We start from the raw sequence: 144179 nt of genomic DNA, 5'->3' as shown, positions 1-144179 counted from the left end.
ATGTTCATAGACGAATTAATATCAAACATCCAGCTGACTGAAATAGAATTAATGTCCTGAATCAGATACTACAAATGTCGACTGATATAGGAGAGGTTTGTGTGCAAGAAAAATGTGCTCTGTAGGATTCCTGCATTTCCACTTTTTGCCACCAAACCGAATATAGTGATATTTTGTAACATTGGCCCATACTTTCGTGGACCTAAGTTTCGACATTAGCTATGAATTTACTACAGAGTCTTATAAATGGCAAAAGTCCAAAAGCTGACATTTGCTAAACGAAAAGAGATTACAAATAATCATGAGGTGTATCTAAGCACCAGTGTATCATTTCATGGAATTATTCACTTCAGAATTTTGACGTCGCTGAGTTATCTCTGTACAACGGGTAAAAGGTTTATATACAATTATTAATAGGCCGTGCTTTTCAGTCATGACAGAATCATATGTATCTCTTTTTAATACTTAACTATAACTATCCAGCAGAGACATATCAGTAAAAATAGTATGACCTGTGATCTTTCAGAATATCAAGCCTTGTCTTATAGTTTGAGTTTTGATATATATTAAATTACAGGAATACAATTAGGACTACATTCAAATAATTATGTCATTCCGCGAAGAAAACATATTTGAATTCTACTATTAACAAGAACTGACTTGTGTAGTACTAACTTCAATCGCCATGGAAATTAGATAAAATGCTATTACACACAAAGTTTATCTTAACGTCAATTTCCAGTTACATATGTTATAAAGTTTTGTTTTTGGTGAGGTTTGAACTATTCAATTAACTGTATATTTTCCTAGTCTATGAATAATTTCAAAGCAGCAGTTTAAAACGGTCCTGTGAAAAATATCCACCTGTATTTTACGGTTTCTGCAATACTCTCTAAATGAGTTCAAAGGAAAAAAATACTCAATGTCATGTCCCTGGCAGATCAAACAACACGTTTTAATGACTATCTTACATGTTTATGTTTGTTTCTAATGTCGTGTTTTTATTTTTATTTAAAAGCGATATCCGACATAAGATCGTTATTTGATGATTCTTGAATTTTTAATCTCTGATATCGATAGAATAGCACGGTCACAAATAATGACACGATATACGCTGGCAGAGGATATTTATAGAAACAATGTTTTCTTTCAAAAACTATGAACAAAAAAAAACAACACAGAAACAAAAAGCAAACCAAATGTAAACCATTCATAGAAAAATAAAACTCACTAAACTGTACAGTGTCTCAGTATGCATGTAATACATAAACGTGAGAACAAAATCAAATAGTAGATGAAAGACACATGATCATTTAAGATTTTAACATATTTTCTGTCCTAAAGTCAAATTAAAGGTTTAGACGTGTGCCCTTATTTTGAGATGATTGCTCGTGATGAAAATAAACCCAAATAGAAAATAGAAAACAATATTTCTTCGGCAAACATTTTGTAATTATTTTCAAGTTTTAGAAAGGTGTTAACTTCATTTATAGTAGTTATAGTCGTTTGTTCTTTGTAAGTTACGCGGCCAATTGCGTTTTTATTGAGTTTAGAGTTCTGTGTTGCCATTAAACCTGCTTCCTGTTTGACACTTCTTTTTTTGTCATTCAGACAGGCTATAAAATTGTTACGTTTTTTTTTAAATTTTAATCCTGCACTTCATCGGTCAAAGCACGTTCACTAACAATAACAAGATATATTTTACATGACGTTATCCGCCGTTGAAATAAAAAGCGCCGGACATTCTACCGTTGTTGCGCGACGCGGAGGTACTACTTCGTAGACGCAGATAGAGGTTTAAGTGACATCAGGAACGGCAACTCTGTTTGAGAGAATGTTACAAAACAAAAAATGACTTATTCACAGGAAACATGTCATAGAGTGTAATGTATTTAACACCTTTGTTTATACACGTTTCGTACCAAAGCTACAACTATTTTTATTAGAATTTGGTTTGTTTAGTTAGAGCTAAATAGAAAGATTTTAGTCTTTATACTTAGTCGAAAACACCATATACAGTTCCGTTAGTTAATATAGTAGTTGTAGTCAGTAGTCCAAAATAATCGTATTTACGTAGAATTTATTACCTTTAGACCTTTAATCTCATATTTATGTTCGATTAATCTTCTACTTAACATTCATTTGCATAAATCAATAACCAATCACAACCACATATTCAAAAGCGTAAACAAAAGTCATAGCCATTTTGTGCACAGATATTTCCTCATCTATTGTCTAAATAAATAAATATATTTATATACAGGTAATTATGTGTTTCAGTTTATAAACATGTATTTATTGTAATAATCGATTTTGTCATCAATTGTTCCAATACTCGTAATTATTGTTTTCCGTCGGTACGATCGAATGTTTATGTTATAGTTGCAGGATCGTATCTGTCGTCAAATACATGTCATAAGAACCACAGACTTGAGTTGTCATTACTCAGTCTACCGGCTGGCGAGGTCGGCGACAAACACAATCAAGACTCTTGTGACCGTCTCTTTAATAATGTGCATTACGTCTGTATTCATATGTTTAAAACAAAGAGAGTCCTAGAGTCAGCAGAAACGTGAGCGCGCGTAAAATAATACTAGATTATATCAAATGTAAGTTAATAAATAATTAATATACAACTGAGATTCTGTTTAAAAGCTTAACTTGTACTTGTGCAACCTATGTCCTACAACTGTGGTAATACAATTCTGCTCTGAAATTTCATATTGTTTTTCATTACTGGTACAAAACACTTTTGAAAGATTTCCGTGCCTCTTAATCATTTGCTGTGTAATTACACTCCTGTAGCAATAAATACTGAATAATTAATGTATTCGAGAAAGGTTTCAACAGCACTCAAATACATTGCCGTCAAACTGACCTTTCTACGAATACAAATCCCCTGCTGAGGAGGAGCTTAATATAATTATTTTAGTTACAATTGATTTTAAGGGCTTTATGATGGTAAATATAGTAACATCAGTTTTAAATTCAGTGTTTTACTATAGGACTGCTGACATGAATGGTGAACGTGCTGTTTATGAAATATTTCAAAAGTCGTAAACATTTAATGATAGTCCAACGTCATTCATTACAATTCCCACTATTACAAAAGATTTCTTAATTTCATATTTGTCGTTCGTTCCTACGGGTATTAAGCTAATTCATCGTAAAAATGCGCGAGAAAGTCATACAGTATTAATATGTTTATAGTGTCATCGCCCGATCGTTTGGTACAAAGATATTAATAAATGAGCAGGAAATATGATTCATTCATTAAATTAGTTAATTCTAATTGTGTATTGGAGAAGAGGGCAGTTTCCCTTTTTTAATGCTGAGCGCCAAGCAAGGGAGCTACTATTACCATTTTCCACGTCTTTGGTGTGACGCGGCCAGGGATTGAACCCACGACCTCCCGCACTCGATGCGAAAACTCTACCACTAGGCTATTGAGGTGAGTTTCATTAAAACGCATGAAAGTTTAGTAAAAAAGTATATAATACATAACATATATAAATATTAAACCTGAATATAAACATTTTAAAATTCTCTCGTGTGAGGTTACGCCGACATATGGTACTGGAGGATCTCACGCGGGGAAACTCAGCTGCGGGGTTTCTCTCCCACTTCGAAAATGGGACAATCCCCCCACTTTTAAAGTGGGATTTAGTCCGATGTTTAGATATATAAACCTTCAAAACAGCAAGAATATCGCCTAATTCCTCGTAAAAATAATCCTGCAAGTTTAGTGAACCTGCAAGTTTAGTGAACTCACTGGCTAAATCAAAACATTTAGAGACATGATGAAAAAAGCTCTTGATATTATCAGTAACATTTGTAGAATGTGATAAATGTGAAGGCAAAGAACAGACTCTTTTTGACAAAATTTCAATTTTGTTTCACAAATTGATCAAAGACAAAAACAACAGCAACCAGGTCGAACTTGTGTCTTCAGATGTCGAAGTAGTCCTGCAATAAGCAAAACACACACATATATTCATTGTTTCTTTTGTGTAAAGGACTGTATGAAAAGTATGGGCTGGAGAAGAAGGATCACATAAATACGTATTTTAAGAAAAGTATTCGATTGAGGCGGAATACATATACATGTGTGTGTGTGTTCGGGTTTAACGTCTTTTTCAACAATTTTTCAGTCATATAAACGACAGGATATATATATATATATATATATATATATATATATATATATATATATATATATATATATTTCAAGAACTTGGAAACGTTTTAGCATAATTTAGCATGACATAATTATACTACTTAATTAAATATAAACGAATTCCAGAATGTATACATAGATTAACGGCAGAATTAGGGCTTCATAAATAGTTCGTAACTGGGTCAGTTCATTAGCATTTGAGATAACATAGTATTAAAGTAATTGACTACATTCTATCATTTTGTAAACAAAGCAACATGAGCCTCATGAATCGTGGCAACATTTATTATTAATTGATATACAAAACATCTGTGGCAGTGAAATTATTACAATACAAACCAAATAATCGGATTACATTCATCGAGAAATGGATCGTAACGCCTCGGATTAGCACGACATTCAACAAAGATAGTATTCGTACTGTATTTATCTAAAATTGCTCTTTTGAATATTTTGTACAAAATCGTATACTTTATTTGTGTAGATTAAATGGTGTAAGTGTGTGAAAAGTTTCTTCAGAGAAGATATCTTTATGATAAAAATTCTGAATAACTACGTCATTTTCATAGCTAGAAGTTATTCAGTTTAAGGTTGTTCCTTTATGTAGCCTTCATGGGCCAGAGAAGATATTTTTTTATGATAAAAATTCTGAATAACTACGTCATTTTCATAGCTAGAAGTTATTCAGTTTAAGGTTGTTCCTTTATGTAGCCTTCATGGGCCAGAGAAGATATTTTTTATGATAAAAATTCTGAATAACTACGTCATTTTCATAGCTAGAAGTTATTCAGTTTAAGGTTGTTCCTGTATGTAGCCTTCATGGACCTTCAATTTTCTTGCCAATGTAATAGCACATAGATACAAAAAGTGTTTTTCAGTAGATATGATTTTATTTTCATGTATATACTAGTATTGAAATCCCATTTGACACATATCATTAAATCTCATTTTTCGATAAAGAATTAATTTTCTAAAAATAAAAAAGACATGTACTGCTGTACGATGAAGACCGAAAATTTCTAGTGACAATTGCTGAAAAGTTTAAAGACTATTTCACAATGATCAATATTTCCATGAAGCGCAATGTCATACGCACAGCTTAGTTTAAGAGCTGAACTAAATTCGCCTTCAATTTTTTCCACTAAAAAACTAGAATAAAAACTACTCATTTACTAGATACCATTCATTATCACTATTTGATAAATTGGTAAACACATGAACATATTACATACCTTTCGATTGGATATGCCTTGCTTAGGCATTATTCTTTCAGTTGCGACGTTATTATATTGTTACATAAGAATGTAATGCATTTTTCTCTCGATCAAATGCGACTGTACTCGGAGACATCCTTGCAATTAAATTAGCCTAACAAGTTGACAAAGTGCATGTCCAACAGTAATTAAATCTGATACTTGCAGTTTCCTTCAGTTAATCTAAAACGTTATTGTTTTTCACTCATACACCACCGAGTGTCTAGACGTTTGTGTTTCTTTTATTCCCATTATACGAGGTTCCACTGTCATAAAATAAGTCCTGCTTTACTCAATATCTCAGTAATATCCTAGTGATGGGATGTGGGATGGCATTAAAATTATACTGTCAACAGAATATCAAAAGCAACGGATATTTACATACACCATTAATTTTGTATAGAAAGGAAAAAGTCGTTTATTTTCGTATAAAAAAAGAACCTTGGTGACTGGTATTAAGAGTAGCATTTTCCACGAGATTACTCACGTGATTATACGTTATAACAAAATCAAACAAAATGGCGTTTTTCAAAATCTCACTGCAAAATTTCAAAAAGAGCATTGAATTATGATAGCTAACACTAATTTTCTGTTTGAAGATAAAGATCGATATAAATCGACAGGACTATATGGTGTTTACTGCATTCACGGATATTTCAATCAGGAACTGTGTTTATATATTGAAGGTTACTAGTATTACAACTTTTATCAATTTTTATCATAAAAGGTAAAGGGTCATTTCCCGGAAGTCCTGAATACAGTAAGCACGGTAAGAGATACAAGACTAGCAAAGCTTTTGGTTGTTCTTTTTACTTATAAATTTCGAAAAGATTGATATATATAACCACATTTTTCATTTTGATTTTCTGAGCCACATGGAAATAAAACAGCGTGTATGTTTTGCACGTTATTGGACGGGTGTGAACACAACCGACTTTGATGATTTGTAAGAAGTTTATACTCGTCCAGAGGCACATAAAATAATATTTAATCCTTAATTGATAGCTCGTGCCGGCCATGTTTACATGCGTGCGATCTTAGGTGGCAGGGGAGTGCAGATTTGCGAATTCCACATTGACGTGTGGGTACCAGTGTTGAAATATCCATAGAAATCTCGTTTTTGCTTATTTTTCTTTGAAACTACTATGGACTATTGCAGATACTATAGACTACATAAAGACGACTCTCCGGTCCTATGCACCTGTCGCTTTCCATGCCAGATGTAGTGAAAATTGGCCAAATCACCCAGATTTTATAGACCAAAATTAGCCTAACCGGGCCTCACTTTGAACTCTGCCATTCATCCATTTTGTATTTTTAAATCCAATTTTGTAGCATATATGTATAGTGCGAACATAGATGCATACCCAGGTGGTGTGGAATGTGTCTCCCAACCACCACTTTATTTCCCTAATTTTCACTTGAAAAAACGTGGATGGATAACAGCCGAGCGTTTGGTCGACTTTTTGTTATGATGTTTATGTTTTAGCCTCAACCGGAAGTACGGAGCTAGGAATTTTAAAACACCCGCCGTGTAGAATCATTAACCGTTCCTCATTCCCCAGATATATTAAAGAATTAATAATGATAAATAACCAGTAAGATAGATATGCCTTTATATCTACCCTGTCCTGTTTATACAGAAAATTGACCGGGGCCAAATTACGAAACCGCTCCCCTGCCACCTTAAGTTTTTAAGATGTTTAGATAAAATAAAATGTAACCTGTCCTGAATCCTAAGACACTTATAGTGATATCAACTGAACAAAAAGTGTTGCCGTACCTTGCAAGATAGCCGATGAATAAGCCAACAAAAGTGTCCACCCCTCCACGCAAAAAATAAGCCAAAATTTGCATTCTGAATCAAAGTAACCCCGAAAAACTATTTACTGCCTTTAAAGTTAATTTCACATGATATTTACATTTTAAAGCCTTTCAAATGTTAAAACCATGTACTTTTAACATAATTTTGGTATACAAATGCAGATTACCGTACTTATCCTATCGGGACACCCTTTAAAGGCCACCCATCCATCCTTTGGGGCCACCCCGGCCACTATATAGCTTAATGGCATTGCTAGATATAGACACATGTGTTGCTTTTAAACAAAATGGCATGAATAGTCATTATCTAGGCACTAATTTCTTCTTTTGGCCGTTTTATGATACGAGTCCTACTGGCTGGGGGTCCTTAGCTTCATTATTATATGGCCACCTACTGCCATTTTGGGACTCGCTGGGCCGAATTTAGTACTCTGAAATGAATAAAAACCACTATAGGTTACAGCTCATTCCGTAATGGGTTTAAATACATGCAAAAAGTCAATATTTGAGTGGTTTGAAAATTTGTCTATTTTCCTTAAGGTGGCAGGGGAGTGCAGATTTGCGAATTCCACATTGACGTGTGGGTACCAGTGTTGAAATATCCATAGAAATCTCGTTTTTGCTTATTTTTCTTTGAAACTACTATGGACTATTGCAGATACTATAGACTACATAAAGACGACTCTCCGGTCCTATGCACCTGTCGCTTTCCATGCCAGATGTAGTGAAAATTGGCCAAATCACCCAGATTTTATAGACCAAAATTAGCCTAACCGGGCCTCACTTTGAACTCTGCCATTCATCCATTTTGTATTTTTAAATCCAATTTTGTAGCATATATGTATAGTGCGAACATAGATGCATACCCAGGTGGTGTGGAATGTGTCTCCCAACCACCACTTTATTTCCCTAATTTTCACTTGAAAAAAAGTGGATGGATAACAGCCGAGCGTCTGGTCGACTTTTTGTTATGATGTTTATGTTTTAGCCTCAACCGGAAGTACGGAGCTAGGAATTTTAAAACACCCGCCGTGTAGAATCATTAACCGTTCCTCATTCCCCAGATATATTAAAGAATTAATAATGATAAATAACCAGTAAGATAGATATGCCTTTATATCTACCCTGTCCTGTTTATACAGAAAATTGACCGGGGCCAAATTACGAAACCGCTCCCCTGCCACCTTAATTATCTTGGCCAATGTGCTTGTGGTTATGGCGGCGAGGTTTAAGTATTGTAAAACGTTTGATTTATGAACGTTCACATTTTAAAATGATACGATAAGGTTATTGTAATAGTAGCTCGATCTCGGATGCTGTATTCGACTCGAGATCTTGCAAAATCCACGATAGCCGGATACAAAATTCAAGATCTAGCTACTCTTAGAAAAGACAATTTTATTATATGCCTCCATCTTTTTTGTTTGTTGTTTTGTTATCGAGCGAGTTTCCATGTTTATCGATGAGTGTAGTTTTTATGTGCGCGAATTATATAACTGTATCAGGTCAAGCATTATAGATGAAAGTGGTCCGGCAACATACAATGCAAAAGGTACGTACAATACGAAATTTTTGATGTCTGTTCATATTTACTTGTTAAATACAAGCCGTATTTTTGACAGACTCTATATAGGTTTATAATTAAAATTGATATTTGAATGATACTTTATCCGACGAAAACCAGAATGGAAACCATGCAGAAGCTGTCTTTGAGAAAAAAGTGCTAAGGATGCAAAAGGTACACAGGGGTGCAACTATACTGATTAATTAATGGGGTTGTCTAAGTGCCATAAATTCATAGCTTGTATCAATTAATTCGCATCGGTATCAAGGATGTATTTCCATTTAACCTGATATTATACATATACTAAAGCTATCAAACAAATAATCTAGATTGATCACAATACGATAGGCAGAGCAACAAAGTTGGACTCGTTAAGCCCGGCTGATTATTTAGATATAAGCTGCGTTTCGTGGTAATTATTATTAAAAAAAACATAGCATTTCTACATACTCTTACGATCTTCTGGTTCCTTTGCTATTAAATTACTTTTTTAAGATATTGTATACATATTGTGGTATGTTTGGGATAACAAACAATTTTCATGAAATAGGAGTTTACAAAAGCATCTGCTAGACTCAGTAATAGTACAAACAAATATTCCAGAAAACAATGTAGGTTTTAATTATAGAAGCTCCTGTTGAACTGATAATGGCTAGAAAACCGTTACAAACAAACATATACCGAAACAAATTAGACAGTCTATTTAGAGGTATGCCAACTACTTTTTTATCTGATGGTTGAATTATGCTTTACTCTCCCAGGTTATACTCAAATCCATAGTATCATATCTGTAATAAATACGTGATATTTTGTAATTAAGAAAACTACAGCGGAGAGTGCTTTATCTCACAATCATATTCTGCAGAACGCTTGTCTCTTTGCATGATCTTTGATTAAACTGTCTTGACGTACATTTTTGAAAGATAATCGGACAAAGACACGTAGTGTTCTTTATGAATCGGATATTTATATATAGAATACAGATTTCTGGAATTACATCATGTCACTCACTGTACTGACTTTTTTTCTTTTTAACACTATCAAAATCTTAAATATTTATGATTTTCTTTCATTTAATTTCCATGCGATTACACAGTTTTATAAATTAATTCATTATCAGTCTTAGCCGCTCGCTTAGCTGAATATGGAAAGCGCAGACCAACGGATCACGGGGTCGTGAGTTCGATCCTCGGATGAGGCGTATATTCTCCGTGATAATTTGTTAACAGGCATCGTGTCTGAAATCAGTCGCCCTCCACCTCTGATTCATGCGGAGAAGTTGTCAGTAATTGCGGAGAATAAGATTTTACTGGTACAGAATCCAGGAAAACTAGTTAGGTTAACTGCCCGGCTTTGCATAAATGAAATATTGTAATTATATTATAAAACGCAAATCAGTGTCGCTCATAAGCTTATTACTTGTTTATAAATGCTTATAATCAAAGTTCCTAAAGCATGTATCTATTCGTTGGCTTGACTGTAAAAATGCACTGATGTTAGAGTTAACATAGAGTATATGAACCTAATATGCCATCCAACTACTATTGGTTAATTACATCTGTAATGTTCTTAAAAAAAGAAGATTTATATAATAATGTAGATTAGACCTTTATTTTTGTAAAAAAAAATAATGTTGCACATTTCATGTAAGGTACATTTGTACATGTATATTAAGCATTTGAATACTGCTGCATCTTATTTTGATATATTAATGCCCCCGAAGGGAGACATATTAGTTTTCAACTGTCCGTCCGTTCGTTAGTTGGTTAGTTAGTTAGTTCGTTCGTCACAACGTTAACTTTTTGCACGAAGGCACTTTACTCACGAACCACTGCACCCAGGACCTTCAAACTTCACATTCTGATAGTACTTGTTGAGTACACTACCTTACTGATTTTGGGGTCACCAGGTCAAAGGTCAAGGTCACAGGGACCAACGTTAACTTTTTGCATGAAGGCACTTTACTCGCGAACCACTGCATCCAGGACCTTCAAACTACACATGCTGATAGTACTTATTGAGTACACCACCCCTACTGACTTTGGGATCACCAGGTCAAAGGTCAAGGTAACAGGGGCCAACGTTAACTTTTTGCATGAAGGCACTTTACTCGCGAACCACTTCATCCAGGACCTTCAAACTTCACATGCTGATAGTACTTATTGAGTACACCACCCCTACTGACTTTTGGGTCACCAGGTCAAAGGTCAAGGTCACAGGGGCCAACGTTAACTTTTTGCCTGAAGGCACTTTACTCGCGAACTACTGCACCCAGGACCTTCAAACTTCACATGCTGATAGTACGTTATAAGTACACCACTCCTACTGACTTTGGGGTCACCAGGTCAAAGGTCAATGTCACTGGGGCGTTAACTTTTGCATGAAGGCACTTTACTCGCGAACCACTGCACCCAGGACCTTTAAACTTTACTTGCTGATTGTACTTTATAAAGACACCAACCCTACTGACTTTGGGGTCACCAGGTCAAAGGTCAAGGTCACAGGGGCCAACGTTTACTTTTTGCATGAAGGCACTTTACTCGCGAACCACTTCACCCAGGACCTTCAAACTTTACCTGCTGATAGTACTTTATGAGTACACCACCCCTACTGACTTTTTGCATGAAGGCACTTTACATGCGAACCACTTCACCCAGGACCTTCAGACTTCACATGCTGATAGTACTTATTGAGTACACCACCCCTACTGACTTTGGGGTCACCAAGTCAAAGGTCAAGGTGCTGCGAGGGCATTTGTCACCATTAGTGACAGCTCTTGTTTTCTTTGTATTTACAGTATATTATTTCCCATACTGAAAATATGATAAGATATATATATATATATATATTTTTGTTTCAATGTTGTAAAGATAAATGGGGATATAACTATATGTTATTGGATATAAGGTACTAAATAATTTTAATTATTTGATTTGCTGGAGTGCGTAGACATTTAAAAGGAGTCTTGTGTAAAAATGTGGCAGAGATAAAAAAAAAAAAGCAAGTGTGTTGTTAGAAAAGCCGACAAATCAACCCTGTTGTTATTTGTTGCTACGTTTCCAAAGGATGTCCTTAAAGATATTACGTTATGAAGGTTCGAAAACCACCAGAGGCCCTTGGCTTCTACCGGCATAAATCAGAAGTTTAATGCACAGAGGTTCATCAGGCTTTTCCCTTCGGTATTTAAACAAGATATAAGAAATTATTGCAATTCTTGAAACACTTTCCAAATGTTTCAACAAGTAAGACCGGTTGCTGAGCTGTGGATCGGAAACTTGTATCAAAGCGATTATGCTGATAACTTTAATGTTTAGTTCGTAAAAGCGTGTTCATCAAAAAACAAGTCTTCATTGCTAATAACTTACGAGATGTATCTGTCTATTTTGACTTTGAGTAAAATTATTGATAACTAATCACGATGTCTGCCTGTAACTTGACTGATACCTCATTATGATTTCAATCAAGTGTCACTGTCTGTGAAATTACAGTCTATTCTGGCATACCCAGTATAAGTCCCAATGGGGCTTTCAGAAAATGAGATACATGTAGGTTTTATGCAAGTTCATATAATTACTATTTATGTTTTATCTTTTGTTTTATGGGAATGAAGTTAAATGGCTTGACTATGTTGGAAATTATGACTGACCTAATGAAAAAGATTTATGAAGTATTTGACACCGTATATAATGTAACTTTGTTGTTTGATAAACATCGATCCCAGATTTGAGTAAAAATATATATTTCAAATATATTTTGTTTAATCAAAAGGACATCTCACAAAATAACTCTACGTAATATTATCAATCATATACATCAAATAAACCGTTTAAGCTAAACAATATATTTGTGTTGAGGACGATATTTAATTTTCTTGCAATAGCATTTCCGCCGAGACTGTCCTTCTACGTGAAAAAATAGATCAGTCTGCACTGTTTATAAATTACTCCTGTCATGTTATTCTTTAAAAAGTATTTATATCTTCTTAAAATAATTCAGTTATACTGTTTCTCTGCATATATCAAAAGCTCTTCCTTGGAATGATATAGACTGTATTTAAAGAAAAACACAGATGTCCAGTACAATCGTATCATATTCCTCCAATACAATATTATCGTTTGTATCACTAAATACGTGTTCTTTACTGCGTACTGTGTTCAAAAAAAGTATGTCTGTAATACTTTTCAAATATTTAACTTTAATCACATTCGCGAGCTGATTTAACTTGAATAGCATCCTTCAGAATAAAACATGTTTAGAGGACGGCTACTCTCACATAAATTCGAACACAATGCACGTACAAAATATTTTGTTCAACAAAAATAGTCTTCTATCTGAAATGTACATTAAATAACAACTTTATGTATATCAGAAGTTTTCGATTAAAGTGCTTCAAGCTACCAATGGTTCTCGCTAAAGCACACTAAACATATTACGATTTGTTTCCTTTTAGGTTAGCACAGACTGCTATGTTTCTCAAAAGACACATATCGGTATGTTCCTGCCAGTGAAGTGATTGCACAGTATATATCCAAAAGCTTTCCACTACTCATTGCTTTGACGTGCGTCATATACTACACATGCCTTTCTTCATGTGATAACACATAAGCTGAAAGAGATTCTCCCAAGCTCGTCCATGTTCTTCTGTCCACATGTTTTCTAGATGAGGTTTGATGGACGATATAAACTGTGGACCCATCAACTGAAACGCAAGAATGTATAAAATCTTTATTACATTATTTATGATTTGGTCCACTCAAAGTACCTTGTCTCTTATCGAACAAATGAAATGTTTGGCCAATATTACTGCCCTACCATTTCGAGCCTGTCCTAGGATGAAAAGGGCGAAACAGGGGTTGACAGATGGTTCCCAGCTTGGGACATTGGTGGTAGCAGCACAGACGCTGTATAAAACACTTTATCCTAAGCGTATTGTGTTATATCCGCCATCACAAGATATTAAGAATGTGTGCAAAACAATAATTAATAATAACAAAAAAGTAATTAATCACACGTTTGTAGTCGTTAGTGTGAAATAAACCAGATACATTAGTTCGATATTACTTAAATGCTACTTCTTCTAATCGCTTAACCATATTTTGACTTCTTGCAAATCCATAATTCGCGCCAGCAATTCTATGATGATTTGGAAAACAGCATTCAATCCTTATATTCAATTGTAATTCGCCATCAATACAAGTACAGTTCCTGTTTTTTTAAATATCGTCAATCCAAAGAAAAATCATCGATCGATCAATACAAACATTTATTTCTCACGGTATTTAATTTCCAAGCAAACGATAGGGTCTTTTGATAATACAACATAAAACATATTAAGGTGACCGTGAATTAAAATTGTCAATTAACAATAGAGCCCCTATCTGTTGTATAACCACGAGACCGAAGGCTAATACAATTTATGCTTTATAGGCCAAAATAAAAACGTATGTTTTAAACTGAATATTTTATTACATGATAATTTTAACATAACTAGTTTTTGGACTTAGAGTACAAAGATAACATGTACATATTATTTTGATATTTGACAATACGAAAATGATTATTCTGACAAAATCTTGTTAAACCGTCACGTTGGTACGTCCTCTGAATGAAATTGTACTTACGTCGATGTACTCTATTTTAATTGAGTAGGTCTGGTGCCGTATCCCAAGATCCATCATCAGATCTCGCAATTTCTCGCGATTGTCCAGTCTATAAATACACTTGTCAACTGTTCCCATAACTCTTAGAGCATGCTTACGAAGGATGTGGTTGTACTCAAGATCAGAGGTGTTCTTCGTCCGGAAAGACATAAATACATCATGAACTTCGGGATGAGTCTCAAACAAACTGAAACAAATAAAGAAATAATAAGTAGGTGTTGATACGAACCAGAGTAGCATATAATGGAAAACGTTGGTCAAATGTTCAGCATTTTAACGTTGTAAGAGGCTTATGCAAATGTATCAGTTATCTTTGAACCGTGACTGAATCATCTGTACTCCTTGTTTATAACATAACTTAACTGCATTTTATTTAACCAATATAATTTTGAAATCACATGCATTATTTTCTTTTTAGCAAGATCATTTGGAAAGACTGAACGCAATCAGACAAACTTAAAGCAGGTTTGATTTATTGTTCTCTGTTTATAAGAAGTAAAAGAAATGTGTAAGACTCCTGACGTCACCTACCACTGGCTGAAGGACGACTATATTATGCAGTAACACTGAAAGGATTCCATGATTCAGCAAGACAAGAAAATTTATAACAACACCACTATACAGAATAAAAGAAAATAAACTTTAAAAAGTTGTAGAAGTATATTCTGATACAAGTTTTCACGAAATTTACGTGTACAAAATATTAAGGGACAAAATGAAGTCTACTGATATTAGCAATATAAACAAAACAAACAAACAACCAAATTGTTTATTGGAACTAAAGTGATACACACAACAATGTTTTCCAGGGCATATACTGAACAAACAACATTAGCATACCATTAGTATAACATGGTTAACGAGCACATACAAAAAATAAACATGAACAAGCGAGATTTAAGGAATCAAATAACTGTTCGCTGTGGTAACTGTCCTGCAATCAAGTAAAAAAAATGCATTTCGTCTATAGCTTTGTTACAGACAGAGCAAAGCTTTTCTGACCTTGGTGTCTTGGCCCTCGTATATCTACCTATTTCTAGTTTTAATTTATGGATATCCTTATCGCGGTTAAATGCTTAGTTGCTGATTTAGTTAATCCTGCTGTGAGATATGGTTGTAACTGAATCGTGCCATATTTCTTAGCAAAGACGTTTAGTTTATAATCCTTGGAGTTTCGGAAGGTGTTGGATGCGGTTTAACATGTTTTGCTCACTGTTTTCATTTACAGCTTTTTTATTGACTTGTTGTCCGTATTTCAAACTTCAATTAAACCGTTCCTCCAGATGTTTTATGGAATGGAGCAATGACTTGGATCCGCTAGCCTGTAATATTTTATCGCATTTGGAAACATCCATAAGCAGTTTATTTGACGTGTTTACACGAATTCTCTCATAGAATCTGAGCGTTGGTTGGGCAATATACATGTATGTTTAGGATGACACAGTTCACATATCGATACAAAAGATTTTTAAGTACTTCGAGTGTATATTTACAAAATCTATTATCACAGTGTATTTTTATAAGGATATTGATCATTATTCTGTTTACTAATGTCAAAACCGCTTATTCATATTTATGAGTATTTTAAGGCTTACATTGAATCCTTGTCAGAACAGAACAGAACAGAACATACCTTTATTACCTCGGAACTTGTACATAACAGTTATTTGAGTATACAAAGCAAAAATAATATTCAATTCAATTCAACATGACATGGTGATATAAGCATGTACGAAGTCAAATAGCATATATAATTTTATCATGGTTGTTGTTTTGTAAATCATTCAGAAAGATGATTAAATTACAAAATATATATGTATATATATAAAGCAAAAGTGAGTGGACCAACAAAAAAAGAAAGGGATGGGGAAATGTTACTACAATTATCCCGCAATCACGGTAATATTTGAAATTACCTATACTGTGACCGAATTATAATTTCTGAAAAAGACTATATAGTACTTAAAATTCTATTGAAATAGACTATAAGTTTTGACCCTGACGTGTAACTGTGTCAACATGTGCGCTTCGGTTGGCATAATTGTCATGAGTAGTGTGTGATTCATGGATATATTTTTTTTCTCCCATTCTTATTCTCTTGATATTATATGAAGGAATATTCACAGTAGGTGAGTTTGTTATTCCCTATCATTAAACAATAAAGCATTTCCAATATGGGACTAGGAATTTGAATCTAGGAGAAAGAGAGAATAAAAAGGAAGAAAAAAACCACTCCAAATAACAAGCAGGTGTAAACTTGATTACTCATGGTAGAGACTAGAACAGCTACTTACTCAAAAAGTAAAATTAAATAAATCTAATATAAAGTTTAACATAAAACCAATATTTGCTTATTGACATCAATAATTAAAATAAATAGGAAAGAATAGATGAATTATGAGTGATATACAGTGCATATTATCATGTACTGGTTGGGAACCTTTTTCCGGACAGGATCAGTTTCCGGACACATGTAATATCAATATGTCAATATTGGTAGTGGTGACTTCACAGGTCAAAAAAGGACAAAAACGAAAAAATGCTGCAGACTCGGTTTGATTGAGCCTGTTCATGGACCGTAGTAGGTATGGATTCTACCGTCCACGCCCTCTAGCCCCGGGTTGAGCAGACCTCAACATTTATACATGCTACAAGTACAAAATACATTTTAGAAACATCTGCAGATGTGTTCATACGGCGGTGCACATGGAACCTTCAATGATACACTAGCGTGTAATTGTGTAACTCAATGAAAAGCGCTATATGTTACTCAGTTAAAATAATGGGTTTGCCCTAAACGAGAAAACGACGGCAGAACTAAACAAACTGGAATTTATAAAGAGGATCTGAGGTTATGGAGCCTGCATATCACAGGGACAACCAAAAGACAAAATTAAAAAGCAGGCACCATATCAAGGGGGTAATTATACAATATCCAAGGCTATGAAAGCGGGAATATTGGAAACACCCAGGCCGAAATGACCAAGCTGAGAATCTAAACAGTACCACGACAAGTCGTGCTGAACGATCTGAGAAGATCGAAATATAACAGATACTTTTCTTTTCTTTTAAGTAAGCATTATGGGTCTATTGATCATAACCCAAGTAAATTCAGTCCCATAGCAGTAAATACTGAATAATTAATGTAGGGCAAAACTGAAATAGGATCGCGTCAAACAGGTTGTTGTTGACAAAAGACTTCCTTAGATAGACAAAACAAATTAGTCTTCCGTATAATCGATTGTGCCACTGTAAATGAAAAACAAAATCAAGGTAACTAAATGCTAATCGGCGGTCCGTTTATAGTAGAGATCTGCTTTTGCGCAACATTTCCAAAGAAAAAAAAGGGAACGAGACTGAAAGATTTGTGAAGTTCATCATCGATCAGCAACGCAAATAGAACTTTCCTTTATGAAGAGTATATATGGGTTTATATATTTTATTGTTAAAATTGGTTCTCAGGCAAATGCTCATAAAGAAAGAAAAGTATAACAAAATTCTATGGAATTCGAACGCTTTGGTCGTTTTCGTTGTTTTAAAAAAATATGTACCGTAATACGGGACGGAGAAATGACAAACATCTAATTAAATGTTTAACTTTAATTGGGATTATGACGTCATTTATGATCAATACTTGTAATGTTTTGTCAAATGGTAACCTTAATTGGACACCTCGTTTTCATTAATGATATGTTTTTTTTCATTTTTAATCATTTATTACAGCAACGATTTTCGTGTGACAAACAGGTTATGTTATTAATTATTAATTGAAACAGATGACGAGAATACGAGGTCATTCAAACTTCAAAAGTAATCCTTTTGTACAAGAAGTGTATTTTCGAGTGTTAACAAACGCTGTTACAGTTGATTTTCCAACAACATAACAAATGAACGCCTGGCATCTACTCATGAACAACCACAAGTTAACGATTTCATTTAAGTACTACTTGACTTCATCTTGAAATTGTGTGCACTTTGACGCCTACGTCAACTTGAATGCAGTATGCGTATAATGTACAACTGGCATTCGAACCATCTTGATTGACAATTTCAGTCTTAATAAATTGTATTTATAATATCTTTTCTACAGCTCTAATGCGGCGTAAAGTTTGACGTAATTATGCAACAAAATCAAAGTCTGAGCGTGACAATTATAACGTTCCAGCGTAAAACAAAGCCATAGCGGCAAGCTGGAAATCAATAACAGGCAAATATTTCAAATTTATTTGGTGGATTTTTATCAAGTATGAAGACAGTTATTCTTGACTTTGCGCTAGAATTGAAGTATTAATCTCAAACAGGAATATTCTCAGGAATAAAATCATTGCTTGTCGTTTCGTATTTTCAATTCACACGGGCAACGCCCTCGTGACGTACTTCCTTCAAATCTGAATTCTAAATTCAACGACAAAATCACAGTTTGATACATAATATTTCTAGATTAGGTACTAATTAAATATACTGACTGTACTCCATACAATTTACAATCCATAGTTATCATACTGTCTCTGCAGAATATCAAGTTTTATTACAGGGCTACTTTCCCTACTAAATAACAGATTAACGAATATAAAGATAGATGTCAAAAATACAAAATAATTACTGACTAATGGTATATCAACAAAATATAAAACTTTGGCATTTAACCATGTATGTGAAATGATCTGAAAACTACTTGCATCAAAAGTAACACAATTGTGTCTTATTTCAAATTATTTAGTTATCGAAACAGAAAGGGAAAACAATTTTTAAACGTTTTTTAGTACTTTGGCAGTGTGATACATGTGAGCATATGCATTTGATACTTTTCTCGTCAATGAAGAACGATTTTAGCTCAACATTTGTAATTGATGGCCAGTCTATTGAACATATTTCAATGCATGTATGTCTAATAGTTTTCAGGCATTGCTAATTTGCTGTTCATTTTTATAGTAACCCAGCACTTGTAGATCAATACGATCAATAAGATCAGATAATATGTAACTATCAGATATGTGACTATTTTGGTGGTAATGGGAGTTTAGATGCGTGAAATTTTAATTACTGAAGAATGGCATGTGTGGTAATGACTATTCTTCAAGCTAAGTTTACTGTCTCCTAAATAACATTGTCAATCATATTGAAAATTTCCATATTCTTTGTTTTATGATGATAAATGATATATTCTAACAACGGGAATTTCTTCATATGCGGTACCACAAGTAGTATAGTATAGTCACAAAAATTATACAAAATTATCAATGAGGAATGCGACGAACCTGTACGTAAGACGCATCTAAATCGAGTGTCTACATGCACATGTACTTTTACGTACGGATTAATTTAATAACGAATTCATTTTCACACACTATCGCTTTGCTTTTTAAATTACATATAGATAATTCTACGAATCTCAAACAAGACAGACACTTACAAAGACGATATTTTTGCTCCACATTTTACTGTTATTGAAACATTAGATCAGTTCATTAGTCGTAGCGGCATTACAAGTAATCCGAAATATCTTATTTATATAACAAAACGAAATTGGGGGATTATTCTTTTGCAGTTTCATTTGATATTTGTTTCTTCCAGCTGTTTTTTTTTTTTTTTTTTTTTTTTTTTTTTTTTTCACTTGGAATGAAACAAACAACTTCCTTCTCTTGATAATGATCATCACGTTAACTTAGGTCGTATACTATCCTCCTGTTGTAAAGTCTTTAACCTTCACTCTGCTGAACTTCTAAAATGGACTGGTCTGTCGTTCAATTTGGGCAGTACAACTTACTATTCAAAGAGTTATTCGGCTGAATAGCGAACAGTGCAGACCAAGATCAGCCTTCATGGATGTACAGGTTGATCTTGTTCTGCACTGACCGTAAAGGCAGAATCACTTGCCGGCAGCAGGCTAAAGGTTGATATCAGATCAGTTCAAATGCAGTTTTTGCACATTGTATCATAGCTCGGTGTTTTTTCTTCACAAATTTGGTGCAGGTAAATCGTATACACTGAGCGCAGGGTGCGGTAACTAAAAGTGTGCAGGTATTAAATACCCGCACGCCAGTCACCGCACTGTTGGATAGGAAAATATGCCAGCGTGTATGGGCGTGTCTCTAACAGCAGACAGCGACGTGCATTTTATTGATTTTCTGCGCTCGCATTGGTTTATTTTACCTGAGCTTTACACATTTATAAAGCAAGGATTTTAAGTACTCACTGAACTGCTGTATATGGCAATGTGGAACGCCTACTGAACTACCATATATGGATGACTATGATACAAAACAGAAAGAACATTAAAACTCTCGAGTAAACGATTTATACTCGGGGGCTACGCCCCCTCGTACAAATCGTTTACCCTCGAGTTTCAATGCTCTTTCTATTACTTGTCTCGATATATGTATTGGATTGCATACTGATATTGTAACTGTTAATGCATTTGGCTCTTAGCGATCATGGAGTCCTTTTCTAACGTTTATAGAGAGCGAGAGTGGCGTTGCCAAATTCATTATCATTTATATTAAACTCAATTAAACTTAGTTTGATGTTACATTGCTGGCTATAATTATATGCTTTCAAGGGGTCCTCATAGAGATTTAATTTTCATTTGAAACAAAGGTTAAACCAAAATGTTAAATACTGAATTCTATTAGACCTACATTCTTATTTATTTTATTTCTAGTTAAATAGAGAAGATTGAAAGTGTGACTTTATTATGCAATAAAATTACTGTTTGTATTTTGACGTCACAATTATGACGTTATATTGTCAAACTTGATAACTGGGCGCTGGAAAAGCTATTTATTCTGCCACTGAACTGTCACTGAGGGGTGATCCAAAAATAATGTCATTTGTGTTTTATTTCGCCGAAATCGTGCCATGTACGTGTATACTAAACAACCTCGTGTCGATCATCAATGATCAATGAATCGTAACATAATAGCGTATTCATTACACTTTACACAAAATGACTGGGAAAAGAGTTGAAAATGTGCTTGAAATTAGGGCCTACATGAAAGGTATGTCACTATACGGTATGAGGCCTGTAGATATTCACCGTGAGGTGTGCGACATTTATGGGGAGGGTCAAATGTCTCACAGGACTATTAGAAGCTGGGTAGCTAAATTTAGGACCGGACAGCAGCAATTCAAAGATGCTGCTCGCACAGGATGTCCTGTAACAATTATGCGTCGGAAGGTAGCATCGAAATAAAACGCAATTTGCTAAAACAAAGATGTAAGCAAATGGCCCGAATGACACATGTCGTTAGCACGAGTTCGTGGAATTTTGAAGAAACACCTAAAACTTAGAAAAATAAATGCAAATGGATACCCCATTTGTTAACAGATGAACAAAAGAGGACACGGGTAACAATGGCAAAAAACTTCTGAACATGTAACAAAAATACAGCAAAAAGCTTTTTGACAATATAGTTGTTAGTGATGAGAAGTGGGTTTATTATTTTGAACCAAAGCGGAAGTGTTCCAACCGAATTTGGGCCACCAAAATGCGAGATGCCCAAGTACTGCCGAACGAATACGGACGGTGAAGAAGGTTTTGTATGTAATTTTTTCACTTAAATAAGAGTCCAATCATTCAAATTCCGGTGCCAAAAGACAGTGCGGTCACAGGAAAATTCTATAAAAATGTTATTCTAAGAAAATTAAAGAACTTCTACAAACAGAAGTCGCCGCCCAAAAACAGGACTTAAGTACCTCAAACTTTTGCACGATAATGCACGCGCTCACAAGGCACGCATTGTGACTGCGTTTGTGGAGTCAGAGAAGGTTACCGTCCTTTCACACCTTCCGTTTTCGCCGGACCTGGCCCCCTGCGACTATTTTATGTTTCCCTAACTTAAATATCATATGTCTGGAAAGAAATACAAATCGAGACATGCCCTTGGATTTGTAGTTTATCAGTATCTGATAGGTGTTCCCATAGAAGAGTATGAACAATGCTTTTCATATCCTTATGGCGATGGATTCCATCAGGAATGAGGTGTCGGCAGTGGTTAATATAAGTTGTAGAACTTCCTTCACAATCGACCTAAAATAAATCACACTGTATGTATAAACTAATGCTTCAAAAAGTGGATTGATCGGCCCAAAAGGTGTATTCAGGCTGACGGAGAGTATTTTGACGGGCAGAGGAAGTTAAATGGTCAGGACATTTGCAGTATAGGAGAACCGATGCAAGTGACATTACTTTTGGAACACCCCTCGTATCTCTATCATGTACGTGGTATAATAATATGCAGTTTACTGTTACATAAGATCGTAAGACTGCAGCGAAGAATGTACTTTCTCACAATCAAAAGCAAAACGACACACTGTCTCCAAGATGTTCCCATGTGTGACAATGGTTCAATTTTCAGGTATCTTTAAAGTGTCATCTGTCAAATTAAGCTCGTCAAAATACATTTACGACTCCATATCACTTACACATTCTCAATTACATTACTGCACGCTCTGTGATAAGCGTGCATTTATGTAATTGAGAATGTGTAAGTGATATGGAGTCATAACGTGTATCAATGGCTATAAGTGTTAAGTGTCTGTAGAAAGGCAAATATAGAGTCATATTTAGAACCTATTTATATTTTAATTAAGCGCAAAGATCAGGGTTTTTTTATTTGTTGTTGTTGTCGCTTTTTTTTTCGACGTCTATGGTGATTTCGATTCTAACACGATATCAAGGATCATTATTATCTGTCTCCTTGCCGACACCAGTCATATTTGCCTGCTGTATGTGGTTTTCTATTCCGGTACACCGCTATGACATATTAATTGTGAGCTACAATCAGTGATTTTTCACAGTTTTAACCTTCTTTGTCGCAAAATAGGGTAAGAATCATATTTGTAGTTTAAAAAAAAAAACCCTCGACAGATTTATTTTTAATTAAGAGGCCATAGAAGGCTTTGCTCGCCAGAACGATGTCATGAAACAGCTGTTTACTTTTTTATACAAATGTGGATGACGGTCATGGTTTGGAAGGTACAAACAGTGCAAATACGAACAAAAATATATAATAAATGAGATATCAAAATAAATCTCATGTTTTGGACAGAATTCCGCTATTTTTATCAGGAAGAATTTTTTTCGTTAATTGCTCGTAAAGCGTTTACATGTATTGTGACGCAAAACTCCAAACCACCGTATGAACATCAAGAAGTAAATTCAATCATAAAGTTGGAATACTCATAAACAATTTGACTTAAGGGTAAAACAAATAGTTAGTTAAAACTAGATAATAAGTGGCAAATCGTGCAGTTCATAAAACTGCGTTCAGAATGAAATAACTTTTCGTTGCTAAGAGATTTTCAAACAAATTCTTTTTCAGATAGGTTAATCTGGACTGATTAACACGAGTATTTTCAATATTATCTGGTGTTATACAGGTATCCAAATGGGTTATTCACAAATAAGTAGGAACTAATCATGTTAGTATAAAATGCGATATTCTTTATTTTGGAAATGTAATTACTAAAATTATGAGTTTATTATGAATTATCTGATATTGTAGATGTCGTTAATATAGTGTTTACTAATTATTCACGCAAACATGAATAATAAAGTTTTGAGAAAAAATGCGTATTAAAGCTTGTGGTTGAAACATTATCCCATTTACATATTTCTAAATAACTACATTTATGTTTGCCGTACCATCTATATTAGCTAAGCTAACTTGTTTCAAGACTTGCCTTTATACATGCAAAAATAGGATAAATATTTTAGAAGTGTTCAACTTATAAAACATAGATGAGGCGCAACATGAGAAAACCAACATAGTGCATTTGCGACCAGCATGGATCCAGACGCAGGCTGGTCAAGATACATGCTGTTCGCTTTCAAAGTCTATTGCAATTAGAGAAACCATTAGCAAACAACATGGATCCTGACCAGACTGCGAGGATGCGCAGCTGGTCTGGATCCATGCTGGTCGCAAATGCACTATGTTGGTGTTTACATGGTGCGGCTCAAATGAGCCTTTCTTCGTAAGAACGTTCTTTTACCTTTCCAATCTGAAAATTTGAAGAAGTTATCTTCACTAATTCAATACTTTCAAGATTTTATTGACTATCGCAACAACAATATTTGATATTTTGGGATCATGGATACCATTCAATATCTATGTAATAGAGTTCCGCTTAAGCCGATGCTAGGGTGGGTGGGGGCGTGAAGGGTGTAGCACTTCCCATTACCTCTTATAAACAGACTCGACCAAAGCGAGTCTGACATTATTTGTTATGTAACACTCTATGCTTCAAACGGATATTCATGCAATGCTTTTAAGTAAGTCACCGAAGACATTTAGAGACATGATGTTGAGAATATCATGAAAGCAAGATGACGTCGTCGTGTACGGCGTGTATTTGTCATGTAATTTATGCGACGAACTATGCGTATCATTAATCAAACATTATACCTTTCAATCTTTAGAAACAGTTTTAAATTATTTACTGAAAAATAACTTTACCTTGCACTACTACATTTTGTAGTTACATCATGGACCTTTTTCTCTATACACCTCCATATTTTCATGGGGCATTGGTGCTTTGGAATTTCGGTTGCCATTGCAACATACATAACATTGAAATATGGAAGAATTTGATTTTCCTTAGGCAAGTGAATTGCAATATACTAGCTTCTAGTTTCTTTGTGAACTTGAGCCAAAACAAAATTAAAAAATCGAGTATTTTATACACTGTTTGCAGGTTTTGTCATGAAACGACCCAGATCTATGTTTTTATTCAAGAAATGTTAAATTTTGGATTATGAGTGTACACGATTTAGAATGTTAAGATAAATGAACGCCAAAGCTGCGTAAACGGTACATTGATCGAGTATTTTTCATTTCACTTAAGGTTATTTTAAGCACTCTTATAGCCTCTAGTGCCGCTCTAATCGTCTCGTAAAGGCTCCCAATATACCGTTATTATTTAGGCTTTCTTGAGACAGTTGAATCCATTCCTCGGTAGTTTTTGAAAAAGGACTTTTTTAGTTTCAGATGTGTAACTAGACGTGTTGTCTTGAAAGAACACTATATTTTCAGGCACATTCTGCAAACTGTCTTGGAAAATTATCATCAAATACAGGGTCTATCTGTCATTTCATTTCATATCTAAATAATTATATTTTATAATAAAGTCATGCAAAATTATTAGTTATATATCAAAATACAAAATAATCACCTACAATGTCGCATCGAGAGAGAGTTCGAAACGTTCCTTAGAATTGTGCTTACGGAGTGGAATGATTAATTGTTTTCCTAGACTCGGTCCTAGATTTGCCATATTTTTCTCTGACTCCTGTGGGATTTCTGTTTGACACAATGCTTCCAGGCATATTTACTTGTTCATGCTGACAAGGAATTTCTGTCTCTAATGTAGGTTTTACAATGTATTTGTTTGTTTGCGATATGTTTTTGTTTCTGTGATCTGTTTTTGTTTCTGCTACAGATGATAAAATGTATACAAGAGGGTCATGATGACCCTGGATCGCTCACCAGAGTAATATGTTTCAAATGTCAAACTGATGATTTTTAGAAATTTTTTGGAAAATTTTCCAATGTACAATCAAGTAACCCCTGGGGCGGGGCCAATTTTACCCCGGGGGTCATGATTTGAATAAAGTTTGTAGAAGTCGACTAGGCAATATTACATATCGAATATCTAAGATCTAGGCCTTCTGGTTTATTTTAAGCAAATTTATGAAGATTTCCCAATGTACAATAAAGTAAACCCTGGGGCTGGGTCAATTTGACCCTGGGGGATCAAGATTTGAACAAATTTTGTAGAGGTCCACTAGGCAATGCTACATGTCGAATATCTAAGCTCAAGGCCTTCTGGTTTATTTTTAGAAACTATTGAAGATTTTTCTATGTACAATCAAGTAACCCCATGGGGCGGAGCCAATTTGAACCCGGGGGTCATGATTTGAAGAAATTTTGTAGAGGTCTACTAGGCAATGCTACATGTCAAATATCTAAGACCTAGGCCTTCTGGTTTATTTTTAGAAATTTTTTGAAGATTTTCCTATGTAAAATCAAGTGACCCCTGGGGCTGGGTCAATTTTGACCCTGGGGTCATGATTTGAATAAATGTTGTAGAGATCCACTAGGCAATGCTACATGTGAAATATCTAAGCTCTAGGCCTTCTGGTTTATTTTAAGAAAATTTTTGAAGATTTTCATATGTAAAATCAAGCGACCCCTAGGGCCGGTCAATTTTGACCCCGGGGGTCATGACTTGAACAACTTTAGTAGAGGTCCACTAGGCAATGCTACATGTCAAATATCTAAGCTCTAGGGCTTCTGCTTTTTGAGAAGAAGATTTTTTAAGGTTTTCCTATGTAAAATCAAGTGACCCCTGGGGCGGGGTCAATTTTGACCCCGGGGGTCTGATTTGAACAAATTTTGTAGAGGTCCACTAGGCAATGCTACACGTGAAATACCTAAGACCTAGGCCTTCTGCTTTATTTTTAGAAAATTTTTGAAGATTTTCCTATGTAAAATCAAGTGACCCCTGGGGCGGGGTCAATTTTGACCCCGGGGTCATGATTTGAACAACTTTAGTAGAGGTCCATTAGGCAATGCTACATGTCAAATATCTAAGGTCTAGGGCTTCTGGTTTTCGAGAAGAAGATTTTTTAAGATTTTTCTATGTAAAATCAAGTGACCCCTGGGGCGGGGTCAATTTTGACCCCGGGGTCATGATTTGAACAAATTTGGTAGAGGTCCACTAGGCAATGCTTCACACCAAATATCTAAGCTCTAGGGCTTCTGGTTTTTGAGAAGAAGATTTTTAAAGTTTTTCCTTTTGGTTGCCATGGCAACCAGAGTTCTGCATGGAATCCAATTCTTTGAACAATTTTTAGAGAAGACCATCCAAGGAACATCCCTGTGAAGTTTCATCAAAATTGGCCTGTTGGTTTAGGAGGAGATGTTGTTTAAAGGAAAGTGTGGACGGACGGACGGACGACGGACGGACGGACGGACGGACGGACGCCGGACGGACGGACGCCGGACGGTGAGCGATCACAATAGCTCACCCTGAGCACTTTGTGCTCTGGTGAGCTAAAAATAAACCGCAAAAGTAAAATACAAAAATTGATCGCCTGTTATATGCTATGTTGAAAGGATATTTATGTCTATTAACAGGGACTCGTACCATTGTCAACATTAGAAACAATATTGTGGCAATTCATTTTCCTTGACATCCGGCCATGTTAGTTGAAAAACACGGTATGCAGAACAGTGTATTGAGTTAGTGTGATCTTAAACAAAACTTTAGTAAACTATATATTGTGCATTTAAGCTTAGAAAATGAGCAGTAGATGTTTTTAACTGAAATTTGTTGAAAACATGAACTTTAAACATTGAAACGTTTGAGCGCATATTCGCGAATGAATAGTTAGTAACATGACTTCTCGACAAGTGAATAAAATATCCGCACTAAAATTATCGCCGGTATTGTCCTATTTATTTGACCTGTCAAAAATGGACCCGGCTTTCATTATATTCTGTTCGAGCCTATAAAAGATTAACAGGAAAGCCGGGAACATGTTTTGACAGGTCAATTAAATAGCACAATACCTAGCGTGCCTGAGGATTGATATCGTATAAAGTTGGGCATTGTGCTCACTGCTAAAAATAGACGCCGTCGTTTATATGACTGAAAAAAAATATGGAAAACGACGTTAATCCACCACACAATAATGACAACTAAATCGCATTACAATTTGTATAATACTTAGAATAGGTAGAGCCAAGCTGGAAAAAAAAGTTGAGCATTTCATTTCGTTACGCATGTAGACAAACACAGAGCGAGCACTTTCTTTTCTTCTTTTTTTTTCTTTTTTTTGTGGGGGTGGGGGGGGGGGGGCGCAGTTTTGTATAAAATGATCAAATAAAGTCAGATTAGCTGATATTCTGTTTTACGAATACTTAAGTGCACATATATACATATATAAACATTTAGAACCATGGAAACAGCATTCTACGGATTTTTTAAAGGGAAATGTTATCATGACAGCTTGTAAACATATTTTCAGCTTGAAAATTGAGCACTATTCACACTAATGTATACATGTATAACAAATACTCATGGGTCAATTTCAAATGGACTTGAAATATCAGCAACAAAAAATAACCTTCTCGCTATAAGGCGTCATGATTTCCTTAAAACTCTTTTAAATATGTCCGAAGAACTTTTCAGCGTGATACAGATTTTACAGGATAGTCTATTAACAACGGTCTAAAAATAAAGTTGTCTTATTTTAAAAAATTCAATTCATCATACCCATTTAATTCTGGACAGAGCTAGTGATGTATGAGCCATTGTATATGCAAGATATGGTTATCTTATATCAGTAGAATTCCTTCTACTTATGAAATATTCAAAATCTTTGAGCAGATAAAGCTGAGAGGATATCAAGCTCAGTCATGCGCTTCAATGTCTGTAGCTGAATTTTGTATGCAATGTCTTTCATGACAACAAATTAATATAATAAAATCACTTTAATTATAATATACTAAACTGATGAACTTTTATTTACTGAATATTCTCTGCCTTTTAAGAGAACTTGATACAAATAGTGTATATATCTGTTTTCCTTACATAACAGTTCAAACTTTAGAATAAATATCTCTGAATGGACAAGTTGTGATTAAACACATATGATTTAGCAATTTGACCTAAATGCATTTTGTTAGAACTGCAACAGATTTTGATGTCACTTTCTATATATTAGGTTATAAATCTTTCTGTCTATCGTTTAGTAATACAAAGTATAATATTAGAACATTACAGTAACGTTTCGTGTGTTGTTTTTTTGTTTTGTTTTTTGTTGTTTTTTTTTTCTTTTCTTTTTTTTTTTTTTTTTGCTTTTTGTTCTTGTTTAGTTTTTTATTATATCTTTGTGTAGAATATAGGACGATTGGTATTATGGTATTATAGATGTATTTCAGGGAATAATATACAGAGTGACAAGAAACAAAGAACAATACAAAATCAGTTAAAATGTATAGTCTTACCTCACAAACGTTATAACTCCAACTTTTGAAATATTGTCTTTCAGAATTTCCCACATTTCTTTCAGTATTTTGACTTCATACGGCGTTAGTTCTGGTGCCGGTTGGTTTGGATTAAAAGCCAGTGGATTCTGTTTAATTTTGTGTTCTGTTCCATCGATTACTTTTCCGTGCGACAAACCCATTTTCTTTAAAGTACGTCTATGAACTTTTCAATGCTTTTAGAAATAAATACTACATGGAATGTAGACTTATCTCAAAATTAGTTAACATTAGACGCTCAGAATATTTATCTACATAAATAACCTGCAAAAAAAATATATCAATAGCTCTAGCATTAATTTTATTTGAGCTAAATATATATTAGCATAACAATCTTCTTCACTACCGCTCTGGGTTTGTTTTTCGGAATTTAATTTAATCCGTGAGCCGACTGATTGAAATGTATTATTCCTCTAAACCACAATCAGGGTAATCATTGTATTTCTGCAAGTAAGATATCCAATTACATCCCGATATTGATCAGAACACGTAGTGTCTTACTTTTCAGTTTCATTTTTTCCTATAAAGCACTCACAGTGTATGAAATGCCTTAAACTTTTTGCATTATTAATACACGCAACAGTCCTTTTCTAGTTCACAAGTGTTGTATTATATTATCCGATGTCAGAACAAACTGGTCTTTGAAACGGCCTTACTGCTATCCAATATTTGCGCACAACACCTAATTTAGTCTATTGTTTAAACAATTTGTTTCTCATTAGCAAGTAGTTATAAGCTGTAACGGATATCGGATTGTATAACAACAGTTGCACTGATGCGCATTGGTTTCATAGCAATATACATACTATTAGGTTTGCGTTTAGAATGCAGAAAATAAATATGCAAGTTTGTTCTCAAAGTCTAAAATGCAATTCTTTATCTCAGGAAATTAAAGCAAACACATATTTGCTAATAAACATATATTTCTAAATTGTTTTATCCAAAACTGTCGCGTTCGTACAGAATACTCTCTACGCCTATACATTAGAATACTCTCTAATTCTATACATTAGAAACAAGAATCGGTTGAATTAGCAAATCCGTTTCAATCCACCAGGTATATACGCCAGGCGAATAAGTGTTCACAAACGTTTAAACAAACGAACGCTTCGGTACAGTGAAGTCAGTTGAGTTGCAAGAAAAAAAAAACCCATTCTTTTTAGATCTTCTGATTTGCCATGTCACACTTTTATTGTGTGTTTCTAACTTTTGTAATATCACCAAATACTTATTTCTACAACATTTAACTCCGACTTTTGTGGAAGCTGGATGTGGAAATTGAAGCAGTGTAAATAAACAATTTTGGAGTCGGATGTGCACGAATTTCACGTTAGGCAGAAATAAATAATTATGCACTATACATGTGTAAACACGAAATAAATTTAGTAATTCTGGTTTTGTGTTTGGTTACAAATATAACTAGCCTCAGTGTGATTCTGTTTTACCGATAAAACAGATTTTAATTTAATTGTGAACGCTGTTCTTGAAGTCATATACATGTATTCCTTATATCTAACATTAGATATAAATAGCATTACAGAAATCTTCGGTATTTCTATGGTGCATATTATTCAAAAAGGAGCCAAGTCCTTCGTCCTTAGTTTAACAATTTACGATTATCTATCCTTCCCCGTCACCGTTGGAACATTGTGACCTCAGGTACATTTTCGATTCTTAATTGTGGTACATCATTCATCAAAATTCATAGGTAAAGGAAAAGTTTATTTGTAATTTAAGGAGATTTTCTACATTCAAAGCTTGCATAGATAATGATAGTAAGACAAGTAATGTTGATTACTGACCAGAAAGACATTTAAACAGTGTTTTAAAACATGAAATTTGTAATAAAGTTTCACAATTTTAGATTTAAATTTTTGACTTATAAACCCAGTGAAAATATGCTTAATAAAGACCGGTCTATCATAAAGCACAAGCCCTGGACTGGCGATTTATATGGGTTATGTAGTAAAATTAGTTAGATAAACATCCAGCCTTACATACAGACAATATATCTTGAACTTTGACACGCCTATTATGGTAGTCATCTTAGTTAACATTATAGCACAACTTACTAGAGGTCTATGAAATATTTGATGAATTGTAAACGGATTATCGGGGATCGTAAAAGACAGCTGTTGCTAGTGAAATAAACGTAAAGAAAAAAAATTGATAGTCCAGTTGGAAATATTTCACTAGAAAGAAATAGAACTTTCGTAAATTACATTGCATCTGTTACTTAGTGATGGATTTTAATTGAATACATATAATCGTATGTGTATCATAAACATTGATATGCAGTTAAAGACCCACCATGACCTAGTGACCTACTTTTCACCTACAAAAACTTCATGAATATCATTCTTATAATACGGCTATACTACTCGTTTTCAGGTGGACCATTTAGGTTCTTCCTGAATAAATGTGTTTTCACAACTTCATCTTCAGTTAATCTTTTTTCAGCATAGTTTTAAGAATATAGATGAACATATTACACTGTAGAAACAAAATGTGATTAAAATTTAACTTAATACATACTGCTACATTAATTCAATAAAATGTTAAGACATCAAACACATTGTCTTGGCCTAATATATGTCACTGTCAGTTTGAAACTAAATTCTTATATATCTCATCTCTCATGCAAATCATGTATAATAATTACCATCATTGAAGTACAAAAGAATACAGTTATTTTGTGGCGCGTTTTTAAATATAATGAGCCGCGCCATGAGAAAATCAACATACAGGGTTTGCGACCAGCATGGATCCAGACCAGCCTGCGCTTCCGCGCAGTCTGGTCAGGATCCATGCTGTTCGCTTTCAAAGCCTATAGCAATTAGAGAAACTGTTATTCTTCCCTAAGGAAGGCTTAACGCCGAAACGTTGGAAGTTAATAATTATCTATGAACAAACGCTACACGTGTTGTTGTTGATTTTTCTTATTTGTTAGAAACTGTTAGCGAATAGAATGGACCATGACCAGACTGCGCGGATGCACAGGCTGGTCTAGATCCATGCTGGTCGCAAACCCACAATGTTGGTTTTCCCACGGCACGGCTCATATAGACTATAACGATGAATGTTATATCTCACAACAAATTCTGCATAATGTCAGAATTTCTGCACGATCTAACATTAAATAAACTGTCTCGACGTAAACCTGTGAAATATCATCAGACAAAACCACGTAATCAAAGCTATCAAATTTCTAGATACTTTTTTTTTCATTTCCTTTTCATGCAATGCTGTAATTTTGTTGTACCGAAATTTTGTCAAATATGTCGTGTTTCATTGTTTGATACCATTTTGTATATAATTTATCATGATTTTTCGTTTTTATTTTAATGTTCAACGCCAGTGAATATACTTTGTGTAAAATTAGGCGTTTAATCAAATAAAGCAGTTTCAGTTTCAGTTGTTCCGTGATTCTACAAATTACTTGTCTTTCAGTGGGTATATCTCATTACCTATACAATCTCGGCTCCAAACGTATGTTTATATTTGTTAGACAGACTTAATATTATATCGAATTAGGGTGTATTAACGACTGCAGTACTCACAGCGATGCAGTCCAGCAACGACTGCCTATTTATGTCTGTTGACCTCGGTTTATACGGATGACCTTTAAAATATTTACGTCAATTCGTTGCTTTTGTTTAATGTATCTTAACACTTTACATCATCGATTTTGAACATTTCGTTAAGGCTTATGAACAATTTGCAGCAAAGTTTTATCCTAAGTTCAGTTGCAAGTCGGATACCCATACTTAAATTTGCACACGCCGTAACGCTGCTTGACAAATAAAAGGCAACCGTTTCCTCGGTGATTTCATACAATAACATTCCATTTCAGATGCAATATTCCTTGATTTAAGTGCAGAAAGCTAAAATCCTGAACAAGCACTATAATTTTAAATGCGTCATTTCCATTTTTATAGTGATTGCAAATACGGTATGCATAGTTACGCTATACATTAATACAAGATCGTTTATAAATATAAGTGCATAAATATGTCTTTTAGAAGTTATTCTAAAAACAAGATGGCGTCGTTTGCTTATGAAACAGAAATATTGAAATAATTACAATTGTATGTTTTGCTTGACTTTCACTTTTTTATAGGTGTGACGTCCAAAGATTCATGAATAGCGAATATGCATTTGTTAAAGCGGGATCAGTTGGCCTATTTTAGAAATAAATAAAAATAATAAATAAAAAAATCCTTTAATTGATTTTTTCTCATGTATTCTAATTCAATCTTTATTAGGCCCGCAGCAAGCTTTGTTCAGCTGGGACATTTAACCCCTTTTAGGGGCTGCTAGAGCTAAAACTAGAAACGCCTTTATACAGCGTCTCATGAACAGCTTGGTGGATCTTTGTCATACTTGGTCTGGAGCATCATTATAAGGTCCTCTTCCAAATTTATTTATAAAGGAACTTGGGCCCTATTAGGGACCACTATAGCTAAAAGTAGATATGCCTTTCTTCGCATTAACCACTAAAATGTAATGGATTTTTATCAAACTTGATGTGTAACAATATCGTAAGGTCTCCTGCTATTTTGTTACAAATGGGGATAGGGACCAATTTAGCTAAAACTATAAACACGTTTAATGACCTCTTCTCATGAACCGCTTCATGAATCTTCATCAAACTACTGCTGTAATTATTCGTCTAATGATAAACGAAACAAAATTGCAAACCTACGAAACCTTTGCGAAAAATTAAAAGAGAACCATTTAAATTGTTAAAGTGCGGTGTTTAGTTTTGCAATTTGAAAAATGTTAGATGAAAGATGAATGTTAGATGAAAAATTCATAAACTTCTTCCTTATTACAATTCGCCGACCATCATTTTTAAAGATACTTCTTGTTTATTTGATATTGTAAACTTCCTTCTTTTAGATGTGGATAAACCCCATTCAGTATCTTTATTGATATATATATTTCTCAATAATGAGATTAGCTGGATCGCGTAGACATATAAATGACTTCGATTGACGCAAGAAATACATTACCAATAGAAGAACTGTCCTTATCATATGAAACGTAAATATATATTTACTGATTTTTATTACCCTAAGGAAGTATATTTTCATTTTTATTATTATATTAAGAGTTTATAGGTTTTCCGAAAAGACATTTTATAACTGACTTTGAAAGTAATGCTATGTACAGACGTTGTAAGAATCTTGATCAATGAATTTTCCCAATTGTATTTAGTAAACAGTGAAAGGTTTTAGTTTATAAAAAGTGAAAGGTTATAGTTATATTACAAGAGTTCCGATCCGACCTTTTTGAGTCACACAGTGTGGTTGATATCTAGCCCATGTACAGTTGGGTGCTAGAAATATTTCCTCCTTTTTACCCAGTGCTTTAACAACTGGCCTTAGCTCTAAATCAACTACTAAGTTTCTACGAGTTTTCTTTTTATTTCTAGGTGACCTCATCATGCAAATATTCAGGACGTGTAAAAAATAGTCCCATGTTTATTTTTCATAATCTGTGTGAGCAACTGAGGGCTACTGTTTTAAACAACAAAAAACAAACAGCAACCGATTCTAGAATAATTATGGACTTTATATTCACATTCGAAATATTCGGAATCACTCCGCTCTAGGGTAAGGGTTAGGGTTTAGGGTTATGGTTAAAACTGGCCCAACCCTAGGGCAAACTTAGTTTTATATAGAATTGTATAGGGAAAACCTTTAGAAATCTTCATGTCTTGAACCACAATCCACAGAGCTTAGATATTTGTCATGTAGCATTGTCCAGTGGACCTCTGCCGACATTGTTCAAATTAACAATGAAATATTACCTGAATATCACCTACTACTTCCGAAATACGTTTTATTTTGGCTATTCATTTACTCATTTGGAGACATTTAGTTTTGACTTTCTATTTGAAGAGATACTAGCTCAATTTATTTTCGTTCGTTCTTTCTATAATTAATTTCCCTTTCATTTTTATTGTAAATATATTTTTTGTAATAACTGTAATATGTAATGGTTTAATTTGTTCTGGTAGTTATTGTTCCCGGTACGTCCATCCTGTCACAAATGGTGTCAGATGTGGGATGGTCAACCAGACACAGTAGCTATTCGAACATTATTAACACTCATTGAACTGCAGCAAAAGTTTGTAAAGATTCCTCTTGATTTGTTCTATTATTGTTACACATATAATAGTTTTATCCATTTTTCAGAGTGACGATTTACCTTAGACAAGACAAGAGAGGTCCATAGCTTCAGCTAACCAGCTTCAGTGGTCATCGACTGATAGACAGTTGCATACGACACCTGGAATCTGGGGTGAGTTCGTTCCTTTTATTTATCTTTTGGATTTATTTGTGTCACTCTATGTTGAAGCAGAGAAAAATAGGTTAGAGGCAGAGAAGGTAAGATTAGAGTTAGAAGCTAGGTTACAGAAGGAAAGGATAGAACATGAACGACAAAGCAGTTTAGAAGCTGAGAAGGAAAAGTTAGAGTTAGAATCTAGGTTGCAGAAGGAAAAGATGGAATTTGAGCTTAAGTTAGGAGTACAGTTAGAAAAGAATAAGTTGAAGATGGAAAACAGAAGTTAACGTTAGCTAGAGAGTTGGAAAAACAGAAGGAGAAAGCAGGATGTAAGAAGTTAGAAACAGAGCATAAGTTTAAGAGAGACTTAGAAACAATGAGTAAGAAAAAGGTTAAAGTTAAGATGTCTCCCTTTGATGAGAAAGTTGATTCCATGGATACGTACTTGAATGTGTACGAAACATACGCTGTTGCACAGGATTGGGACAAAGAGATATGGTCACTAAATTTATCGTTCCTTCTGAAAGGTACGGCAAGAGAGGTTTTTGATAGACTCCGTTAGAAGACCGGAAGGACTATGATAAACTAAAAGCCGTTGTTACTCAGTCTTGAACTTCTGACGATGCTAAATAAAAAGTTTAGAATCAGAAAGGCCCGAGAATAATGAACCTTTGGAAAATGTTTTAGCTGAATAAATAGTATTTATGGCTGGCTATGTTGTGTAGTAAAAAACTTACAAAGATTTAGTATTTATGCTTAGGATCATTCTTAGATGTATGTAACAGAGAAATATCAGAATATTGAGTATACAGTGTTAGTTAAAGCCAGGATGTAGCAGAAAGCAGATTTGTCTGCAAGACTCGTGGAAGTCCCGTAGTCTGAATCGAAACCATAAGACGGCATAACCATAGAATTTACTCGAGACAGTTCTAGTAATCGTAATGCAGGCGCGGGTAACAGAGGTATAGAATGGGACGAATAAGGTAGATGTTCAACCCTTGGTACGAGTGTACTAATTGTGGTCGTATAGGGCATAGCTCATATAACTATAGCAGTGGAAAGTCCGGTAATACTAGTAGTGTTAATGCAGCAGAATTCGAAAAACTAGAGGACTTACAGAAACTGACCCACAGACCATACCCGACGGACAGTGTGGAATGAAAAACTGAGCGTTGGGAAAACTGTCTTACACAGACAGACATGTAAAATCATTTTTCTTGCCTATCACGTTCAAAATAGATCGTGGTGACAAATTGATTTGGGTATTTCCTGGCATCATTTTTATAGTTTATGACGTCATAATAGTGCCAGTGCTATGTGACGTCACATTTTGCACGCTATAAAAGACAATGTTTTTCCCTAGGGAAAGACAGGAATATCTATCACTAGCGCTTGCTTGGACAAATCTATACTTCCCCCGCTAGTTAGGAAAGAAAACGTAACGGAAACGCACAGTATTTGCGAAAAATGACTAAAGAAACATTATAGTGGGTGCTGTTATACTGATTAATGAGAAGGACTGAATTAAGTCGTAACTTGTGTCAGATCCTTATTCAGATAACTCCTACGATTAAACGAATATTTATTGAATGTAGAAGTACAAGTATTAATACTTATCAATAATTTATCGCATTGTATCAGCGTGTAAATTCATTATAACGGCACCAGAGAATTGAAACGTATTTTGCTGCTGTGATATGCTATTAAAATCGTGTGAATCTTTGCTAATGTTGAACTATTGCAACGATCACAGATATTTGTCTCCGTTCTTGTTCATTAACACTGAGACAGCTATAATTATCATACTGCTACATTATGACACTGCAATAATAAATGTCAACTACGCAAATAAAGATGATGACTTTGCTTAAATTCAGTCATGATCAGACTGAAACAAACCGATTCAGCCCGCCCGCTTAGCTCAGTAGGTAGAGCGTTGGTCTACGGATCGCGGGGTCGTGACTTCGATTCTCGGCCGTCGTAATATTTCTCGTGATAAATTATAAACGACATTGTGTCCTGAAATCATTAGTCACTCCACATCTGATTATGGGAGAAGTTTGGCAGTTACTTGCGGAAACAGTTTGTAACTGTAAAATCCAGGATACCGGTTGGTTACTGCCCGCCGTTATATGACTGAAATACTGTTGAAAAACGGCGTTAAACCCAAAACAAACAAAACAAACAAACCGATTCTGCTGTTATCATGCTTGCTTGTACTTTGATCGTTGGGGTCATTGAATCAATGTAAATCAGACTTTTAACAGCACAGACTCCGAACGAGAAATAATTGGTACTGGAGCAAAGATATGAGTTAAAACTTATATAAGATATGTATGTTTTAGAAACATCTCAAAATAAGATGATGTTGTAGTACCTTGAGAATGTGGTACTAGTAAATAGCTAATTGATAATGTGGATATCTTATTTTTTCTTCTTTTTCTTTGCTTTGAAAACCGCGTTCTAAACGAAATAACGCTTTGAAGTAATTTTTAGATAATTTTCGAGGGAATCCGTATGGAATTCCGCTATTATAGCGAAAAAAAGTCTCACAGCCTATTGAATTACAATATAATCTGGTATACGTAATATGGATCTAAATGGTATCCGCAGTGTGGATCCAAATTGTATACGCAGTAATTATTTTCCGCTGGATCTGTCGGAAAATGTTGTAGTTTTAAGCAAACTCATATCGCTTATCATAATTTTTACTCCGAAATACGGAAATCTATTGTCGTATTGTAATATTAAGTTTCTTGAAGGATATGTTCACTTGGCGATTTTTGGCATGTATGGTACTGTAGATGACGTAAATTTTTTTTTCACTAAACATTATTGCTAGATGTGTTCAGAATTGTAATTTTGAATTGTATTATAGCTTAACCTTTTTAATCTCCAAATACTGTAATATCATCACATTAACTGAACATTTTAAAGATCGGTTGTTGAAGTTAATTTTCGTACAAAAATGTTTTTCTACTTACCAAACATTATCAACAGATGTCTTACTACCTTCAAAAACTTTCTCATGAGATTGTGTTTCTACTAGCACAACGGTCTCATGAAATTGTCCTTCTACCTACAACACATTCTCACGAAATTGTCTTTCTACCTGCAAAATATTCTAACAAGGTTGTCTTTCTAACTACAAAATGTTCTAACAAGATTGCCTTCCTACCTGCAAAATATTCTAACAAGATTGTCTTTCTACCTACAAAATATTCTAACAAGATTGCCTTTCTACCTACAAAATATTCTAACAAGGTTGTCTTTCTACCTACAAAATATTCTAACAAGATTGCCTTTCTACCTACAAAATATTTTAACAAGGTTACCTTTCTACCTACAAAATATTCTAAAACAAAATATTCTAACAAGGTTGCCTTTCTACTACAAAAATTCTAACAAATAATTTCTAACAAGTTGACCTTTCTACCTACAAAAATTCATACTTAACAAAATATTCTAACAAGGTTGCCTTTCACAATTTCTATCCTACAAAATATTCTCAAACCAAAAATATTCTAACAAGTTGCCTTTCTACCTACAAAATAATTTCTACACAAAATATTCTAACAAGGTTCCTTTCTACCTACAAATATTCCTACAAAATATTCTAACAAGGTTGCCTTTCTACCTACAAAATATTCTAACAAAATATTCTAACAAGGTTGCCTTTCTACCTACAAAATATTCTAACAAGATTGCCTTTCTACCTACAAAATATTCTAACAAGGTTGCCTTTCTACCTACAAAATATTCTAACAAGGTTGCCTTTCTACCTACTAAATATTCTAACAAGGTTGTCTTTCTACCTACAAAATATTCTAACAAGGCTGTCTTTCTACCTACAACACATTCTTACGAGATTTTGTTTCTACCTACAAAATATTCTAACGTGATTGCCTTTCTACCTTCGAAACATTCTTCCGAAATTGTCTTTCTATGTGCAAAGCATTTTTATGAAATTGTCTTCCTTCCTTTAAAATTTTTGACATTTGATGTAATACTTATAATGATAGCACACAGTTTCAGACGTTCTTGTTGGATAGGAAAAGGAATCAGATCGTATTAAAATTATTAATGATTTGATGGAAAGGATTTTTAGATTGGTCTTTAAAATGATCGTCCGTTTTCAAGCTATTTTCAAAAGACTATGGCATTACCCAGAACTATAGAATAATTTGTTTGTCAGTAAATCTCATAAACTGTTGCATCATTTGAATGCTGGAATAATACACTCCCACTCGGTATTAATGTAGGGAATTCGCATGTTTTTTTCGTGTTTTAACATTTGCAGAATCCCGAGGGACTCTGCAGATGTTATAACACGAAATAAACATGCGCTAACGCTATTCTAGCATAAAACGCGTAAAAACTGATAAATGAATACTAGTACAATGTCACTCAACGTCATTAAATTTCCACAAATGCGCGGGAATGTCTGAGTTGTTTTTTACATTGACGTCATTTCGTTTTGAATTATCCGTGTTTGGGCCGAATGACGCTTACGCTTTGCCACGGAACGCGCATATATAAAAAGGTGTTATAACAGCACGCGAGCGCGAGAATCTCTCTTTTAACACACGTTTTCTCTCCTGTTAAAACACCCCCGAAAAGTGACAAGAACAGCAGTTTTATGCTAGAATGCAGGTTTTTGAATGCTCCAAACGTTACGTGGTTTAAGATATTATTGCAGAGTAAACAAATGCTGAAACATACAATCCCATTCGGTATGTTGTTTAAGGTATAATTGCTGGTTTTTGAATGCTGAAACACAATGATTCCAAATCGTTAGGTTGTTAACTGTATGAAATACTTCCATTCCAAGCTTTACGTGGTTTAAGATATTAATACAGATTTACATAAAGCTTAAACGTACAATTTCACTCCGTTACGTTGTTTACGGTATAATTGGAGGCTTTGGAATATCCCAGTCGTTGTTTAAAGTATAATTGCAGGCTTTGGAATATCCCAGTCGTTGTTTAAAATATTATTGCAGGCTTTGGAATATCCCAGTCGTTGTTAATGTATAATTGCAGGCTTTTGAATATCCCAGTCGTTGTTTGAAGTATAATTGCAGGCTTTGGAATATCCCAGTCGTTGTTTAAAGTACAACTGCAGGCTTTGGAATATCCAGGTCGTTGTTAAAGTACTATTGCAGGCTTTAGAATATCCCAGTCGTTGTTAAAGTATTATTGCAGGTTTTGGAATGATTCCAAATCGTTACGTTGTTAACGGTAACATTGCAAGTTTTAGAATGCCGAAACACAATCATTCCAAATCGTTGTTAAAGTATTATTGCAGGTTTTGGAATGATTCCAAATCCTTACGTTGTTAACGGTTTCATTGTAAGTTTTGGAATGCCGAAACGTAATGATTCCAAATCGTTACGTTGTTAACGGTTTTATTGCAAGTTTTGGAATGCTGAAACACAATGATTCCAAATCGTTACGTTCTTAACGGTTTTATTGCAAGTTTTGGAATGCTGAAACACAATGATTCCATTATTGCAAGTTTTGGAATGCTGAAACACAATGATTCCAAATCGTTGTTAAAGTATTATTGCAGGTTTTGGAATGATTCCAAATCGTTACGTTGTTAACGGGTTCATTGTAAGTTTTGGAATGCCGAAACGTAATGATTCCAAATCGTTACGTTGTTAACGGTTTTATTGCAAGTTTTGGAATGCTGATACACAGTGATTCCAAATCGTTACGTTCTTAACGGTTTTATTGCAAGTTTTGGAATGCTGAAACACAGTGATTCCATTATTGCAAGTTTTGGAATGCTGAAACACAATGATTCCAAATTCTTACGTAGTTAACGGTTTCATTGCAAGTTTTGGAATGCTGAAACACAATGATTCCAAATCGTTACGTTGTTAACGGTTTTATTTGAAGTTTTGGAATGCTGAAACACAATGATTCCAAATCGTTACGTTGTTAACGGTTTCATTTGAAGTTTTGGAATGCGGAAACACAATGATTCCAAATCGTTACGTTGTTAATGGTTTTATTTGAAGTTTTGGAATGCTGAAGCACAATGATTCCAAATCGTTACGTTGTTACGGTTTTATTTGAAGTTTTGGAATGCTGAAACACAATGATTTCAAATCGTTACGTTGTTAACGGATTTATTGCAAGTTTTGGAATGCTGAAACACAATGATTCCAAATCGTTACGTTGTTAACGGTTTTATTGCAAGTTTTGGAATGCTGAAACACAATGATTCCATTATTGCAAGTTTTGAAATGCTGAAACACAATGAATCCAAATCGTTAACGTTATTATTGCAAGTTTTGGAATGCTGAAACACAATGATTCCAAATCGTTACGTTGTTAACGGTTTTATTGCAAGTTTTGAATGCTGAAACACAATGATTCCAAAAACGTTACGTTGTTAACGGTTTTATTGCAAGTTTTGGAATGCTGAAACACAATGATTCCAAATCGTTACGTTGTTAACGGTATTATAGCAAGTTTTGGAATGCGGAAACACAATGATTCCAAATCGTTACGTTGTTAACGGTTTTATTGCAAGTTTTGGAATGCTGAAACACAATGATTTCAAATTCTGACGTTGTTAACGGTATCATTTCAAGTTTTGGAATGCTGAAACACAATGATTCCAAATCGTTACTTTGTTAACGGTGTTATAGCAAGTTTCGATGCTGAAACACAATAATTCCAAATTCTAACGTTGTTAACGGTATTATTGCAGGTTTTGGAATGCTGAAACACAATGATTCTAAATCCTTACGTTGTTAATGGTTTTATTGCAAGTTTTGGAATGCTGAAACACAATGATTCCAAATCCTTACGTTGTTAACGGTTTTATTGCAAGTTTTGGAATGCTGAAACACAATGATTCCAAATTCTTACGTTGTTAACGGCATCGTTGCAAGTTTTGGAATGCTGAAACACAATGATTCCAAATCGTAACGTTGTTAACGGTATCATTGCAAGTTTTGGATGATGCTGAAACACAATGATTCCTAATGGCTACGTTGTTAACGGTATTATTGCAAGTTTTGGAATGCTGAAACACAATGATTCCAAATTGTTACGTTGTTAACGGTATCATCGCAAGTGTTGGATGCTGAAACACAATGATTTCAAATCGCTACACTGTTAACGGTATCATTGCAAGTTTTGGATGCTGAAACACAATGATTTAAAATCGCTACGTTGTTAACGGTATCATTGCAAGTTTTGGAATGCTTAAACACAATGATTACAAATCCTTACATTTTTAACGGTTTCATTGCAGGTTTTGGAATGCTGAAATACTACAGTTGCAAGAGATACGTAGTTTAAAATATTATTGCAGATTTACCAAATGCTGAAACATACAACCCCACTCCTTTACCTTGTTTACGGTATACTGGCAGGCTTTGGAATGATAAAACACTGCAATTCCAGTCGGTATGTTATTTAAGGTATAATTATTTTAAGGTATTAATCATATTTTAAAGCATTGCAATTTTCTGTGCTTTGGTGTTGTATCATCTAATACACTGTTAATGTACATTATAGTTTTAATCATAATACTCTCCATCGTATCATGGGAAACGTTATTGATATCCCTCGATGGACGGTTAAGTTACTTAGAAAATCCCTTGTGTCCTATGACCTCCAATTATAGGTTTGACCGATGCATGAGAGATCTGAGTATTGCACACGCCATGTTGGCTTATTATGCTGTTCAAATAATACTACAGTTATTTGTCAGATTGAACGCAATGGAGGGAGAAAAAGCGCAACAGCAACGTTTGATATCTCTATGTGTAAATTAAATAATATGTTTCATGGCATTATTTTTATTTCATGCATTACTAAACTTCTTTAAAGATACCTTCTCTGACTAAAACACTTTAGTTGTTGTTGTTTTCTTTTTCAAAATAAATACTGTAACATAATCTAGTTAAACTGGCAAAAACCTTACGCACTGACATGCCATTTAAAAAGACATTTTTATACAAAGTTTCATCTGAATGCGAACCAGGCTTATTTACCAAACAACAAAACTAATACTTGACCATTTTATTTCACACATTTTGATTTAGTAGCAATTAACGAGAAATTGCTCAAACATGCAATGACAACTATTTACAATGTATAAAGAACAATAAATAACCAATTTTTTGACATATACTTTCTATATACCATGCTCCCCTTTCATACATGTATATGTATTTTTAATTTGTAATTATAACAAGTGTCGCGTTTCTTTAGAAATGTTTGAAGTCAATGACAATACTTCTAACTGAACCTGTAAAAAGATCTTTATAAATGATATCGTTTGATTCTGATACAGGAAAAGATAGAACTATTTTGTTTTGCACATATAAAAGATAATAGGTAAGCCTTAGTGTAGATTCTCGGAAGCACAGAAAACTAGTTCGACAAATGATCAAGCCGCTCGTTTTAAAATGGCGAAAAAGATCTAAATTCGGTATATTTTGCGGTAGTTATTTCTTGATTTTTATTTCTTGTTTCGTTTATGTCTGCCCAAATAATTGTAATTCATTGGATATTTTTATTATATTTGTAATAATTTGTAATTTGCGTGTTTGATAAAAGTGATGATACTGCTATCACTTTGGAGTGTATGAGACCAACCATAACTTTAAATAAAAATCATCAAAGACAATAATACTGGTTCAAAGTCAAACTACAGGTGAGAGGTGTTCAACGTTATAGTTTAACAAAATGAACACAAAAACATGTGTTCGTTTATCTATATGTACATGCAACAAATGTTCTTTTTGAGATTCGAGACAGTAATAGACCAATCCGCAGCGTTAAGACCAGTCGCATATGCTGTATGTACAGTCCTTCGGTTTTTACGGTCTTTATTTCGCTCTTCTGCATTTTTCTCTTTCAGATTCACCATATACCAACCTGTTTGGCTTGCGTCCGGACCCTTTTGAATCACAATCTCTGTAGTTATAAAATAGACTTCCCTGGTTTTAAGATATATCAATGTCTAACTAGATTCGCTGTTATAATGTAACATCATTTCTGGTCAATTCCTCTTTAATAAATTTAGGCACTGATTTAAGATATTTCTACAAGCAACAGTATTTTCAAAACATTGTTAACCAGTTTTAAGACGAATTAATCACCTATGTTTGTACTAATATTCTGAAAGCATGGATTCACAGTATGCATATCGATAAGACATTGTAAAGGTGGACCCATTGCAATGAAAAAACGCACAAATTTTGAAATTATTTGCTCTCCTCTTAGAAATTTGAATTTAATACTGTTTAATTATAATTAGAACACCTCTTGTATTTGACAAATCTAAAAAGCCGAAAACTAGCCTACTTTGAAGACAACAATAAAAATTACCTAGTGGTGAGTATGTTTGCTAGTACATGTATATATAATTTGAGTTATGGTATTCACATGTATAGACCCTATTTTACAGCTACGGTAAATGCAATTATCTTGTCTGAACTGGAATTCTATAATACTTTTTAATGCTTCAGTTTGACTGATTTCAGTCAACCGGGTTTCAAGAAGTGATCATAATTCGTTTGTATTATAGACAATTAAGTCAATATTTACAATAAGTGCTGAACCCAAGCTGCTTTAAAACAAATGTTTCTAGAAGGACGGCCAATCATACATTTCATTATCACAATTACTTTATGGAATATATTGCACGGCTTGAGCGTCATATTTTACAACAAAAATCATCTTCTAACTAAACTATAATACATAAAATACTTTTCGTTTATAACAATTTCTATCAAACCACACATTCTATTTTCGATATAAGTTTTTCAACTTAGAAAAAGTTCACGCTAAAGAACACAGAACAGTCTGTTGTTTTAGCGCTAACACTTATATTTTGGTCAATGAAGACACATACGGTATGTTCCTGCCAGTGAAGTGATTGCACAGTATATATGCTAAAGCTTTCCTCAACTCAATGTTTGACGTGCGTCATATACTACACATGCCTTTCTTCATGTAATAACACATAAGCTGAAAGAGATTCTCCCAAGCTCGTTCATGTTCTTCAGTCCACATGTTTTCTAGATGTGGTTTGATGGACGATATAAACTGTGGACCCATCAACTGAAAGGAACAAAATATGAAAGTTAATGTCAGTCATTTCATTTGGAGACTTAAAACTTTGATGCATTCAATTCATCATGTCCTTTAAAAACTTTATATGTCAACAGATGTTTAACATTCCATAAGATTTTTTTTGCTGTTTTCTTTAAAACAGATAAAGCAGCTGCCAATTTAGATGTAAAGCATGATAACATGTCAGAAAAGTACTTCTTTCAATACTGAACATGAACTTATACAGTTATTGCCATAAAAGCAGGTTACCAGAAACGAAAGATTCAATAATATTTTCTTGTATGTAAATCATTAATCAAATCTTTGGCACATGTATGAGAAAACAAATATAGAAAAAAGGATTAATCAAGAAATATGTTATGTCCATAACAAAACTAGAGTTGTCACAGGAGTGACGAATTATACCACACAATATGGCCTTGTCACAGAACTAAGCCAATGTAAAAACTTGCTTGATCTTTGACCTACTGACCTCAGAATAAATAGAAGTCATCTGCTAGTCATGATCAACTTCCCTATGAAGTTTCATGATCCTCGACCCAAGCGTTCTCAAGTTATTGTCCGTAAAAGTTTTAAATGACCTTTGACCTTTGGAACTCAAAATCAATACGGGTCATCTGCTAGACATGACCACCATCCCGATTAAGTTTCCTGATCCTAGTCGCAAACGTTATTGTCCGAAAACTGTTTAAATGTTCCGGGTCACTGTGACCTTGACCTATGACCTACTGACCTCAAAATCATGAGGGGTCATCTGCTGGTCATAACCAACCTCTTTATCAATTTTCATGATCCTAGGCCCAAGCATTCTCAAGTTACCATCCGGAAACCGTTTAACTGTTCCGAGTCACTGTGACCTTGACCTTTGACCTACTGACCTCAAAGTAGAACTTGACCTGTATTTTATAATGTTACACCTGTCTACTAAAATTTATGATCCTAGGCCCAAGCATTCTCAAGTTATCATGTGGAAACCATTTAACTGTTCCGAGTCACTGTGACCTTGACCACCTACAGACTTCAAATTTAAGTCAAACTTGACCTGTATTTCATGATGTTACACCTGTGCACCAAAATTTATGATCCTAGGCCCAAGCGTTCTCAAGTTATCATCCGGAAATCGTTTAACTGTTCAGAGTCACTGTGACTTTGACCTACTGACCCCAAATTCAAACTTAACCTGTATTTTCTGATGTTGCACCTGTGTACCAAAAATTATTCAAATCGGTCAAGCCTTTCATGAATTATCATCCGGGAACCATGAAAACCAACGGACCAACCGACCAACCGACCGATCGACCAACCGCCAAGCTCACTCCTATATACTCGTTGTTTTTTTTTTTTTTTTTTTGGGGGTGGGGGTGGGGGATGCAACAACGCATGCATCCCCCTTCTCCTACACCCTCATTCCGCTTTATTTGAATGTAAGTGTTAACTGATATGTAAATACAGGCTATAGTTTTGACAAATTCTGTAACGTATTACTTTTCATAAAACTTAATAAACACAGGTTTAATTTCATTTGTATTTCTTGTGAAAAATGTCTTATAAATCCATAATAAAAACTACACACATCAGTGCAGAGCTACAATAGTTCAATTGCATATAATGTTCTATATATACAATTAGTTTAAGTGCTCAATGCACTTATGCATTGCAAACAGATCCAGTCAGACAGATAAGTGAACAAATACGCATAGTAGATATAGATATATATGTCTACCCTAAGTCTTGTGACCCCCTGAAAATTTGGAAAATGATTAATTTTCTCGTCCCTAAAATTTGGGACATATCTTTCTGTTCCTGTAATTTCGGACAGACAAAAAGGAAAATCAATGGATGGCTGGTACAGAATACATGTACTTCATACATATTCTTTTAATTCATGTAACTAATCATATTATTATAAACATTAATTTTAGTGGGAAATAAAATTTATGAACGGTTATTTTGGTATATCTTTATATCAAGTAATGATTTGTTTGCACATTCACAGTTAATGTGCTTTTCTGTAGTGCCTATTTGCAATAGTAAGCCCACTGCAAACAAGAAAGTATCATCAATAAAGACAGATAATGAAAATGAAGAACAAAAGACTTATAATTCTTGTATGTGACACATCTGATCATCGGTGTCAAGTCTTTTTGAAATCCATCCATGAATGACAAAGTTACAGACAGGATAGGAAATTCGGGTGGACCTTCAATAATGGGAGATAAAACAAAAAGTAAAGGAGATTGTCTGAAGGTTCTTGGGCGTAGCAAAATGTCATGTCATGCTGATCATTTGTGCAGTTTTATCCTAATCAATATATGAGCGGAAAATGTACAGACCGGACACGAATATGAAACGCATATTCAATAAACGGAGATAATTCAAAAGTAAGACGGGTAAATTGGGGTCCGTGTACACTGCTATTTCTATAAATGTCATCTTTCATTGTGTACACTCACTACAGCTGTTTAGAGTTATGCACTGGATAATAACATTCAATAAAGGGAGCTATCTCAAAAACGAAAGAAGGCAGAGTTACGGCTGTTGCACTCGACACATTATCATGTAAAGCTGATCATTGGTGCCAAGATTTTAATTTATCCATATATGACAAAGTTACAGACCGGACAGAAAATCAGGAAGGACATTCAGTAGAAAAAAAGGAATTGATTTAAGACTTTTGCACGCGTCATATTTCATTTCATGCTGATCATTAATTGTTTCGACATTTTTCTAAGAACGTAAAAGTTACAGACGGGACACGAAATCGGTATGGACATTCAAAAAATGGAGACAATTCAAAAAAGAAAGATTGGTAGGTTTATTGTTTTTGCACGCAACACATCGTCATGTCATTCTGAGCACTTGAGCTATCTCACAAAGGAAACAAGACAGAGTTATAGTTGTTGCACTCGATACATCATCATGTCATGCTGATCATTGGTGCCAAGATTATTGAAATTCATCCATAAATGACAAAGTTACAGACCTGACATATAATCGGGACGTAAGAAAGAACGATTGAAAAAAAAAGAACGGACGCAATACGTTGTAATAACTATGTGACGCCCACAAGGTATGAGTGTTTACTAAAATGTAGCAACCACATTATAAACAGAAATATTATGAGCCTTTAATATGAAGCGTTAAGTGCTTCGCGGTGCTGTTCTCCTTAAGAAAATGTCTAGAATGTGTATGAGGTAATCATAAGTATGTGCAAAAATGTAGTATTAGAACATCATTCAATAAGCACCATTTATAGCCGGTAAAAAGTATATTCAAAATGTGTTTGTATTAATTCAGAATGTCATTATATTGTGCTAAAAGTCATGTTCGTGAATATTAGTTCAAGAAATTTATATTCATTTTGTTAGACTGAATTGTAGATATTTGACGCAGTAGCTTATGAATGTGTAATTAAAAAGACGTAAGAAAAATACCTCAATATTTAAGGTAGCTCTGTGCGTCTGAAACAAATATTGAAGAAATAATTTATATAAAAAGAGTGTTTTAACACTATTTATGCACGATGGGCGGTTATTCGTAGGGCGTAATAATTCTACGAGGGCACAGCCCTCGTGAAATTATTTGTACGACGTATTACCGCCCGAGTGTATAAATAATAATAAAACACGGGTTTTGTATCAATTATTTCGATTCTAATATGCCTTTAAGGGGAAATGGGACAGTTACGTTGGTTTTTTATATAGGCAAAGAAGGAAAAAAAATGACTAGCGGGGAGAATTTTCTTAAACTTTGCATGATCATAGAGCATCATATTAGAAACAAATTTATGGGGAAAAAATGGGGTCCCCATGCTTCTTTTTGAGTTATCTGCCCCTGAATGCGAGTTTTTTGCTCTTTTAGGTCATTTTCAAGGGCAGATAACTCAAGGTAATGGTTAGTTACACTTCATTTGATTTCAGATTAGTGGTTGTTACTTTATTTCATGCAACTGTACAAGATTTGCAGGAATTCTAGGTGACGGATTTTATTCTTTAGTCGCTTACGCAAACAGATAGAAAATTTCTTCCAATTATGCCCCTTTTTTCAAGAAAAATGCAGTATGTTTACTCGTTGAAATACAGCAAAAATTCTGTTTGATAGAATGGTTTAAAACTTTGCATAATGACTGGAAATGTAATAACAAAAAATAATGTGAAATGAAATAAGGTATCCGTATGCTAGATTTTGAGTTATCTGCCCTTGAAAATGACCTAAAAGAGCAAAAATCTCGCATTCAGGTGCAGATAACTCAAAAAGTAGTATGGGGACCCCCAATTTTTTTTCATAAATTTGTTTCTAATATGATGCTCTATGATCATGCAAAGTTTAAGAAAATTCTCCCCGCTAGTTAAATTTTTTCCTTCTTTGCCTATGTAAAAAACCCACACAACTGTGGCATTTCCCCTTAATCAAAAACTGTAGATAAAATATAGTAGCGCTCTTTCTTGGCCGCAACAAAAACATTGACGTCACAGCACGTTAACGTACGTCATTCTAGCGTAAGTTCAATATGGCCGTGTGCTTGATGTTTTTAAACATTTGAGAATATTTGCCCGATTGTCATAATCACAATCACGGCCTTCTGTGGGATAAATTTACAAATTTTCAAGCATGTATCCAAGTAAAATGTACATGTCCTTTGCTTAAGGAGGTAGGTTACCTTGTTAACGGGGTAAATTCAAAATTGTTAAACCGTAGCAATTTATTGTATTTCGTGTAACTGCTATAATCTCACGTTCGCTTATCTCTGTCTTGTCTCTATCTCTGTCTCTGTCTCTATCCAGTTTTGAAGTATATAACCCTCAGAGGGTATCTTATATTGAAAGAAGAAGGAAAATACGGATATTTAACACTTTTCGGTATATTTCGATTTCACTGTAATCCGTAGGTCTGCGCAGTTGATAATGTTAATAGCACGCATGTAAGCTTTCTAAAATAAGCTTATTATATGTCGCGGGGCTCGTGTTTCCATGGTAACGCATTTTCTCTCATTTTTAAACAACTATGTATGATCACCGGTTTTTGGACGGCTTCAGAGCCATTCTGTTAATAACCAACATAGAACATTAATGTAATATTATTAGAAGGATACTCATCTCTTTACACGGTACCCTATTTATCTTAACATTTAAAGTAACCATGGCAACAGATACGTTTAAAATATTTATATCTTGCTTTTTTAGCTTAATTTCTTAAATAAAATCACTTTTCTCGTTTAATGTAGTTTCAAAATATTTTATTTCTAAAGTAAGTAATATGTTCGTGTTATTTGCATTTAGTTAAACACATTTCAAAGCTTAATATACTTACAGAAGTACTCCTCATCTGACATTGTTATGGTAAAAATATTGTGCTTGCAATTATTATTCTCAGGGCTGGTGTTGAAATAAAAATAAAAGGCGAAAGTTGCGTTCCTTAAATAGACCATTGTCAACGCCTTTGAATTTTGCATTAAGATATAAAGGTTACGAGATTCGTTTCAATGATAACATTAATCTAATACAAGAAATCACTATTTTCTACTGAATTTTGAAAATTTTTAGAGCATAGTTTAAATTTATTTATTTACGTACTTTCAAGATAACATCTATTAATTTTGCGCGGGAACTAACACGCAACGTCATGACGTTGATGACTTCATTTAAATGCAACAATGTTTTGCCGCGTTTTTCTGGTAATTTATTCATTATTTCCGCATTATTAAACCGTTGAGCATCAGAACAGACACAGGTTAATGATTTATTTTCAGAAAAATAAATGTACAAACACATTTATTTGTTGTAAACGTTGTCCTCACATTAGCTTCCGATTGGGCATGTGCACATTCAAATATTTAGGTAACCTACCTCCTTAAACTTTCACATGCCGCAAAATATCAATTTGAGTCCTCATATTGCTGCTTATTTTATGTTGTTATCTAAAACAATTTTCATGAAACCCTAGCAGTTTTCAAAGTTACCTTATTTTATAAGAAATACAGTAGTGATGTCGCGAGAACTTAATACACTTATGTAACACACGGGATATAACAAATTCCCGGAATCAATTCCATGTATGCTACATGTATAACGGCTATCACGCGTTGTTCGCGGTTTCCGGATTAATGACCTATCGCTGTTCTTCGTTAATCAAACGTGCAGAACAACCTTAAGCTGAAACAAATTAATGAGTTAATATTTGTAAGATTTCACTCAAGCAGATGGACACTTTGGCGAGCTAGTACTACGGTAGGATATCATTATGAAATCTAGCTAAAACGACGAACATCCCCAATTCCTGGTTCCTAGCTTTTTCTTTCAATTACAAGCCAGTAAGCCAGCAACCTAAAGCAAAATGGCGGTTCGGTTATAAAAAGTGACCAGTCGAAAACTGGCTTATAAAAGCCAATTGCCCTACAAGGCCGCGGCCGCAATTTGAATATTGCATCAATCGCGTCTCCCTAATTGCAGAAATGAGCTGAACAGTTAAGGAAATTTTGGGTAACTGAGCCAGTTTAACACTTAGAATATTGCGTATTTGAAACAAATGCCATTAGGCTCTAAACATTGGAAATATTTATATTCATAATAAGCAGATTGATTCAGATTGCTTAGATAAATCACTCTCGACACCCCATTCCTGATAACACCCATCGCCGTGACTGTATGAGGGTGGGATAGACTGTTTCCTTTCCAAAGCTTATTTCTCGTACCATTCTTACGTCTTTGGTATGACGCAACTAGGAATTGAGCCCACGACCTTGCCCACTCGACGCTGTACTACTGAGCTATCGAGGCGGAACTATAAACGTTTATAGACCTTTTTCAATGGCATGTCACTTTGAGCTACATCCCTCCCCTGTCAGAACAAGAGCTAAGCGAGCCACTTTCTAGCTTATTAAAAACTATCCTTGTCTGATTTGAAATAGTACTTACGTCGATATACTCTATTTTCACTGAGTAGTTCTGGTGCCGTATCCCTAGATCCATCATCAAATCCCGCAATTTGTCGCGGTTGTCCAGTCTATAAATACATTTATCCACTGTGCCCATCACTCTGAGCGCATGCGCACGAAGAATGTGATTGTACTCTAGATCAGAGGTGTTCTTTGTTCGGAAGGACATAAATACATTTTGCACTTCAGGATGTGTCTCGAACAGACTGAAAAGAGACATGAAATAATCATTAGGACCATTGATAAGAACCAAGTGTATCGTTTCATGGAATTTTCACCGACTTATTTGTCGTATAATTGATTTGGGCAGCATCACGTGTATTTATCGAATATAACTCAAAAATAACTATATCATATATCCATTTCTGAAAACTGGCCAATATTCTTGCCTGTGATTCTTCAGATGATGTATGTTGATAGCGTTAGAGCTTACTAATGAGTTTATTAAGTTGTTGGACAGAATTAACATTTTTATGTAACTACATTAATTCTCCATGATATACCATCTACAGATCATCAAAATTTTGATTTTCAGGGTGTTAGGATAAGTAATAGGAATACGTATTTTCGTAAAAAAAAATCAAGTTTTCAAAGCAGATGTTTCAGAAGATTGTTGAGATATCTCCAGTGAAAAATGCCTAGCGGTGTTTAAAGGTTTCTTCAATATTTCGTTCGAAGTATAAATGTAGAATGGCATACTCTTAACAAGTCATTAAGCCCATATTTTATTGATTGCATTACAAGTTTATGACTCTTTCCATTGTTCTGGTACCTTTTGTATAAAAACAGTAGCTTACATGAAAAGCATTCATTGATGTTTCTTTAACTTTATATACATCAGATGATATGTGAAACTGCATGGCTTTAGTATTGTTTATGCTCAACCTTAATTCAATAACGTATATCTAGATGATGGTACTAGTATATATTAATTGAATGTATAATATAATGATCTTTAGCAAACAGAAGAACAACCGACAACAGTGATTGTATAAATATGGAACCAAATGATGTTTATGGATACCTAATGAATGTGATATGACTGAAAATATTCAGTTCAACAATAATATATTTTATTATTAAATCAATATTTATAGTCATTTCCATTGTTCTAAATAAAGTCATATAATAGATGATAGATATGTGTATTAGTAGGCGGAGCTTAGGCACACTTGACCATCAGCAGTGACGTCATTACATTCTGACATCATAACAAGCTTACAACACCCCAAACTATGGAATGCCTATAATGTCTTATGTTGAGAATGACTGATATTCCTGGTTAAATATCGTTCTGTTGAGTACCAGATACAATAGTGAGGGTGGAAATCACAATGTGTCCAGTTATAACTAAAATACCACTAAACTGTTTATTTTCATGGTTGAACATGATGCGTAGAGCACCAAACAATATATTATTATAACTGAACATAATAACTGTAGCACCCCACAACAGATCATTTCAACTGAACATAATTTTGTTGCCAAATGTCTGTTAATTTTAAGACCTTTACACCGAACAACACATTGATTTGACTAAAGAAAAAATAATCAGCACGCAACATAATGATAACACCATTTAACAGTTCTTTTTCATAACTGAACATAATTAATATAACACCCAAGAGCATATCATTGCAGCTGAAAGTAATGCAAGTACTACTCAATAATACACTGCCTCAGCTATACATAATGATATTACCGCTCAACTGTTTATTCTCAAAGTTGAACATAATGAGTTTAGCACCAAACAGCATGTTATTATAGCTGTACATAATAATGTGACTACCCACAGTGCATCTTTTTAACTGAAAACTATTATGTTACCACATGCCTGTTTCTTCCAAGAACTGAACATAACGGCTATAGCACCCAACAACACATTGACTTGACTGAAGAAAATATAATCACCACACAACATAACACTTCAACAACTGGACACATTGTGATTTCCACCCTCAATATTGTATCTCGTACTAAACAGAACGACATTTAACCAGGCATATCAGTCATTCTCAACACAAGACAGTCTAGGCGTTCCATACAAAACAGTAGAAAAAAAGCTAACGGCTGCAATTGTTCGGATTTTCTCAAGTAACCGTTGCTTGATTTAATGATAAAAACAAATTTGCCTTTTAGGTTTGATCAATAGGAGCAATTATCGACCTGTAAAAGATGGTATCAACCTTAGGTTAAGCCCTCCGTCGATATCACTTTTTCCAGGTCGATAGATCATCATATCGCCCTATCTTGAAGGCAATGATTGCATTCTCTATTTATCATTATCCTTTATTAAGTATTTTGTCTAATATATAAAACAGAGTGCTACAATGCTCATGTGCTTGCCTATTCTTTGTATGTTAATAGAGCTCAAATCCAACAACGGTGCTTGTGAGAAAGCACAGACGTATCTAATATTTCAATCCTGTTAATCATAACATTGATTTATGATACATTTCTCTCCTGCTTGGATTTTAATGCAGGATTTAATGCTTAACGAATCATTTAAAGGCATTATCTCATCATGATAAAACATGAAATGATTTTAATGTTCTCTGTTTGTTACAAAGAAGACAGTAAACTAATTACGGTCTGACATTATTAACTGCATGCCATCCTTCATTCATTCCTATTGCGTCAATATCGTGTTACATAATGCCCTATGTTTGTACATGCCTGCTCTTTATGTCGCCTTGATAAGTTTTCGTGCAAGTTCTTGCAAGCTTTTTAAGACAGAATGGATTGCAAAAACCATACACGCAACTTCACCGTCTCAGATAAGAACCCTCGATTATGCTGACAAAGATAAGGTCGGTCTCACTAACATCAAGAACGTTATATTCGAAATTCAGAATAACAGTCTGTATAAGGAGGCATATCATCAGTACATGTACTAGTATGTATGGCAACGTCGTTCAACAACGCTGAATGTGTCAAGTGTGCAAGCCTGTCAACCTTGTAAACAACCAAAATAACATCTTATTTTAGGTTTACATCATCCCTGTATGGGCTGACATTGACAAACGCAATGAATTTAATGACTTATCAGAACACTAAGAGACGAGAATAGAGCTATTATGTACATATATCATGAAGAAAACATGTTCGCTGAAAATAAATGTCATAAAATACATCCCAAAATACACTTTACAACAGATAGTATACAGATATATCAGATGATTACCAAAACGGGAAACTGTTATTTTATGATAACCCATGAATAACTGGCATCAACAAAACCAGTATCTATATTTATTGTTACTGTGTTAGAAATTGAATGACAAATAATTGCTGGAAGCAGAACGTGCATTGTATATTATCCCCTTTTTCAAATAATGCAGGGCATGTAAGCACTGATAATGTTTTTAACAAAACAAAACATCTTATATAAAATATTTTTCTAGGATGTTTACATATAGCACTCGCAAGTTTAGGTCAATCTGGAAAGTACTCCTTCTGTTTCAGTGCTTCTTACATTGTACTTCATCTTTGTTATCAATTATTAATTAGCGTGTGTGTTCGGGTTTAGTGTCTGTTTCAATTTTTTTTCAGTCATATAAATGATGCTGTCTACTTGTAGTAGTGAGCACAATGCCCAACTTTATAGTGTTGTCTCACTTTAATGTCACGCTTAAGATACGTGACATGATACCCCATCTAGTCACATTATACTGACACCAGGCTGACCAGTCCTAGCACTATGAGCGCCAATCATAGTGTTTTTACATCTCTGGTATGACGCGGCCAGGGACTGAACCCACGACCTCTTGCACTTGAAACGGGCACTCTACCACAAGACTACTACCGCGGCGGTACTAATCAATTAGCAGCTGGGCAAGAAAAGGTGGTATAGACGGTAATACAACATTATCTTTGAAAGTGATGCAGAAGATTCACAAAAAAAAATCAAAATTATTGAGCTGTAACAGGCAAATAATCATAATGATTACCAAATTATCGGATTTGCATTCTTCCAATACGACCCGATATCGTCAAAAATAAAAACTTCCTCGTTTTACATTAGCATAGATGGATACAAATGCATAGATGGTACGATTTCTTTGAGCTTAGTCAGTAATGCGTAAAAACAGCAGTAAGTAAAAACGAAGGAGTTTGTTTTTAGCGTTACACACTGATTGTTTTATTGAGAAATACATTAAAGTTCTAAATAATTCCTGAACCAGATATCAAGACGTCTACAAGCAAAGACTGGCCAATCACAACGGATAGTAAAGATACGAAAGATTTAAAGTTACGAACTGTACCTCATTTCGCATTTCATACCCATTGCGTTAACAATAAATCGCATAAGGGTTCGTAAGGTAAGACGAAATCTCGTTTTATTTTATTAACGAGCTTTCCCCGCACCATTGTTTTCATTGAAATTCTGCTATATTTTTTGTTTTGTTTTCACACCTCGTGTTAGTTTGCAACGGCAGACATGAATTTTATACTAAAGTTCGTGGAATCCGGATTTTTTTTCCTCACAAAGTGTGAACGAGTAGCTTAAAGGTCTTGTATTTAGATTATATTTCCAACGAGATGAAACAAGTGTAATAGATGGTATCTTAAAAAGATTTTTTTTTGCTAATATACGTGCTATTTACATATTATCATTAAGACATACGTAACTTCTGGCTGATTAAATGATACAAGTTTACCGTTTTCAACTGAGAGCAAATTTTTATTACGATTTCGATCAACAAGATTATACTTCTATAGCTAGATTTAATTAAATGTCAGGCATTATCTGCCGCTTAAAAGACGCCTTCAGATAATAAGTTAAGATCTTGGAAGTATAGGATACACAATTTGAATACCCCGTCCGTTTTCCTGCAATTCATATTATGCTTTATACAACTCAAAAGTTGGGTGTTTCCAGTGATAAATTGTACATATTACAATACTGGGTAAGAATTTACCACTTTATTTAACATAACTGAAGTACGTTATGATCTGGGAACATTATCGAACTCCTGTATAATTAAAATTCTTTTCAAAATACTTTCTATCTCCTATTTTATTGTGTATCTCATAATTTAATTTTAAATAAATATTTATAACAGCATTTCCAAAAGAAATAGATACGTTTGTTGATTTGGCAAATATTATGCTGATTTAACAATTAATTTGGTAATTAATTGGATTTTGACAACGATGCAATCCGTCAACGACTTGCTGGTTATACATGTAATGTCTATTCAATGTATGATTTAAAGAAAACAACCATTTATATCATAACACATATTTAATCAGGCATTTTTCATATCAATGTACAATTTGAAACCTAATTAAGAATCACACATGTAACAAACTCGAAAATAAAGGTTTGTCAAGAGAGTGATTTACAAGTGTTTCGACTACCGTCTCAATCTCAACTGAACTGTTTTGTTGCTGTTATTAAACACAGTCATACATTTGTGTACATTAAAATAAAATATTGCTGAAACTTAATGAGAAGTTGCAACACAGATAAGTGTAAGGCGAACTCCAGACGATAACTGCCATTTTCGCTATTAGAAAGTTTCAACATAGCGAGAATGGCAGCTATTGTATTTAAGTTTCATACTGACAACGTGTTTAAAGAGTGTGCAATACTGTTTCAAAACTGAGGGTTCAGTTTCAAAGTTCAGAGATTGACGATCAGACATGAAGGTGTTGTGACAATTTTGATTCTCACAATGGTGTTGATGTATTGCTATGACACATCATTGGTTTACAAGTTGTTATTAATATACCAAGATATATTTACCAACTTAAATGCGCATCGGTCAAATACTTCGATTACATTAAACTTGCTTTTTGTCAAATTTTTCTCTTATATTGATTTGTGACAAATGAAATTAAATTGTATTCTAGGAAAATTACAAAAACAAAACGGTACGAAAGAAACTTAAGTTTTATATTCGTGTATGTATGTTTTATTATAAATTGTGTCCATAGTTTATCTTTCCTCATTTATCATAACAAAATAGTTTTGAAACTTAATAGGATTCAACGTTTGTTAGGGCTTCATCAATTTACAAACATCAGTAGAAACACATACACAAAAGCATCAATATATGCACATGTCCATTCTTTTAAAGAATTGCAAGAAACTTGAAATAATATTATATTATTGACATGAATATTTGAATACTTTATGACCTAACTTTTTTTCAAAGCATCTTATCTTATTTCTATCATATTTCTCGGCGCTCATGCTCAAGTATTTGTATTTTATGGTTATAAGCACCGTCTCCATTAAGCGTCACATTAAGTGTAACAAGGTCAGTTTGGCTGATCTTAAACTTAAAAAACGTAACATCGGCGGAAATGGAAGATAAAAGTACCGCATGATGCGGTTTATAAATAGAACGTGCACACCGGTTCAAAACTATTAAAACCGCAAGATGCGCTTTATAAACCGCAATATGCGGTTTTAAACCGCAAGATGCGGTTTCATGATGCGGTGTCTGAGAGTTTTGAACCAGTTCGTACACCATAGTTTTACTCAATATTTTTTTCTTCACCGTTTCGATATGTCGCATGGTTGCAACTAAAACGGTCTACAATTACTGAATATTTATATTTACATGTGGATCAAGGGCTATCAAAATAATTTTATCCATCAGTTAGCATCTCATTACCTATCTCAAGTAAATATTCACTATCACTGATCCTAAGATACCGATATGCTTTATGCATTCGTTTTGGATTAAGGGAAAACGAATTAACATTATGGCGCATTCAGTACTGCAGCTTTTATCACCAAAGCAGTTCGTAATCAGTAAAAACTGGTTAAGGACATTCTATAGTGCATTCTATATACTGCATAGTTTATATACACAACACTCGTAACGTAACTTTCTGAAAATTAATTCTCTTAATAATCGCCAAGACTATCAGTTCTTATCTACAAACTGCCTTCGATTTGTGCTTAAAAAGTTTTAACACGACGGTAAAAGCCTTTATAATTGATTTTTGAATTCGATGGAAAGTGTCCAGTATTCTGTACGATATTTAAACAATGACGTCGGATGTGTTTAGTTTCGATACAGTCTGATATAAATCTGTTATTCACATTTAACATTACTTGCAATGACCGTCTCCATTTATTAACAACAAAAAGTATATATTTTGCCATTTTCACTTTCAATAAATTACAGGAAAACAGGAATCTTGAAAAAAAAAACGGCTGCAGGTCCATCACAGAAAGTGCAATTATTTTCATAAAGGAAAGGAATAATGTGGGCGTTACATATATCAGATGCTGTTTCAGATACCGCAATGACAATAAAATGGTTTATGTAAGTGCCAAATGCATCAATTATTCATCTCAGTCCGCCATCACGTCATGTTTAAGACCCAATACATATTATATCAGCCGACAATTGAGCCGAAATAAATAAAATTTCAATATATCTTGCAGTTTTATTACGATGCCTCGCACTGCAATTTGGTGTTTTTACCGCTTGGTAGTGAAATCACTTGCACCTGAAGAGAAATATGGGCTGGAGATATTATAGACGGAAATTTGAAAGCAGGACTATATCTAAATGTCCCATAGTTGAAGAACATGATTTAGGTTTTCTTCCAGTTACCCGTTTTACCATTCAGTCAGCTTTGCTTGAGATTATTATTTGAAGTTGTTTCAATACAGTTAATTTTTATGTAGATACTGCAATACGCATGTCTTTAGCAAACTTTTAGTAAGACTTACCAAATGTTTGGCAATATTATCGACGGAAATTAGAGAGAATAAAAGACAAACTACCGATCCATGATGGCCGCATACGTTTATGTTCTTACATATTATGAAAACCAGAAATGAAAAAAAGACTTGCTGACTTCTTTGTTTGAGATAATCCGACAACCATGATATTACAAATACATTGATACCACACTTTTTAATATCAAATAACAGACCCTATGTTAGGCTGTATGAAAGGCTTTTGGTATGCCTCAAATGGAATTTTCTAATTCTTTTAACATTCTCTACTGATCTCATACGCACTGTTTGCTTTTTTTTTATTTCAAGTGAAGTCATATTTCTGTTTCAGTTACATTGCAATTTTCTAAATGCGTTTCTGTTTTCTGTGTAAATGGAGGCGTATTTGTCTGAGAATCATCGACAGTTGAAAATGATACAAATTTCATTTTGGACAGCTGGCACTTTCTAAGTCTTAGACAGCGTTATCTTTGACATTATTGATAAATGTTTTAAGGCTGGGATACTTCCACATTTATCAAAGTTATTTTTGTTTCTAGATTTTACCGGTTTCCAGTAATGTCGAGAAGAATAAGATTTGCATGACAAATATTTATTTCTAAATTGTCAAAAGAAATATATGTTCTTGAACACGTTCTTTTAACTCTAAACCTTATTGCACAGCTTTTTATAAGTATCCGAATCAGATCTAGGTTAGAATGGCTTTTTTCCATATCATTGTCGTAAAACTAGCGTATTTAGACATCGCACCATGTTTTCGTTCAGGCGAATAGTTACAAAATAAATTGAAATACTTCATTATACTAATTGGAAACATTGCTAAGTTATTTTTTAAAGATTGTATCTAAAAAGTCTCTGTATGTAATATGGCCAAACCTGTATCCTTGACTGACATTTTTAATTCTTACTTTTATCCATAAGTATTCATGAATATAATGTTTAAGCATGTTCAGCATTTTTGAAGAAGCGTAAGTATTACATTCATAATAATATATCGTATGTTTTCACCTAAATGCGTCTTCATGAAACAATGGATGTCAACATCTTGAATGAATTCTGAACAAACTGCAGTTTATTTCTTACACTTAGGTATTCTGATGAAAGAATGATGACCGACACGGTCATTGTATGGCTCTTAGCGTTTAACGCTGTATCTGAAGTAGAATCAAAGATGATAACAGATAGTGTATGTTAGAAATGTTTGTTTCAAAGTTCAACACAGCAGTAACATGGGCGGTAGAAATGTATGAACTATGAGCATTGTTGTAAACTAGGCAAAACCAAACCATGATACATGTAAACAATTACTTACATTCTTCATGACACTGACTTTAAGGTAAAGGTCCATGTTTCGGAGAAAAAAGTTCGAACGTCATCAAATCATAGAAAGAAAGCATTGTTTTACATGAAAATTTAACAACGTATAAAACATTTATATTATTCTACAAAACCATTGTCAATTTACTCATATATGTATTGAATTTCGGAAAGGGACTGCATGAAGGGGCCACACTTCTGTACAGTTCACCGCCTTTAAAAACTCACCATTTTTTTAAAAGCGGTTAAATGTCTTCGTTTTGATGCATTTGCAACATCGTGCGAGTGTTTAAACTTTACATAATTAGGTAAAACATCGTTTTTGACAATTGTTTACATTTATTTCTTTACAAATGGCATTCTTATTTAAAGGGGGACAACTCATTTAGAATATTTTAAGTATCCAACTCTGTGGGACAGAACAGTAAAACATGTATTGGACAGATAAATTGTGTGTCAAAATGCTGTTCATTCACTAAAAAAATCTGTTGTTTTGTGATATACTGCTAAACCTTAACATTTATACGAAAATGGGCATATTCTAAAAATCAAATACACGTTTCCTAATACTCTGTGTACGATTATTAAATAGATTGTATTTAAAGTGCATGAGCTTGATTTATCAAAACTAATTAAACAAGTTCACGAATTCAGTAAGAAAAAACATGGAACTTGTCTGTTTTAGCATTTTTAATATTTGACTTTTCGCTGCATAGAATTTACATGAACTTGCAATATATGAATTAACAAAGAATTTAGTGGTTTTCGTGTTTGGTTGTGTTACCAATTGTCAGTGACATTTCTACAGCTGTCGACATACAGATTTTGGAGGCCTTTTTATTTTTGCGCCTTTTTTATTTTTGTTTATTTATTTATTTGTTTGGTTTTTTGTTTTTTTTTTGTTTTGTTAATAGTTTTTCTGTTTTAGTGTTTCACATTTCAGTTTGTTCGCATTTGGGCTTTTTAAAGAGACAACGTTCACTAACTCTAATTTTGCTGTTACCATTTTAATAAAACACCCTAATAATACACGCTTTGACGTAAGAAAGGGCTGGAAAAAAATCATTGTAGCTGTAAGCCCCTTTATAAGCTTACTTCTCAATCCTTCCACATTAATATATGTTTGTATGATACATATTTGGAAAATAAATACTGTTTAAACCGAGCGCCTTTGTAGCAATAGGCCTAGCTATAATAGCAGATTTAGCTAAATCAACAATATCAACAGTATTAATCTGTTTTACTGTGTGTCGTTTTTGTTGTAATCTAATGAGAAAGAAAGTAATACAAGGATGATATCGAGTATAAACCATTTGATTATTCGCCATAGTGCAAACATTTTAAGTTACATTGTATTTTAATAATGATTATTAATGAAGACAGAAAGAACAATACAAAGCAAACTGTAAAATGTGACCTTTTTCAAGTCTTTGTTTGTGGCTACCTCCATTCAAAATATTGTAGCTTTGTGTCTTTCTCATAATGTTAATACAAGTTCATGCTTTCGCATGTTTAAATAGTGTTATATCATCGGTCTTTGTCCACAATGTATTTACAATATACCATTGTCATTTCATAGAAGTATCATTAGATTTTCCAGCCGTTGCTTGAAATCAATACAGTACCGCAATGTTAACTGGAAGTATTTTAAATAGCGGTAACTTTACGACCGACGAGAAGTTCTAATTTCTGAATGCTAAAAGTCAACAAAAGTTATACAAAATGGGTAATCTCACATTATCATTGTGTAAGAACATATTTAATCTGAAAATAACGTCTGTTCAAACGATTGTTTTGATTACCTTTAACAAAGCGAAAAGTAAAGTTTCCGTCAATGGTTAAAACAAAAAAATGTATTATATAAGTAACATTATCATATTCAAATATGTACGTAGTGTATCTAAATTAACAATGATTGCGTTTATGATCTACGTGTATGTTCTTTCACATCAAAAACCGGTATCTTGTACCGTCGGTGCATTTTCAATTTTACTAACTGATTCTCCTTGCATATTATGGGCTCCAAAGTCACAGTTTTACATTATGAGACGCTGAGACCTCATATTCATTCCATCTATAAACGTGGGAATCCGCAATATGTGCTATGCCATACACTCTTTAAGTTGTATGACCAACCAAAGGCGTAACGCTCGCTTTATCTGATTTAACCAAAACAAACATTTTTGACTAAGCCTGAATGCTATATTAAAATTCAATTCAATATTGCAAAATACGATGTACTGTATAACTTCTTGTTATAAACCTACGCAGCTGTATAAACTTGTGCTTTAATAATACGTGATTTCTTTATTACAACACGTACGCTCATCTCTTGAAAACAACTTTAACAGCGGTTCAATGTTTGAAAATAGTTAAACATAAAATGTACAGGTAAATACATAGAAGAGCAGTGCCTCTTGAATACGTATATCATTCATTTTAAATATGATTTTTGATTGGTGTTAAATGGTAAAGATAATAGTAAAATGCATATGGTTTTCCCATTTAAAGTGCATGCCACAACCCAGGATATTTAGATAATTGTTACTTTGCTTTCAATGTCTGGAAAAGATTCAGATATATTATTTACAACAAAAGCAAACATGTCTTTGTTATCAGATGTATACTTTTATTACACAGAAACTAAAATCTGAACAACAAGTTTACATTTTGTGTAAAAAAGTTTAAATAAAACTAGAGACGTTTAAACGCCAAGAAAACTGAATGTTTTGTTAATGAAATACATTTCCATACGATCTTCAATTAGAGATTGCTTTGAATTTCTTGGAATTAATTTGTTTTAAATCCTGTTGATTCCTATGAAAACAACTTTATAGCATTTATATTGCGTTTTAAGTTTCATAATGTTATAAACACGAACTTTCAAAAATAAAAAGCCCGTGTACTGAAAATGTACTTCTATATTTCTACCTGTTGTATGGAAACATTAACCCTTTGTCTTCTTTAAGAAGTTAATGAAAATACTGAAAATGAATTTTAGTTGCATATATGAACTTAAACACTACGAATATATTACGTAAAATATGACTGTTTAAAATTCAGCACTTAATATTAAAGATAGTTTTACATTAACCAGTTATACAAAGTAATTATAAAACATACTTCAAAATTAAAGATATCATGCGTTTTTTAAAAATTCTTTTAAATTAGAGAAAAATTAATCTCATAGTGATAGAATAATTCCATAACTTTGAGATAATTATTTTGATTTCCTTGTAGAAAGTTTGAGCCCAGATAAACTCAATTTCTCATACAAAAGTGTTCCTGTATCATGTAGAATTTCTGTTGACATATTCACATGTGATGTTTCTCATTACAGAGCTGGTGCAGTCGTTCTGCGCATGCCCGTAATAATTATCAATAGGAGCGCATAGCAAAATTAAGCACTTTTTTGCATGTCCGCACGCAATTAGTGTATAATATGCAAAATATACTGAATAAAGGTTAGGGTTAGTATCACTATGGTTACAAAATATATACATTTAATATATTTTTCGTTCAAATCTAGTTAATCCGGTATATACCGGAGTCTGTAATATATCACGGGCGCACCAGCTCTGTTTTTAGTCACAGCCGTTCACATGTTGAACATTTCTGAATCACATATCTATGTTCCAACATATTTCGTTTGAATAACAGTTGCAATATATTGTTTTCAGTACCAAGTGGCAATTTATCGTTTGCTAACACTTGTTTTTGTTTCTGCTATGGTAGTGTTTAGCAAGCAAACCTGAACTGATCAAATTTAATAATAGCTCTCAAAAGAATATGTATACGACTTTGGGCGTTAAACTCATGCCCCTGCTACAGCTATAGTACCGAACCATTTTTTAAAGGGACCTACCCACACATTTTAGGCGAAATAATTTTACTCAAAAATTCATAAAAGATGAGTACGCTGAAATTGCATTCCGTTACAAAATTATTGAAGATTTTAGCAAGATATTTTACAAATAACCAAAAATATTGTACAGAATACAGAAATCCGTTGCAACGCTTTTGAAAAAAAAAATGCAGAAAAATTACATTCTTCTTGTATTTTACCATTATCTTAGTTTTATTTTCACCCACTTTATCATTTAGCAGTGTCATATACATGTAATACATTCATGCCAAACTTGGTGAAAATGAACTTGTTGGAAACAATTCACAAATTGTGGGCGAGTAGCTTTAAGGAGGTAGGTTACCTTGTTACAAGGGTAAATTCAAATTAGTTGAACCGCAGCATTTTTTTTGTATTTCGTGTAATTTAATGTTTTAACTGCTACAATCTCAATTTCGTTTTTCTCTGTCCCTTCAACTTCAGTTTTTATCAAGGTTTGAAGAACATGACCCTCCAAAGGTATTTCATATTGAAAGAAGAAGGAAAATACGGATATTTAAGACTTTTCAGTATATTTTAGTTTCATTGATATCCGTAGAAGTCTGCATAATTGATAATTTTACTAGTATGCATGTTAGCTTTCTAATATCAGCTTAAAATGTATATGTCGCGGGGCTCGTGTTTCCATGGTAACGCAATTTCTCTCATTTTTACACAACTATGAATAAAAATACGGGTTTTCGACGGCTTCAGTGCCATTCTGTTAATGACCAACATGGAATATTTGGGTAATATTATCAGCAAAATACCAAGCACTTTACATGGTATCCTATTTTTCTTAAAGTTTAAAGTAACCATGGCAACAGAGACGTTTAAAATAGCTTATATCTTGCTTTTTGTCGTAATTTCTAATAAAAAAAATATTGAATAAGATTATCTTTCTAGTTAATATATCTTTAAAACATATTATTTCTAACGTAAGTTATATTTTCGTGTTATTTGCATTTATTCAAACAAATTTCACAGCTTAGAATACTTACAGCAGTACCCCTCGTCTGGCATTTTTCATGGAAAAATCGTTCAGCATGCTGCTATTATTCTCATGGATATTGTTGAAATGAAAATAAAAAGCCGAAGCTGTGTTTCTTAAACAGACCAGTGTCAACGCTTTTGAATTTCACATTTAGATACATAGGTCACGGTCTTCGTTTCCATGGTAACATCAATTTAATTCAAGAAACCACAATTTTCTACTGAAATTTGAACAATTTTAGATCTTAATTTTAGTATATAAGTAACAAATTATCAACGAAACCTGAAAAATAGGTATTACAAATCAAACTGCTAGATATTTTATTTGAAAATGGCCGTAACAAGTAACCTTTCACCCAACCATATTCCAAATAACATTGGTTACCTTCGCCCATTTTCTTACATTCCGCATAACATTTCAATATAACTACATAAAAGAAGCAAAATATTGATTATAATTCAGAGCAATAGACTCATAAGAAATATTTCAGCAAATAATGGTTATTTGAAAGTAGTTAAAATAAAAAAAATGCGCAGAATTACGTACTTTCAAGATAAAAGCTATTAATTTTGCGCGGTAACTGACACGTAACGTCATGACGTCAATGACGTCATTTTAAGGCAACATTGTTTTGAAGCGTTTCTTCGGAAATTTATTCATTATTTCTGCATTATTAAGGCATAAAGCATCAGATCGGAGACAGGTCCATGACTTTTTTTCTGAAGAATGAATATACAAACACATTTAGTTTGTCGTAAACGTCGTCGTAAATCGTCATGTAAGCTTCCGGTTGGACATGCGCATATACAAATAGGAAGGTAACCTACCTCCTTAAACACGGCTAGGTTTGAACCTTGAATCACAAGTATTGTTTTTATTTTGTTTAATGGAAGGTCAAATTTAGCTATATAAGTGATATATATTTTACAAGATCAAACCTCTTATCATCTGTGCACAGAAAATAGAAGAAAAATTGTTTATTATTCAATTGAACATATTTATTGTATCAGTAGCAGGTTCAAGATTTTTCAGACTCAGAAACAGCTTGACGTGAAAATAACAACAGCTGTTATATATAAAATGTGAAATAACAAATGAACTTGAAATACCCCAGCCATTGCTATTGTGTTTCACTTTGTTTTAAATCGATAGCTGGTGCACTAACTAAATAAAAAGTTGTTAGAAATATTGCTTCTTTGTAAGCAGTGTTTCTAATCCTTAAGTTCTATATGCAAAGGTCAATATTTCGAATTTCGATCAGCAGAAGTTTCTGACTGCTATTATCTTTACTACTCATTTAAATGAAATGCCTAAGCTGAAGCTTTAAGATTCATTGCAACATATTCCTGATTTAGTTCATGTTTTACATCTTTGAAACTTTTGCTATTTTTTTTTAGGGCTGGGACGATTTCAAAATTTTGAAACCGGTTAATCATTTGTATGAAATCGAATCGAACCGGTTAATCGGCAGCCATATTTGAAATGCTGATTTCTTTCCTAACGATCGTATAAAAAGTACTTTCAGCAGCTGACTTCATAATGAACTTACGGACTTACTCGTTTGGAAGCAGTGTGATAATTAACAAGTTATATTTTGGTGTATTTTATTTTAGATATATCACTAAATTTCTCGTGATACTTTATTGCGTTAATTCTGCCCCCAAATCACACGATTGGGAGTTTTTAATTTTCAGGTTTTTTTTCCAATCCCTCTTTCGCCAGTAAATGTTTGTTTATTTTCCAAAGGATGTCTTCTGAACTGTATAAAAAAAGATTTAGGGGCGAAATAATTTCAGTGTAGAACGGAACACATACGACCTTGCGAAAACTTTGTTTGATGTATAATACTGATGATGTAAATCAGGAAAACGCTTTGAAGATAGCTGTCTATATATATATATATTAATTCGATTTGTTTTGTGTTTCAATGCAAAACTTTTACGTTGTAAGACACTGCCTAAAATCAATAATTAATGTATATACAGTAGGAATACATACAAAAATACCTAAAACGAGCACTATTATTTTGTAAATTGTGATAAATAAATACAATTAAGCATGCTCTGAAAGAAAACTGAAAATAATCTTGAAATTGAATACTCCAGTCTTCATATCATAGCACAATTAATAGAGATATTCCCTTACAGTTAATTGTTATAGTAGCAGCTGGGGAATTAATCAATTTTAAAATGTGTCTGAATAAAAAAAAATGCCACTTGATAGAGAGCTTTAGTCATTCTAAAAGTTGTTAAATTTTAACGATGCCCACAAGGACCAATTAATGCAAAGATACTTCACCTAAATAGGCAGCAAATTTTATAACTGGAACTTTTAAAGTTTTATGAAGAACTTTTACTCCGCCAAGAAAAAATACTATCATGTTGTTAATTTGTGATTAAATTTTCATATTGACTTTGTTATAATTATTGAGTATTTTTAACTAATATTTTAGTATTTATAAAATAAGCAAAAGAAGTTTTGATGATTTTCATTATTGTGACGTGAACTTCAAAAGAGTTCATTTTTTTACGAATTATAGTCATAAGAATAAAATCATTCGACTTATATTACAATTCTTCTAAGTACTGAGAGACAAAACATCACTGCCAACCCGCTCAAACTTCAAAAATTAAAGTCAATCTGCAGTGTAAGTACTCATCCTCGACCAAATATATACAAAGCCTGGTTAATTGATTCAGAAATGAACATCCGTTTACTAAATTTATGCAAGCCATTACGCTGCTTGATTCATTCTTCGACAATCTGAACTCAGTAACTATCCTTTCAAGAGAATCCTTGATTCAAGTGCAGAAATCTAAAATCCTACAAAAAGCTACGAATGAGTCAGCTTCCGTTTTTGTGAGCGATTCCGTCATAAAATGGCAAAGTACATACTTAATTGTCTCAGGTACCTGATCAAATCTAGTTTATAAAAATTATTAAATAAATATAAATTTTTATTTTGTCACTGACCTAATTATTCAAAATTTATTATACCTCTGAATTTTGTCCTTTATATCGCATAAAGATATAATAAAATCTATAATCTTGCTTGATGCGTTGGAACAGTCATAAAATTTACTTCTCTATCTCATTATTTACTGCAACTATATAATTACCAAGTTTCTAATGCATGAAAATGTTTTGACGTAGCTGCAAGATATCACTGACAAAAAAAAACACAGTATATTACCAGTAGGCATTAAATAGCTGCCGGAATCCAGAACAATAGCGTGTTTTATTTCGGCTTTATTTCAAGGCTTAGTTTCGTACGGGATGAGTGAATGTAACTGAATCATTTTGTAGTGACCGTGGTGAGAGTTCAAAACTTGCATCAGTCGCAAAAAAAAATGTTTTTCATTACACATATTATTTTTTCTGTTTACTTAGTCATTACTTCTATTTATTTTCGTATAAAATCGGCAGTATCTTTAAAGTCATTATGACTGGGCAATGATATTTTACATGTATTTTACTACTGAAGTTTGAATAAAAACCAACCCTTTAGCTGATAAATTCTGTTATAAATCATATAACATCAAAGTGTATTTAAATGTAGTTATATGCGTTTATTTTCTACTAAAATGACTTACTTGTGAAAACATTGGAACTAGTCTAACCCCCAAAAGTTCTCTTCGTAACAGATAAAAACAAGAGATAAGATACAATTTAAAAAAAAAAACGCATAATGAGCATGGGAGTTGAACTTCCTCAGGTGCGGAACGGAGTGTATCGTTAAAACAGACTTTATCTTATGTAATTATTTTGCTTGTTTACATTTCAAAACGCCTATCAAAACTTGGCTCTGTAGTAATATATCATCATTAAATGCCTACTGAGTGTATTGCTGCTTCGAAATAATAATTATCACATGCGACAATAATCCAATACCTAAATTAATAGCTGAATAATTCGTTTTGGATTTGGCCTGTTTCTCAGCATGATAACAAATTAGTTTCTTATCTCTGTATGTCATGCTTTGACAACGAACCATTTACTGTGTTCAAGATAGTTTTGTCGAATAATTTTCTGTTTTACGGTGTTTCAAATTATATCTGGTACCTCAACTGCGTACGACAATTACCGTACAAACTACAAAGGCAAATATTTAGTGAATAACCACATTATTTGGTCCAAAGTTTAGATTTTACAAAATTAATATGTAACAGTTTTATCAAAATGTTTTGGAAGCAAGCATAAAGACAGAAGTATGAAACTTATTACAATGTACAGGGTTTTATCAACGTGATTTAAATCATGTCTTACCCACTGACTAGGTAGTTAATATTGAGAAGACGCAGATGGTAGGCCTGTATCGATATGAAATTAGAATTTCTTGTTTCTGAATCAATTTACCTAAGGATCTTACGTTCGTACAACGGTTAATTGCTAGTACTTGCTAGAAATCAACCAGGTAGGTAGAACTTCGATATATATATATATATATATATATATATATATATATATATATATATATATATATATATATCCGTATGTCAGTAAAGTGTTGATTTCATACTAATACTTAATTAACCCATTCGGTATGCAATGATTTTGTCGAATAGTCGAAAGTGACAAAATTTCCAAGTCGCTACTCAATGAATCAATGAATATGTGACGAAAAAAATTTAAATGAACACCTTTAGTTTTCTATATCGACAGGCCTTGTCTGGCCAGATATTGTGTATGTAAATTTATTTAGCGACTTTGCACTATCATTTTTAACAAATAAGAAATTTAACGTTTGGTTCTTTTTAACAGATTACAAAATTTTAAAGAGTTCGTATAAAATATGTAAGTCACAGTATACACAGTAGGAAATTTAGTTTTCGATCAAGTATCAGTTTGGATGTTTTAAAGTTTGTGTTCTCTGCTATGAAAATAATGATGCAAAAAAGATCCAGTATATTATAAGTTGATCGTCATAAAATCATCATTATTATCATCATTATTAGTAGTAGTAGTATCATCATCTTCATCATCAAAGTAAAGTAGATATGTTCATTGTTGCAACAAAAGGTGAAGACAAATTCGGTGTTTACTGAATTATAAACATTAACATTACTATGTGAAGAAATAAAATGCTTGCCAATGAATACCTCTGATTAATAGCATGTTTGCTTTTTTTCTCATTGTCATTATTATCAATATTTTAGAATCTATTGTTTAAATTATGAAATTTCTTATTTTGACATAAATATGTGTTTGCTCTATTATTGCATTATATACATTGATGAGAGAATACCTATAGAATAGAATTAGCTTTACATATAGCAACAAAATGTAGTCTTACCTTACAAATGTTATAATTCAAACTTTCGAAATATCATCCTTAAGGGTTGCCCACATTTCCTTTAAAATTTTCACCTCGTATTGTGTAACTATAGGAGCAGGGTCGTTTGGATTAAACGCATATATGTTTTTCACATAGGCTAATTTTCCATGTGACAACCCCATGATTTATAGTAACTTGCCAAATAAACTTTACTATAGTTAAACTGCTATATATATCGATTAGTTTAGCAACAAACATGCAGTCGGTCCAACTGAAATGCACGACTCCTTGGGTTTCTACAATTAAGCACAAAAATAAAGCTCTTGTATCAAGTAACAAATACCAGACAGTTTTGAAAAACATTCAATAATTTGTTCCTTAATTATTATCTAATCGTGTTTTCCAAGAATAAAGCTCTTTTTTTTTATTGGTTCCTTTTAAGTTCTTAGCTATAGTGCATTCGCGGTGATACGAATCGCAGTTTAACGAAGTACCGGTATACTACACTTGTTACGCCCTTACAGCCTGTTTTCAACATGTCCGAGTTGCAATTTTACAAATACCTGTACCAGCTACGTTTGCACACATTCCCTTCTTAACGTGTCAAGTCCGGCGCTATGTAACGGTCGTCAGGGTGAAGTGAGAAAAACGCTTTAGTGTGGAAAATGTCACTGTCCATTGCAAATTGGCTCGGCGTAAATGTGAAAACTTACAAATTGAATGCGAAACACATACGCTGACAGAAGTTACTTGACATTATAGTTATTAAACCTTTCTCCTATATGGCACACCAGTCACATGCTTCGATATCTATGCATCTCATACAATCACTGCATAAAGAAGATAAGAATAAATATTACAGTCCTAATCGTCTGTAAATTGTCATTTTATTATTCCGAGCAATTCAGTGAAGGATACAGGACATCTAGAAGGATAGCTGAATCGGAATAGGCAAATTACGCGTTCCTGTATATGTTTTATGTATGCGTTTATGTTTTATGCATAGTGAATAAAAGATGAGAAAACACACCCCATCCTCATTATATTTTACAATTGCATATAGCCTCTGAGTTCGAATTCGAATTAGATTTGTAGTCTGTGTTTTTATATGTACATATAAATCTAGTATACTTGTGCTCCGATACGAAATTCATATGTGTAAATATCACGATGTGTTAATTTGGGTAGTTGTTACGACGTGTAGATATTATGGTGTCGCATAACGAAATTTTCTGTGCTGCGCTCGAGGCTGAACACCACTAAATCCAGCTGTTCTTTATTTCATATAAAATCCACTCACTTCATAACGGTTTTTCGACATTTTCTAGCATATCAGATTTTCAGAGACTTATATTCCCATAAAGAACTAGATCGCTACTTTAGAAAAACAAAAAGAAAAGGGGGTGTTAACTTTTATATAAGAAAACTACAGTTCGTTAAATACAACCCGCTGAATTTACTACTTTTCGCTTCTTTCAATTTCTCTTTTCGTGACATTAAATTCTTACGCCGCCATTTTTATCTAGCATGCGATAGGAACATGCCGATTTCATTAGAATGCAAAGTGATACATACTGAAACGCGGTAGAGTAAAAGTAAGCACGTTGCTGTCGAGAAAATGCACTAGGAAAGGAAAAAAGATTAGTACTATTTACATTTGGACTACTTGTGACTAGACCTGCGGAGGCTTACATTCTATTTGGTAGTGATCAGCCTCGAACGAAAATGCGTCATTACGAAAAAAAATGGCCGGTCGCTTGCCTTTTCGCAGGACCGCGATTGTATATGTAATTGTTTTTTTTTTTCAAGAATAAAGTTCTTTTATAAGGTTACAGTTCCAGACAGTATTGATAAACATTCCATTGTTAGATATTTGATTTATCAATCGCATATAATCACATGATATAGAGGATATTTGTTTGTTTTAGTGTAAGATCGAAATATATTTCACCGAGTGAACACTATAATGCAATATTTTCACGAGTGGCGGAGCCACGAGTGAAAATGTAAATTATGGTGTTCACGGGTGAAATATATTTCGACCTTACACTGAAACAAACAAATTTTCTATTTATTTTGTGCATTTTTAATGTTTTTAACCAAATTATATTCAGTTTGTCCGCGCAACGTCACGTGCATCGCATCATAACGTCATAATGTCGTGACGTCAGGATGTCTTTGTAGAAAAAACTATAAATAGTTCTATTATGTTTCCTGATTATCTTTACATTTCATTATGATAAACTGTAAATATTTATGATCTTTTTATCATTTTTATACATCGTTACCTTCACGGAAGAATATTTTGCAAGAAAATTCCTATCATTTATAATTCATATCATTTCGCATTCAAATGTAGTTCCGTACCAGGGAAAAATAAAAATGATAGGCCTATTCTCTCTGTTTGAAACAGTGAAAATCATTTATAATCATATCATTTCGCATTCAAATGTAGTTCCGTACCAGTGAAAAATAAAAATGATATTCTCACTGTTTGAAACAGTGAAAATCATTTATAATTCATATCAATTCGCATTCAAATGTAGTTCCGTACCAGTGAAAAATAAAAATGATATTCTCACTGTTTGAAACAGTGAAAATATCAATTTTATTTCACTGATAAATATCAGTATTTCACAGAAGAGCATAAAAAAACGGCATATTCCTTTCGCTTTTGTGAAAATTAGAATTCTGCAATAAACTAAGTAAAGTTCAATCTAAATTATCACAGTATCCTAAAGTTGACGGAGAAGTCCAAGAAATACTATACTAAATAGTCATGTATCATTTCAATATGACCGAGAAAACAAACTACAACAAATAAATATACACTGGACAAAGCGTTTGTCCTAAACGACGCTGTTCACAGTTTTAAAGCTAACTTTGGCTCAGTATATTTAGCAAGATATTAGCATGCATCATTTCGTATGCAAAATATCATAATATTATTGCCATACATAAGGACTAACTTCATCAGAAGACATTCCTCGTAGATCAATAATGATAAATATTTAATGTTACATCCGTTACAAGACGTAATCAATACACATTTTTATTACCGTGATCAATCGAGAAATTGACCTGTGGTCATTTGACGATATTGTAACCATTGTGTGATAAAAGAATAGTAGTTGATTCATATACACAATCTTTATCAAACATCATTCCATATATTTATCTATCGTATCATCCATGTCAAATAATTCATTAAAACATAAATGATATCAAATGTGCAATGCAATAGTACAAGAGTGATAATCAGTATGTGATTCAAGTACCGTGATCGATCATGAAAATGAATGTTTATTAGCCGTTATTGTGTATACTGGGTACATAACGTCGGTAACAAATATAAATACTTATATTTGCCCTGCACTGATTATTTATTAATATCATATCGGCTCTTAATCGCCAAACATTTATATGGTCTGTCCGTTGGTTTTCATGGTTTGTGGACAATAAGTCATGAAAGACTTAACAGATTTAAATATTTTTGTTTTACAAGTGTAACATCATAAAACACAGGTCAAGTTCGACTTTGGCTACAAACCGCCTTTCTTATTGTTGCCATACATCTGTGACAATGCCTTAGTTTCTGGGTATTATTCGTCACTCCTGTGACAGTTCTAGTTTGATCTGCAGGGTTTCGTTACTGTGACTGTTCCTAGCAATTGAAAATAAGGATGCGTTTCGAAGAACAGAACTGTGCATGGATAGTAGCCAAACAAGGATGCTTTTCTGTTATAAAAAGCCAGTTACCTTATGTTTGATGAAGGTTTGCGTTTTTTTAAATGCACAGCCTTTTCATTACATATTGTGTCTGCTATGATTTGGATTGAGTTTGTTAAAATACTTAATATTTCTGCAATATCATTTTAATACCTTGCAGAGACGAAAGAATGGAAAATGACAGGAAATCATTTGGATAAACATCTTCAGAATCACCAAAGAACGTGCAATTATATTGATTGTTCAGAAGTATAAGATGAATGTGGGCGAAACATGTATCCGATGCTGGTTCATAAAAAGCATCTTATCGACTACAAAGTGCATTCAGTGGTTTTAGAAGTGCAAGTCTTTACTGCCACAATATTTTCTCGCAATCCTTTATCAATAAGTGGTTTAAACCCCGTAAAACATTATAGAAATCTAGCACGGAATACAAGAAGAATATTTCAATACTTATAGATTGGTATAATTGTGACTGACGACGTTGAGCTTTTGCTTTACATTTTGTATAATTGGCGGTCAAGTTACTACGGAAGCGGATGTGAATCTAAACAGATTACCAGAAAGCAAGCAAGATTACTAGTAAATAAAAGCAAATCTAATATTTTAGACCGTGTATGTATACTTCATGATTATATTTTGTACAATTACTTACAAATCAAGGTGCAATTACAAATAAATAATAATAATCAAACTTCGTATATTTATGTTTTTTACACCAGTTTTAATGCTACTGAGATATTTCTGGCTACTTGATTTAAAAACATTGAAATGTTCTCAGGATGTTTGCTCCTATTCATAAATGAGCCGCGCCATGAGAAAATCAACATAGTGGGTTTGAGACCAGCATGGATCCAGACCAACCTGCGCATCCGCGCAGTCTGATCAGGATCCATACTGTTCGCTAACGGTTTCTCTAATTGGAATAGGCTTTAAAAGCGAACAGCATGGATCCTGACCAGACTGCGCGGATGCGCAGGCTGGTCTGGATCCATGCTGGTCGCAAACCCATTATGTTTGGTTTCTCATGGCGCGGCTCAAATATCAAATTCAGTTAACATTATCATTATGACGAAGACTCAAATTTTTAGTTCTCAGTATTATTATTGTTGAGGAAATTACTCTGTACTGAAAATACATATTCGTGATGCGTGTCACTTTCTGTTGGTTTGAGGATCTAATTATTCTAATATCTAGTTATCTAATAAGCGAGGTATTTTATCAGGGATTTGACAGAAATCTCATTATGGTTGCAAATAAATTTCTCTAAGTGTTAATGGAGAAGGTTCACTTTTGCCTCAAAATGGCCTTAAATCTGAAAGTTTCTAAATGGAGTAAAGAGCCCGTTTTCTTTCATCAAGAAGTATTTTTTTATCAAATTGCACAATATGATTTACAATATATTCATCATAGAAGAAAATATTTGACATAACTGAAAATGCGTTTACCATTATGGGTATGGGAAACCTTCAGTTTTTAGCAGAAGTTTTAAACAAATCTGAAATTTTCACTACAAACACAGCTGTCGACCATAATCAAAAAATGACCATAAATTCTGTGAAAGGAGCTGGACCTATGGTCAAAATATTTTTGTGGTCCTTGAGTGTGCTCACTACTAAAAATATTCTTATGTGACCTAAATATGGCAAAAAATACCCATTTTCTTAAAAATCTGCGGTTTCAGCAATATTCAGTGATATGTGTTGAAGAAAATAATAAATCTGTTTATAAAAAAACTTAATTCATTACAGTAGATAAACATTCTGGTAGCAAACAATATGTAGTTTTTCAAATTTTAGCCAATTTGAAAATTTTCAAAATTGTATACTTTAGGCTATATAAGGCTTTAGTGAACTTTGTCCTTATAATGCCAACTAGTACAAAAAGTGTGAATCCCATCGAGCATACCAAGAATAGTGGTGGGAATTAATCATGCTATCACAATTTCTATTTCTTCTTCTATGTCTATATTTACCATTTACTAAATTCCACGTTCTTCTTCTACTTCTAGCGTAGTAGTTTTCAAGTCATATATCTCCTGCTGTTTTTATAGTAATTTACAAAATTCTCTCTTTTTTCCTTAATTTTATATAAGTATATCATATTTTTTAACATTATTGCAGTAAACTAGACAGGGCCTTGATTTGAGTGTTTTCTAACTATCCAATGCACGGGTGGGGGAGGGGTATGATATTTACAGTTCAACTGACATTGTGACAGACAATTGGCTGTGTGTAATTTTCTTGTTTATAGTACAGAGATTTCACGTGAAAAGTATGTATAAGATATTTTACTTGCGATACTGATATTTCAGATGTCTGAACTAATTGCCCTACTGTTTAGTCTAGTCCGCGGTGCTTAAATTGCATCATTTCTTGTTCATTTTAAGCACAAAGCATTCCAATGTCAGGAATTTCTGGATCAGTTTGAGCGCACTTATCAAATCAACAGCTGATGTGTCATTTATGCTCTAACATGTTAATATACAATCAGTTGAAACCTGAACGAAAATATTGCATTTATACTGCATTTAAACTCAATATCTCCTCATATGATTGTGTGCCGATAATTTCAGACTTGTGTTTCCTTTCTACAGACTGACCATCATATAAAAATCAGCCAACTTCCACAAGCACCAATTACTGCTGTCTTTAATTGATACAATGTTTTGTACAGGCACAATACAGAATATTGACGACTTCCCAGGCCGTAACGTTTTTTTTTAAATGTCATTGAATTATAAAAGCTCAGAAGTGTTCTTTGATCTATTTACACGAAAATGATATTTTTGCATCGCCATTTACCTGCTGTCGATATATTGACTTCCTTTTACGACCACGTTACTGAATTCATAAATATCTACAAAAGTAGTTTTGTTTATTTTACATGCGGCGCTAACGCTATTGAATCTACTTTTCTGTTTCATATATGCAAATACATATTGATTCCGAATGCATTTGGTATTTTTCATGCAATAGCTGTAAGATATCACTGATAAAAGAATGACTATCATTGGGCATTAAAAGCTTTTTTCCTGACGCTGACTAAATCCTGCACAAAGTATCTATACTTGAGCTTTTAACAATGTGCTGCACATGTGACTCATTATCATGTAGAAAGAAGGGACGATTCTGTTGAGAATTACAATTTAAAAATATTCTGTGTAAAGTCTGAGAAAAACATTATTGAAATTGACCATTGCTACATGGAAATTCAAATACACATGTATATAATTTATCTGTGAACGCATACGAACGACATTGACAGTTTTGCATGTCAATGCAAATCGAGCATGAATGAAACTTTAAGTTAAACAAACAACTATTCAATATACCTAACAGAAGTTTATCATTCGCCGAGAAAACACGGGAAATCTTTTATATAAACGGCATTTTTTGTAAAGATCCTTTCCTCAGCTGATATTCGATTCTAAACGACTTCGAAGATAATGTAGTCGCACGCACACAATCCATCAATCCATCATCTTATCACCTTATAAACACTATCTTAGTCGTCAGGTGAACAGCACTGGACGATATTGTTTTTTTTTTTTTTCAATTACCGTTGTTTTATGATGTAGTACATTGTCATTTGTTTTGCGCCTCTTGGGAGTTGTACGATTAGCGGAAGTATAGCTGAGCGTAAATAGTCAGAAACCTGCTCGTTATAGCGTACATGTAGTATGGTAAAATTATTTTGCAACAATTTCTAAGAAAGTGAAGTTGCTTAAATCAAACTTTGTCTGCAAATCAAAGCACCGATGTATCAATTACGTAAACGCGACTGTTTCAAACACTAAGATATAGGCAAAGACTAAAGTCATCAATCATTATTCCTTTGGGATTTGTTTTCATTACCTCTCGTGAATAGACTCAATCATACAGAGTCTGCTATTATTTTGTTATGTTGCGCTCTATACTTACAATGGATCTTTTCAAAGATTTGTATCAACTATCATAATAGCACACTTTAAATGCCGCGTGGCAACGTAAAACGTCTTCCATACTAGGACTCAGTTTTGTTCTTTAGGGTCATGGGGAACATTCAATTTTACTTAAATAGAATTCTGTTTTAGCCGTTGAAAGGGGTCATGAGGGATGATTCGCTATGAAATACCTCTGGTGAACAGACTCAATCAAACCAATCCTACTATAACGTTGTTTAATTGCGTTTTCAGAGAATTTTATTGTCAACTCTATTTGTCTGCTGAATTAATACTATCAATGTGAACGAAGAAGTTCATTTGCATCTTAACGATGTGCAGGCTGATCTTGGTCTGCACTTAGCCACTGGTCGAAAAGGCAGGCTAAGGTTAATTATTTAGGTGTTTTGATAGCAAATAGATATTTTTAACCCTTATCATGCTGGACATGATTAATTCTGCCTTTGCGATTAGTGTAGATCATGATTAGCCTTCACATCCATGCAGTCTGATCAAGATCTGCAATGTTCGCCATTCAGTCAGTATCTTTTTGCTAAGCACCCGTTTAACAGCTAATTGTACTGTCTAAATTGAAAGATGGACATGTTCATTATAGAAATTTAGCAGGGTAAGGATTAAGATGATTTTAATAACCTGTAAGTTCAATATTCGGCACCGATTTCAGTCTAGGAAAATGCGTTTAGGGAATAAATTTGCGTTGCTAACAATTCATACGTTACATCCCTCCTGATTTTTAAATAGTTTCATTTCAAGATAAATAACGGAAATGGTTGGTATGGGATTTCGCGGATTTCTCAATTCTCATTATTTGAAATGACGTTTTCATCCGGTATATACAGCACGAATGTCTGTAACAGTGACTTTATAGTACTTACATTACTTCTATCATTGTCAGTTCTCTAAGTTTAATCATTGGCATCTAGTGTCTTATATGTGTTTGAAATTTATAAATAACTAATCTGGAGAGAAAAAATGATAACGGATTTACGAGAAACCTAAGGTTACAGATGTCCGTGACTAGTCTCACTCCAGTACATATGGATAATATGAGATTACAACAGTATTTAAAAGATTTATTAAGATTGTACCTTCATATTTTTACGCAACAAAACAATATTATAAATATTTGAATCTACTTTCTCCAGCTGCATATGGCATTAAATACCAGCAATTAAAGTGAGTACTTAAATTAGAACATTTGGTAACAATTGTAACCTTTAACAATCATTATAACAGTCTGTTCAAAATGCGATAGGAACAAGCACTGCATAATACGTTTGTAAAACTTGTAATAAGAGTTCTATCCGTGTCTTACCTTAAATATTTTATAAGACCAGATGGTAGACCAATATTGATACGTAATTAGTACATCTTGTTTCTGTATACTTTATGTAAGGTTCATTCATCGGTTAATTGCCAGTGTTTGCTAAAATACCATGCTTTAGATTCACCAGGAAAGTATAGTTTTGTTTATATATAGTTTAGATTAATAAACTTATTTTCTTTTTTTTTTGCAGACAGCTCGGCGTCCGATCTCGTACAGATGCCGTATTTCGTAAAAGTTAAGTTACTTTTACTAAATCACCCTTACTTTCTTTTGAATTTTTCCCCCACCTGTATAGAAAATTTTTCAGACTGAGAGCAAATTCTGAAAATACATGTATTAAAATCCACCTGCTAATAACTCTGATTAACGGTACTTCTAACGCAAAAGTTCAAAAGTGTTTCAGTTTTTCTTGATATAATGAATGTCACTAGTTTCGATATCTTTGCATAAATGCCACTTCATCTACAAAAGAAAACTAAAATACCACAAATAGTTTTACTATTTCTTTTTTGGCGAAATGGAAAAAAAATCATTAATATATTAAAGTCTAATTACACAAACACTGTCTTACCTTATAAATGTTATAATCCCAACTTTTGCAATATCGTCCTTGACAATTACCCACATTTCTTTCAGTATTTTCTCTTCATACGATGTTACAACGGGTGCAGGGTCGTTTGGATTGAATGCTTGTGAATTTTTCTTTATTTCGTTTCCCATTCCATGGTCTGATTTGCCATGTGACAAACCCATTGTTTTTATTATTTTTTTTCTGAATACCTATCTTTTTATATGATCCCAACAAAGTTACAGAAAGTTTTCAAAATTAGAACTGATATCCTCGAAATTTATTTTTATGATAGTAACAACTGAAAAACCAGTTTATAAAACACAAGGGTTTCTTTTCCAGTCAATGAATGAAAAATTTATAAACAAACCTACTTTCTCCTCATTAGCAACACATGCAATTAATCCTGTTGAAATATTATATGAGCCGTGCCATGGGAAAACCAACATAGTGGGTGTGCGACCAGCATGGATCCAGACCAGCCTGCGCATCCGCGCAGTCTGGTCAGGCTCCATGCTGTTCGCTAACAGTTTCTCCAATTCCAATAGGCTTTAAAAGCGAACAGCATGGAGCCTGACCAGACTGCGCGGATGCGCAGGCTGGTCTGGATCCATGCTGGTCGCACACCCACTATGTTGGTTTTCCCATGGCACGGCTCATATATTTCCTCTGGGCACTAGTAATGATAGTTCTACAAGTAGGTATGAAGATAATTGAATCTAGGGTATCGATCATAAACCATATTTCAACACTGTCCGATAAATCGATATATTATACTTTTATTTCCTTTTATTTTCCTCCATGAGTGCATAGCATTATTAATGAAGAACGTATCAATGACATAAAATAACACATTAGCCGCACATGAAAGTACATTATGTACCTCTATGAGTTTTACTATGACTTATATAGCAAACCTTGCATTGATATACCGTATATATTATAATTATTATCCAACTTGTTGTCGAATCTTATTCAAAGTTCTACATCACATTTTCATCTTTCAGTGATTTGCTCGGTATTATGCAATTGGTATCTCTAAATATTAAGCTCTTGAACTACGAGAATGATATAAGGTAATGGATTGAAAAACATTCTCACGTGCTGTATTTGCATTATTAATAGAAAATTCTAACATGATAGCGGCATATCTAGGTTCGTCTTCGTGAACAATTAGGATTTCGCAATTCAACAAAGTAACCTTCTTTTACGTATTTAACTCTAAATAATCTAAATTATTATAATGACGTAACGTTCGTACAAGACACTAAAAATAACTATACTGAAAAGCAAAGTTTTGTACAGTTACTGGGCAACGACAGAATCAAGCATTGATCAGCATCATACTTTCATATTTGTATAAACTCTAAGGATAGCGGGCACATTTTATAGTCTTTTGCAAGAAATGTACGTATTGACAACACCGAAAATGACGTCAGACGGCCTTCAGCTTTTTCAATAAGAAATGAAAACTAAAAATTAAATTCGTATTTGTATTTGGTCTAAATTTAGGGTTCACACGCAGGGGTCTGTCTAAAAGTATGCAGGTTTGTCCTTTTACAGAACTAGTATATGAATTTAACATTCTATTTATAGTATTTGCAAACACAAATCTAACTTGCTATAACCGTCTTCATTTATTGTCTTAAAAAGTATATACTTCTACATTGTTACTTCCAATATCTAACAGAAAAACCGGAACGGAAAAGTCACAGGAAATCTTGAGATTAACAACACCAGGGACATCACAGCAGGCGCATTTGTATTAATGAGATGAAATAAGTCGGATGTAGGCGTACAATAAATCTGACGCATCCCTTTCACTACAAATGTACATTTGGTGTTTTCAAAAATGCAAATATTTACTGCATCAGCTACTTAACACAATCCGTCATCTTACCTTGTTAAACATCCAGCAAAAAATGGAACAAAATCTGCAAAAAGATCCTTTGGAAGCAAAGAATGCAACCGAGAAGGAAAATAGCAGGCTCGGTTTGATTGAGTCTGTTCATGAGGGGGTAATGAAATGTGCAACACCTCTCACGCCCCCAGCACCGGCTAAAGCAGAACTCTATTTCACGAATGTTGAATGGACGCCATTACCCCAAAGAACCAGAAAATATAAAAATACTGAATCCAAGTACGTAGAGAAAGGCCCGTATGGAAGGCAATTTGGAATACATTTTAACAAGTCATTGTTTCAAAAAATAAAATGTACACATAAACTGTACACTTACTCCTTAATGAAGTAGAGCTACTTAATTTACATTAGCATGAAATATTTGTCATCTTACATTTGGCATTTATATGTTATATACATGTATATATCAGTTGGTATGAAGCATTTATCATTTTGGTATTTTTCATTTTGAAATTAACGAAACATTCATCGAAAACAATAACAAAATAATTAAATTCAATGAAATCAATTTCTTTTGAGAACTTCGCAACAATAGTAAACAAAGTCATTTGTACGTTAATCTAATAGATAAAACATTCCATCCTAACGAAATTTTCTAGGGTTGAAAATATCAACAATAATCTAAACATGTAATTAGAAAGATTAGTAATAAACGTTTTAATTTTTCTCCCCAGAACAAAGCAGATAAATTGAACACAGTGAACAATATCAACTGAAAACTGACTCGCGAGGTATCATTATGTTACAACAAACATGCACTTTCAAATACAAAAAAAAGAACATATTTTGTTTTCAGAGTTGAATTTCTACAGGTTAGGAAGAATTGAATTGTTTTGGTGTAGATAAATTAAACATTACAAATCTAATTATAGAACTGAATTGTTTTTGGTGTAGATAAACATGAATCTAATTTTTATATGTGAAATTTGCTTCTTCAAGATAATTACACTTCCATCACATCTGAAAAAGTTTACAAAAAAGTAAAAGCATTCCTTTGAAATAAAAGATTATCAACAGTTGTTGAATTTCTTTCAAATTGTTAAATTGCAAACAACTACCTCCAGATTCACATTTACTTTAACTATTACGCTATTTTGACTTTCGAGTTGAGGGTTTGTTTCCAGAAACACTGGTTTTCGTATTTATATGTGTTGTTTTTATTTTTGATGTAAGGTTCCGGAGTCATGTAGGATTTCCATTGATACTTTAGAACACTGAACATGTTTCTAAGTCCTTCTCCGCAAGATATAACATGTTTGATGTTAACAAGAATTGCCCCAATTTTTTATTGTCAGATGGATGAAATTTTATTTACTTTAAATAAATCTTTTTAGCTTTTACTGCAGGTAAAATTTTAAAAAAAAATGCATTTACAAAACTCGTAGTAATCAACTCGAATGGGTATGTATATGTTGAACTTGAAGGACGGGGCGCTTAAAAAGTCCTCATTGAAGACATGATCAATTCTCGCGGTGATACAAGAGAGGGTGTTTGTTACTGAATCAATTACGGTTAAACGCTACAATATTAGATGAAGAATATCAATGGAGTATTTATTTAATATAATCGACATCTGTTAACATATATAAATTTGATCTGCTGCACTTATTTTTACAACAATCAAGTCAAATCGAATTGGGAGAAAATTGAAAAATCTGAATTATTGTTTTATTAAGTATTAAGTGTTTTATTTTAAGACGACTACAGTTTAAAAAGAGCAGTAAGGTTGCTTATCTGAGTTAAATTATTTTTATGAAAGAATGTTTATAGTTAGTTCATAATTTTATGTAAATTACAGTAGAGGCAAAGACACCAACTTCCCACTAAACTAGTCCTATCATAATTCTATAAACCAGATGATAATGTAATTTCACAGGTCGTAAAACAATATTTGTTATCATACTGAAATAGTTGTTAACATCTCAGACGCGTTAGTTTATTAACTACCTGAACATAAAACTATTTCAAAATCCACAGGGATAGTACGTATGGCTTTTCAACAACGCAGACTTATTTGCTTATTTCCTACATGCAGTTTATCAGATTGTATTCAAAGTCCTATGGGATTGGTTTCATGCACGTAAAACATTTTCAACATCAAAATCAAGTGCAAAGCGATTTGCATGTTATAATAAATCCACGCACAAAATCCATTGATAGACTGAAATTAATTCAAACTGAACAACTTTTGTTTCGTTTAAACATCAATGCAAGTATAGTCCATATGGCAACTTTCCGGTTTTTGGTGGTGGAAGATCAATGTTAAACCCAACAAAATAAATAAATACAATGTTCCATTCCAACTATCACTTCTGGCACAAGTGGGCATTTAGGAGGAACCATTGACAATCAATATGTCATACGCAACACTGGTTGTTCTATCCAGGTGTTCTTTCGTCAAAAATAACGTCATGTGACCTGATAAGGTCTATGATGAACAACTTCTTTCAGTATCAATGAGATCTGAACAAGGGTGTGCTCTGTAGAGGCCTATAATAAGCTATTGGTTTTCTTTCTGTCTGAGAATATCATCCCTCCCTCCATCGAATACAGTATAACTCAAGAATGTGCCCCCTCTAAGAAAATCTCATTACAAGTTTCCAAGTTTTCGAAGTTCTCTGTATGCATATAACATAAACATGAGATTACATTCCAATAATAATAAAGACACATGATCAGTAGAGGACAACTCTTTTTCAAAAACGTTAAAGATGGAATCGGCGTTTAAGTTTTATCTAAGGACTTTGTATTCATATATTACTTTTATTCAAAATCTAAATACAGCAGTTCATTACTTCTTCGACACATCAAATTTAGTATCTATAAGCTCCAGTATTTGAGTCTGATTTTAGTGCATCGTAACCTAGTCTATAATTAGAAATTTTAATTACCTGGCTTCTTATCCAAAGGAGCTAATTAATACTGTATTGCAATGCTCACGAACACCTTAAAAAGACCACTCTACTTTTCTCAATTTAGGCCAAAGGCTATATTTATACAGTACACTGATGCAGAGTCAGACCAATTAAAGTAATTTGTGATTTAAAAAAAAACAAACAGTATGATAAGGGACTAGAGCAGTAGAGAGTGGTGTTAAATCAGTGCACATTATATTATATTAACATTTGATATAGTTTTAATGGCTTCTCCAGTAGTTTAACATCACCTGGGATTTGTCTTGAACTATAATTAGCTGTTCAACTAATGATATTCAAGGGCATACAGGTGTTTTTTCATGTTTAATATATCAGAAGACACCTGTTTTATTGATGAAAATTGATGAAAAGCTTATTTACGTATCATTTTACGACACTAAGACTCCTGTTTATAACCGAAGCAATATTTTAGTTTGTTGGTTATGCAACATGACTACTTCATCTATATGAACATAACTTGTACAACAGTTACTGTATTAGCAATTGTCCATTTTGTTCGTCAATTTGGTTAGAAATGAATGATTCTCGTGCCTTAATAGGGTGTACAATGCAATGATGATTCTTAACTTATAGACAAAACGTCAGCGTTTTGCGTCGCTAATAACCTGTCTTGTGTATTCCTGCTGATATTAAGACAATTTCATTTCCAGATAAATAACAAAATAATCCGTTTGGAATTTGGCCGATATCTTGATATGATAATAAACAAGTTTCTTGATCTGTGAAATTACAATATCATCTGGTATACACAGATTTAGGAGTTTCCTTTAAAACTGATGTTTCTAGGGAGTACGGCATGCTTATACTTTATCATAGACATTCCATTCCATGCCTTATCTTTATTTGAAATTGACAAGGTACTTTTTAACTAAGTAAACTTTTAATGAACGATTTTTGAACTACTTAACATAATTTATGCCGATAACTAATTGATTACTAAACGTTGATAGGTTGAAACAAGTACAAGATGAAACACGTGTATGACTGTATGACTGTCCCATTATACATTGGAACCACAATTCCTGTATCTTGCTGCTTTCCTCGTAGATACATTTCACACTTTTCATACAACAAAGGCAAAAATTAATACTTTGTATATATCATAAAGGTTGAACTATGAATGACTATTGACGATTAAGTAACACTCTGTTCAAAATGAATACAATGAATACGAATACGATGGAAGCAAGCAAGATATCATATTAAATATGTTACAAGATTTATATCAGTTCTTACCTATTCAAAAGGTGATTAATATTTTTGATAAGACGCAGATGGTCGGCTCGTACTGGTATGAAACTACAATTTCATGTATTTGCAGTGCTTTACCTGAGGTTAATATTTCGGTTAATTGCTAGTTTTCGCTACAATTACATCAGCAAATCTAAAAGTGTTATTAGAATATAACAGGATATTGCGAAAAGTCTGTTTACAGCATCTGCTACCAACTATATAATCCTTATCATTACCATTTCTATATATTCTGACCGATCTTTTCACAGCTCTAATTATCCAATCTTTTTAGAAAAGAAAAGGGACATAATTATACAAAATTTGAATAGCCTCAGTAGTTATCTAGACTACTGAACGGGATACTATTTTTAAAGTAACTACCCACCGGCTGGTGACGGAAACAATTTTCAGGATCATCTACAGTCTGCTACAGTTACACTTTAAAAGAAAATGTACTTGCTTTTAATTAGTACTTATTGATTGAATTATTGTCCATGCATTCAATTATTTCAGATAGTTTTACACTGCTATTAGTTTCATCAGTCTGTCTTGGTGTTAAATATTTCAAACGGCCGACAAAGAGATTATACTATAACAATTAACAAATACTCACTGAAATAAAATTAAGAAATAATAAGTCCCCAAACGTGGTTTATCGTAGAATAACCCGAGTTTTGAGTTCTTATGCGTAAGAATATATTACGAAGGCCATAGGCCTGAATGGTATTTTGTTTCGCTTAAGAACGAAAAACTCGGGTTATTCTACGATAAATCACACTTGGGAACTTATTTCGATTCTAACACGACATACTAGTATCAACAGTGTTAGAAAAAACTACTTTTTACGACCTTGCTACGCACCTGGATCGGATGCCGTCATTGCACGTGAGTGGTTTATTGCAGAATAACCCGAGATAGATTTTGCTCAACATGTATGTAGGTTATTTGCTGGTCGTGTTAGAATCTTAAATAAATATTTATTGTCTTTGTTTTATCTCCCTTTAGACGTAAGTGTGTCTCAAACGTATTCTAGTCAATATAATGATATATTGTCATAATATGAGGATCAGCAGTATTAAGTCTGCAATTTGCTATGTCAAATTCAGAATTGCATTAGAAACTGAGCCAGCAGTCATAAGGTAAACAAGTGAACAAATATGCAAGCGAATATCACTATTTTTTTATACTTTCTATTCCTTATATTGGTGCAGTTAATTACTTTTGATTTGAAATTGATAAAGAGAGAAAAGTTATAGAAACTAAATCTGAGTAAAAACAATCTTAACATTTACACACAAAAAAAAAGTCTTACCTTACAAATGTTATAACTCCAACTTTAGAAATATCATCCTTAATGACAGCCCACATTTCCTTTAAAATTTTCACTTCATATGGTGTAACTAAAGGAGCAGGTTCATTTGGATTAAATGCCTTTGCCTTTCTCTTTAGTTTGTTTTCCGCTCCATGAACTGATTTTCCATGTGACAACCCCATTTTTTTAAACGTTACTTGGAATTGATTTCAAATACATTAAATAAGTATTATATGAAGTTTCGAGAATCTGACGTTTAGAATTAACTCAGAATTTTTATCCACGAAATACACATTAAAAAATAGATGTAGCCGATCATTGTATTTTACTTTATTTAATTATCTATTTCAAAATGATTTTATTATTTTTTCACAGTGTATAATGCTCTCATCAATATAACATTTCCCCGTTGACTTTACATATAACTTGAGTTCTTCAGTCATTTATATGCAAATGATCTGGTTGCAGGTTGAAATGCATTATTCCTCTTGATAGCAATCCTGATATTTTTACAAGCAAGCACAAAGATTTCCAATTGAATCAATAACACCACCTGCTAAATTGATTATTTCAATAAAGTATGAGTTTATTTTCCGATAGATCACAAGCAAAATATCTTATTCGTTTGAAACACACATTTATGCATAATAATATTGTGCTTTCTAGTTTACCTGTTGCTAATGACATAAAATATGACATTATCCGCTCATTCCTTACAGTGATATACTGTATATATTATTATCCAATACGTTGTCGCGTCTCATTAAACGTTATACGCCACATTTTGTTTTAAGTACTTTATTTCTGTAAGTTATTATTATAATGTTTTCTGTAAGAATTAAACGCTCGAACCACGAGGATGAAATAACGTTACTGGAGAGCGTATTGAAAAACTTTCTCTTGCTGTGTATTTGTTTGATAAATTGCAAATTACATGACAGCGGTTCACACAGGTCCTCCTTCGTGATAATAAGGTTTGCGCAATGTAACTGAATATATTTCTTTTATACATTGAATTTAAATAGATTTGCTGCAGCAAACTCTGTGAGCTTGTACTGGAAAGCATGGTTTCAACACATTTTCTGAGCAGAGCCATTAGTAAACGTCATTTTTTACGTAAATGTTATTTCATACATGTCATACTAGTATATTTTCATTAACAAATATCATTCCTTCTGTAAATAATATTAGATACTCAATTCTGCATTCGTTTTAAACAGTTGTGAAAACAGTTAGAAGGACAGTAGTGCTTTGATTAACGTAAGAACTGTTTATTTGCCGACATTTTATACATTGTACACACTACATGCGATGAAAAGCACATATCATACTTCTGAAACAAAGTGTTGCTACAGTTTCTTCGTTATAGTAAGGACTAAGAACGAAACTGTTTTATTGTATGGCTAACAATAATCCATAAATATTATTTTAACAATAGATAAAGTGTTCAATTTTATTTTTATACAATACTTTTTCAGTCAAAAGCATTTTACTGGATGACATGATTGCTTACCCCTTTCATTAACAACAAATGTGTCGGTGCGACTTAAATTCAAAATAAATAAAAAAAAAAAGATTAATAAAATGGAACTTTTGTATCAATGTTCGTTTCATTGATGTAAAATGTCTAATTTGGTATACGTTATGTAAGCCCGAATAAAATACTTCTAAACTGTCATAGTACGAATGAAGTACCATTCCACAGATCCTTGTGCGAGTTTATGTGCACCGTACTGAAATCGTACTTAAGCGATAACTTAAAAAAAAATAAAATAACATATATGGAACAAAAAATGCCAGCAATTTTCAGAAAGAAAATAGAATAAATGCGAGCAAGTGATGTTTAAGGTGTAGAGATTCATGGTTGACTTAAATACAGAAATAAGTGTAATAGAATGCTGACCTGTTGTCAGATATTTATCTTCGTACAGGACAGTATGTAGATTGTTTCTAAATACTCAAAAGATCAGAGTTTTGTGTTATAACGACCAACCATTTTACAGTATTAACAAGAATCAGTTTCATCTGCATTAAGGAAAAATGTGTACTGTTTTTATAAAGAGCTCAATGTACTAAATGTGGGAACTGATGCAGGAGAAATGTATTCAACAACAACAAATAACCATCGTCAATCAACCAATATTAGATGGAAATAAACCAGTTCCGACTATAGATTCTGCGAAATAAATTTATACTGATAAGAAGGCAATTCAATCTAATTCAGTCTAATTCAGTGGTCATTACAGTTGTTATTTTCCTCAGTTCTTGAATTTACATAAATGAATTTTAATTAGTGAAACATGAGAAAATAAAATGGACAAACAAGGGACAATTTAAAGATTCTTAAAATCATGGTGATACTGCATATTAACATGACAAACATCAGTATAAATATTGTAAAAATAAAAACAACAGGAAACGACCAAGAAGACGTGAAGAAAAAGAAGACAGCTTTATGAAAATTGAATGCAAAAATATTATCAGATATGTATTCACATTCCTAAATAAAAACATTAATTGAGATAGAAGTATAATTGCTATTGTATCTATGATCTGTACAAATACTCGTTAAATGGAATGTATTCACCCAGTCAGTCATGCAGGCTTAGCTTTCCAAAAGCGTCTTTGTTTGTTCTTCTTGAGAATTAGATTTGCTATTTCAAGTCTCCTAATATAATTACAATGTTCTGTAATGATCTCAAGGGCATTTTCCGTCTCACACAATTTTCAAAGTTACAGGAAATCTTTCATTTATTATAACAAGATTTATGGAACTTCATTCCTTAAAAACCCATGATCAATGACAGTCGTAAAGCAAAATTACAGCCGTATTTCAAATAATACAAGTTAGTAAATACAGGTATAACGTACAATAATAGTAAAGCAAGATCAAGCGAAATCACGCAAATGTGTACTTGACGAGTTACTAAAAAGGGGTGCCAAAACTACTAAAAGTACTTCGGGAAAACAAAGTACAAAGTCATCGACAGACGTTGGTGAAACAGTTGACGAAGGTATTGAGAATTTTGAGAATTCTGAAAATACGAAACATACTGACTAATAAAGTCTAACCTTTAATTATTTATACTTTTTCAGCTGTCCTAGACATGGCAGTATATGGCTGATACTTTGCAATTGGTAAATCTTTTCCGCAATTACATATATTCACTTTCGGAATGAAACCAATCTGGTAAGAGTGATTTTTATCACGGTAAGTACAAGTAATCTTATAATCAAATATATTCACCCATTTATTTACGGGAGTGCCGGTCTCAGCCTTCCCTGAAAGTCTTTAATGAGATGGTGTTTTTTTGTTATTTTTGTTTCGATAATTAGATTTTGCAATTTCAGTAGTCTAGTCTGTAAATATATTTCAAAGGTTCAGTAATGATGCCAAGGGCATTTTCCTTGTAACATAATTTTCAAAATTATAGGAAATGTTTCCATCATTGTGGCAAGGTTTAAGGAGTTTCACTCCTAAGACTAATGATCAATGCCAACCGTATACTAAAAGTACAACAATTCAATGAACATACCATGCAAATGTGCAAAAGTAGTTCTAAACTGATTTTATGATTTGCCGAAAAGCGAGGTTCTACAGTTTTCACACTTATCTACATTATATTATCTCCTTGGTGCTCTAAGCCGAAAAGCCTCCATGGGATACGAAATTTTCGGTCGTTTTCTTTGTTTTTATACAAAAATCCTATCGTAATATGGGCCGGAAATAATCATTCTTTAATTTTCAAGACGTATATTAAATAAGATAAAAAATGGCAAATGCCAACAGGTTACATTCGGAATCAAGATCTTTTTGTTTAAGAGCTGAAAATCAAGTAATTCCAAATCTTTCCATAAAACTAAAAGTTTATAAATGGGGTTCACTTTTACATGATCAGACATTAATCTATTTGAATTAAGAAAACTGCAATCTAGAATAAAGATCTTGTGACTGTAATACGGTCTTGTCTCTGTTGATATTAACAAATACTTCGTAAAATCATATATGTACATTTTTTACCAGTTCAGTTGCTAGCTGTTTATCTACTTTGTCTTTTTTGTGAGAGGGCAGTACTTGACAGTTTGTTGGGTTAAACGTCTCACAAAAACGATTTTAGAGTTTTGGTGGTGAAGGAAGATTCCAGGTGCTCCTCCATGCATCATTTCATCACGGGCGATAAACTTGGTAGAACCACTGACCTTCCGTAAGACATTTAATGGCTTCTTCAGCTTAAGATATTAACGCCACAAGTGAGGCTCGAACCCGCATCGGTGAGTGTCAAGAATACTTGGCAAAGCTTGCTTTTAAACAAGAAGAATTATACCTCCTTTGATATCTTTATGAGTGTGCATAAGATAAAGTGTTCCACAAGTTTTGGAAAACATAGAAGTGCGCACAGTAATTTGATATTTATATTCCACAGTCTGACAGGCATAACCACAGAAGTGCATACTCGAGTCATATCTGTGACACACTTCTCTGAAAAAAAAGGTAAATAGGCCGTATTACTGTTTTGCAATTTTTGTTATGTGCGTTTTAAATTGGAATAAAATCATTTACTTCCTCTATTTCTAGAACACAGCGTATTTATCTGAATATAAAGGGTCTTTAAAATGTGGAGATGACAGAGAATTCTATTATTTTGGTCTCACATATACGTAACGGATATTTGTGTCAATATCAATTTAAATGGTGATTTCGGCAAACAGACTAGGAGAGGTTGGGAAAAGTGAGCATCAAAATTCTTTTCTAACACAAAAGTTGATATGCTATTTCGAAATGATTTATTTGATTGAAATTGATTGATAATAATCAAGTATAGTATGATAATGAGTAGCTAGGGTTATATTCACCGAGGACGGTAAGTCAATCTGAACATCGCCCGTGTCAGGTCCGCAGACTTGGATATTTACCGAAACCTTATCTTAGTTTGATTATTCATAAGAAAACATGTTTATAGTCAGTGCAATATTTTAAGGCTTAACAGTACAGGTAAGACACTAACTACCCAAGAAACAGTTCCAACCACTGTTTTTGAAATAATTCTATACACCAGATGAAAATGTAATTTCACAGGTTGTAAAACAAAATTTGTTATTATACTGAATTATTTGCTAACATCTCAAACGCGTAAGTTTATTAACTACCGGAACATAAAATTATTTCAAACTCCACAGGGATAGTACGTATGGCTTTTTAACAACGCATGCTTATTTCCTACATGCAGTTTATCAGATTGAAATCAAAGTCCTTTGGGATTGGTTTCATGCGCGTAAAACATTTTCAAAATCAAGTGCAAAGCGATTTGCGTGTTTTTTTTTAAATCCATGCATTAAATCCATTACAATAACAAATAGACTGAAATTAATTCAAGCTGAAAATAGATGTTTCGTTTAAACATCGACACAAGTATAGGTCATATGACGACTTTCCAGCTTTTGGTCGTTTCGTTTCAGGCATAAGTGGGCACTTGGGAAGAACCATTGACAATCAATATGTCTTACACAATATCGGTTGTTCTACCCAGGTGTTATTTCGTCAAAAATAACGTCATTTGGCCTGATAAGATCTATGGTAAACAGCGTCACAAATTAAATTATATGTATATCAAAATGATTTACCGTTTTACATAACAAAAACCCAATCTACACTTATTAAATTTATACCCTTATTACTAAAACTCCACTATAACCCAATGTTTTAGTCACTGATGCATGTTTCCGTATCAGTGCGATTTGAACAAGGGTTTGCTCCGTAGAGGCTTATAAAAATTACTGCCTTTCTTTCTGTCTCGAAACATTATCCCTCCCTACCTTGAAATCATATTACAGTAGTCCTCCAAAATGTCACCACCCCTAAGTAAATCTTATTTCAAAGGCTACTCTTCTTGAGGAGCTAATTAAGTACTGTATTGCAATGCTCACTAACACCAATTAAGGCCAATAATTATACTCATACAGTAGACTGTTTCAGAATTAGACACATTAAATCTACTTTGTGAGTTTGGAAAACAGTATGATAAGGGACTAGCAGTAGAGAGTGGTGTTAAATCAGTGCACATTACATTAACATTTGATATAGTTTTAATGGCTTCTCCAGGAGTTTAACATCACCTGGGATTTGTCTTGAACTATAATTAGCTGTTCAACCAATGATATTCAAGGGCATACTGATGTTGTTCTTGTTGAATATATCAGCAGACACCTGTTTTATAGATGAAACTTTTTGAAAAGCTTGTTGATTTATCATTTCACGACACTAAGACTACTATTCTTAATTAAAGAAATAATGTAGTTTGTTTGTATGCAACATGACTACTATATCCATATGAACATAAATTGTACAACAGTTACTGTATTAGAAATGTGTCCATTTCGTTCGTCAATTTTGTTAGAATTTAATGACGCTCATGGCTTAAACGGTTGTACAATGCACTGATGATTCTTATCTTAATTATTATATATATATTAAGACAATTTCATTATTTCCAGATAAATAACAAAATAATCCGTTTGGGATTTGGCCGATATCTCCATATGATAATAAACAAGTTTCATGATCTATGAAATTACAATATCATCTGGTATACACAGTGCAAATTTCAGAAATAGTTTTATGATTTTCGTCTATTATTGTTATTTCTACAGATTACGGCATGTTCATACTTTATCAGTGTCTTATCTTTGTTTGAAATTTACAAGGTACTTTTTAACTGCGTAAATTTTCAAACTACTTAGTACCAGATGCCGATAACTAATTGATTACTAAATGTCGACATTCTGACACAAGTACAGATGAAACACGTGTATGACAGTCCCATTATACATTTGAACCATTTGTTCTTGTATCTCGCTGGTCTCTGCCTAGATACATTTGACACTTATCATACAAACAAAGGCAAACACTTTGCACATATCATTATGGTCGAACTATGAATATTAAATGAATACGATAGAAACAAGCACTACAACATATTAAACATGTTACAAGATTTATATCAGTTTGATTTGAATCATATCTTACCCACTCAAAAGGTGATTAATATTTTATAAGACGCAGATGGTCGGTTCGTACTGCTATAACATTACAATTTCATGTATTTGCAGTGCTTTGCCTGAGGTTCATACGTCAGTTAATTGCTAGTATTTGCTACAATCACATCAGCAAATCTAAAAGTATATAAGAATATAAAAGTTTGTTTGTAGAATCTGGACGAGTAGTCCGGCTACCAACTATATAATCCTTATCATTTCTCTTATATATTCTGACAGATCTTTTCATAGCTCTGTTTATCCGATCTTATGAGAAGAAAATGGATATACTTATACAAAATTTGAATAGCCTCAGGAGTTATTTCAAACAAAACATAGGGTCTGTCAAAGACAACTACCAATCGACTGTTTTCAGGATCATCTTTAGTCTGCTACAGGTGCATAAAGAAAATGTGCATGTTTTAAAATAGATCTAATTATTGAAATATTGTACACGGATTAGGTTTTTGACATTCGAGTATTTCAATTTGCTTTAAACTTAGTGATTTTTATTCAGCCTGTCTTGGTGTTAAGTACATGAAGATTATACAGTTCAATATTCACTGTAACAATTAATAAATACTCATTGAAATAAAATCTTAAATATATATTTATTATGTTTGTTTTACTTCCCTTTAGAGGCAAGTATGTCTCGAGCGTATTATAGTCAATATAATTATTTATTGTTATCAGGATCAGCAGTATTAAGACAGCAAAACAAGTTTCTAAATTTGCTTATTCAGAACTGCATTAGAAACTGTACCTGCAGTTAAAATATGCAAGCGAATATCAATACATTGTATTTCCAACACTTACTTTTTATATTGGTGCAATTAATTATCGTTTATTTGACATTGATAAGAGAAAAAAGTGTAAAAAAAGAATTTAATTGAAAACAATTTTTACATCTACACATAACAATAAAGTCTTACCTTACAAATGTTATAACTCCGACTTTAGAAATATCATCCTTAATTATTGCCCACATTTCTTTTAAAACTTTCACTTCGTATGGTGTAACTAATGGGGCAGGTTCATTTGGATTAAATGCCTTTGCATTTCTCTTAAGTTTGTTTTCTGCTCCATGAACTGATTTTCCATGTGACAACCCCATTTTTTTTTAAATTTAAATTAATTTCAAAATTATTAAATAAGTAATATTGAAGTTTTCAAGAATCTGACCTTCAGATTTAACTCAGATTTTTCAATGTAGCTAAACATTATAGTTTACATAATTTAATTATTTATTCAAAATAATTTTATTATTTTTTCACAGTTTATAATGCTCTCATCAATATAACTTCTTTTTTCCCCGTTGACTTCTTCAGTCATTTATATGCAAATGATAAAATGCATTATTCCTCTAGATAGCAATCCTGATATTTTTACAAGTAAACACAAAGATATCCAATTGAATCAATAACACCACCTACTAAATTGATTATTTCAATCAAGTTTCAGTCATTTTGCGATAAATCACAATCACAATATCTTATTCGTTTGAATCACATTTATGCATAATAAAATTGTGCTTCATGTAATGTCTGTTGATAATGACATAAAATATGACATTATCCGCACATTCCTTACAGTGATATACCGTATATATTATTATCCAATACGTTGCAGCGTCTACTTGAACGTTTTACACTATATTTAGTTTTCAGTACTTTATTTCTTATTATACAACTGGTTTCACTAAGTATTAAACGCTTGAACCACGAGGATGAAATATGAAAAAACGTAACTGGAAAGCGTATTGAAAAACTTTCTCTTGCTTTGTATTTGTTTGATAAATCGCAAATTACATGACAGTGGTTCACACAGGTTCCCCTTCTTGATATTAAGGTTTGCATAATTTAGCTGGGTATACGTCTCTTGTTTAATTGAATTATTACACTGTTCTATAGGTCATGAAGCAGATCATGTAAGCTTACACTATAAAAGCAAGGTTTTAAACAAGCAAAAACACTAAATACATATTTACTGGACAGGGACATTATAAAACATCATTTTGTATGTAAAGGTTTCTTGATATCATATATTTTATTTACATATATTTTTTTATGATAAATAATGTAAACGTCCAATTAAAAAGTTGTAGAAAGCAGTAAGCATGACATTATTTCCTTTGATTACCGTGATCAACCTCAAAAATAAACTGTTAATCTGCCGGCACATTATACATGGTGCACATAGTAGGAGATAAACACATATCGTATTTCTGAATCAAAGCGTTTAGTATAATAACGACTATGAACGAAACCGCTTAATTGTATGGCTAACAAAAATCCTACAAAAACATTTAACAATAGATACATTGTTCAATTTAATTTTTATACGAAGCTTTTCAGTCGAAAGCATTTTAATGGTTGACATAGTTGCTTACCCATTTTGTAAACAATCAATGTCGTATTTATCTGTATAAGTCAGGCTAAGAAAATGGAACTAACTTTTAAATTGATATATGCTCATTGATGTGGTATGTATCATTGTTTGACGGTACAAAAGTTCTGAATAAACACTCTTGTAAGCTGTCACAGTACGAATTAAGTATCATAACATTACATTACCCCAGCGCCTTGTGCGAATTTTAGATAATAAAATCTGTAAAAAAGATCCTTTGGAAGCAAAGAATGCAATCAAGAAGAATAACAGCAGACTCGGTTTGATTGAGTCTGTTCATACAGTAATGGACACAGTACTGAAATCGTACTTTAGCGATAGCTTAGAAATAAGACACGGAAACATGGACTGAACAAAAATGCCAGAACACGAAAATACAATAAAGCTGAAGAAATAGAGATCACAACACATAATAGAAACATTGAAAAACTATGTATAATTGTGAGAGATAAAAATGGTAAAACAATGAACTGTCTAAAGTTTCTTAAGATCATGGTGATACAGCATCCTAGTATGATAAACATCAGTATAAATATTGTTAAAAAATGAACGTACGAAAATAGAGAGCAAAGATATTATCATATATGTATTCACATTACTAAAATAGAGAGCAAAGATATTATCATATATGTATTCACATTACTAAAATGGAGAGCAAATATATTATCATATATGTACATGTATTCACATTACTAAAATAGAGAGCAAATATATTATCATATATGTATTCACATTACAAAATAGAGAGCAAAGATATTATCATATATGTATTCACATTACGAAAATAGAGAGCAAATATATTATCATATATGTATTCACATTACTAAAAAAGAAACATTAATCGAGATAGGGCATAACTGCTATTGTATCTATGATCAGTACGAATAATCGTTAAATTGAATATAATTATTCAAAGTCGTGTAGGCTTAGTATTTCCAAAGCGTCTTGAAATGGACGATTTGTCCTTCTTGGGGGTTAGATTTGCAATTTCAAGTCTGTAAATATCATTACAGGGTTTTGTAATGATCCCAAGGGCATTTTCCGACTGACATAATTTTCAAAGTTACAGGAAATCTTTCAATTATTGTAACAAGATTTAAAATTTCATTCCGAAGACCCAGGATCAATGACAGCCGTAAAGCAAAATTACAGCAATATATCATAGCCGTGTTTCAAATAATACAAGTTGCAAAATACAGATTTGACGTACAATAATAGTAAAGCAAGAAAAAGCGAAATGACGCAAATATGTACTGTACGAGTTAGTAAAAAGGAGTGCCGAAATACTAAAGAAAAGCTGGGAAAACAAAGTACAAAGCCGTTGACAAACGTTAGTGAAACAGTTAAAACGAATGTGTTGAGAATGGTGAAACACGATACATACTGAGTAACACAGTCTAACCTTTAATTATTAATATTTTCTTCAGCTGTTCTAGACATGACAGTATATTGCTGCTACTTTGTATTCCGCAATTATATATATTCACTTTCTAAATAAAGTCAATCTGGTAAGAGCGATTTTTCTTACGGTAAGTACAAGTAATATTGTAACTAAATATTTTCACCTATTTTATACAGGAGTGCCGGTCTTAGTATTCTCTGAGCGTCTTTAAAGAGATTTTTTTCTTGAGAATTAGATTTTGCAATTTCAATAGTCTAGTCTGTAAATTTATTTCAAAGGTTCAGTAATGATCCCAAGGGCATTTTCCTTGTAACATAATTCAATTATAGGAAATGTTTCCATCATTGTCGAAAGGTTTAAAGAGCTTCACTCCTTAGACCAATGATCAAAGCCCACCGTTTACTAAAAGTACAACAGTTCAATGAACATATAACACAAATGTGTAATTGAGAAGTAACTCCATGCAAATGTAAACACGAGGTTCTACCAAGTTGTCGCACTTATCTCCGTTATATCATTTCCTTGGGAGTCCTTGCTCCAAACTAAAAAATAAAAAAAACCTACATGGGATTCGAAATCTTCAGTCATTTTCATTGTTTTTAAACAACAATCGTATCGTAATACCGACCCGTCAAGTCCAGTCTGAAGAGATCATTCTTTAATTTTCAAGGCGTATATTAAATGACATAATAAATGGCAAATGTCAACAGGTTACATTCGGAACCAAGGTCATTTTGTTTATGTACTGGAAATCAAATACATGTAATTCCAAACCTTTCAATAATACTTGAGGTTAGACATTAAACTGAGCAGGTTATGTAAAAGCTTTTAAATCTCTATTTGAATTAAGGAAACTGCACTCTAGAAAAAAGATTTTTGCAACTGTAAAACGCTATCAACCCTGATATCGTAACGTACATTTCTTACCAGTTCATTTGCAAGCTGTTTATCTGCTATGTTTGTTTTGTGAGAGGACAGTACTTGACAAACGTTGCACCCACACAATTTAGATTTTCCAGTTTTGATGGTGAAGAAAGACGTTAGGTCCTCCTTCGTGCATCATTTCATCACGGGCGGGCAACTGGGTAGAACCACTGACCTTCCGTACGCCAGCTAATTGCTTCTTCACCTTAATATTTCAACGCCTCGAGTGAGGCTCGAACCCATATCGGTGAGGGTCAAGAATACTTGACAAAGCTTTGCTTTTAAAACAAGAAGAATTATACCTCCTTTAATATCTTGATGAATATGCGTAAAATAAAGTGTTCCACATAATTTGAAAAACGTAAAAGTGCGCACAGTACTTGGTAATTTAATTTTTATATTGCAAAGTATGCCAGACATAGCCACATAAGTGCATACTCAAGTCATATCTGTGACACGCTTCTCTGAAAATCGGGAAAAGAGGTCGCATGACTGTTTTGCAATCTTTGTGATATGCGTTTTAAATTGCTATAAAATGATTCACTTCGTCTATTTCTAGAACAAATCGTAAATATCTTAAGATAAAGTGCCTTTGAAATGTGGAGATGACAGAGAATTCTATTTTTCTGATCGCTTGCGAACTAATGCAGAGAAAAACACGTGATTTGTAAAAGGAGATGAAATGTAAAGGATAAAATAGATCTGCATGTTATATTTCTTTGAGAACATCTGAAAATATGTAGTATCTGCGATAGTTTGAGTCGCTATGAGGATAATGTCCGTATACACTATACAGTGGCATCACATGCTGCACTATGAAGCCTCTCTTTTCTGTTGCGTGTATTCTTGTCTGTTACACTTTTATTAAACCTGCAATTATACAGTCTGCCTTTCAAAAGTCGTCATATCTGAACTAGAAAGAAAACAAATAGGCCAATCAGCTTGTTTTAATCAGCTTTTCCTGACTGCAAGTTGCTTTTACTTGCAGAAACTAAACTGTCTTGCAGCGGAAGATAATACTATTGTTCGTAAAATCTTTGAAATGTTCAGTAATTCTAGACCTTCCTTTATTTTCTCAGTAAGTTTCATTGCCGGACGACAAGCGATCGATAGATGGAAAGGGATTGACCATCAGATCTATGTCAGAATATCATAATATTTAAAAAAAAAAAAAAAAAAAAAAGAAGAAAAATAAACATTACGGAGCATTAAAAAGCATAATTTTATGTTATCTATAAGTAGATATATTATTAGTTACACTGCTTGTTGGTGACAGGATATATGCTGTCGAAAGCCTGATATGGATTTTCGAGACAGCGAATATCCCGTTTTATTCCTGTCACCAACAAGCTGTGTAACGATTTTATCTTGCCGACTACCCTTTACTTACATGCTATAATCGACACATTTTGTAAATTAACAAAACTACTTACAGTGCAGACTGGAACCCTGCAATCATATGTTTGGTCATCATGCTTTGTTTATAGTTGATTTGCACCAGCCATAAAATGCACAATGATCTGTATTTTGATTAAATCACAAAACACAAACGCTCATTTACACAGGTTATGAACTGGTTTAGATCAGAAACACAAAAAAGCTTTCTGTTCCATCCTTTCGAAAATGCAAGAAACTTGTAGGAGGCAAAGTAAAAATGTATAACTTTATCTTTTATTGCGTTACAAAAGCTTCTGAGAGCTTGTCTGCATAATTTATACGAGTGAACGTATAATATAGTTTACTGAATCATGGTAATGTTTACATTTAATTAGCATTCTAACACGATCTGCAGCAACTGCTATATAAACATATAGCGAAATCGCCTATACATGAATCTACGATAAAATATGGTTGGCTGTTATATTTCACCCCCTATGATTGTGGCATAAGAGATTCTACTTCAGTTCCATTATATACAAATAATTTCAGGGCCAAACGGTTGAAAACAGCATTTCAAAAACATAAATATGATAAAAAGGCATGCTGACTTATGTGTAGGACCGTAAAACTCCGTAAAACACGTTTCGATCTCTACGAGCGAATTCAATTAGCTTAATTAAGATTCAGCGGTGATGTCATAAATGTATGACATAAAGTATGACGTCATGATGATGTGACGTCATATAAAGTTAACCTCGTAACTTGTAACACAGGGTCAACTCGCCTAATTTGATTCTCTTCATAATTAGTTTGCGAGCTGATAGATTACTAAATTATAAATACTTCTCAAAATTCTGATAAAAAGAAAAAAAAATATCTATACGTTCCATTGGCTATGAAACTCTTTCTAACCATAGGGGGTAAATTGTAACAGCGTATGACCCGAATGACGTATTACGCTGAAAATGTAGTACTGTAAATTGCGAATTATTTGCGATGTTAAAATCGAAATAATAAATATGTTTCAATAATTTTATCAATTAATAAAATATGGGCAGGAGTTTGGATGCGTAATAATTAAATCACGAGTGCGTATCATATTAACTGATAAAATATAGGAACAGATTTATTATTTCTTAATTAAAGGTGGTCAATTACATTTTAGCAACGTCGTGTGGCATTTTTCACCTTTCGTGTATTGTAATAGAGATTTATTCAAGGAAACGATAGAGTTAAGTCCCTGTTAGAAATGTATACTTAATAATATGTTTGTATAATGACACACATTTGAGCGGACAGACAGACAGACCCAACAAAGACAAATTTAAGACTTAGTGTCTTCTTCACCGCTTGCCCACCCTTCCAAAAATTAAAAAAAAAAATAGAGAAAAATTAAAGTTGATACACACAATAAGCGAGTACTAGTACTGAGTAAAAGAGCCAAAGTTTGCATGAATTATTACTCTTGAAGTAATACAAAATATAAGCGGCATTTTGTTTTTAATTTTTAAGTATTTGAAACAAATGCATTTGCATGTATTTTCCAACTGTCTAAATTTGTGTATTCTACATAAAGCATGTTTATATGTTTTTACGGAGTATTGGGCTTAGTTTTCCCCACAGCGGATATACATGTATTTCAGGAGGTCTTTTGTAACTTTTCAATAATTTATTAATATAATTCGAATTTAGTAATGGTTTTGATGGAACTTGTTTTCTAATACGTAGTAAATCATAGGAGAGCTTACACTTGTTGCAACAATATTTACACATCTTCATGTCGCGGGCACCAAGGGTCAAAGCCAAACATGATCATTGCATACATTATTCGGAACAAAATACTAGACCATACCAATGATGTAACATTAATAATTACTCCATTAAACAATGACACAATTAAGTGTTCAGATACGTGGTTCATTTTGAAAACAATCACGGTAATTGGTATGAAAAATCATAAATATGACAAAGAAATTCGATCAGACTAAATAACGACGTACTAACAGTCCATGACTGGTGTGAGAAAAGCAATGTTTTATTTTGCCTTGCATTGGTAAAAAAAAAATAGTTTCCTATTCTTCTCTCACATTAACCAATCTCCCCATCCCTCTGCCTTTGATATATTTTTTTCATTTTCATTTTTGTTTCTTATTCAACCAATCCCCACCCACCAAACATTCCACACTCATAAATAGCCCTATTTATGTGTACCGGTATGCTATTCTTAAAAGTTTCATCTTTTGTGGCTAGCTTCGTTGACTGCTACAATGGCAATTCAATGTTTCATGATTGTAAAGAAAAAACAGTTTCCTGACCACTTTAATTAGTTGTTTCATTCTTCTATTTCTATTTCGTGTTTTTAAGTGTTTGCTAAAGCTTTGATGTAACAACAACGTGCATGTGCGTGAAACATTATCATTGATTTGCACTTATCTATGTTTGCTGTGTCAACCAGGCATGAGAATCAAAGAAATCTGTTGTGACAACTTTCACTCTTGTCTAGTTATACAGGGAAAGATGCCACACAATTTGTCTGTTTTATCAAACGTTTATAGTAACATAAAATGATTCAATTTTCTTTTCCTTTTCTTCTAGACCAAAACGGAAATATTTACAACAAAGACTCTTTGGTTTGCAACTGCAATCTGGTTTTGTTGTTACCGGAGAAAATATCGGTTTTGTGAGCGGAAATGACGATAAAGTAAGTGCCTCAGGAGAAAGAAGGGCAATAATATTAGGTTATTTAACATTGTTCTGTACAATACGGTGATATATTTGGACGAGTACCCAGCTGAGAAAACCATATTGGACGAGCCGCTAGGCGAGTTCAATATGGTTTTCTCAGCGGGTCGAGTCAAATATACCGTATTGACAGTACAATGTTAATACATTTTTAATTCTATATACTATTTTATTTATATTAATAGTTAATATTAAATATAGTTTCATGAATTTGTTTCTCTGCATTATCATAGTTTTTCCCCAAGCTTGGGATTTGGTGAATAATAATGGCTGAACATATGCCTTAAATAACCTTTTTATTCTATATTTATTTCACTTCATACGTAATATACGTAATTCATTGAATGTTGTTTTTCTGCATATCATCATTAAAAAAGTATATGGTGCAACCTCCCTACAACAGCCATTTGGCGATTTGGGTGGTAATAATAAATGGCTTAGATATATGCCCACAAACATTGTCAGCAAGTCTGGTGAAGATCGGATGAAAACTGTTCGACTTAAAAGAGCGGACAAGGCTAAATTCCCCGTTTTTCGAGTAATTCAAGGACTATAATCAAAGAGTGCCTGGTACAATTTGGCTGGTTATCGAAACTGGCCGATATGTAATGACCACAAACATCCTCAGCAAGTTTGGTGAAGAGCCGACGAAAACTGAATTATAGAGCAGACATGTTTCGGATGCTGACCGCCCGTCCGCTGCAATTCATAATCTTCTCCATTTTGTTTCTTAACCGTTAAACAAAAAATGCTGAGGTAGCTATTCAGATAGTCAGGGCTGATACCAATTTCTAGGTTTCGTCCGGAACGGCTTCTTTTAGCGACTTTTCAAATATTCCAACATCTGATGATCCTTTTTACTGTGTTTTTAAGTTTTTGATTATTAACGAACGTTTTAATATCTAAATTAGATAGCATTGTTATCCCTATCGTTTTTGTGTGTTGTAAACAAAAAAAAATCAAATTAAATTCAGATTTCAAGACGCATAATCAAACTCTGTACACAGAGCGCCTACTTCATCCAATTTACATTCGGAACATTTTCACGCGTTTCGGGCTTTATCGTATGTTTAACATGGGACTGTTGAACCGTCCAAATACAGAAAATACAGGATTTTTGTACGCGCGTGCGTCCAAATACAGAAAATACAGGATTTTTGTACGCACATGCATCCAAATACCGTAATATATTGTACGGTCACATGTTGCAAATGAACGTTCGCGATTGGATAGATAAAATAGGTATAGAATGATATGAGTTATTTTGAAATGTGTTTGTTTTCATTGGGCCTAATACCATATATCGTTCGCAGGCTACCTTATACTTTACGGTCTTTTATTCCTATCTTGTCCGTTGCGTGTTATCTTGTTAATGAATATAATTATGACGTATTTAATCAAAAACATGTAATAAGATAGTCTGCGCTGTTGGAGAGACGTCATAATTGAATTCCTACGAAAATTAGGTCAGTCAGTCTGTTTCATCGATTTCAATAGCACATCATCAGCCATTCTGGTTGCATGTTGATTTTATTGTTACCGGAAATAAAACGCCGTGATGTGAAACACAATATGACTTTGAAATCCTCGTAAACTCGAGATTCGCGTTTATTTGCACTTCCGTCATCCAAGATCTTAAACAATCAACAAATACATGTAAAATGTTGTAATTTTCATTCTCCTATATGTGATTTTTTTCACCATTATCAAATCATAAGATACTTTGGGACTTGGGATTGTCTAAAAAAAGAATTTAAACTGTAAGATTTGACAGACAGATATAAACAAATCATATCTAAGTAAGTTAACTTTATTTAACCTAGACTTATAGCCCTACTTTGTACCGATATCCACGAAATAAAGGAAGGCAGGACACATGAATACCTGATTTACTCGAAATAAAAAAGATTTTTTTTCAAGATAGTACGGGAGAAAAACGACATGTGAAATTTTCAAATTGATCTTCGCATACTTGCATTTCATTTAGCAAAACTAAAATAAACTCCCGTCTATATCATACAGTATGCCTATTTCATTTTAAAATCAAAGGAAAGAAGAAACTTTAGTTCCATAAAAAGAACATTAGATAGATACAGACATATAAATCTGGTATAATAATTATAATAAGTAATAGTTAATAAGTATTATTGTATCTTCTAATATACAAGCAGTGTGTGCTTTCATAAAATTCAAGATGCCGTTACATGAAAATATATTTGTAATAAAACATTGACCGGAAATGATTTTCAAAAGTAGAGCAAACTGATTATGATTACTGCCATATGACATTCAATAATTGCTTCAAATGAGACACTTTTATAAAACTTTAACATCCTGACAACTTGCCTTTAAATTGTACAAATTATAGTGGATTCTATAGATAGATGCTACCAAGGGCTCAGTTTTTGCTTGATTATTCTAAGGCTAAAAGATTTTAACATACGAACACCATAAGGCATTTTACAAGAGATTGAGGTGAAGTGTCGAGAAAGACTTGACACTTTATTGTGTCATTATTTAATAGAGCAAGTAGACAGGAATATGAAGAAACATAATTTCTGACTTGGATAGCGTGTATTCGTCTCGAACGTAACTGTGAATCAGCTTTTGAATTGAAGCATTTATTCAAAAGAGAGGTTTATTACGACGTTATTTACACAACAGATGGAGAATTTGCAAGAGTGGATTCAATTCGGAAACACATGTTCTTAATACATTCAATGTTTATACAATGATTCGCAATACTGAATATAATTAGATAACCGCCCTTTCCTTAAGCTTTTTTTTTTTTTTTTTCGATGAAACAATTTGAAACAATCAATAGATGTTACAAAGTATAACATGGTTTTCTTTCTAAAACAGATCTAAATGTATCTCTCGTTTAGACGGAGTTGCAAATATATCTAAAAGCACGAATGCAGTATCATATTTTTAATTAATATTCTGTCCCTTTTTACAGGTCTCTGGATATCAAGATTTAACAAGAGGGCCATGATGGCCCTATATCGCTCACCTGTTATCATTGCACTTAAGGACAAGTCTTCAAGGTCAAAAGATCATAATAGAAATCAATCAAAAGAATTATGAGAAAATATAGTTGAAATTTTCTTTAAGTAACTTTAAAAACAAGATTTGAAAACTTTTTGTAGAGGTCCACTAGGCAATGCTACATGTCAAATATCTAAGCTCTTCTGGTTTATTTTTAGAAAATTTTGAAGATTTTTCTATGTACAATCAAGTAACCCCATGGGGCATGGTCAATTTGACCCCAGGGGTCATGATTTGAATAAACTTTGTAAAAGTCTAATAGGCAATGCTACATGTCAAATATCTAAGATCTAGGCCTTCTGGTTTATTTTTAGAATTTTTTTTTAAGATTTTCCTGTGTAAAATCAAGTGACCCCTAGGGCGGAGTCAATTTTGACCCCGGGGGTCAAGGTTTGAACAAATTTTGTAGAGGTCCACTAGGCAATGCTACATGTCAAATATCTAGTCTCTAGGCCTTCTAGTTTATTTTTAGAAAATTTTTGAAGATTTTCCTATGTAAAATCAAGTGACCCCTGGGGCGGGGTCAATTTTGACCCAGGGGGTCATGATATGAACAAATTTTGTAGAGGTCCACTAGGTAATGCTACATGTGAAATATCTAAGCTCTAGGCCTTCTGGTTTATTTTTAGAAAACTTTTGAAGATTTTCCTATGTAAAGTCAAGTGACCCCTAGGGCGGGGTCAATTTTGACCCCCGGGTCATAATTTGAACAACTTTAGTAGAGGTCCAATAGGCAATGCTACATGTCAAATATCTAAGCTCTAGGGCTTCTGGTTTTTGAGAAGATTTTTTAAATATTTTCCTATGTAAAATCAAGTGACCCCTGGGGCGGGGTCAATTTTGACCCCGGGGACCATGATTTGAACATATTTTGTAGAGGTCCACTAGGCAATGCTACATGTGAAATATCTAAGCTCTAGGCCTTCTGGTTTATTTTTAGAAATTTTTTGAAGATTTTCCTATGTAAAATCAAGTGACCCCTGGGGAGGGGTCAATTTTGACCCCGGGGTCATGATTTGAACAATTTTAGTAGAGGTCCACTAGGCAATGCTACATGTCAAATATCTAAGCTCTAAGGCTTCTGGTTTTTGAGAAGAAGATTTTTTAAGATTTTCTTATGTAAAATCAAGTGACCCCTGGGGCGGGGTCAATTTTGACTCCGGGGTCATGATTTGAACAAACTTGGTAGAGGTCCACTAGGCAATGCTTCACACCAAATATCTAAGCTCTAGGGCTTCTGGTTTTTGAGAAGAAGATTTTTAAAGTTTTTCCTTTCGGTTGCCATGGCAACCAGTGTTCTGCATGGAATTCAATTCTTTGAACAATTTTGAAAGGGGGCCATCCAAGGAACATCCCTGTGAAGTTTCATCAAAATTGGCCTGTTGGTTTAGGAGGAGATGTTGTTTAAAGGAAAGTGTGGACGGACGTACAACGGACGGACGTACAACGGACGGACGGACGGACGGACGGACGCCGGACGGTGAGCGATCACAATACCTCACCCTGAGCACTTTGTGCTCAGGTGAGCTAAAAACTGGTAGTCATCGCAACGTCAATTTTTGTCCCAAAATGATCTAAAAAGGCTCTAGATAATTTCTTTAAGCAAGATCTTATATGATATTTTGCATTTACTTGCTACTGAAGAAAATATCTGACACTTAAACGGTATACGGGTATAGAAAGTCTTCATTTTTAACCGATTTTAAAACACTTTAATTATAGATACAGCTGTCGACCACAACCAAGCAGTGACCATTCATATCTGACAGGAGCTTGACCTAATGGTTTGTAGGCTTGCGCTCGCTACTTAAAACTTCCTAATATGTCCTTATTAAAAATCTATGATTTCAGAAATATAAAGCGGCATATTTTTTAAATGTATAAATTCTGTTTAAAAATAAACTCAGTGTAGAAAATTATAATCTGATTGCAAAATATAAAAACCTTTTTCAGTTATCATCTTTTTTAGAAAAATAAAACTTTATTCTACAGGCTATTCTCAACTCAACTATGTCCTTGAATAGCCAATACGAAAGGGAAGAAGACCATAAATAAATGCTGAAATGTGAACTATTTCAACTGAATGTTAATCTGTGAAGGGGAAACAAGAAACCGAAACAACGCCTGCGAGGATTTACAAACTCGATCAAACCGAGACTGCTACAATAACGAGGCTTGGCTGCTTTCTGCTTCTTAAAAATCTTCTTCTAAATTTGATTTATATTCCAACATAGTCTGTATACTTATTGATTTTACAAAACTCTTTAACATAACTAACATATGACATCCAAGTACAAACTTTAGTTTCAACACAAATATCAGACTGACAATAATTAAACAAATTAATAAATTGATATGTTTTAATTCATATAGAATGGCAACTACAACATTACTTTATAACCTACTTTAAGAACGTAATTACTCCAACTTTAGAAACGTCGTCTTTCAACATTGTCCACGTTTCTTTAAGATGATAAACATCAAGTTCGTCAACGACTGGAACATTGTCAGTAGTATCACCTTCTCTAGCGCCATCTGATATATGTGTATACATGCAGTCTGATTCTGATTTCCCAAGAGTTAAACCCATTTTGCACTTGAAGCCGAATAAAGGCGGATTTTGATTAGATCAGAATATAAATGCATATATTGTCAAAAAATATATTTCCTTATGTACACAGGTTGAGGCGAGTTGGTAGCACAATAATCCTTTCTCAGTTGTCGTGTATTCACAAATGCTCATATTAACATTATTTCTAGAGAGTAATAATTTGTTTATTATTAACATCAGCAATGTTATTGTAATAATTATTAGCGTGTGTCATTGAAGTGACTAAAAACACACAGGCACATGTTTTCAATATTTTACAACAGGAATAAACTGTTCTCAATTTCGCCATTTTTTTTAAATAATGAGGAGGTAATTATTTCCATACGGCATTTATTGTTCATTTGAGACATAAAATATATAAAGTGAAATTTGCTGAATGATTAAATTTTCTCAGTTCAGCAGAAGTGCCATTGAAACAGTAATATATTTGTGATACCGTTTTAGTAAACGTAAACAGTTTACCACACTGAATATTCATTAGAGAGAGAGAGAGCTTTCATGACTATTTTTATCAGATTATATCAAATATTTTCTACAAAGTAAACATTTACATAAAACAAATGTTTGTATAAAAGTATTTAGGCCAGGCGTAAATAGTATATTATTATGTACGTTGCCGGAAAGAATCCAAAATTAATTCAATAGCAGTAAAATATATTCAGCTCGCAATATAATGCTAAAACCACTCTCCTCCATTAAATACTTATGTATTCATTACAACGTAAAATTACAGTAGTAATTAGGTCTATTCTTCTATATCTTGCTTAAAAATACACTAAAGAGAAATAGAAAGGCCCTTTTCAAACTCCTGTACAATATTTTGTTAACCGTGACTCAAAATTAGAAAAGATTATATCCATTCGCAAATCTGATGATTTAAAACTTGACAACATTTCATGGTCGCATTACTGTGAAATCATTAATATTCTTGGGGGACTAATTTTTGTGGATTTCGTGGTTGAATCAATCCACGAAATTTAATCAAAACGAAGAAGTAAAATTTCCATTCATTTTATGTTCAAAAGTTGAAATCAACGAATTTATATCCCAATGCAATTGCTGTTTTGACCAAAACCATGAAATTTCATGCCCACGAAATGAAATGATTTTACAGTATGCTTCAATAGACTAGTCGGAGGATTTTCACTAACACAATTGGTAGCTCTTGTGGCCACCTCTACTAGCAACCACAGCACATCGACCCGCACCAGTTACGTAGCAGATACCGTTGGATTCTGGCCCACTCTCAGTGGTTGGATTCTGGCCCACTCTCAATGGAGCAACTATTAGTTTCTGGGCGTGGGCAGGCTGTTGTAGACGTTGACGTAACCGCCGTCCAAGGTAATCCCAGACGTGTTCAATCGGACTGCAGTCCGGTGAGCACGCCGGCCAAGGCAAACCTTTGTGTTGATACGTGCAATTTGAGGTCGCTTGTTGTCATGCTGAAAGACCAAGCCTTGACCTTGACGGAATATAGGGACAACCACAGTACGTAATATCTGATCGATGTAACGCGTGGCTGTGAGATTACCTTGGTACACGACGAGTTGTGACTTAAACCTATGGTTAATGGCTGCCCAGACCATAGCTCCGTTCCAAACTGTAAGGATAATGCTGCAAAACGCAACTGTTAGCGTAACGTTCAAGAAGTCGTCTGCAGACACGGATACGTCCGTAGACGTTCCACAAGTTGAAACGTGACTCATTCTAAATACTACGTTCTGCCAACGCTGACCGCGTTGGTTGCGGGCCCAAATTGATGATGGTGACCTAACTCAAGAATTAGACCGCGGTAGGGCCTTCGGCAGATAATTTCCCGTTCTCTAAGCCAATTTCACACTGTATGTTAACTTATAGGCCGTCCACGGTTACATACCACTGATGCACAAGGGCTGCACGAGGAAATCAAGAGCGAGTATACAAATTTAACAATTGGCTGGATAAAATCGTACTTGTTTTGATTGGATGTGTTTGTGGGTCAGAGTACATGTACATTTTATACATTACCCAACAAACTTAAACTATGTAACAAAAATAACGCCGTTTTTCAATGAGGCGTTTCTTTATCTCGTCAAAATAGTAATGTAAAAGCAGAAATTTTCGCGAGGATTTAAATTTCGCTATATTCGCGAAGCCCAACATATCGTGAAAATTGATCCTCGCGTAAATATTCACCATAAGTATAATTCAAATTCAAGAATGATACTATTTTCACAATTTCGCGAATATTAAACCTCGCGAACATACTCAAAATTTCAAATTCGCGAAATTTTGACACAGCGAAAATATGTGCTTTTACAGTAGTGTGTTTTTGATGTGGCACTTAGAGAAAATTGCATCTGTTGTGTTTTCATATTAAATATATTTACCAATTTGACTTGGTAATATAATTACCCTATGGCGTCAGTTCTCATATTTGTCTTTCAATCTTCCAATAATCCTCATACAAAACAACCTCGTTATAGCAAATTCAGACATCATATTTACAATTAACAAAATCTAACCGACGAGTTATCACAATAACTTTTATAATTGGTAAACAACTTTACAACACATTTAGATTAAACATTTTTTTTAATCAATGTTTTTTTTTTCATAAATCAGTTTGTTGTGTTTCAGTAATTGTGTTTTATATTGCAAATGATGAAAAATAAGTCAATAGAAAGGCATATATTTCCAAGAAAAGCATTACATTTTTATATAATTATTTGCCACTGATATCGTAACATTAAATAAACGAAGCTAAGCTATTATTCTGTTATAATAATGGTAAGTTTCTTCCATAAATACGCATAGCTATTAAAGAGTTTCACGTTTGTTTTAAAAAAAAAATGTTTAGTCGTGTAAAGTGCACTCATAACACGTTCCAGTATAACTATACCTACATGCATTACATTCAACACAGATGTGAAAAGTAGCCATACATGTAGGGTATGCTGCCATTAAGGCCTTAATTAAGCCAACAGCGTTTCGGACCTGCATTTATAAAACCGCTCCGTCAAGTTGACATTACATGTCAGTCCGTGTACAAATCGTGTACAATAGCATTTAAAGTATATTTTATATTTCTACAATAAAATTCGTATCCTTTCTCAATTAACCCCTGGTAATACTCTCAATTGCTCACCAGTATGCGCCCAGCAAGCACGAAATTTAATATGTTGTTTATCTGATTTACGAGTAACTGTGTTAGAACTCTTTATGCGACAAAACGTCTGATTTAAATTTCATTGACATAACTTTATTTGAAATTCAAAATTCAAATATCCATTTGTAACAAGCATTCATCATCATTCGGTTGAGATATGGTAAGCTGTAAGATTATTTTTATCTGGGTGTTTGTTTTCTTATATTAATTGTCTTTTACGACAATGCTACGCACTTGCTGTATGAAGAGATATCAAATATATATCAACATTCTGTAACTATTTGCAAGCTCCTGCAAAACGAATAATTTAGTTGTCAAACATGGAGATTGTATATTATGTGTGTGCCTCTCAATCCATCAACTGTGGAGAAAAGAAGACCTATGTACTACATTTTGCCATTAGTTTGGACACTGTTCCCAAATCGTGAGTATTTCCACAGGGCATACAAAAGAAAATGTGTTTCCTAACTGATATGGAAATATTATTCAGTACATTTCCCATTAACACAGCTTAAAAGTGAAAATGATTCTTAACGAAAGTGGCACTCCCTGGAGGAATGTGTTAACTGAAAATACACAATATATCGTTTTGGGATTCAATGTCTTACTTGCCAAGTGACTATGATACTTGATATCTGAGTAGGTGTGAAGGATGGACAACACTATGCAATCGGTTAACCGTTACTCTGCTAATTTTCTATGAAAAACTTGTCCATCTTTCAATTTGGACAGTACCAATAACTGTTGTAAGGGGTGCTTACCAAAAATATACTGACTGAATAGCGAACAGTACACTGGTCGCAAAGGCAGAATCAGTCGTGTCTGGCATGATAAGGGTTAAAGTTATACTAGATCCCCATTTCATAAATTTATTACATATATTTTATGTTCACATAAAATAAAAAGGTTTATATTTAAAAACCGTACTATGCATTTATTTTAAACAGCACGTACTTAATGCATGTATTTGTGTTTTTCTACCACCAAAATAATTTTCTACATTTGTAGTAAATATCTGAAGATAAAATATTTTAATAAAAGATGGGCACTGGGCATTGAACATCTATATATCATCTCATTTACTTAAGTGACATGTAAATCTCTAACGAATTAAACTGATTTTTATGTAATAGAAAATATTTGTTCTTTAGAATTTTCAACTGCTTTTTGAACTTCGATACACTTGACTTTCACATCAATCTAAAAAGTGGTGACTAGAAATTTGTATTTTAGTAGTTAAAGTGCTTCCAACATTTACATCTACATTTAAATCAATGACATGAATGCAATCTCAAAAGTTTGTATGAACAATCATGCCTGTTTCAATGTCATATTTTAATCAGAGATAAATACTTATTTAATTGGAAGTAGAGATTCGACAACTTTATATAGAATGATGGCATTTTGATGGTTATTTTGGAATATGATTTAACAACATTATATAGAATGATGGCATTTTGATGGTTATTTTGGAATATGATTTAACAACTTTATATAGAATGATGGCATTTTGATGGTTATTTTGGAATATGATTTAACAACTTTATATAGAATGATGGCATTTTGACGGTTATTTCCTGGTTATAAAGCCAACATGATAGTTGTGTTGACTTCGAAAACGGGCTCGATATTAAACTAAATCTCACAGGCTTTTACATATATTCATTAAAAAAATATATTTTCTTCGATATCAGAGTAAATATTGAATGGTTTTTCATTTGAAGCCATTCAGAATCGGACGACTCTGTCCAGTAAAAACTGTTTGCCAAGCATAAATGTTGTCTAATAGCTCACTGCAGTTTAAAGACATTGCGTAATCTATGGTATAGATGGAACCGGTGGATGCTATGACAAATCTAGTAGCAATGAAAAATTATGTACAAAATGGGAGATTATCTGATAGAAAATATCTATAACATTATCATTTTTGTAATGGAGCGCACTGGAAACAAACCACTGTTGATATTTGACCTCCTTATGTGCCCCTCACCTTTGAACTAAGGATCTTATTATTGCGCATGACAAATCGTCTCGTAATGGGAATATTTGTGCAAAGAAATTTAAGATCCATTAGTTAAAGAAAATGTGAACGGACTGACGGGATGAATGACGGATGGACTGAAAACCGCAATGCGATAGTTCTCGTAGGGGACTAATAATTAGAAATAATTCGCAGAAAGCAATGCAATGTTATGCATTATACTTACTTGTCTTAAATGTTCATCAACGTTGTATGCAATTTGAATTTATTCTCTTCAGCAATATTAAAGCTAATGCTCAAGCAAATAAATATTCAAAAAAGAAAGTATGATAGAATTACAGTTCTTATAATCATTGCTCGACATTCTTGCTCGGCTTTCTCCGTTACTGAATGAAAGTTCAAAGTGTTAGTCCTAAGGCCCCTATGGAGCGGTTTTTTGTCAAGTGTATGATATTGGTAGTCATTAGCTATTATTCTTTATGAACACAGCGTATGCGAAACCTGTTACCCCAGTTACTAGCAAATGATGAAATATATATTATTTCTACAGAGAAATACAGTATAAGTTATTAATTTCTGATTAATAATTGTCTGGAACGCGCACGCACTAGTTATTTACAAGATGAATTATTTAATGTCATTAATTACGCATTTTTTAAATAATTATTTGGAATATAATATTTCCCGGTTTTATTCGGTTTTATTTTTCTTTGGAGACACATTTAATCTGAATGAATAATTTTATTGTCATACGTCTACGGTTTCAACAATACAAATCAGGTTTTTATACTTTGTTGTACGTATATTAATATAATACCGATAAAACTATAATTGATTTTTCTTTCAAATTCTAATATTTTATTTTGAGACATATTACCAATTCACACAAAGGACTAACTAGCAATGTTCACTGCAGGCGTTATGCGATGAAAGACGTCACGACCCTTAAACGTGAATTAAATTAACTAGCTAGAATGCTTCTGCCCAATAAGCGCCACACAATAATGAAATCTTATTTCCTTATAATGAAATCTTCATCTTATTTTGTTATTATATTGAAATCCTATTTCGTTAGAATGAAATATTAATATGTTATAACGAAACCATACCTTTTTTTAAGGAGATAAGAATTGATATTCGTTATAAAGAAGTCATATCGACACATATATTTGTAAAATATCAGGGTTTTCGTTTCGCCACCCCACAGAGCCCATGAAAATCTTGTATCAAATGCTGTATATTTTCAGTTTTGGCCAAGGCGCATATTAGAATATATCGGTTAAATTTAAAAGGTATTTTTCCAGAGATCGCTAGCTTTGTACATAACATCATTTGTTGTCCTCTATATGATTTGCTGTAGGTTGATTACTTGGTTTATACAAGAACCAGTGTTAAACAAAAGCGTTTAAGGCACCAAAGCATCTAGCTTGGAAATTTTGTAATGCGCTCTCATCCCTGTCCCACATCTCTTCCCGAAGTAAAGCATATAGTAATCAATTGTTCGGCGAAACTTTAATTAATTCGTTAGTTCATGCGTCTGAAACACTGCGTACATCAGATATGACTACAACTTTTAGTGAAACCCCATACAAATGTTTAATACATTTAGGTAGTCGAGCGCAGGTCCAGGTCAAAGGCAAGGGCACTAGGTTCATGTCTATGCTATTCAAACTTAACGGTTCAATGTTTTCCAACCAAACTTTTCATTAAACTGCCAATAAAAAGGCGAGTATATTATTATTATATAGAATTCTCGGGCAAGGGTTGGTTTCGTACGTCTAATGTCAAGGCAAGGGAATTTGGGCTTTGGTTTGAGTTACAAGCACTCTTAAATGTTTTGCATTCGTCAAGTTTAGAACTCCAAACGTTTCTGCCTTTGTAAACTGTTAAACAGTGTCGCTAATTATATCTTATTCTACCAAAACTGCGTTTATAATTATTCTAAGGTCAAGATTCCTGTAGCAGACGAATGTTTATATTTCACGTAAAAGGGCTGATGAAAATGACAGCTGCCATATCCGAGGAATTAAAACAATTTCCGAGGAGCCGGAATCACATTATCTGGCTTTGAAATATATTTGTGTGACAAAATTTCCTTGATTTTCAAGCATAAGCTTTTTAATATACAGATGGGAGAAAAGAATGTATCTACAGAACTCCTTTACGTGATACACTCAATATTCTTTATTTCGTATCAACACAACGCTGATTGTCTATTATAAATTTCATTTTTCGTTTCAGTGAAAAAATAATTCGTTACTACGAAATTTTATGACGTTATAAGAGAAAATCTTATTTCGTTATCGAAATCTTAATTTCTTAAGCCGAAATCTTTCTCATTCGGAGATTCTACGGAGGTCTGAATTTAAACTTCAAAACGTTTTCTTCTCCAGAAATAGAATCCTTGACTTTCCTACCAATGAACCAATTCAAACTGAAGCTGATTTAAATGCTTCAAATAGCACTGACCGTCTGCTCTCAGGTTAGGTTAATAACTCCGTGTTACTGATGTAACAATTAAACGATTTAATGAATTCCAACAAACTTCAGAGCAATCAGGTCCGTACTTTAAAAGTCAAGGTCACAAGCAAGGACATACTAGTCAGAGTTATGGCTATCTTTACAGGCCTCAAAACCTGTTTGGCTATATAATTAGTGACATCTCCTGTTTACACAAAAGGGACGCTAATCCAAGGCTTCTGGCTTATCAAACATACATAGTATAAAAGATAGTAGCCTTAACAGAACAGACGAATAGTTATAATATGTATCGACCAAAGTGTATAAAGTTCAGAAAAATGTAGGCCGGCATGTCACGTGGTATTTGCCTTCTACTACAAATGACATAACATGCGTGTCATAAACGATACAATTTATGTCTACCATCTGTTGCAGGGCAAGAGTAATAGTGTTATATAATTTGTTTATTGGCATATTAAACTGTGATATATAGTACCCTTGTACTGACAGTTATAGGGACTTTCTTATCTTACCCAACACACGTATTTACTTCATGAAACTGTTAAACAAATGAGCCGCGCCATGAGAAAACCAGCATATTGGCTTTGCGACCAGCATGGATCCAGACCAGCCTGCGCATCCGCGCAGTCTGGTCAGGATCCATGCTGTTCGCTTTCAAAGCCTATTGTAGTTAAAGAAACTGCTAGCGAACAGCATGAATCCTGACCAGATTGCGCGGATGCGCGGTTTGGATCCATGCTGGTCGCAAAGTCACTATGCTGGTTTTCTCATGGCGCGTCTCAAATATTAAAATGAAGCTGTTCTATTTAAAATAACTCAAGATAATTTACAGAAGATTCAAGTTTTCCATGAGTGTCGTTTTCATTTTTCATCGGTTTGTATGAAAACATAATGAAATATGGAATACGAAATACTGCAAGATACTTAAGACAAATTATTTTTTCTAAACAAAGGGTTGATACAGGACTGTTTTTAATATGATACTGAGCGGGTAACATATGGAAGGTGGGTGATTCTACCAAAGTGATAGCCTGTATCGATGTTTTCTCCTACGTATAAAAAGTGGTTAGTATTCGTATGATAATGAATTTATTGTATCTAACTTAAAATCCTTAAAACACAGACTTGCGATGTTTTGCAAGAGCATCATTTAGGAAAAATCAGCTAAATGTGAAAATGTTTAACTTACTTCACAAAAGTTACCACTCCAATACGTGTTATGTCATCTTTGAGCGTGCGCCACATGTCTGTCAGTACTCGAACCTGGGACAGTGGAATAACTGGTTCCGGTGCGTTAGGGTCAAAAGCAATCACTGGTTTCTTCCCGATGCTACATTTGACCATATTAGATCCCATTTATGTTTTTTTTTTCTAATCAATTAACAGATATCCCGGCAGTGTGTTACGATTTCTACGTGGATGTTCTGCTTTAAATATTAGGATGATATTAAACGAGTGATAGCAACTTTCAACATGTTGTGTAACCAGAAATATTGTTTGTGATGAAATCTCCTTGGGGGAAATTGTTATCGACGCTTTCATTATCACCTTGAGTTAAATGTGAAGCCACTGTGGCCAGAATCTAACAAACACAGATCATGTACATGTACACTAAAACATAGTGCTAAATTTTAATACTGTCGTTTATAACAGTTTCATAAATCATAATTATCTACCTTTACAAAAACTTTTTTTTTTTTATTTCAATATAATTTTATAATTGAGCAGGATAAAAAGCGTCTATATTACATTCCAATTACAGTCTGTCTATATTTCTTTGAGATATATTTAGGTGAAATTTCCAATATGTATTAACCGCTGTAGTTTTATTTGTTCAGATATGTTTAATAGCCTGTTAACCGTTAAAGAAAAGATATCACATTACTTTCAGATGAAGCAATTAGGTGTCATAAGAATTAAGAATTTCAGTTTCCAATTTTGGAAAGCAAAATTAATGTTTTATATCAGTATATTGAAAAACGTGTATAGAATCGCCATTTATCGCCATCTATTACAATGACATATATATCCGTTGCACTTTTTGTCGTAGCAGGTTATGGTATCATCGTAAATCGTAACGAAACTCTTCGTGTGATTTCGTGTTCTACCGTTATGACAATCGGCAACTTCCGTGTGATTTCGTGTTCTACCGTTATGACAATCGATTTCGTGTTCTACCGTTATGACAATCGGCAATTTCCTTGTGATTTCGTGTTCTACCGTTATGACAGTCGGCAGTTTCCGTGCGATTTCGTGTTCTACCGTTATGGCAATCGGCAGTTTCCGTGTGATTTCGTGTTCTACCGTTATGATTATCGGCAACTTCCGTGTGATTACGTAATGACAATCGTCAGTTTTCGTGTGTTTTCGTGCTCTACCATAATGGCAATCGGTAATTTCCGTGTGATTACGTATTCTTCTGTAATGACAATCGGTAGTTTCCGTGTGAATACGTATTCTACCGTAATGACAATCGGCAATATCCGTGAGTTTATGTATTCTACCGTAATGACATACGGTAAGTTCTTTGTGATTACGTATTCTTGAATGCAATTAAGGCATTCCTAACGGTAAACGTAGTTCAAACAAACACGGGTTTCTGTGCTCGAAAACGTATACATGTGTGACATTTAAAAAAATTGTCTAATCCTCGCAACAAGTAAACTTTATTTATAAAGATAGAATAACTTATATCTGATTGTGTCAGTTGCCATTCGGTTTGATACACAGTATTGACGAAATTTGCAACTGTTGACAAGTCGCCATATGACCTATAATTATGTCGGTGTTACGTAAAACCTAATAAAAACAAACCATTATAACTGTTGATACAAAGTGCGTCATTGTAGCGGAAAGAGTCACAAACAAGCTTTAAATGAATTATAAGAATATCTTCCAGCTTAATGACACTTACGGGATTTAAGAAAAAAAAATATTCTGAGAAATCAAAGAATCTCCCTAAAGAAAGTAACCATGGCAACTCGACTAAGCGTAAAGTCCATATGTATCAATTTTCTCTCACTTTGAATAAAAATTATGCTTTGCCATTGCATCATTTTAAGTCTTTATCGCATATCTGAAACAATATATTTAATATTCGTTTCTTTGAAAATATATTAAGTGATCTACAACAAATCTTTATCAGTATTTTCTTTTAAAAATTGTATTTTTGTAAGTTTTTAAATTTACGGCTGCCTCAGATTTTACAGACGTACATTTAACCAGCCGTTACAAATCAACATCTAATGCTTCCTTTTCCATCGAGGTCAATCTCTAATCAATCAGTTTATTAATTCAGGGTTCATTGTAACAAGAAGATATATTTCCAGTCATACGAAAAAATTAGATCCATCGTGAAAACAACCATAAAAGACGATAATGAATTTGGCTACTAGGTAAATCGGTTGCCAACAGGTAATCCCGCCTCAGCCAGTGTACCGTTATATCTATAATTTTGATCATATGGATAAAATGTGCCAAGAAATGTAGGGTCATTTATCTTATAGTGCTTTAACGGCTATAAGCAAAATACATTGGTCAGGCTATCGGAAACTAAATATTATAAATATCGATATAATCAGAATGCCTTTATAACGGTATTTCCATGAGACACATTACCATGATAACGGAATAATCACTTTGCAAAACAATTCATTCTGTGTTAGGTAGACGTTCGCTAGCTAGTTTATCTTATAACCATTATAATGAATTTATTTATTTTGCTGTCTCTTCCGTGTATTATTTCAACACGAACGGGCACCTGAGTAGAACCACCGACCTTCCGTAAGCGAGTTGGATGGCTTTCTCACATGAAAAATTCAACAGCCTGAGTAAGGTTCGAACCCACATCGATGATGGGCAAGCATAATAATGAACTGGTTTAAACAGTTCTGTGTGTAATCAAAAATCTGTGGTTGGACCTTTATTATCAAGTCGTTAGCCGTAACACATAACAGATCGAAATTCAATTTCTTACTAAGCGTTGCATCTTATGCCAGCTCGAAGATAGAACAAAATTTCAGTTTTGATCTACCTCAGAAGATCGAAATCCAAAAAGTTCAAAAAATCTTTAATTTCAAAATTATAGCATTTATAATTTCGAGTCAGCCCAATAATCTAATCGAAATTCATAATATTACGAAAGGGGATTGAATTTACAGTCTGTTCAGAGACTGAAAGTCGAATATCAAGCAAGCATTGAATGCAGAGTTAACTTGAAAATCATACGTAATATCAGTAGTCGATGTAATATTGAAACATGGATCTGCTAAAGAGCATAATTCAAAGTTTAGAAATTGTGCCAGATTGGACTTTTCGAAATTCAAGGTTTTGAGAGGCTACAAATATATTACTTCTGGTGTTATATTTACAGCCTGCTCGAATTTTCAAAACAATCGGCTGAATGTGAAACTAGTTTTTGAAACAGCTGAATTTGGATCTTTTTTCAAATCTAATTTCAAACTCTGCTCGGCGTGTAGAATATCAAGAACTGCATGTTGAACCAGTTTAAACAGCAACATCCAAAATTGTAAGCTGAATATCAAACCAATTGATTATTATTTCAATTACAGCACAAAATTAGGTGTTTTCTTTTTGAAATTTTGTATTTCTTTCTTCTTACCGGATTGAAAGTTTCATAATAGCTTGAATTCAGTTCGAGTGCTGGCTCGAATTTAACACTGAACATTTTAGTTTCGAGCTCCGAACTTCGAACTGATTCCAAATTCGATGCGAACGCGAAATTCTGTTGTTCTTTTTTAAAATTTGTTATTAACTGTAAACAAATCGGATTATGGAGCGTCGACTTATTTCTAATTTCGTAAAGATTAGCTGATCCTTACCGTTCGGGATCTCGGATGATAGAAAGAATTGACGGAAATATACCAGAATGTTCGAGTCTTGCCGATAACGAAAAATACCTAAACCTATCTTAAAAATGCTTATAAATAGCCATTTTCTTCTTCACAGAGAAAACTTAAATCAATATGGAACAATGTAAATGAATACAGACTACTCTGTTTATTCTTTATCAAACAAGTAATTTTAGCAAATTATCCATAATTTTACTATATATCAAATTGTAGATAGAAACACATAATGTATACGCAAAATGTCGATCCGTTTTCTTTAAATTCATGTTAAAAATAAATATGAATATTATCACATTATTTGCAAAGCTAAAAAACAAGGAAGAATATCCAACAGGGAAAGCCACGTTCCAAAGCCACGTCCCAAAGACGCAGCCTCCCCAAAGGCACACACGAACAACACTCGCACAAACACACGCACACGCATACACAGACGAGCGCGCGGTTAACGGACGTAAAGCGTAAAGTTCCCGCGCCTTGTTAATAGGCTGCTAAAAGGAAAAAAAGTGCTATAAGAAAATCATTTTTCTCATTGATATATGATCGGCCTTATTGGAGCATCTAGCCACTGCGGTATACAATTATGGCTTCAATGTTTGAGTTACGGCAAGCAGTATCATTGTAGAGACAATAATTAAAGATTCTGTGGTCTCTAACTTCGTGAGAAATCATGTTATAAATGAGACTTTATCTGATGCAATATCTGCAATAATTTATTCGTGTATTCACACTGACGGGATAAGTCGAAATGAATCATTAGGGTGAAAATTATATAGGACAATCGCTTGACGTAACCAGAAGTGTATTAATTAATTAATTTCATGATTTGAGATTAATCCTATCAAGTATTTGTGGAATAATGTTTGACTATATCGTTACAAACAAATGCAGTACAGACAGAAGTAAAAGCTGTATTGCAGACGTGAGAATTCCTGATCGGCTACTTTCGTATTGTGCAAGTAACGATTCAGAGAACTTGATCATTTGACTCGACAGTGTTTCTTACATAGCGAAATTACTTGACATTATGTACATAATGGTTTAGGTATTGTAATAATACCTAAAACATTATGAACATAATAGAATATTCATGATCGTAAATTTCCTTTCCAAAGTTAATATTTGTATCATATATCAACTTAAAATCTAAAGAAGTAAGCGCATAAATGATATTTCGCTGCCTTATAGCTGAAAACAGAGAGAATAATTTCTGTTTCATAGCAACAGCATTATTACTACAGTACTATGTTTAAATACTCATCAGGTGCAGCGGTTTGTCTAGACATAGATGTAGAATATCTTCTGTAGTTTGTTCAAGAAGAGGCAAAAGTTTACATAGTATTATTTTATTCATCCACTGACAACATTATATCTTTGTTAATTGTAATGTTATACAGGCACAGTATTATCGTTCCGTGTTTTATTATCGTTCCGTGTTTTATTGAGCATTTTGGCGAATTCTAGTTCATCTAAATCGTAATCGGTTGAACAAAATAAAGGAAAAGTTCAACATGAAATAAAAATGTAAGAAAATCATTTGAACCAATATCCATAAATTCACAATAATCGTTAAAAATGAGGTTATACAGCTTCTTTCCGTTTGAATAATTCAACAAAACTTTAAAAGGACAAAAAATATTCTAAACACACTATGAAAATTGACAGCTCTGAAATTTAATATAACTGCTTCTTTCCATAAAATATATTTTATAAAGCTATTGTAAAAACTATGTATTTTGTGACTTTATTTGAAAATTCTTTTAGATACACACATACGTACTATTGGTTGACAATTCAGCAAATTACAAAATATGTTACATATCAATACAAAGTGCTTAATATGCGAAAAATATTTTGTATTCAGGTCAAGTTCAAATGTTGAACCTGAGAAAGTCTATTCTTGTGAATCAGTCAAATATTTCTAGGTCTTCTGATTAAGTGGAGTCGAATATCCAGTTGAGATTTTTCCGTTGTATTTCTGGAAAATTCACATACTTGTCAAGAACATATTTAGAGTTTTCTTCTTTATGATATCCAAAAGATAACTGAGAATTCTAAGATGCATCAAAGTATATTTATCATTGGCACATATTGTCTTCCTTTCATTTAAATTATGATCATATAAATCATTTCTTATGATAAAATAAAGAGACCTCTAATATAAAATATATCCCTTTACCGATGTATTTCAGTGTGTTACATTTGATGTTGTTGTTTTATTAGCTATCTGGGGACAAAAATATAAGACACGTGCTGCAAAGACTTACACATACAATCTACGTATTCATAGTAAAGTCCAAAAAAGTGTAATGAATTGTACATGTATGTATTTGTTGTAAACAAACTACGATATATCAAAATTACACCCCAAAATATGCCTGCACCTATTGTCTGTCAACATGTAAAACTGTTCATTTACTTGCGGAATTCTATGTTTTTACTCACTGTTGAATACTGATATTATGTGTGGCAGACGATTAGATGAAAAGTAAAAATGTTGCACATGACCATATTATACACGAGAATGTTTATCGCAAAATCTAATTTGAACAAAACTAAGACGGAACAGAACTGTTTCATTTTCGGTTGCAATCAGTTATCATTCCTTTGTGTTTTTATAAGATATAATAAGCAATAGAAACCACAATCGCTGCTAAAATTGAATAAAAAAAAATGTCACTGGTAGGGAAATGTAGACTGTATTTTTATCAATACTTTGGCCAAATCCAGCAGAAATCCAAATCGTACATCCAAAGAAATCAGTGTCCCAAAACAAAACAGTCGAGAGACAAATACAGTTAAACAGTTCGACAAAAAAGACGGAACGAACACTTTCAGGAACGCAGTAGGGCACCGTTTCGGAAAAACACTATTTCGTGGCTTAAGGCGGTCAGTTGCTCATAAACCATCACTCTTCCTCCCAACACGTTTCGGAGTTACAGGAATTATCCCCGCCATATGAATAATTTTCCTGATTTTCCAATGTACAACTTACATTCTATTTTTGGAATGTGAGATGTTCGTACGCGGGGTTATAAGTCAGTGCTCTTTCTCAGTTTCTTTAATAACATATCAAAGCCACATCTATATATAATTGAAGCGAAATCCTCCAAATTCTGGTTAATGACAAGTGCAAATTAAAGAGAAGCCTGGGTAATTACAAAGAGATCTCAGAAAAAAGATTTATAGTGAAAGTGTCACTGTTAATAATCTTAAATGAAAATTTTGAAGATGACAAAATGCGTTACCAGATAACAATCTTTAACTGACTTCATCAGATAAGAAGTTTTGACAATGAAAGCTGACAGAATAAAAGTTACATGCCAAAAAAACATTCTTAAACAAAGAAACAAAAAAATATCAGATTTATGGAACAGGAACAATCTGTGTTATTCACAGGTTGTTTTAAGAAAATTAATTTTGCAGAGTTCCTGTTTGAATCCTATCTAAGTCATTCGGAAAAAGTTTGTAATTGAAACACTTGTCTACAAAGCAATGTACGTAATTTACGGCATACGTACGTGGCACGTGGCTTCGGTAATGAAAAGTAATTAATCCTGCCTCCATGCGAAATAAAGGGCATAATCAAAGGGTACAATGGATTCTATTTTATTAGACCAGTTACTGAATACGATTTTGCCGAGCTTCTTTTTTTTCAAAACGATCCCATTTCGCACTGAAAACTTCAACGCATAACTTCAGCATATTTTATAAACAAGCTTTTATTAGGTACGTGAGACCGGCACGAAATTTTCAAGTACCACAAGAACTATTTATAACGTAATCGCTCAGGGCAACGGAAGCTTAGTCATCCAGAGTATTTAGATTTGTACGCTAAAGCAAAAAATACTGAAATCGGAAAGGAATGTTATTGAACCGAACCATCGAGGAAACGGTTGAAACTGAACTTTGGATAAAACTTCACTTGGTAGCAAATTCAAATTACTTCGTCATGTTCAGCGATACACAGAAGTATGGTAGAAAACACAATGTAAGCGTGAGTTTTTCCTCTTTCATTTCATAATTTTAAGGATTTTTAAGCTAGTTCAGTTTAGATTACAAAAATGGCTGTGTAAATGTGCAACATACATATGTGGTGTAGTTCTAAGATAAATATCTTATTGCTTGAACCAATAAAGATTAAGATAAAAAGGTATACAGTTTATCAGATAGTATTTGTTACTCTGCAGACATCGCCGTAATATCTATTGTTGTTTTTACCTCCACACCTAAACTCAATATTTCGTATTTTTATGTATATTTATTTCATTTGTTGAATGTTGTTAATATTTCTTGAGGTGAAATAAATCCAATAAATATAAACATGATAAATAAGTTGACAGTGTGGTAATGTATTACTATCACATGTGTCAAGGACTTATTGTATTTATACGGAGAGTCTAATATACATTATGCAGATACGTTCTGGCTCTCTGTTATTTGTCATTTGATCTTATTAGGCTACCAGCCGACTTGTGGCAGGTTCTAACCAGGTGCCCGTGAAATAATGTAATGGAGCTTCAAAGCCTGATTATCTAATTTTTAAATATAATTGATCACGATGAAATTTGATGATATTATAAATTTATGCAATCTTCCTTGATCATCAAATCTATTTTTTTCAAATATTGACATTATGTCTTTAACCTTTAGCATGTCGTCTGCTGGAAATGTCGTCTGCTAAAATTGTAAAGTTCATTCAATTTGCTCCAAAATTGGAAGAAATATTTTCCGAGTAGCAAACAGCTTGGAACCTGATCAGACGCCGATTTCTGATCTGGTTCCAAGCTGTTTGCAAAGGCTGTTAAATTCGCCTGCAGCAGGCTAAGGGTTAAAGAATTATTAAGTTTAAAAATCTTTATCCTATTAGCCTGTGTAGCTAATACTCTGGTAAAGCCTCGGTCACAAAAACCTTACGATGTCCGTACGGTTTTAAAAAATCGTACGAGTCCACCAATTTTAGAATCTTTACGGTCTCTGTACAGTCGTAGCGTCTGGTCAGTACCTACGGGTCCCTTACGATTTTAGAGGATGCAATCGTAGGATATCCGTACGGACATCGAGGACAAGTCGTGCGGAGCTCGCATGGAGTCTGGCCGTACCTCGTACGGTGGTCGCGATTTCGTACGCTCGCACGACACTCGTACGGAGTATGTGCGACAAGAATAAATAAGTTCGGCGACGTCTGAAAAATTTTCAAATTCGACTGAAAACCTGCTCGTACGAAGCTCGTAGCGTTCTTGTCACCAGGGAATAACAAGAACGCTACGAGCTCCGTACGAGTAGTTTTCAGTCGAATTTTGGCAAACATCCGTACGGACATTGTTCGACTCGCACGAGCGTCTTACGGATTTTTTAAACCCGAAGAGGACTCGGTAGCTTGGTGAAGCATGAGATTTTAGAAGTCGGGAGCAGCTCGCAAGAGCCCGTACGGGAACCGAACGGGCCCTTTAAGAGCTCGTACGGGCAACGCGCTATGTCCGTGTGAATTCTGAAAATTGCGAGGCTTGCCGATACTCGCACGACTATCGGAATGGACTCACACGGTCAACGTACGATGTCCGTACAATATTAAGGACACCTGCATGAATTCCTTGGTGATTCGAGGTGGTATAAAAACAGGAATGTGCCGCACCATACAAGATACGGCCGGACTCCCTGCGAGCTCCCGCGCGACCTGTCTGCGATGTCCGTACGGATATCCTACGATAGCATCCTCTTAAGGTCGTACGGGGCCCGTAGGTACTTTTACTAGACGCTACGCTTGTACAGAGACCGTAAGGATTCTAAAATTGATGGACACGTACGATTTTTAAACTGTAATGGTCATCGTACGGTTTTATAACAGAGGCATACTACAAGTATATTATTTACATCTGTATGACAATTTAAATGACACCTTTTCAATGAAAACAATTTTCATTCTCATCAAATCTTTTGCATAGTTACATAGAAGTGAAATAGATGAAACAGTATAACGTTTCCAATGAATACCATAGTCCATATTGATAGAACAGGATATGTCATAATTTTGGCTTAAGTGTTCACTAATACCCGAACCCGCTCCAATACCTGAATCCCTCTACCAAGATTATTCAAAATCTTCTGGTTTATCAAAAACATGATCTCCAAAGGGCTTGCTCATTTTTTTTTCATCTATATAGTGGACAGTTTTAAAATCTTCATACAGGAAACTACTTGACTGATTTAAAAATGATTTACATATTAAATGTTTCTTTGGTGACTTTTTTATGTTTTCGTTTTTAAATGTGACCTCCTAAACACGTGGGTCTAAGATTACTTGTCAAAAAAGACATGAATGCCTGGGGTGGATCTAGTTTTCCCTAAATTTTTCTATGGAAAACTTTAACATATTTTTCGCTGAGTCTGCAGACCAGTTTTAAAATTTGTCTGGTAGTAATGGCTATTCGAGATGTGCAATTTAGGGAAATAAGACCATAACAGCCCACTTGTTTTGTCAACACATCACGTATTGTGTTACATCAAATATTCCACGATACGGTTTTATTTGCCAAGTCTTTTATCAGTGAGCGAATTTATTTAAATGGTATATTTGAGAATTCTAATTTGGTGCCTATTTTGACAGAGTACGTGTAGTTTTCTACTATTAAAAACAGTAACTAAGATTATTTCATTTCCAGTTTATCTATTAAATTAGATCCTGCAGTTGAATTTTTGTGTCCGACCTTCTATTACTACGTTTGCATCAGACCTTTTGTTGCGCATTCAATGTGGCTTGTGTTAAAGATGTGGTATTACAAAAGCCATTGTAAACCCATAGAATAAGCTGACGATAAAATAGGAAAAACATTGCTTTATGCAAATCATGCAACAATGCTCAAACCGTGCCATTTAATATAAGATATTTTAATGGTAATTTAATTCTATAGTATTCGTCTGATAGCTTTTATTGCAGTTTATGAAAATGCCAGTAAGTTTGATAACAGTAAAACAAAGTGCGTAATTTTAAACGATTTCTGTCGACATTATCTAACAATGTAATCCTACGAATTTAAAGTGACGGCATTGATGATTTCGTCATGATAATTACTAATTAAGTCAGGGAGACTGAGTCAATACAACAAAAAGGAGCCTTTTTGTGCGGAGTAAGAATTTAGGAGTAAAGTGGTTTGCATTTACCATTTCAAGTAGCTTCACTTTAACTATTCGGCTATTCTTGGACCTGAGATGAAGAAAAATAAGGTAGATATTTTACAAAATTATTGACCCTTTTGTAATCGGTATAAGTTATATTCTTACATATCTACATACCTAGGAGAATATTTAGGGTGAAACTTATTAACTTTTAAGAAACAGGCACAGGTTAGCTTAGTGTAAAAACTAGTCATCGGTCTGCTTGTTATGTTACTGTTAAACATTACATATGTGACAAGGACTTAATGTTAAACAATATCCGCAATAATCCGAAAGACAAGGAGGCTTTCGTTAACATACTGGGCCAAATTAATGAATACAATAAGAATAATACCCATTTGTGACAGGAATCTTCACTTTGATTTACATGTGAATAATCACCTTCCACAAGCCTTTTTCGGCGAACGCCGTCTAAATTCGTTTTCGTTTCCTATGCCACGTGACTTCAGTTCGCAAATCAAACTACTTGATAACGCATTATAGATAATTTATCAAAATGGAAGATTTATGTAACACTCTGCCTGATTGGACGAGAGTGTCAATTTCTTTCACTCTGTTGATTGTGCTACGCTGAGTGAAATGTAGACAAAGCGTTCATCCTAAACGACGCTGTTCACAGTTTTAAAGCTAACTTTGGCTCAGTATATTTAGCAAGAATATTGATATATCTCAAAATGATAAGTAAGTTTAATAAATATGATAAAAACCTGTTCAAATACCAACATATGTCAAATTAAAGAAAGAGCTGAATACGGTCTGCGTATCACATGAATAAGGGTGTGATAAAAGTCTTTTATGTAGAGAAGTGCTTTTTAAAAGATTTTCCTTGTTACAATTGTCGTCTGTATATGAAAAGGTGTCTTGCTTTTGTGACTTATTCAGATTGCATATTAAAATGAGTACTTGTTAGCTTTGATATATTTGTTATAAATTATTGAACTGATTTATTATATATGAATATTTTTCTTTAGTATGGTATGCAAATATTGAACTCAGTTGAAATCTGTTTTATTATATATATGCTATATAATGACTGAATCTCATTACACTGAAATGAAGGTACGCTGCATACAGTTTATCTATGTGATATGACTATTTTCAAACTTTCCTTATGAAACAAAAATATTGAAATAATTACAATTATATGTTTTGCTTGACCTTCACTTTTTTTATAGGTGTGACGTCATTGTCCAAAGATTCGTGAAAAGCGAATATGCTTTTGTTAAAGCGGGATCAGTTGGCCTATTTTAGAAATAAATAAAAATAATAAATAAAAAAAATCCTTTAATTGATTTTTTTTCTCATGTATTCTAATCAAACTTGATTTGTAGCCAACTTTGTTCAGCTGGGACATTTGACCCCTTTTAGGGGCTGCTAGAGCTAAAACTAGAAATGCCTTTATACAGCGTCTCATGAACAGCTTGGTGGATCTTTGTCATACTTGGTCTGGAGCATCATTATAAGGTCCTCTTCCAAATTTATTTATATAGGAACTTGGGCCCTATTAGGGAACACTATAGCTAAAAGTAGATATGCCTTTCTTCGCATTAACCACTAAAATGTAATGGATTTTTATCAAACTCGATGTATAACAATATCGTAAGGTCTCCTGCTATTTTGTTACAAATGGGGATAGGGATCAATTTAGCTAAAAATATAAACACGTTTAATGACCTCGCTTCATGAATCTTCATCAAACTACTGCTGTAATTATTCGCCTAAGGTTAACGAAATAAAATTGCAACCCTACGAAACCTTTGCGAAAAATTAAAATAGAACCATTTAAATTGTTAAAGTGCGGTGTTTAGTTTTACAATTTGAAAAAAGTTAGATGAAAGCTGAATGTTAGATGAAAAATTCATAAACTTCTATCCTTATTACAATTCGCCGACCATCATTTTTAAAGATATTTCTTGTTTATGTATGTTCACATGTCTAACCTGATGTATTTATAGATTCAATTTTCAATGACTTGATACTATAATCCGTATTGAACCATAGTACATATACTGCGGCATATTATTTGAAGCAAACAACTTTCAAATTGAAATAATTCCTTTGGACTGTTTACAAAGGGTAAGCTGGTTCCCAGATACCTAATTGCTTAATGCACTGTAAGCACGGTAAAGAAAGACTCTTCATGGTACTCGTAAACTTTGGATTTCTTTTCCGTAGTTTTCAAACAAATATCCCATCATGATACCGACCAGTGAACACAAGTAAGAATGAGGAATGATACATTTTTTTGTCATTTAATTTAAAAGGAATACCGTTTGCAAAATTATTTGCTAAATGGCGTCAATATCAGGTTATAACAAATAAATACGTCTCACTTACTTCACAAATGTTATGACTCCTACTTTATGTATATCATCCTTGAGAGATTCCCAAACTGTCCGCAGTAACTCGGCATCCTTTTCACTAAGGTTTGGTGGAGGATCTGCAGGATTAAATGCTGTTTTCAAGTTATTGTTGTCTTTCTTAATATGAATTAAGTTTTCAAACTTGGTCGTAGTATTTCCCATTTTGTACTAAACTGGTCCTTAACTTTGTGTATGACTGTATTAATTTATTATCGGTTACTTATAAAGTGCAATTCTTTTTTTATGTTTTACCTTTTTCGTTTTATATTATTTCCACTATAATCTTCAACTATCACAGTGGAACTGATGTCATTATTTTCATTTCCGATCACAGTAAATCAAAACCATTGTTCAGTAACTAATATCACATTAATAATTATTACTTTCTATTTATAACATCATATAATCGTATCTAGGCAAAATATGAACAGCAAAAAAAAATCCCAACTTCTTGCCATAAAATCGTAGAAATCTATAAATAATTAATTCTTAATTATTTTCGAATTCTGGAACCTCTGCAACCACATTTTGTCAATATTCTAGTCCATATATGATCAAAGGAATGTCAAGATATTGAAACACACAGATATTTATCAGTATGTTATCATTTCCAAAAATTTACACACAACATATATTTACAAAATTTTCAAAACTGCACATTCAATTGAATATTGTATTTTATCAGCTGTCATCCTGTTTGCACACTGGAAAGCCAAACACAATCTGTGCAGTATATCAATGAATATCCCTGCTTACTCTCCTGGAATTGTCACAAACGCTGTCTTTTATACGGCAGATCCCGATATAATGCGTCTACAGAAAACTCGTGAAAACGAATATAGATTAGATCCTATCGTACGGTCTGAGACGAGCATTGACATACATGTCGGTGACGAGACGTTCTTAATGCAGCACAAAACTTAAGTTGATGTATATATGCAATATCTGAGAACGTTTGTATCTTCAATATCTCATAAATGCATTCATTTAAATCATATTATGGATATATTATTGTAAACATGTTTTTACATGAAAATGATTTATACTGAAGCGCTTTTGACTAATTAAGAGTACGCTTATTTTCAGCAAGATTTATATCTTCTTTTTTTTTTTTTTTTTTTTGCATGTGTGAATTTCCCAAGACAGTTAAAAATTGCATTCATGATTATCGGCATCTTTGATAACAAGACTTTTAAATGAGTTAATGTATACACAAAAATAAATAGGATTTATGTATTTTAATCAAAACGTCTTCTTGATATAATATAATCTAAGTTTCGACTATTAATCTTGATACACGTTTTCTAAAGTTGTCTTATGTAGCATAAACATCTTATTTATTTTGTTGATGTACATTCCTTAAACGAGCCGTGCCATGAGAAAACCAACATAGTGGCTTTGCGACCAGCATGGATCCAGACCAGCCTGCGCATCCGCGCAGTCTGGTCAGGATCCATGCTGTTCGCTAACAGTTCCTCTAATTGCAATAGGCTTTGAAAGCGAACAGCATGGATCCTGACCAGACTGCGCGGATGCGCAGGCTGGTCTGGATCCTTGCTGGTCGCAAACCCACTATGTTGGTTTTCTCATGGCACCGCTCAAATAAGTGTTAACGATGTTTATTCAGTTATACACTTTCTTTCATGGACAACGTATAAATGAATGATAAACGTTTAAATGGAAAAATGCTTTATTATGTACAGAAGAATCCATGAGTAACTGCGGATAAAATATATCATAAGACCCCACGAATTTCTCTGACTTAAAACCATTTATAAATGTAATGTTTGGTTTCGTATGACTGAACCTTAAAATCAATTATGCATAAACATGAATCTGAATCTCTGACATCAAATATTATGAAAATTGCAAATTTAAATGCATTTGGTGTGTACTAAACAGAAAATGAAATTGGACAATAATCTCAAAACAACAAAAGTCGACGAGATTTATTCGAAAACAAATATGCGTCTTATACGTCTTTACGAGAAAATTACCTTTACCACTAAGTCATAACGAGAAAAAAACCTACAATATTTTTTCTTATTATGACTGGCATTTAGATCATTTGACAAAAAAAATAATTATCGCAAAATCAATGCTATATTTCTTAAGAAAGCTTTGAGATTAATAACTGAGTGACTATATGTTATGGAAACATGAGTTGTTTTTATTAATTTCAGAAATCGAAAAGCGTTTGTAATGCTTCGTCTAAGTAAACTGCCTTATGTTTATATTTAGCACGTTAAAAGTATTCCGCCGAGGGAGTAGTAGTAATTTGATTCGTTTCCCGGCTCAGGCATCTTTTCTGTTCTTTATTTGACATTTTAAGATAGATTAGAAACAAAAACTCATATTTTAATGTCCATAATATGGCCAAACTTCAATTTTAAAGAAAGATCATTTTTTGCCAAAATCTGGAGGTCAGTGCCTTTAATATCTCCTTTTACGAGAACATATTTCGTTATTATAAGAAATGATATCGTTATTACAAGAAATAGTATCGTTATTACAAGAAATTATGTCGTTATTACAAGAAAGTCGTATCGAAATTATGTTATCTAGAAAATATTGTTTGTAATACCGAAACTTATAATATAAAAATTAAGCAGTTTTATGTTATTTTCGGACTTTGGTGTAGAAATATGAAATTGCACATTTCTGCGGGTATAATTCAAAGTGGGATTTCAGTATATGTATTCCAATTTTACACACACGCTCTGCGGCATTTGTAAAATCTTTAAGGAAACAGACTTCTATCTTCAGCTGTTTCTGGTTTAGAGTGCCATAATGTGTATTTCAGCGCTACTTTTTATATACAACAGAAAGATTCTATAAAATAATATTTCGCAACAAAGCAAAGAAATAATAGACTGAGTTTCAATGATGTAATGATGTATGCAACGCCCCTCATGTTTCAAAGACTGAATTAGATCCCACCCGAGGACCCAAAACATAACAACACTATATAATGGTTCTGAATGACCCTTTATGGCACTAAAAACTGCTGCCCTAGTAGTGGAAAAAAGGTTTTTATACCTTTTTCTGAGTCTCTGGTTTTACGACCGTTTCCTCTTCTTTATACGTACCTATTGGAAAATAGCCGCTTTGAAAGTAGATAAGAAAATAATTCATTCTCCATTGATGCTATAGAAATCTATAGGCAGATGTTGCATGCAATGTTGTATTATATTTTGTATTTATCAAACAATGGCACTCATCTGATTACAGTGGATGAACAAATCAATCAACTTCCCGGAGTAAAATCAGTACAGATGCCTGTGTTCTTGTTCAGAACACAAGTCACCGTGTCTTGTATATTATATATTATCTCTTTTCGGTACACCAAAAATTTATGACTTTCGTTTCGTATAAAACGCAATACGATAAGGCACCTCACAGAACACTTGCCGCTGTTTTGACGACGCAAGCATGTAGTCAGGGTAGTCGCTGGTGACCTGTGACCGGGAAGTTGATAAATATAAATTTCTAACATGGCTCGATTTGACTTCCAGTTGCAGAAAGAAGGAAATCTAAGTTCTGCATATTCTGCGATAAACAACGGTTGGCGCGCGGACCGGTAAAAGAGCATTATGACGTCAAATTGACGTCCGATACATTACTCCTCGGGTAAATGAAGTCCAGCATAATATTTATCAAAATATGTCAATGAGCATGTCAGAATGAAAACAATCAATGCCTTCTTGTGATTTGTCATCTAGTTTACCACGGTTCAGAGTTCAGATGCTTCAGTATTTAACCACTCGGGCTAACGCCCTCGTGATTCAATCCTTACGCATCTGAACTCTGAACCGTGGTAAACTAGATGATAAACCAACCGAAGGCCTTGATTATTCATTAAATAAAAAAGTGCAATTTGTTAAAATCAAAACTTTTTCAACAAATAGAAAAAAAATATAGGTAAATGTAAGAAATGAATTTCAGAGATAATAGATACTGTAACTTCAAAATCCTTTTATTTCATAATCACTTGTGAAGTTGGAATTTGCCTATATCTCCTATATAAAAAAATGAACAATTAATTTGTGTTGATTTTGACACCGGAAAGTTCATTCTATTAGGGAATTCAGCATTATTTACTTGAAAAATAATAAGTATCAAAATTAGGTTTATCGTAGAATAACTCGAGTTTGGAGTTCTTATGTGTATGAATATATCACGAAGGCCGACCATTAGAACGACAAACGAGGGTTATTTTACGATAAATGTTATTTACATACTTCATGTACTTATTATTTTGATTCTAACACGACTTACTTCGAATAACGTTAGGCGACAATCAAAGGACTTTTTTCATCAAACGTAAATCACAACTGCCTGCCACGCCGCAGCATTTAGCCAGAACACAATGCGCACGCAATGTAGTTCACGGCAGGTTGCTCTACAAGCATGTAGGTTATTAACTGGTCGTGTTAGAAGTAACTATGTTCAGAATAGAACAAGTCGAAAGATTTCCTGCGGCCAGAATTTATACAGTGAGAAATTGTTATGGATGTATGTGCGACCACTCAGCCTAAAAAAGTAACTTATGGGTGAATAACGTCCTTGTTTTTTATTTTTATTATACCATCACGATTTAATGTAGGAAATATTACTCCATTCTACATGATTTAAAAGTACATCGCAATGGTCTATGAAATCTTTATTTCTGAATTCTGAAAGTTATTATTTTCATAATAATTATATTTCCCTTTCATGTATAACATAACTTTTAGCTCAACTGGTCACATTGCTTGACTATATCGAAATGCTTTACTAGAACTTTCACAAATGTGATTCATGCCTTCACCTGGACTTCTTTGACAACACAGGAAATTGAAGAGCAATTAACACAAAAACCTTATGCACAACTAGGTATCACTATATTGATCATTACCGAATGAACTAATAAATGAGGAATTCAGGTCTATATATCATATAGAGTGCAAGTTATATTGCAAAAACGGCGTTCCATAAATGCGATGATCCAATCGCATATCGATAAAAAGTCACGTGAAAAAAACCCAGTCCCCACATGCTACACTACTTGTTGCATTCCAAAATAGGCCGCAGGTAATTACTTGTTGGAACTATTGGTCAAAAAGGAAATGCGACAGTTGAGAAGATAGATATAATAGACCTGTTATTTTTGCGATGATTTATGCACAAATAAAACATTCACATTTTTAAATAAGAACTAAGTAGTTCACTTATATCAAATGAGAAAGAAAATCACTTTTCAGTGGTCAAGTGACAAGTTTTCCTATATGGCTAGTGCTAACAGGCGGCAGGGGTTCAAGTGGTCAAGTGACAGGTTTTCCTATATGGCTAGTACTAACAGTCAGCAGGGGTTCTGGTGGTCAAGTGACAGGTGTTTCTAGTGGTCAAGTGACAGGTTTTCCTATATGGCTAGAACTAACAGGTGGCAGGGGTTCTAGTGGTCACGTGACAGGTTTTCCTATATGGCTAGAACTAAAAGGTGGCAGGGGTTCTAGTGGTCAAGTGACAAGTTTTCCTATATGGCTAGTACTAACAGGTGACAGGGGTTCTAGTGGTCAAGTGACAAGTTTTCCTATATGGCTAGTACTAACAGGTGGCAGAGGTTCTAGTGGTCAAGTGACAAGTTTTCCTATATGGCTAGTACTAACAGGTGGCAGAGGTTCTAGTGGTCAAGTGACAAGTTTTCCTATATGGCTAGTACTAACAGGTGGCAGGGGTTCTAGTGGTTAAGTGACAAATTTTCCTATATGGCTAGAACTAACAGGTGGCAGGGGTTCTAGTGCTTAAGTGACAAGTTTTCCTATATGGCTAGGGGTTCTAGTGGTCAAGTGACAAGTTTTCCTATATGGCTAGTACTAACAGGTGGCAGGGGTTCTAGTGGTCAAGTGACAAGTTTTCCTATATGGCTAGTGCTAACAGGCGCAGGGGTTCTAGTGGTCAAGTGACTGGTTTTCCTATATGGCTAGTACTAACAGGCGGCAGGGGTTCTAGTGGTCAAGTGACAAGTTTTCCTATATGGCTAGTACTAACAGGTGGCAGAGGTTCTAGTGGTCAAGTGACAAGTTTTCCTATATGGCTAGTACTAACAGGTGGCAGAGGTTCTAGTGGTTAAGTGACAAGTTTTCCTATATGGCTAGTACTAACAGGCGGCAGGGGTCTAGTCGTTAAGTGACAAGTTTTCCTATATGACTAGAACTAACAGGTGGCAGGGGTTCTAGTGGTTAAGTGACAAGTTTTCCTATATGGCTAGGGGTTCTAGTGGTCAAGTGACAAGTTTTCCTATATGGCTAGTACTAACAGGTGGCAGGGGTTCTAGTGGTCAAGTGGCAGGTTTTCCTATATGGCTAGTACTAACAGGTGGCAGGGGTTCTAGTGGTCAAGTGACAGGTTTTCCTATATGGCTAGTACTAACAGTTGGCAGGGGTTCTAGTGGTCAAGTGACAAGTTTTCCTATATGGATAGTACTAACAGGTGGCAGGGGTTCTAGTGGTCAAGTGACAAGTTTTTCTATATGGCTAGAACTAACAGGTGGCAGGGCTATAGTGGTCAAGTGACAAGTTTTCCTATATGGCTAGAACTAACAGGTGGCAGGGGTTCTAGTGGTCATGTGACAAGTTTTCCTTTATGGTTAGAACTAACAGGTGGCAGGGGTTCTAGTGGTCAAGTGACAAGTTTTCCTTTATGATTAGAACTAACAGGTGGCAGGGGTTCTAGTGGTTAAGTGACAAGTTTTCCTATATGGCTAGTACTAACAGGTGGCAGGGGTTCTAGTGGTCAAGTGACAAGTTTTCCTATATGGCTATATGTCTAGTACTAACAGGTGGCAGGGGTTCTAGTGGTCAAGTGACAGGTTTTCTTATATGGCTAGTACTAACAGGCGTCAGGGGTTCTAGTGGTTTAGTGACAAGTTTTTCTTTATGGCTAGTACTAACAGGTGGCAGGGGTTCTAGTGGTTAAGTGACAAGTTTTCCTATATGGCTAGTACTAACAGGTGGCAGGGGTTCTAGTGGTCAAGTGACAAGTTTTCCTATATGGCTATATGTCTAGTACTAACAGGTGGCAGGGGTTCTAGTGGTCAAGTGACAGGTTTTCTTATATGGCTAGTACTAACAGGCGTCAGGGGTTCTAGTGGTTTAGTGACAAGTTTTTCTTTATGGCTAGTACTAACAGGTGGCAGGGGTTCTAGTGGTTAAGTGACAAGTTTTCCTATATGGCTAGTACTAACAGGTGGCAGGGGTCCTAGCGGTTAAGTGACAAGTTTTCCTATATGGTTAGTACTAACAGGTGGCAGGGGTTCTAGTGGTCAAGTGACAAGTTTTCCTATATGGCTAGTACTAACAGGTGGCAGGGGTTCTAGTGGTCAAGTGACAAGTTTTCCTATATGGCTATATGGCTAGTACTAACAGGTGGCAGGGGTTCTACTTGTCAAGTGAAAGGTTTTCTTATATGGCTAGTACTAACAGGCGGCAGGGGTTCTAGTGGTCAAGTGACAGGTTTTCCTATATGGCTAGTACTAACAGGCGGCAGGGGTTCTAGTGGTTAAGTGACAAGATTTCCTATATGGCTAGTACTAACTGGTGGCAGGGGTTCTAGTGGTCAAGTGACATGTTTTCCTATATGGCTAGTACTAACAGGCGGCAGAGGTTCTAGTGGATAAGTGACAAGTTTTCCTATATGGCTAGTACTAACAGGTGGCAGGGGTTCTAGTGGTCAAGTGATAAGTTTTCCTATATGGCTAGTACTAACAGGTGGCAGGGGTTCTAGTGGTCAAGTGACAAGATTTCCTATATGGCTAGTACTAACTGGTGGCAGGGGTTCTAGTGGTCAAGTGACAAGTTTTCCTATATTGCTAGTACTAACAGGCGGCAGAGGTTCTAGTGGATAAGTGACAAGTTTTCCTATATGGCTAGTACTAACAGGCGGCAGGGGTTCTAGTGGTCAAGTGATAAGTTTTCCTATATGGCTAGAACTAACAGGTGGCAGGGGTTCTAGCGGTTAAGTGACAAGTTTTCCTATATGGCTAGTTCTAACAGGTGGCAGGGGTTCTAGTGGTTAAGTGACAAGTTTTCCTATATGGCTTGTACTAACATGCGGCAGGAGTTCTAGTGGTCAAGTGACAAGTTTTCCTATATGGCTAGTACTAACAAGTGGCATGAGTTCTAGTGGTCAAGTGACAGGTTTTCTTATATGGCTAGTACTAACAGGCGGCAGAGGTTCAAGTGGTAAAGTGACAAGTTTTCCTATATGGCTTGTACTAACAGGCGGCAGGGGTTCTAGTGGTCAAGTGACAAGTTTTCCTATATGGCTAGTTCTAACAGGTGGCAGGGGTTCTAGTGGTTAAGTGACAAGTTTTCCTATATGGCTTGTACTTACATGCGGCAGGGGTTCTAGTGGTCAAGTGACTGGTTTTCCTATATGGCTAGTACTAACAGGCGGCAGGGAATCTAGTGGTCAAGTGACAAGTTTTCCTATATGGCTAGTACTAACAGGTGGCAGAGGTTCTAGTGGTCAAGTGACAAGTTTTCCTATATGGCTAGTACTAACAGGTGGCAGAGGTTCAAGTGGTTAAGTGACAAGTTTTCCTATATGGCTAGTACTAACAGGTGGCAGGGGTTCTAGTCGTTAAGTGACAAGTTTTCCTATATGGCTAGAACTAACAGGTGGCAGGGGTTCTAGTGGTTAAGTGACAAGTTTTCCTATATGGCTAGGGGTTCTAGTGGTCAAGTGACAAGTTTTCCTATATGGCTAGTACTAACAGGTGGCAGGGGTTCTAGTGGTCAAGTGGCAGGTTTTCCTATATAGCTAGTACTAACAGAGGGCAGGGATTCTAGTGGTCAAGTGACAGGTTTTCCTATATGGCTAGTACTAACAGGTGGCAGGGGTTCTAGTGGTCAAGTGACAAGTTTTCCTATATGGATAGTACTAACAGGTGGCAGGGGTTCTAGTGATCAAGTGACAAGTTTTCCTATATGGCTAGAACTAACAGGTGGCAGGGTTATAGTGGTCAAGTGACAAGTTTTCCTATATGGCTAGAACTAAAAGGTTGCAGGGGTTCTAGTGGTCAAGTGACAAGTTTTCCTTTATGGTTAGAACTAACAGGTGGCAGGGGTTCTAGTGGTCAAGTGACAAGTTTTCCTTTATGATTAGAACTAACAGGTGGCAGGGGTTCTAGTGGTTAAGTGACAAGTTTTCCTATATGGCTAGTACTAACAGGTGGCAGGGGTTCTAGTGGTCAAGTGACAAGTTTTCCTATATGGCTATATGTCTAGTACTAACAGGTGGCAGGGGTTCTAGTGGTCAAGTGACAGGTTTTCTTATATGGCTAGTACTAACAGGCGTCAGGGGTTCTAGTGGTTTAGTGACAAGTTTTTCTTTATGGCTAGTACTAACAGGTGGCAGGGGTTCTAGTGGTTAAGTGACAAGTTTTCCTATATGGCTAGTACTAACAGGTGGCAGGGGTTCTAGTGGTCAAGTGACAAGTTTTCCTATATGGCTAGTACTAACAGGTGGCAGGGGTTCTAGTGGTCAAGTGACAAGTTTTCCTATATGGCTATATGGCTAGTACTAACAGGTGGCAGGGGTTCTACTGGTCAAGTGACAGGTTTTCTTATATGGCTGGTACTAACAGGCGGCAGGGGTTCTAGTGGTCAAGTGACAGGTTTTCCTATATGGCTAGTACTAACAGGCGGCAGGGGTTCTAGTGGTTAAGTGACAAGATTTCCTATATGGCTAGTACTAACTGGTGGCAGGGGTTCTAGTGGTCAAGTGACAAGTTTTCCTATATGGCTAGTACTAACAGGCGGCAGAGGTTCTAGTGGATAAGTGACAAGTTTTCCTATATGGCTAGTACTAACAGGTGGCAGGGGTTCTAGTGGTCAAGTGACAAGTTTTCCTATATGGCTAGTTCTAACAGGTTGCAGGGGTTCTAGTGGTTAAGTGACAAGATTTCCTATATGGCTAGTACTAACTGGTGGCAGGGGTTCTAGTGGTTAAGTGACAAGTTTTCCTATATGGCTAGTACTAACAGGCGGCAGAGGTTCTAGTGGATAAGTGACAAGTTTTCCTATATGGCTAGTACTAACAGGTGGCAGGGGTTCTAGTGGTCAAGTGATAAGTTTTCCTATATGGCTAGAACTTACATGCGGCAGGGGTTCTAGCGGTTAAGTGACAAGTTTTCCTATATGGCTAGAACTAACAAGTGGCAGGGGTTCTAGTGGTCAAGTGACAGGTTTTCTTATATGGCTAGTACTAACAGGCGGCAGAGGTTCAAGTGGTAAAGTGACAAGTTTTCCTATATGGCTTGTACTAACAGGCGGCAGGGGTTCTAGTGGTCAAGTGACAAGTTTTCCTATATGGCTAGTTCTAACAGGTGGCAGGGGTTCTAGTGGTTAAGTGACAAGTTTTCCTATATGGCTTGTACTAACATGCGGCAGGGGTTCTAGTGGTCAAGTGACAAGTTTTCCTATATGGCTAGTACTAACAAGTGGCAGGGGTTCTAGTGGTCAAGTGACAGGTTTTCTTATATGGCTAGTACTAACAGGCGGCAGAGGTTCAAGTGGTAAAGTGACAAGTTTTCTTATATGGCTAGTACTAACAGGCGGCAGGGATTCTATACTTCGACGACATTGTATATTTTTATTTTGTGATTTCAATGTTATTTTGCTATTGTACGTTTTCGTATCTCAATTTTTCGACATTAACATAATGGACAGATGACCCTAATTCCTACCATAAACCTTCTTTGACTAAAATTTTCAGGGGAGAGCGTAGGACCATTTTTCCCCTTATATTCCTTTTTTCTCGTAAGTTTTTTACTTCTTTCAAAACTTATTATTTATTTATTGTACAAGAGTGGAAAATTTTGAATTGTTAAGCGATTTCTTGCTGTTCAAAGTGCATTTACCTCTGAAACAGAAGGGGTAGAGTTAGACATCTTTAATAATACTGAGTTACATGCGGTAAAAGTTCTCTTTTTTGCCTTCCTTCTTTAAACGTCATATTGTGGAAGAAATGTAGAAAGGTTTTACTTCTGCCCAAAGGAAATTTTTGTGAGCAAAACTCAAAACAGACCCGCAGGATTCAACCATAATTTTTCAATGTTGGAGTTAGAATTCTGTCTAATTTAATCCGTTTACTTGAGGCACCCTAGAAAAAAATGATATTTACAGTTTTATTTTGTGTTTTATTATTGTTTACCAATAGTTTGATGTTTCTTTTATCAAAATTAATGGGATAATGAATTCTCTGCAAACGTTTTGATAGTGGCCATCACCTTGAAATTTGTCTCTACTTGAGCCTGAGGAAATACCATAAATTATACAATATTTATAGAAACGGCACTGTAAAAGTTGTTTAAAAATTGCAACACAGTGCGAAACACGGTCAACTTTAAGAATATACCAAGCAAATGCATTTTTTAAACATTACTATTAGGGGTCTAATACCTTAAACTGAAATTTAATTTTAGTCAAATTGAAAAGAGGTAATCCATTACTTAATGGCAATGTGTAAGAGAAGATATGGACACTGGAAAAAAAACAATGGTTTGTTACGAACATCACCTTGGATAATTCAGTGACAACCGTCAGCTCAAAACCAGT

At 33.8% G+C, this 144179-nt stretch overlaps 2 protein-coding genes across 6 annotated transcripts; both read right to left on the bottom strand.

The window, feature by feature from the left end:
* Positions 1–12546: 12546 nt before the first annotated feature.
* On the bottom strand, positions 12547–30516 carry LOC123527431 (uncharacterized). Its single transcript, XM_045306880.2, has 3 exons — positions 29496–30516; positions 14440–14665; positions 12547–13517 (listed from the first exon to the last, which is right to left on the bottom strand). The coding sequence occupies exons 1-3, from the start codon at positions 29675–29677 to the stop codon at positions 13383–13385; spliced, it is 543 nt and encodes a 180-aa protein (XP_045162815.2). The 5' UTR covers positions 29678–30516; the 3' UTR covers positions 12547–13382.
* Positions 30517–43858: 13342 nt separating this feature from the next.
* On the bottom strand, positions 43859–133345 carry LOC123527430 (neuroglobin-like). 5 transcript variants are annotated; one of them, XM_045306875.2, is made up of 3 exons: positions 132554–133345; positions 52849–53074; positions 43859–45922 (listed from the first exon to the last, which is right to left on the bottom strand). In XM_045306875.2, exons 1-3 carry the CDS (start codon positions 132739–132741, stop codon positions 45788–45790), a joined length of 549 nt encoding a protein of 182 aa, XP_045162810.1. In that variant the 5' UTR covers positions 132742–133345; the 3' UTR covers positions 43859–45787. The 5 variants fall into 5 exon arrangements, with proteins under 5 accessions (XP_045162810.1, XP_045162811.2, XP_045162813.1 ...); XM_045306876.2 differs by lacking the exon at positions 132554–133345 and adding an exon at positions 110357–110646; XM_045306878.2 differs by lacking the exon at positions 132554–133345 and adding an exon at positions 96982–97670.
* Between the last annotated feature and the right edge of the window lie 10834 nt (positions 133346–144179).

Source organism: Mercenaria mercenaria, chromosome 14 (genome assembly GCF_021730395.1).
Source record: "Mercenaria mercenaria strain notata chromosome 14, MADL_Memer_1, whole genome shotgun sequence".
In the NCBI taxonomy this organism is placed as follows: Eukaryota; Metazoa; Mollusca; class Bivalvia; order Venerida; family Veneridae; genus Mercenaria; species Mercenaria mercenaria.
This window is presented reverse-complemented; position numbering and strand designations above follow the sequence as displayed.

Bases quoted from the DNA above. Each gene is read 5' to 3' on its own strand.
- LOC123527431 (XM_045306880.2), bottom strand. From the start codon at position 29,677: ATGGGTTTGTCGCACGGAAAAGTAATCGATGGAACAGAACACAAAATT. The intron at 14,666-29,495 runs GTAAGACTATAC...TATTTGTTTCAG, and splicing joins GGAGTTATAACGTTTGTGAG to TTTGTTTGAGACTCATCCCG. The intron at 13,518-14,439 runs GTAAGTACAATT...CTTGCGTTTCAG, and splicing joins TTAAAATAGAGTACATCGAC to TTGATGGGTCCACAGTTTAT.
- LOC123527430 (XM_045306875.2), bottom strand. From the start codon at position 132,741: ATGGGAAATACTACGACCAAGTTTGAAAACTTAATTCATATTAAGAAA. The intron at 53,075-132,553 runs GTAAGTGAGACG...GTCTCTTTTCAG, and splicing joins GGAGTCATAACATTTGTGAA to TCTGTTCGAGACACATCCTG. The intron at 45,923-52,848 runs GTAAGTACTATT...TGTTCCTTTCAG, and splicing joins TGAAAATAGAGTATATCGAC to TTGATGGGTCCACAGTTTAT.